The sequence below is a fragment of the Camellia sinensis genome, chromosome 4 (assembly GCF_055761805.1).
Source record: "Camellia sinensis isolate YWXY chromosome 4, ASM5576180v1, whole genome shotgun sequence".
In the NCBI taxonomy this organism is placed as follows: Eukaryota; Viridiplantae; Streptophyta; class Magnoliopsida; order Ericales; family Theaceae; genus Camellia; species Camellia sinensis.
This window is the reverse complement of record NC_138964.1, coordinates 47966810-48091071: the sequence shown is the minus strand read 5'-3', so window position 1 is coordinate 48091071 and position 124262 is coordinate 47966810. Positions and strand designations below refer to the sequence as shown.

Below are 124262 nucleotides of genomic sequence, written 5' to 3'. Positions count from 1 at the left end.
CATTTCAAATGAAACAATATTATGGGGACAAGTTTATATCAATTATTTTTTTTAAGAAAAATGTAATTAAAGTATCAGAGCGTTTGCATTGCATTGCCAGATCGGAGAACACTCACAAATTGAATTGCTATGGAACCACCCCTCTCCCCCTTGCCTATATCATCACAACAAGCCCTAACCCTAGATCACTCACCTCAACCACTGCCGCCGCCGCGATGTCTTCCTCTGGCCAACGCCGCCAACGCCGCCGCCGCCGCCTCAAGAACACCGTCACCATCAGCTCCGCCGAAAAGGTGATCGGAGATGACGATCTCGTGAGGCAGATCCTCATACAGCTACCAGCAAAGCCTCTCATCAAATTCAAGCTCATATCCAAAAAATGGTGCTCTTTGATTTCCGATCCTTTCGTCCTTGACAATTGGATCCCTCCAATTTCAGCTTCCTCTTTTTAAGTAAAAAAAACGAAACAAAAGCTTGCTAAATAAATAAAAAAATTCACCATTTCACTTTTTTTATCGTTTTTCACCACTATTTCTTCATCCATTACTTTTTTTTGATGATCAAAACACGATGATTCTCATTTTTTGAAAAGATATGTGTAAGAGAAAAGAAAATTTAAGAAAGGAAAAAGAATAGTAGAGATTGAAGATCAAGGGCCCTGTTTGTTTTGGGTGAAAGAGAGGGTATTGGGATTGCTAATACCAAGGTATTAGTAATAGCCTTGTTTGTTTTGGGAGAAGACCTTGGGACTATTAGTCCCTTGGTATTACTAATACCCTTGGAGAGGGGATTAGTAAGGAGGAGGTAGAGATGGTATTAGAAAAATAGTGAGGGGATTAGAAATTTTTTTATTTTTTTTATTTTTTATATATGGGAAATTTTTTTTAAAATATAATTTTTAATTTTTTATTTTTTTTTATTTGTTTTATTATTTTATATAAAAATAATTTAATAATTTCTCACTACTAATCCCCTCACTATCAATCCGCTCACTACTAATCCTCTTACTATCAATCCCCTCACTAACAATCCCCTCATTAGTAATCCCCTCACTATCAATCCCCTCCATTCTATCTCTGAAAACAAACGGGGCCAAGAGGTGTAAGGAGATAATAAAATATATTTAATTTTAGTATTTTATCCTTAAAAGTAATTTTATACATGGGTAAAATTAGAAGAAAAAAAAAGTTCATATGGAGCGAAATTCTATTTCCACACACCTAATTATCTCAGTATACACACTTAATGAAATATTATATTAATAACAATTATATCCTAAATTAAAATGAAATAATAGACCTCCATTACCACTCATAATATTATATAAAAATATTTTTTGTACACATCTTTTAAAAATAAAAATAAAATTCTCAATCTATGCCTTGTGAAGAACAGGGCAATTTGTGAAGAATAAAGAAAGATACTGGCTTCAGATTACTTAATTTTTAGCCTTGCATTAAGTTCATCAGCTAACATAATAGAAAATTAATGACACACAGGAATCAGTTTCTGTCTTTTAAAGCTTCAAAACCTCCAAACCCATGAACAAAGCTTCATGCCATCATATATCACATCTCTCTATCTGAAACTAGACGAAACCCAGTATTCAAGTTCAACCATGAAAATCACTTCTTTGATTGTTTGATTTCTTGGTACATTATCAAACTGAAAGTTGTTGTCATCGCCGCCGCGACTGGGGGAGGAGGCGGCGGCGGAGTCTCTACATTGGCAGGGTGGATCACGTTGTTGCTCCGCCGTGAGGGGACCTTGATTTGGATCTCCGATGATGGTTCTCCAGCCAATGTGATTACTATGGATTGATTGGAGATTGAAGAAGAGGACTGTGGTCTTCAATGGAGAACTGTGGATTGTGCACGTTGATTGTGGTCTTCTTTGTTTGGAATAGAACCGTAGCAGTGGTTTATAATTTTCAACAAGTGTGTGGAATGAGGATTGGGGTGGTGTGTGTATAAGTGTATGAGTGAAGGGTATAATTGAAATATTTAGAGTGTGGATTGAGAAAAATAATTAATAATAAAATTAATAAATGTGTGCACTGAGAAATGGTGTACACTGAGTTAAGTAGGTGTGTGGAAATAGAATTTCTCCTCATATGGAGGGTGTAAAGAGGTAAAATAATGATGTAAGTAGAATCACTCTTTTTCCATACATATTTTAGTAGAGATTTAAAAAAATAAAAAATAAATAAAAAAATTAAAAAAAAAAACTAGTGAGCATTAAACATGGGTGATTATTCAGTATTTTCGGAATATGGATACGTGATACTCTATAAGATTTTGATTAGTAGAGAGGGGTAGAGACTCACAATTTATGTTGGGAATGGGGGGAACAACATGAGACTAAGCCTCCATTTGGCAAGAGCTAAACGGGGCTTTTTGGCTATTTTAGCCACAAAAGACAAAATAGGCTATTTTAACCACAAAAAATAAAATATCACATCCAACCCATAATCATTACATTCTTCTCTCACAAAAAAAGTCAAAAAGCCAAAAAGCCCTTCACAAACCAAACTTTTTAGCCCAGGCTAAAAAAGCCAAAAAGCTAAAAAGCCAACCCACTTCCCAAACGGAGGCTAACTAATTGATGATTGGCTTGGAGTATGGTCACCTAATATTTCGAAATTATTGAATAATTTCTCATTAAACAGTCAGTCATGTGGGAGATTTGGTAACTTAAGAGACAAAAGAAACCAAAAGAAATAATTATGTAAGTTAAGAGAGAAGACAAGAAGAGAAAATAATGTAATTTCTCTCTCTTATTTAGATAAATATGAGAGAAAATAGAAGAAAAAAGGTTTGGTTAAACTATATATATAAATGATATCATGTTATATTATTAAATTAGTCTTTTACAAATGTTAGCCTTTTTATTTGTTATATATCTAAACTGATAATTATGATATTATTAGAGGGGTAACTTGGATGGGTTCAACCTGAGCAACCCAAACCTAATTCGAAATTTTTTAGAATTTGGACAAAATATTTTTGAATTCGGTACAAACTTGGACCAAAATTCAAATACCCAAATTAAATTTGAATAGGTTTGGGCAGAGGCATTGAACAATCCGAACAATTCGAAATAGAGGTGAGTATGGTTCGGATTAGTTCGGATTGAGGTAAAAGTAGAACCAATATGTTATCTACGGTTCTTGAAAAATTAGAACCAATCCAATCCGTTTAAACCGTGAAACTAATCCGAACTAATCCATTTAAATACGAATTAGATCAGTTTAGGACCATGGATTCACATAATTAAGTAAGAAAAAAAAAATCTAGAACATTTTAATTTCATAAAAATATAAACACGCATCATATTAGTTTCACAATAATAACATATTTTTTCACAATAGTGACATATTGTTCTAGAATTTAAACCACCATAAGAAAATTGATTCTATTATAAGTATTTAGACCATTATAAATTAAAATTAAAAAGTAACAAACAAAAGCAGTAAAAGAAGATAGGATGCGGGTTTAGGTTTTATATGGAATAAGAGAAGATATTATGCGGGAGAGTGTATAATATAAATATAGGCTATTTGTGTACGGTTCGAATCGGTTCCAATCCAAAACTGTGGGGTTCAATCCAGAACTGATCCATGGACTATAAATTTTTAATTTTTCAATCCGGAATCAAACCACGGATTCAAAAAATCAATCCAAACATACTAGATTGGACTGGACCGGATCGGATTACGGATGTTACGGATTACTTGCTCAGCCCTAACTCGAAACCCTAATTAAATATATAAATATATAAAAATATTATATATACATATAAATTATTAATCATTGGATGATATTAAAGTAATTTAGATCGTTAGATCATATCGAATATATTGTATACACAAGTAATATAATATAAAATTTTATTTATTTTTTTCTTACTCATAAATTGAAAAGATCATCTTTGCGACATCTCTCTTACATTATATAAATTATTTATTTTGATATTATAATGATTTTGTAAAAAAAATTATAAATACAGCCTAATTTAACAAATTAATTAACTTAACTGCACTAAAAAAGAAAAATAAAATAAAATTTATGTACAATTCGAGTCTAACTTGAGTTAGGCATGGGCAAGCCTGAACAACTCTCAACACAACTTAGACTGAGCTTGGATAATTTCTCAACCTATTAGAATCTGCCCAAATTGTACTCCTAAATATTATAACAAAGGGAAAAGACTCAAACCCCCACTGAGGATGACCTCAACACCCTCAGTGAATCGTGATTGGTTCATATATATATACTAGCGGCAGGCACACGCAATGCGTGTGCAAATTCGTTTAGAATTATAATATGAATTTGATATTATTTTTTCTAATAATATACATATAAATCATATGAATAATTATATACAATGTAACATTTGGTATTAAATTTGAAGACATAAAATTAAGCAAACAAATAAACCAATTTTATTGAAAACATAATATTTTTATTTTTTATTTTTTTTTTGTTGAAGACACACACACACAAAATTAACCATCCAAACAAACTAATTTTTTCAAAACATAAATTATAAACACACAAATACAAAATTAAGAACATTGATTTTTAAAAATAAAAAATACATACACACACAAAATTAGGTAAACAAACAAACAAAATTTTCAAAAACTGAATTTATACACAAAAATAAACAAAAGCTTAAAAAAGTTAAATAGGAAAAAAGCCCCAAACTTTTTAAGTCTAAAAATTTACGCACATTTTTTGCTTCGCAATTTAAAAAAAAAATTGAACATAACACGAAATAGAAAAAAATACAAATCCAAAACACATAGAACAGTGGTTTTTTGTGTTTTAAAACACACATAAACAAACCAAATTTAAAAATAAAAATGAATTTATACACAAAAACAAACAAAAACTTAAAAAAGTGAAACACGAAAAATCCCAAACCAAATTGTACACATTTTACGCTTCACAATTTGTAGGAAAAGAATTAAATATAAATATACAGAAGCACACAAAATAAAAAAAGTATAAATCCAAGACACTTAGAACACTCATAGTCAAATAGATTTGATAGATATAAAGAAAAATAAATAATAACATTGAATTTGATATGCACAAAAAATAATTAACAATTTAAAAATAAAATCACATCAATTAAATGCACTTATATACCAATTTTTACTAAAACTCCACACGTTGGTCAAATTGAAACGTAGAATCTTAAAAAAATTGAGTTCAAAAAATAGGGAAAACAAACAAAGTGAAACAGGGAAAGAAACATACAAAATAGAAACAAACCAAAAATTAACAAAGTGAAATAGGGAACTAAATAAATAAATTGCACCAACTCCCATTTATAAGATTGAATAGAAAAATATAAAAGCATACCAAATAGGAAATAGAAACCCAAGAAATCTCTCTGTACAAACCCAGCATTTTCTATAAAATGTGATTGTGAATCCATCTGGAACCTAGGGTCTTGTAACCCATCTCCACATCATCAAAGGGCATTTACAACCAATCACATATTTGTAGGGACACTTTCGAAAGAGACTCTGCCTAGCATCCATCAAAACAGATGCAGTTTCATGAAAAGCATGTTTTTTTAGAACTTTTCGGTGAAGATGTTAATACTAATTTAACTGCACAGCAGTTTGGAGACGTGGGGAGTAACTGATTCAGAACTTTTCAGCAATAAGGAGACGTGGAGAGTGGAAAGTGAGAAAGTGAAATTGAATGTTTTAATTTATCATTTTACCCCTAATTAAAACTGATGTAAGTGTAAAAAGTTAAGATCATTTTAGGGAAAATTGGAAAAAAAATTTGAGAAGTGGCTTCATGACACCAAAATTGGTGTTGGCTTTTAATAATAGAAGAAAATTGGAAAAAAAATTTGAGAAGTGGCTTCATGACACCAAAATTGGTGTTGGCTTTTAATAATAGAATAGATATATATAATCTTTTTTTAATATCCTCCTATGGCTGCACCCCACGTGGAGGTGGGGGGTGCTGGGGTCCCTCTCACTTGGGGGGTCCCAGCATAGTTGTATAACAAATTAGTATTTAGTTAGTTTTCTCTCTCAATTTCACCATTTTTGGAAATATTTAAAATAGGAGTTCTGCGTGTTTAATAAAATAAATATGAGACCAATTAGTCCACGTGTCCATCTTTTAGGATTAATTGATCGTTGCCCCAAAATGCTTCTCTCTCATTTTTTTTTAATTATTTATCCAAACAAGTGACATTTATATACAAAAAATGCATTTATTATTATTATTATTATTATAACAATATTAGGACTTCAAATGAATTATCAAATATTCTACTTAATACTTGAATGCGTGTGGATGAAATGTATATAAGACTCATACTATATAAGTATTTGATAGAATATGTGATAATATATGTAACATTTAGAGAGGAAAAATATAAAAATATTGATGAGCCCAAATGAATTATCAAATACTAACATGGTGTGAGACCCATATGGTGTGGGTCTCACCCTATGTAATGTGGGTCATACAACTATATGAATATTTGACAATTAATTTGAGATATTTGACCTAAATGAATTATTAAATATTTTATTAAATTCTCAAATAGAAATGTTAAATATCATATCCTCAATAAGCCTCCGTTTGGCAAGAGCTTTTTCAGGCTTTTTTGGCTATTTTAGCCACAAAAAACAAAATAGGCTATTTTAGCCATAACAAACAAAACATCACATCCAACCTATAATCATTACATTCTCCTCTCACAAAAAAAGTCAAAAAAGCCAAAAAGCCCTTCCCAAACCAAGCTTTTTAGCCCAAGCTAAAATAGCCAAAAAAGCCAAAAAGCCAAAAAGCCAACCCACTTCCCAAACGGAGGCTAAATATGTAAGGCTAATGTGGTTCCATGTGAGTGTGGGTCCATGTGCCCTATCTCACATTGCGAAAAATATCAATAATGTTAGAAATTTTAAAAATTGTATCAAAATTTTTACCAAATATTTTATATGGGTGTGAGACCCACACAATGTGGGTCACGTGTGGGTCCCATACCTGTGTGATATATTTGGTAAAATTTTTGATAGAATTTTTGAGATTTCCAACATTACTTATAAAATATTTGATAATTTATTTGTGTTATAAATTTTTTTTTTCAAATCAGCCAATTTAAAACAAATAAATTGAGTTTAATTTTTTGAATTTAATTTTTTACAAGTGAGGTTTTTTATTTTTTGTGATTTTAAAAATATTTTAAGCACATTTTTTACTTTTTACATACACTTAATATAAAATACTATTAAAAATATAATATTTCTAATTTTTTTATATAAAAAAAATTCACTAAATACAAATGTACAATATATATGTATATAATTCAGTACATTTTCATATTCTTATGTATTTTTTGATATTTTTAATATTATTTTATTTTTTAAGTACATCAAGATTAAATATATTTAAAACATAAAAAAAATTATTTAAAATATTAAAAAAAATTAGTAAAAGTAAAAAAATTAATTTTCATAAATTAAATTAAAAATTGAAACTAGGGGTGCAACTCGGGCGTGTTCGGTCGGGTTGAGAAGTTGTCCAAGCCTAGCCCAAGTTGTACTGAGATTTGCCAGACCTGCCCAAGCCCGAATTATAACCCAAGGTTGCCTGCCCAAATCTGGCCATAGTTAAAACTAAATTGCCCGAGTTGCTCAAATTGTAAATTTTTTTTTTTTGCAGTTACATTATTAAATTATTAAAATTTAACTCTATTTACATTTTTTTTTATATATAGAAAATTATTAGTACCATCAAACAAATAATTTGTATAATGTAAGAGAAATGCCGCTATAGTAATATTTACAATTTATGAGTGAAAAAAAAAGAAGTAAGATTTTATGTTATTTATATATATAATATATATTCAATATGATTTAATAATCTAAATTACTTTAATATCATGTAATGGCTAATAATATATATATATATATTTATTTATTTATCTATATATGTATAATTCGGGCTTTGGATTGCTCGAGTTGTTTGATATCTTTGTCCAAACTCGTCCAAATTAAATTTGGACTTCTGAATTTTTGCCTAAGTCTGTACCGAATTTGAAAATATCTTGTCTCAGTCCTAAAAAAATTCAGACTAAGTTTGGGTTGCTCGGGTTAAGCCCGCCCAAGTTGCTCCCCTAATTAAAACTAAAGAATTATTTAAGATGATTTAAATAAATATACTTTTTAAAATCTAAACGGAATTCGTAATGACCCCAGATGTCCAAACCAATCTAAAATCTAAATTGGAGAGGATTTTTCTCCTCAAATAAATTACCAAACACTCTTATGAGTGTAATGGATCCCACACCCATGAGTATTTGTTTGGGATGTAATAAAAAAATACACTTTTTATTTTTTTATCTTTTTAAAATCATATCACTTTTTTATTTTTTTTATATATTTTTTTATAAATAGTCAAAAAAAATACCATTAGATTATTCTAAACAAAACAATATTATGGGGACAAGTTTATATCAATTATTTTTGTTAAGAAAAATGTAATTAATGTATCAGAGCGTTTGCATTGCATTGCCAGATCGGAGAATACTCACGAATTGAATTGCTATGGAACCACCCCCCTCCCCCCTCCCTATATCATCACCACCAGCCCTAGACCTAACCCTAACCCTAGATCACTCACCTCAACCACTGCCGCCGCCGCCAGGTCTTCCTCTGGCCAACGCCGCCGCCGCCGCCTCAAGAACACCTTCACCATCATCTCCGCCGAGAAGGTGATCGGAGATGACGATCTCCTGAGGCAGATCCTCATACGGCTACCCGCAAAGCCTCTCATCAAATTCAAGCTCGTATCCAAGAGATGGTGCCCTTTGATTTCCGATCCTTTAGTCCTTGACAATTGGATCCCTCCAATTTCAGCTTCCTCTTTTTTTCTCCTCAGGTACTTCTCTCCTTCTTCCCGTATTATCAAGTTCAATCACATATCTCACGCTGGTTTTGTGAACAAGAACGACAAGCTTGAATCATTCAAGTACGTAGATGACCGTGTCAAAATTTCCCAGTCTTGTAAGGGCTTGTTGCTCTGCTCTACGTGTTTTTCTGATTTATATCCTAATTCACCTCGTTACTATGTTGTTAACCCTACCACCAAGGAATTTACCAGCATTCCTAGGCCTACAAATGGGGATGATAGATACTTCATAGATTCTATCAACTTGGCATTTGATCCCGCTGTTTCACTTGGCTACAAAATAGTTGCTGTCCTTTCCAACCAATGGCCCAGCCATAATTGTCAAATTGCAGTATATTCATCCGAAACGCGGATTTGGATGTTTTCCGAGGCTTCATATGCTTGCTCAGGGAAGATAACTTTTCACAATGGTGTCTTCTTTAATGATAAGATCCATTGGTCTTGTTGCTACTCACAAGCATCCATATATTATGATTTGAATAGAAACCAATTCTCTGCATTGCCGATGCCAATTTGTCTCTCAATTGTGCCAATGTATTTTGGGGAGTTTGGAGGTCGTCTACGCTTAATGGAATTTTATCAAAATCTCACTAGTCATTTTCATGTGTTAGAGTTGAAGAGTGACTCTTCTGAGTGGTTTTTGAAATACCGCATTGACCTTAAGATGGGTGTATCGGCTTTTCCAAAGATGCGTCCTATGTGTGCTGGCTGGTCTACAGCCTTTGTATTCAACGTGCTTTGCTTCGTTGGAGGAGAAGTTGAAGGAGATTTATGCTTGATCTTATACATACCTAGTAAAGTCATATCCTATAACTTCAAGGATAGGAGTTTTAGGAAGATTTGCAATTTGAAGCTGAGTCGTGAGGACATTAGCAACTTGCGAGGTTTTCCATCGTACACCGTCCATCCATGCATGGAAACCATATTTCATGTTTGATGGTATTTCGTTGCAAAATCGTTGGTGTCGTCTCCATTTCGTTGTTTTCATTTGTTTCCTTTCTAGTCTTCTCTTCCTTCTAGTTAAGATTGTTTTTCCCCTCTCTTGGTGTAATAGTTTCAACAGTTGTCAATTTATTTATGCCTCGTGCAATGAAATGTTTGTAACATCAAGGATGTGTCATTTCTGATACGTTAAATTGATTTTATTCACTGCTCGATAAATTTCTATATGGCTTTTGCAATGAAATAGTTTTGTAACATCAACAATGTGTCATTTCTAATATGATTAATTTTACTTCCTGTTTGAGCTTATTGAGTTTCTAAGTAAGAATGTAATTCAAAACTTTGGCAAGGTGATGAATGATGCATTTGTGAAGGCTGTAACCAATCAAAAACCTACGTTGTCTTTACTATTGGTGGGTGCCAAAGTATTGATGAGTAAATGAAATATATTAAATTAAAGACATAGTTGGACAATGATCACAAAGAAGATTTAATGTATTAATAAATTAAACAAGTTGAAGACTTGTATAATAGGGTTTAGGATGCTTTTGTATTTCCTCTTGAAGGATCTCAGGATAAAAATGTAGAAATAACATTATTTAAACGTAAGATCTGCTAGTATATGTTCATCGTGAATATTGTTTGAATTTTATAATTCTGTTCTGTTCTTGTTTATGAGAAATGAAGCTTTTTATTGTCAATATCCCACATATCTTAGGCAGCAAATCATTGATGCACTTCCCCTTTTTTTTTTTCTGTATTTTTTCCTGAGAATCTCAGGCACATAATTTCTTTCTACACATGAGAAAGCAATAGACCTCTTCTCTTCATTGCTTTTATTTTCTACTTATGATAGCTGGAGTTACTGAATTTTCAAACTGCTGGGTGCTCGAAGCTCCCGTGTGCTCTGTTGGTGACAAATTTGCTCTAGATTATTACTTCTTCTTCTTTTTGGGTTGGCAAGACAAAAGGAGACTCGAGCCCCTAACATCAAGGTTGACAAGGCATCAGATTGCATTTGGCCTACAAGGCCAGTAATCTGCTGTAATAGATTTGAATCCTAGTCTATGTACGTTCTCTCTCTTCCACAATCTCTCTTTCGTCACTATTTTTTATTTTTTATTTTCGCTTCAAGACTATGGTTCTGCTTTAAGATTTCATTTTCTTTGTACCAAATTTAAAATTGATTTTGTTTTCACTTCCTTTCATTTTGTATTCTTTATGACTTGTCATATTTCTAACCAAGTATGTAGGTTCGTTTCTTTCTAGTAGTAGTCAATTATGACATCATTAAAAAAGAAAAATAAGAATGATTGCAGGACTCAGATATAGTTAGATTTATTAGATGACATAGGTTGGTTTACTCTTCATCCCAATTATTTTCCTACTTAGTAAGCTGGTATATTTTTCTTTCTGTTTTTTCCCTTCTTATTTTCAAGTTTAGATCTGTTTGTTTTAGTAAATGAATGTGTTTATACTTATAATACCCGAGCTCGATTGTCAACCATTTTCTACATTTTTCTGCTCTGCTGTTACTTCAAAGTACCGAGAATAGTAATCATTGTACTACCATTTTTCTGCTCTGTTTGTTGTAATCATTGTACTACCATTGTAATCATTGTAGTACCATTTTTCTACATTTTTCTGCTTGTCATTTTTTTTTTCTTTTCTTTCTTTCTATTTTGAACTAATTTACGTAACCTAAACACCTTCTCCTTGTGTTTGAGTCATGTATGATGCCCTATTGTCCCTAAATGCTTTTCCATGCAAAAAATATTAACTTGAGCAAGATATTTATTAGGTGACCTTGTGTAATTAAATGACTGACTGCTAGGTTTACATCGACGTATTGCTACATGGTCTTGAGGGCTTAATCATTGATCAGGGATGTTAAATAGCATGCTGCCATTCTATATATAGTTCTCTTATTTTATTTCTCATTTTTTCCTTCTTTCCTTCTTTATTGCTGTCTTTCTTTCTTCAAGTATTTTTATTTTTATTTTTTTTAATGGTTGCATAACATCTTTGTTAATATATTTTTTATGTCTGTTTTTTCCTTGACAAGAATTTTATATGTTATTTTTAGTCATATGATTGTTTGAGTATCTATTGCAGACATGTAGTTAACTATCTACCAGTGTAGGCATGGTTCAAACATTGGCACAATTTGTTAGCTTTAGTGGAATCGCCTATTGTTGCTAAAAAGGTGTAAGGTTCAAGTTCTTGTTGGCATATGGGTGTATGTTTTCGAAAGACAAAAAAATCTCTCTCGGTTGTTGGTTAGAGTGTTTCATTTCTTGAATGAAATGATAATTTGTTTGTTAGGTTTGATGCACATCTATGCTTCTAGACTATGAGGCACCGGCACGTCCCCAGGCCCTGTGTACGAGTGTTGGACATGGACATGCGTCGGACACGCAGTAGACGCGTGTCCGACACTCTCTCTAATGTGTCCCTTTTTTTTTTTTGAAATTTTCCAGTCGGACATGGCATGGACACGCCAGGGCACTTTTCGGACACGCGTGAGGTGGATCGAAGAAGCCCTAACTGTTGGAGAGGAGACAGAAAAAAGGGAGAGATTGAGGGAGACAGAGAGAGAGAGAGATTGAGGGAGGAGAGAAGATAGAGAAAGAGAGAAAGAGATCGAGGGAGGGAAAGAAGCCTAACCTGTTCAGATCAATGGAAGAAGCTGTGGTATTCTTCTTCTTCTTCTCCTTCTCCTTCTCCTTCTCCTTCTTTTCGTCTTCTCTGTCTCCATCTTCTTTGTTGTGCTTCTTCTTCTCTTCATTTTCTTCCTCTTCTCCGCCCTTTCGTCTATGCCTTTTCTGACTCTCTCTTTGCCTTTTTGATTTCACACTCTCTCTTTCTCCTCTATTGCTTCTCTTTTTTATTTTTATTTTCTCTTTTTCTTGATTCACCCGTTTCTCTCGCCCTCTTTTTTTTTTATTTTTTAAGCCTAAAATTCATAGAATAATTTTTTTTTAATTTAAAAAAACTCATTTTTTATTAAAAAAATTAAAAAAATGTGTTTATTAATTTTATTATTATTGTAATTGTATAAGAATTAATGATTTTCTTTTTATTTTAGACATATAATAAATAAAAAAAATTATATATATTAAATGTGTCTCCAGCTTGTTGTGTTCCCCATTTTTTGAAAAATTACGTGTCCTCGTGTCCGTGTCGTGTCGCGTGTCTGTATCCGTATCCGTGCATCATAGCTTCTAGACCTTGCAGCCAAGAACACAAAATCTGATAATGTCTGATTTTTTCTATTTGTTATAATCTATTGCCATATGTTCTTTAAAGTTTCATACTTCAGATTTCAACTTCAAGCTGGGGTGTGATCTTTAACCTAACGGATAGTGCAGTCATTTATGTTTTTTAGAGAGTGATCAAAGATGTGAAGTCTCATTTAAATTATTCATATGTGAGATTTCGTTATTCTTTTACAGACTTAATAATTTTTTGCATTTATGGTCTTGGGAGTTCAAAGTCCAATGCTTTCTAAATCTTAAGAGTTTGATTTTGCTACTTATATTGTTAGTTCCTACAATCTAGTTGATGTTGGAAAAACAAGAAGGAGAAATGATTTGTTCACAAGCCATTGTTTTTAGTATATGCCATATGGTAGTTTAGTGATTTTACCGGTTAGGGCTACGTTTTTAGGTGCGAAACTTTTATTTTTTATCCTTGGCTAGGGCTAGGTATGCTGTTATAGGAGCTTAGAAAGTAATGGTTGTAGGAATTGTTTATTTTTAGGAATTTGTGTATTGTAGTTTCTATAAAAAGGGCCCTTGTTACATGATTTTGGAGTTGTAATGAAAGTTTTTTCTTGTTTAAAGCATGAGTGTCGAATTCTTCTCCTGACTCGAGTGTAGAACTCAAGCAGCCACTTTGAAGGTACTTCTATTTTCCTATTGGCTGAACTTTTGTTCCTTCAAATTTGTCGAACCAGCCTCAATCATCATAAATCCGAACTTATGATGATTAAGGGTAGAGAAGGCCAGCAACTTTGATGGTGACAGTATCGTTTGAAAGACTGCCACCTCAACCACCGATGTTGGCAGCCTTTGCAAACGGCACTACCCCCCATCAAAGTTGCATCATTCTCCACCTTTAAAGAGTGATACACTCCCTATTAGTGATGAATGACAGCTTAGTATATACTAAAACAGAGGGCTATGGTTTGCAGAATAATGGATTCCAAGAATTTATCAATGTATATATAATGGATTCCAAGAGATACGTTCGGATTATGATGATTAAGGCTGGTTTGACAAATTTGAATGAACATAAGGAACTGCAGAGGACTGCAGCTTAACATGTGTGGTTGGAAACACTTCAGTCCTGTTTGGTAGAGCTGTGAGAAAGTGATTATAGATTATAGCTTAACAGATTATAGCCTGCAGCTGTGAGCATAAGCTAGTAACCTGTTTGGTGTAGCTGTGGGATTATAGATTTAAGCAGCAGAGTAGTGTTTGGTAAATAAGTTGTAAAATAGTTTTTTGCTGTGTAATTGTCATTTTTGCCCTTATGAATATAAAAATTGTAATTTTGTCATTTTCTTCACTTTAAATTTTGAAAAAGTTATTTCATTAATAGAAGTTGATTAATTAGTACCTAATTTGATATATTTTTACATTACCTAAATACCTACTCATTTAAAGGCTTAGTTACTATTACAAGGTTTAGTCAGGGTGATAAGTTGGCACATATGTACAAGTTATGGAGAGATTACATGATCCTATTTTTTTTTTGTAGGTCACTGAAGTTTCAAAACAATAAATGACAAGTTAGTCAAATGGTATGCAAGAGTTCTTCAGAGCTAAACATAATTATATTTCATTAATAATACCCTGTACAATTATTTTTGTACACTCAAATTTTAAAAACAAGTGATTTCTCCCATCTTTGAGGATGATAAGCTATGTAACTCACGATTTTCTTACCTTCTGGTATTAGCAACTCATCATGATCCGGAATCTTCTCACGCCAGACAAAATCATTCTCATGTTAATACTTTCTCAGCAGTGCAGTCACCTCATCGATTTCATGCTTGAAGACCAAGCGCCACGACTCCTCTCCTGGAGTTTTCTTTTGCACATTTGTTAATCCATGCTGAAGAACTCCAATGGCAACCCCAACCTGACCAGCAATCTTTAGGCCTTCCGCGAGGAATTTGTAACTTTTTAACTCGTGAAGGGCTTTTGATGACGAAATGAAATCCTACACAAACAAGAACAATCAGCCAAGGCAATTATCAAATCCATTATGACACAATGAAATTATTATCAACTAAGAAAAGAAACAAAAAATGAAGTCTAACATTGAGTCTAACCTTACAGTAAGTTTGGGAAACTAGGGAATCTTAAACGAGCTAATTATTTCTAAATTTTAGCAGGGCATTTGTGGCTGAACAACATCAACTGTGCTAGTTAAACCAAATGAATGCACCATTTCAATAATGAAGTACTATTTTTTCCTCACAAGAATAATGTGTTTTGTAAGTAAAAACTATCTGGGTTTCAAGTGAATCAGTCTATAAGTTTGGGCTAACTTTTGGATGGTGAATAATTCGAGTAGCTTGGCCAAATTTCTTCCAGAATTTTAAAGTCTACTTGCATTGTTGAATTTCTTGAGTTGTGACTTGTTGAGTTTAGCAGGTATCTAGCACTAAATAAAAATACTTCATTTTCTTTTCATTTTAATCAAAAAAAATTGAACTGTACTATTTACATTTGCCAATTTAAACATATTTATCAGAATACAATTTATCAAGGCCACATGAGGGGTTTAGATTATTTGATGATACTAAAGCTGTCAAGATTCCAATTGTCTCAATGGTAGTGCTTTAAAAAAAATCATGAGATTGGCATGGAAATTTTTAATCTAATTAACATCCTTTAAACAATGCAGAGTCTGCTTGGCTATCTTTCTGTTTGGGAACACTACGATTTGGTTTATATAATATTAATCAAGCATCGTACCAAATTTCCTACAAGAAACCAAAAGTGAGAAACCTTTGGATTGTGTTTAGAAGTAAGAAACCAAAAGTGAACAAGAACACTGAACCAAAAGTGATTTTGATTTAACACTACAGCAAAAAATTAGCCTTCTTCTTCTCATCATCATCAATAAGGTTTCGCAAATCATTATCAGGAAACCTCCAAAATTTGATTTAACCTTAGAAACCTCCAAAATTCCCAGGTCAAACTAAAAGATTAGGGTATTTAAAGGAAACTACAATAGCAAAGATGGGCCTGAGAACAGAGATTTGAGGATGAGAAGGTCAAAGAACGACTTGATTGGAGTGGTGTTTGTGACAGAGGGTTCAGGAAAGAGCCAAGAAGAGCCTGATCGATGTGTATATCTATATATAACATACAAAGGGCATGAAATCTTACCTTTTTTGTGCAGATCAACGAAAAATAGGAGGCCAAACTTCATGATCGGTTGCGATCTTGAAGATGTAGAGGAGTTCGTTGTCGGTCGCCAGAGAAGAGAGGAGAAGATGAGAGGAGAGGAGAGCATTAGGGCAACTGAGAAGCAGGGTGTATATAATGGCAATTTCGTAATTTCCTCAATTTTGGGGGGTATTTAAGTCATTTCAGCCCCCCCTAACACTGCGCGCATAAGTCAAAATTTATAAGCACCCCCGCGAGATACTTTTCAAAATAAGCTGAAAATGACTTAAATGAAGCTATAATGTGATGAATTAAGCGACAACAAATACAATATTTTAGTTTAAATTAAGTTAAAAATTAAAATAAATAACCTTAAGCTGCACCAAACAGGCACTTCCTCTACCTCCACTTCTACTCAACAGTGGAAGTGCATATTAATATGAGTGTTGTGGTGGTGATTCAAGTGGCCATGGTGTTTGATGGTTCTCTCTTCTAATTGAACCTACCATTACATAGCCAACCTATCCTTGGGAGCAAGTGTTGATGATTCTAAGATAAATTCATGGTGTATTAGCAGCAACTTTTCTGATCTCAAGTTGCTCGTAGATAATTATTTGGCAAGTATATATTATTTTAAATTCATTTTCCTTCATGGTGTGTAGTATATTACCAAGTTAATTAGTGGTTTTCCTTCCAAGAGTGCTAGGACTCAACCAATGTGTATGTAGTAGAAATGCTGACAAGATTTATGTCTATCAATGTATATTTCCTTTATTTTGGCAAAATTGGTGTCTGTATCAATGAAGATCTCATTTTATGTGGTTGAGTTCAAATCAGAACAGAATTTGTTTATCAGGAGACATATTAAAAGAGGAGTTGTATTTTATTGATTAGCAACCATGTAATAAATAGATGAAACCTGTGTTTGGTAAACAAAAACGCTAGTTTAGTCAGTTTTATTTAATTTTCTCTAAGGTAGATTCGGCCTTTTCCCTTCTGTAGGTTGTATTCCTATTCCTTTTCCCTTTCCTTTTTGTCTTCTTGAAACCTGTCTTTGGAATGTGCTATGTTAATGAGAAAGATTAAACTCATGCTATTAGTAGAGCTTTGTTAAAGATGTTTGCTTCGTTAATATCTTTCATGAGCTGGTTGTCCAGGAAAGGAAAGCACTTGAATTGTTGTCATTGGCTATTCTTTAAGTTACTGCTATGCTTTCTTCTTAGTTTTTATGAACAACCTTAGGGGCTGTATTACTGTGTTCTCTAATGATATGCTCGGAATCTTAAAAGAAGGATTTATTTCTTCTAATTGAGCAATATATTTTATTTCTTCTTCAAATCTAAAAATTTAATTTTTTTTGCTTATGTTAAATGGCATTACTGTTTATGATCCAAAGATACAGTGTTAGGTCCCTACTTGTTGTCAATTATGCGAACAAACTTGGGTTACTTGAGCTATAATTTTTTCTCCTTGTTTGGTCTTCCCGCTGGAGCGGGAAAAGCTGTGCTTGAGCGGAAATCTCACACTCTCAGTAGTTTGGCTTGTTTGCAAAAGTACTGGGAGGTGTGTTTTAATGCTTGAGCATTATTTCTAGTGCTTAAGCGTAGACCCTGGTTAGGAATACGCGGTTAAGTGTCATTGTTAGAGCGGCAAGTCCTGCGCTTGAGCGGAGATCGCGTATCCTACCGCTATAAATCTGCAGTTTGCTCTGATTCTAGGGTACGGCTTCTAGATCCTCTTTTTGGGTTTTAGGGTTTTCTTCTGGAGGTTATTTGCTAGTTTTCCTTTGATTTCTTTGGGTGTTTATTCTTGAATTAAGAGTGTTAAATCAAAGGGTTGTCGGTTTGATTTTATCTATACAAAGTGTTTTTCTTCAGTGGAATCTGAAGATTCAAGTGTGGAGTATTCGAAGGAATTCGAAGTTTTGTGTGGTCATTGATTCGACATGGATGTTGTGGATTCAACATGATCAATTCCGAGACGAAGGCGGTGGTGAAAGAGATACAGATTATTGAAGACAAATTGGTTGAGTTTGGGTAATTTGTTTTGGTAAATTTGTATTTTTTCTTTCTTTCGTAGTGGATTGTTTAGTGGCGTTTTGTCCATGGTTTTTTAATCACAGTTGGAGGTGCTCCAATTGTGATTTTTTTTACGTAAAAATCAGTTGTGTTGACTTATTGTTTTTGAAGCAGCAATCTAAATCACTTTCGTACGTGCTAGATGATTTAGATTGTTAGTTTTAAATGTTTGGGAATTGTTGCAATTAATTTTGGTCCGAATCACGAATCACTTAAGTTTTTCAATTGGTATCAGAGCAGGTCACTTTTTGTTTTTATCAAAACTATAGGAGTGCGATTTTGTGTGATTTGTGATATGGATTCAATTCGCGAAGGTAACTCGATCCATAGACCTCCGTTACTTGATGGTACAAACTATTCTTATTGAAAGCTCATATGAGGGCGTTTTTAAAATCTATTGATGAGAAAGTTTGGCATTGTGTGATCTGTGGGTGGAGTGAACCTGTTGTCACCGTTGGTGGTGTTGATATCCCCAAACCACTTGATAAATGGGATGCAATCGATTACCAAAACTCGAGTTGGAACAGTAAAGCTCTCAATTCCCTCTTTTGCTCCGTCACACTTGAAGAGTTTCATCGTATTCACACCTGTGAGGTAGCAAAAGAGGCTTGGGGCATTCTTGAAACTATTCACAAGGGTACTACTGCTGTTAAAAGATCAAAACTTCAACGTCTCACCTCATTTTTTGAAACTCTTTTTATGCGTGATGATGAGACGTTTGGTGATTTTTATGCTAAATTTAGTGACATTGTGAATTCCTGTTTCACAAAAAATCCCTAAAGCTAAGGTTGTTGGAAAAATTTTGAGATCTTTACCCGAGAGGTTCCAATCAAGAGTGACAGTTATTAAGGAGGCACAGGATGTTGAGAACCTTAAGCTTGATCAGTTGGCTGGAAACTTGTAGACTTATGAAGCCCACCAGATTTCTAAGAAAAAATAAAAAAAATAATGTGGCTTTTACTAATGCCCATAAGACTGTTAAAACTCCTGAGATTGAGTTTGATCTAGAGTCCGAAATGACGGCTATGTTTACCAAACAATTCAAAAAAAATTTAAAGAAAAAGAAGTCTAATTTCAAGGACTCTAGTTCAAAAGATAAGGGTAATGAAAAATCCAAAACTTTTCCATCAAAAGTTGCTCCAAAAACTGAGCAGAAGACTGTGAAGGGGTAAGGTGTCAAGTGTTATGAATGTCTAGGGTTTGGTTATATTGCTCTTGAATGTCCATCGAAAAAGAATTGAAAGAAAGTCTATACAGTGACTTAGAATGATGAAAGCGGGTCAGAGCAAGAACCTGAAGAAACTAAATCTGGTGAAGATGGAGATAGTACCTACATGGCATTCTGGTCTACTGTCACTCAACCTACTCCAAAGCCAGTTGAGTTTGCTCGTGGTCAGAGTCTGCACCGTGCTCTTACTTGTGATGGGAGTAATTACTTATTCTAGAAGATCAGAATGAGGATGTATCTTAGAGCTCATGACCCTGAAGGTTGGCGAGTAATTGAAAATGATGTTGAAAGTACTGACAATCTGAGCAATCAAAGAGTTCTGCATACCATCCGTGAAGTAATTTCAGAAGAAGAAGAACAACGGATTGCTTACTGCACAAAGGCCAAAGATGCATGGGACATTCTTAGTCAAGTCCATGAAAGAGGAGAGTCATTTTCACAATCATCCATCAACTTTCATGCCTTAGTTGCTCGACTAGATGAGATCGAGAAGAAAGAGAAGCATAAAGAAGATGAAACCTCGGAAGACAATGATGAGATTGATGGTGATGACCTACAACAAGCTTATGAAAAGCTTTACAATGAATCTCTGAACTTGTCCAAGATCAATGTCAAACTCACTTTCAAGCTCAAAGCATGTGAAAGCGAGAATGTCAAGCTAAAGGGAGAGTTACAACAGTAAAAAAGGATGTCATCAAGATCTATAATGAAAGGCAAGACCTCTGTGGAAAACTTTTATCTTGTGAGATCGAAATGAATGAACTTTTGAAAATCTATGCCACATATGAAGAGAAGATTGAAATCCTTGAGATGTCACAAGCTGCATTAGAAAAGCTAGTTGGACAGAAAGAGGAAGAACTCAAAGATACTAGAGCCACGATTGATCTGTGGAACAAAGGGTCAAAGACACTGGAAGACATCATCGGGTCTCAACAGATGAGTTGTGACAAAAGTGGGATAAGCTATGGTGATGCAACATTTCAAAAGGGATAGGCCTCTACGTCACATGACATCAAGACTCAAGCAAAGGGAAAGGTGAAGGTTCAATAGGGTGATCACTCTCTTTATCAACCTAAAGGAAGGTAAAACCTGTGTTTGTTTGTCATCATTGTGGTATGTATGACCACATTCACACTTACTGTTTTGAGTTATTTGGTAAGGTGTATCAAAAATTAGAAATACTAATATTTCACAGGTTAGGAGACAACCTTACATGTCTTAGGCGAAACACCAAGATTCATGATGGTATTCACAATGCTAAGACATTTATCAAGACTACCAGTTCTGCCTCTGTTAAGACCAAAAAGATCTGGGTCAGAAAGAGTGACTTAACTTGTTTTGTTGTTCACACTACACTGAAAGCACGTGACTTACACATGTGGTATCTTCATAATGGGTGCTCTTGTCACATGTTTGGTGACAAATCCTACTTTATATCTCTTGAAAAATATGGAGGAATTGTTAACTTTGGAGATGGTGACATTTCTAGAGTCATTGGTAAGGGCTTTATAAGTGTGGCTGGTCTTTCGAAGCTCGAAAATGTCTTATTTGTTGATGGCCTTAAAGCTAATCTTTTGAGCATTAATCAAATGTCCGATTCGCATCATGAAGTATTATTTTCAAAAAATAAATATGAAATTTTAGATAAGAAGGGAAACACTGTCATGCATGGGGTTCACACATCTGATAACTGCTATGATATTGTTACCACTAATGATCTCACATGCCACTTGGCCATCATAAGTAACCTTGACCTGTGGCATCGAAGATTAGGTCACATGAATTTCGAAGACCTAACTAAGATAGCCAACAAATAGTTTGTGAAAGGAGTACCTAAAATGGGTAAGAATGTGAACCATATGTGTGGACCATGTCAACTTGGGAAGCAAACTCATGCCCCTCATAAAAAGGTGAAAAACTTCACAACCAAACGTCCTCTTGAACTTGTTCATATAGATCTTATGGGATTTATTCGCACTGAAAGCATTGGAGGTAAAAGATACATTTTTTTTTAACTATTGATGATTACACTCATTTTTCATGGGTTAATTTTTTAAGAGAAAAATCTGATACGTTTGATGCTTTCCAGTCCTTAGTTCTTAAAATCCAAAATGAACAGGGGGTTTCTATTGGGCGTATCATAAGAATCCTAACTGATCATGGTCGTGAATTTAAAAATAGTTCGTTTTCGGATTTTTGTGATATGCATGGAATTAAGCATGAGTTTTTTGCACCTATTACTCCACAACAAAATGGAGTTATTGAGAGGAAAAACAGGGTAGTTCAAGAGATGGCTAGGGTCATGCACCTAAGCAAGAAAGTTCCTCCAAAGTTCTGGGTTGAAGCCTTAAATACCGCTGTTTATGTTGTGAATCGTGTATATTTAAGGCCCGACACTTTACAAACTCCATATGAATTGTGGAAAGGGTTGAAACCTAATGTAAAATACTTCAAAACTTTGGGAGTAAATGTTACATGTTCAAAGATAGAGAGCCTTTGGGAAAATTTGACTCTTGAAGTGATGAAGGTATTGTTCTAGGGTATTCAACCACTAGTAGAGCTTTTCGTGTCTATAACATGTGTACTTTATCTTTAATGGAATCGATCAATGTGGTTGTAGATGACATCGGTTCTCCTACGCCAGTGATACATGAGGAAGAAAATGGTGAGTCTCCAATCTTGGATAGTGAACCACAAAGTCAAGGAGAAGCACAGGGTCATGCCTAAGAAGGTGAGCTAGTACCAACTTCAATAGTAAGCCCGAGTTCAAAGAGTGCACAAAGAGACACCACCTCTGATATTCCAGTCACTACTAGTCCAGAGTTAAAACCATCAGCAAGGGTAAAACTGAATCGTCTGGCTTAACAGGTGATTGGAAATGTCTCAGACCGAATGAAAACCCGAAAACAAATTCGGGAAGAGGTATCTCATATGTGCTATGTTTTGTTAATTGAACCTAAGAATGTAAAAGAGGCATTACTAGATGATAGTTGGGTCAATGTAATGCATAAAGAATTAGGTCAATTTGAACATGACAAAGTTTGGACTCTTGTTCCCAGACCTAGAGACATGAATGTGATAGGTACCAAGTGCATATTTAAAAACAAATCTGATGAGAATGGTATTGTGGTTAGAAATAAAGCTAGGTTGGTTGCTCAAGGCTATACACAAGTAGAGGGTGTTGACTATGATGAGACATTTGCCCCTGTTGTACGTCTTGAATCTATTCGTATTTTACTTGGTGTTGCATGCTTTCTAGGATTCAAACTGTTCCAAATGGATGTGAAAAGTGCCTTTCTGAATGTGTACTTGAAAGAAGAGGCTTATGTTGAGCAACCAAAAACGTTTGAAGACTCAAATTGTCCAAACCATGTCTACAAGTTAGACAAGGCGTTATATGGGTTGAAATAAGCCCCTCGAGCTTGGTATGATAGACTTACTACCTTTTTTCTTGATAATGATTTTCAAAGGGGTAGTGTGGACAAGACCTTATTTGTGAAACACACTAAGTCTCATATTCTTGTTGCTCAGATTTATGTTGATGATATTGTGTTTGGATCCACTTTTGATTCTCTTGTGAAATATTTCTCGGATTGCATGACACATGAGTTTGAGATAAGCATGATGGAAGAGTTGTTTTATTTCTTGGGTCTTCAAATTAAACAGTCTCCTTCGGGTATGTTTGTCTCTCAGACCATGTATGCCAAAAACATTGTGTCTAAGTTCAGTCTAGAATCGGCCAAACATGCACACACTCCCATGAGCACTAATCTTCAACTCTTCAAAGACTCCTCTAGTACTGATGTTGATCCTACTCTTTATAGGAGCATGATAGGGAGTTTTTTGTATCTTACAACCAGTCGGCCTAACATTGCATTTAGTGTAGGTGTTTGTGCCCATTACCAAGTTTGTCCTAAAGAGTCTCATCTTCTTGCGGTTATACGCATCATTAAGTATGCTAGTGGGACATTGGGGTATGGGATTTGGTTCTTGACTGATACTACAGTCGAAATCACTGGTTTTTCTGATGCCGACTGGGCTGGGTGTGTTGATGATCAGAAGAGCACATCCGGAGGGTGTTTTTACCTAGGGAATAATCTAGTTGCGTGGCATAGCAAAAAGCAGAATGCCGTTTTTCTTTCGACCGTTGAGGCCGAGTACATTGCTACAAGGAGTAGTTGTGCACAAATGTTGTGGATGAAGCAAATGCTTCATAATTGTGGTATAGATTAGGACACTCTCACTCTTTTCTGTGATAATACAAGTGCCATTAACATTTCTAAAAATCCAGTCCATCACTCTCGCACCAAACACATTGACATTCGTCATCATTTCATTCGAGAGTTAGTTGATGAGGGCCTTGTAGTTCTTGAACATGTACCCACTGAGCATCAAAAAGATGATATTTTTACAAAACCTCTTGATCTTATTCGGTTTGAGTTCCTTAGAAAGACCTTGGGTATAGTTTTCATTAACTAGAGTGTGGCTTGTTACTTGAGTAGGTGAGAGTGATTGGCTGTCGGTGTACTTGGATGCTATAATCTCATTGTCATTGATTCTTGTCATCTTTTGCATTTAGACGTATATGAACACCTCTCATGTTGCTTGCAAGATTTCATTTATCTGTGTTCATAGCTCATTCTGAATGCTCATGCTCATTGAATTCATGATCTCATTCTGTATAGATTCTTGAGATAAATTGTTTCAGGGGTTTTTGCTTAAGTTATCATAGTTTTCTATGGAGTTCTAACATTGTCTCTTATGCATTTCTAGAGGAATTGACCTATATTGGCAAAACTTGGGTGATGTTGTCTTTTAACCACCCACCATCTATTTTCACCTCCACGGTTTCTTCCTCATTTCTTTGAAGTCAGTGCATTAGGAAAAAGGCTACCTCAGAGGCACCAACCAGGCCATCCTTATTGTTTCCATGCTTCTCTAGTTTGGTCTCCATACTCTTGAGCGTGAAAACCACCAATGAGTGCTCACAAGAAAGAAAAGTTCAGGAAAAAAAAAAGAAAAAAAAGGGGACTCATTGTTTGAGGGGGGAGCCTCCGCTTTTACTCAACAAATAACCCTTGATTTTTTAGTGGTTTGACTTTTCTCAGTGATGTTTAGATACTCTTGTTGGAGGTCTAACAATCCGATCACTGCTAGGATTAACTCTAGCACTATGGCCTCTCAAGGATTGCATACACACACATTCAGTATGTGAGCTCTTATGTTTGTCTCTGAGTTATGCATACATATGTTGCTTATGATCATTGATCTTTGTTTACCTGTTCTGCTTATGATACTGTGCTTCTTAGTGTCCAACTTGCAAGATTGCAGGCTTCATGGTTTGTTGATTATCTCATTTTAGCATCACAAGTTCCCCGTCAATTCAACACTGACACGTGACATTTAATACTAATCCAGTTGAATAAAGTTCATGCTAAATTCTAACACAATCCTTATTTCCTCATATTTGATCTCAGTTTTTTATTGTCAATAAATTACTTCCTTTGATTTTCAAATCAACTAAGCATCGAATTCCCAAAACAAATTTTAAATAACAAATAAATATAAAATTCCATCATTAAATAACTGACCTTCTGTTTTTTGGCATCGATGTAATTCCTCACACCAGGTATCAACCTGTTGTTCGAATTTAAAATCATCAAAAATGCACAAGATGAATTTTACTTTTTAATAAATAACAAAAATGCACAAGAAGTAGGTGTAAAACCAAGTACTAAGAAGAAATCAATTCCTTTCCCTATCAAACAATACTTAGTTTACTTCTTTGCCGTCTAGAATGACTCCTATGCAATCTATACAGGGTCTAAACCAGATGCAATTTAATTAAATCCTTTACATGCCAAACATGCAATTTAATTTATTATTCATGAAAAATGTAACAACCAGAGAACCCAGGAGCTTCATGGATTCACATTATCTCCCTTGCAATGAAACTTCAAGAGCTCGCTCGCTCACTACTGTAATTGGAAGCTAAAATAATAGCATATAATGAACAACTAAAATTCTCAAACTAACACAAATTATATTAATATTGATAACTAACACTAATTTAACCAATGAATTATTTTTTTAAATTCAATAATTATCTTTTAAAATAATGATTACTATGTTCTTAATAGTTTATATTTAACAATTAATGCTTATTACATTTAAGACAAATTTTAATTAAACAACATTAACACTTGGGTAATTAATAAATTGTGATTAACAATTTTCATAAAAATCCGCTTAAAAGGCATAAAATATACCTTAGTTAAGTAATGATGCATGAATTGGAGATGATGCATAGGTTCTAATGCCATGTATCCTATCATAATATTGGTAGCCACAGACACTGTAAAGATCCAATATCACTTTTTTACAAGTCAGCAAAATTAGTCAACTAATCAATTGCACATCTAAAATTTTGCAAAAGCATCGATTAACTAATCGATTGGAAGAATTGGCCACTCCAATCGATTGTCCACTTGATCGGATGGTTTCGCCAACACTAATCCATTCACCAATCGATTGGAAGGTTTGTCCACCACCAGTCAATTGTGCAATTGATTGGATGGATTGGCCAACACTAATCAATTGTTCAATAAAAATTATAAACATTCATGCTATCATGCCTTCCAATGTTCTAAAACCAGGAATAAATCAACTTACTATTTTCCTTTATCCATTATCTTAGAGAGCAAATTATTCATTAAACAAACAATAGCTACTAATGAAAAAAAATAAAGAGACTTAATTTTCTAAAGTATAATCAATTATATTCTGTTACCAACATTCCACGACTAGTCTTCATATGGTTTCAAACTAGAAAACACTTTCCTTAAATAAAATAAATGAATATAAATCCCATATTTAGGTAGACTATGACAAATTTAAAGCTAAAAGCAATAGCAAGGCCTAGAAGACATTCACCATATTGCAAAAACAAATTGTGAACAACAAAAATAAATAACTAATAGAATGAAAATCATAGTATTGATAATTTACTAGAATACATATACCATCATAGTTTTGTAGCAAACACTTAATCTATCCCCCAACTTAAACTAATTACCCGATCCAATCATTGAACCCCCGAGGTTTAAGCAATGTGAAAACTTCAATATGGTAATCCAGTGTCAATACTCATTTTCAAATGTCAACAAAATATACAAAAATGAAGATTTAAACAATACAATTAGGAAAAAAAAATACTACTTCAAGAACTCCCAAAAAATCAAAGGGATATGAAGAATGCCGAAGATCCTTTGCTAGAAGAATCTAAAAAATAAAATAAAAACGAAGCACATGAAAACCATCGTGGTTGTTGATCTTTGTTTTTGAGAACTACCTTGATTTTTGTTACTATTAATAAAACATCAACATTTCAGACCATTAGTTTCTGTAAACCGATTCATTCATGGTAATGTTCACAAATTGATTCATCAACATTTCAGCTATTTGAATTGGGTTTCCTATGTTTTAACTTCAATTCTGTCACTAATGCATCAACTTCAGCACTCAAACAAACCATTTGTTTCTAAACATAAGTTCCAACATTTTAAAGACATTGATTACTACAGCTTTTAAAACAGAATTTATGCTTTCAAACTTCAATTCAAGCACCAGAAAGCAAGAACAATTAGTACTATTAAGATTTATGCTTCAATTAGTATGTGATGCTCCTAATGAATGACATGGCGAAATATTTTTCATATAGGATAATGTTGGCCCACCTTTGTTGGTTGGTAGTTGAGAAACATTGAATGACTCGGTGTGTTTTGTGGTTCCTTAAGAGCAAACAACCGAAGTTACCATCACGAACAAATAACCAAAGTTACTATCGCGAGTCACAAGCAGCAATGAAAAAATATATATAAAATAAATATGAGAGAAAATAATTTCCTAAAACTAAAGCCAAATAGAAGGATCATACGTCCACCAATTCAATAATTTAAAATTTTACACTTTCTTTACATTGTCTCAATTACCAAACAAACCTAAAGCACATTCACAATTAAGTTATCAAAATATAAAATTATAAAATTTTGATGAACAAAAAAAGAAGCTAATGCCAAAATCAGGATAACATAGTCCAAAATAGAAATATAACATTAAAAAGCAAGTATGCCATAATGATAGTGTAGTTTGAAGGAGTAAACACCAAAAGAAAAAGGACAAACACAAATAAAAAGAAAAAGCATAAAGTGTAGCTAAAGTCTAAATAACCTACTAACATTCACTCACTAAGTTTTTGTAATGGATAAACCAAAGGCAAATGTAAAGCAAAAGGGTTATGTGAACATGTTGTGACTAGAACAGTGTCGAATGTAGTGTTAACAGAGAAGGGAAAAAGAATTAGATTAAAGAGATAAAAATGGATTCCAATATATAGATAGTTACATTCAGCAGTGTGAAAACTTTAATATGGTAATCCAGTGTCAATACTCATTTTCTAATGTCAACAAAATATACAAACATGAAGATTTAAACAAAAAAATTAGATAAAAAATACCATTACAAGAACTCCAAGAAAATCGAAGGGCTATGATAATGTTCTTAAGGTTACCTTGTGCTGGATAACAGTACCACTTGCAGCAGCTGGAGTCGGGAAGGAAAAGTGGGTTAGGGTGAGCTGCGATGGGAGAGAGGGAGAGGAAGAGTGGGTTTGAGAGGAAGGAAAAAAACTAAAGAGAGGAGGTCTAGTGCGAGAGGCGAGAGAGGTTAGGGTTGGGAAAAGGAAAAAGCATAAGAGAAAAGACAACAGTGGGCACGAATTTGTCCAGCATGTACTCTATAATTCTGAAAAATTAAAATTAAAATAAAATACCAAACAATGCACATGACAAATTATTAGTTGCAACAAATAATATGAACCAAAAAGATGATGTCATGATCACCATTACAATTTCTCACATGTAACAGCTTTGAGAGAGCTTCCCATTTGGCTCAAATTTTCTATTTAGTAGAGCATATAGTGAATGTAATGCCCCAAAAATATACATACCATTTCAATATAATAATAATCATGGCTCATAAGAGGTACCAGATATATATATATATATATATATTCAACATGTTCCATTACATAACTCGAATATTTATACAAAAGTGATCTCACATGCGATTATACATTCATTGAAAACTAGTACATGAATCTATAACATGTAAAATCATCTAACCAAAATGAATAAGGCCCTCAAGGGCTTACAAGTTCCAAGCCATAAGCCCGGTTACACAAAATGGTCTCTCGGATCCGTACATGATTAGCCCTTGGCTTAGAAAAAAATCTACAATTACAACAAAGAGCCTTGTGCTATCAAAACATATTCCCACGCCCTAATTTGGCGGGTTCACCACGTCCTTTCCTGCACCAAAACCCATAGGGATGAGCGTAAAGGCCAGTAGAGATTCTTTACAAAGTATATACAGTTATGCAAACTCCCAATGTTAAATACAAATGCAAATGCCATGCAATGCCATTTTAAAGAAAATTTCTTTACATGCTCTTCTTGAAAATCACCATGTTTCAATAATAGTTTGCAATCTCAACCATTTCGAAACTTCCAATATTTAATCAATAGGGGCGGTAAATATGACTCAGGTAATCCATAGGTTGGTGTCTGCAAGTAGGCTCAACAAGCACTACCAATAACCCCACTTTACCAGTTGCTAACCGGAAGGGAAGTGGTACCTCCTCTGCGCATGTTTTCGATCTTTCATCCCGGACACTCAGGCCAACTTATCAATTTATCTACACCTCCTAACCAGACTTACCAACGTATTTACCCCATAAACATTTCCTCAGTTCTTTTCTCAACAATTCCTTTCTCAATGCAAGATATTCAATTTCAAATCAAAACATGCAGTAACTAGTCAATAATGTATGCAAAATAACAATTGATGAAGTTATAATAATCATTCCCCTTTATTTCTTATATATATATATATATATCAACAATAATCTCGAATAAACGAGCTTTCACTCCTTCCGTTCCTTATTTTCTCATAATGGAGCCATGTTCCCATTTAAATTCATAGACAAATAGCCACATTTCCATTTCTTAAGCAATTGCAATAACATAATCATTTCAAGGCTATAACAACAATTGAACAATATTTTCTTTCCAACACCAACATTTTCCTCTATGTTATGAGATTCATCATTTGTAACTATAAACAAGAATCCCTCATTTCTTGAGCTCTTTTGATATACAAAATAACACATTAATAGTAAAACTTCATGTATTCCCATCATTTGTTTTGAAAACCTCCAATTTCTAGTTTTCTTCTCTACAAGCAACACCCACACACCCACACACACACACTAATCACTAGAAAAGGGCCCTCAAGATCACCCATTTTCCTTGCCTAAGATAATTTCAACTCTAAAGATGCTATCCTTGAAGGACTTGAGATCTTTAAAACCCACTTTTGAAAATCTCTACATTTTGGGTCACAAAATCAAAATCAACACCATAACTTCAAGAAGAACCCTTAAATCAACAACAATAATTGCAAAACATGCATATGTAACTTGAGAAAGTCCCTACCTCAAGGTTTGATGATGAAAGAGATGAAACCCTAGAGTCAAGATGGGAGATTTTTCGATTTCCACTACACCAAATGGAGCCCTAGCTTTGATCTCCAAGATTTGTGAGAGATAATGACTTTAGCCCCAAAGGATTGCAAGAAATCAAAGATTTTGAGTGCTTTGATGAGGGTTTTTAGAGAGAAGGAGCAAAAGTGTTCTTAGAGAGAGAGAGACATAGAAACAATGAGATACATTCAGTCCTAAAAGATAAAAAAAAGAAAGGGTTTTCAGACTGCCTAGTGCCCCGCGCGTGCGACATGTGCCCCACACGTGCGGAGCCTATCTCCCGCACGTGCGGCCCTCAACCCTGCACGTGTGGCCATCCCCGCACGCACCTTGCTCCACACCTGCATATATTGTAGTGTGCTGCCCCAAACCTCCCCTGAATTCCACACGTGCGGCCTCACCTCTCGTACGTGCGGCCCTGGTTCTCTAGCCCAGAAATTTCTCAGCTCAAATCTAGGCACTCTGGACTTGTAATGACCCAATTTTTTTTTAAATAGCCAGCGCATAATTTAATTGAGCAAATTTTCGAATTTGATTGCCGTGTAAATTTTGTGCGAAAACAGTTCGGTTTTGTATTTGTTAAAAATAGTTCCCGATCTCAGACAATTATGAAATTTTTATATGTTGTTCCCATATGAGTTTAGCACATTGGATAAAAATTTCAGAATTTAATGATGAGTATTTATTTGATGAAAATTCACGGACTGATTGGTATTCAGTTTAATTTATAGCAGAATTTAAAATTGAGTTATGGGTATTCGGACCATGATTTGAGATAGATCAGTTGGGGATTTATTTTAAATTATTAAACTCCATTCATTTTAGACCAAAATGATTGAATCATGACTCATTTGTAACCATGTATTATTGCTGTTGTTGTTATTATTTATTTTATAATCTTGAGAGAGTTACAAATATTTATGGTGTGCACCATCAAACGAAATATATTTTGTGATGAGAAAATATTATATCATTTTTGTCATTTATATTACAAAATATTATAATGATGTTGAAATATATTTTTAATTGATATATATATAGAGATTTATATGTATATGTATAGATAGAAGTGTATTGATTTGAAAAAAAAAAGGGGAAAAAGAAACAAAAAGGAAATAGAAAAAGTGGATTAGGCCACGTGTTCCCTTGCTTTTATTTGTTTCCTTGGTTCTTGGCAGAGAGGATATATCTCTCTCTCTTGGTCATCTCACACTCTCTCTCTTTCTTTCTACTCCCTCATTTCTCTCATCTCTCTCTAAACATCACCACAAATCCTTAATTCTTTTCTTGATCTAGCAAGATCTATTGAGTTTTTGACCCTAGTTCCTGAGGCCAAAATAAAGAGCTTGGCGAGAGCAACATTTTGATTGGTGGAGACAGAAATTCGACAAAATCGAAAATTTGGATTTTTGCTTGTTTCCTCTTCTAGCTTGAGGTAGAGATTTTCCCTACACTTCTTTATGCACTTTTACTTGATTATAGGGAGCTTAGAGTGGTATATAATTTAATTAGAATTTTTGAAAAAATTTGTGCTTTATTTGCTTAAAAGAGAAATTTTGAGAAAAATAAAAAAGTTGATGCCCAAATTGCAAAAGTGTAAACTTGGAATATGTTTGTAAGGTTATGAAAGAGTTATGCTTTAAATTTGAACAAAAACGGATTTTGATTCGATTGGTTTTGAAATTTTTACCGGTTTGTGGCCAAAAGAGCATTTTTAAAGAAAACAAAGGAATTACGTTTAACTTTTGGGGCTTTCGATCAAAATAGGATGTCATAGTTGAATAATGCTTGGAGAATGAGCTTGGAAAGAAAATGATATTTTCTTGGACATTAACAATATTGTTTTGCTTAATGTATCTGTTGGAATAAAACTGGCACAGTTAGAAATGGACCTTGAGAGGTTACCGGACGTGATTGTGATATGAAAACTAGTGTAGTTGTTCATATTTGATGAGATGTGAAATAGATTGTATTTATTAGAATTTTTTTTGGAATTTAATTGTTTAAATATCCGTTTAAAAATATCTGTTTTGGGTTATCGGTGGAGGATAGTCATGATTGTTGTAGAAATGCATGAGACTTAGGTAAATTGAACCACATTCTTCATTTGTTGTATTGGACATTGCATTACATTCATTTCATTAGAAATGTATCTGTTTTTAAGAAATGTTTGGAAATGTATTTGTTTGTGAAAAGATGAATACCTGGTGAATCTGGGTAAGGGGTGTAGAACTGCGTGGTTAGGTGTCTAGTCTTTCAGTTTACTGGTAAAAATGACAGTGGTAGTGCATTAGGGCCTACTTGCAAACACTCACTTAGAGATTCACAGAGCCTGTATTCATGTAACATATATGGTAAAAAAAAATGGAAATGATTTTATATATGTTGTTGCATCTCAGCATTGCATGCTTTATAAAAGGAGAGATAAACTGTTTTATCATGAGCATAGTATGAGCATACTCCTCTTTAGTCTTGTCATGGTCCATATGTTGTGTAGTATATCTCTACTAGGCTGTGGCTCACCTTATAAGGGAAACTATTTCTGGTACAAGTGCTATGCCTCCGCCAAGGCACTGACTTGGGAGGACTCGGAGTTGAGGCTTCATTTTTGTTTTGTGGTTATTTGTTGAATGTAAGCCCAAGGTTGTATTTGTGTGGGTTTGAATAACCATTTTGTGTAACCAGGCCTAAGCCTTGGAAATTTGTAAACCCTTGGGGGTATCTATTTGTTTATTTATTTGGTTTTGGATTAAACATATAATCACATTGAGGAACTAATTGTATCATGTAATGCAAATGTGGAGAATTATTTTTGTTTTCCTTTAAGGAGCCATGATGGTTGTGTTATCATTTGGGCATAGGAAATTGGGGCGTTACAGGACCTGACCTCGCACTCTCCGAGACAAGTGAAAATCAACATCGAATAACAAGAACAAGAATTCAATTGAGAAAAACCTTCCGGACACCACAAACCCCAATCACTTAACAAGGCTTCAAGTCAAACCGACACTTTAATAAGGCAAACCCAAGGTTTAACAAAGGAGAGCGGGCAAATGATACACCCGGTCATCACAACCTCCCCACCATAGAAAATTTCGTCCTCGAAATTTAAACCAACCATTTGAACAAAGGTTCTAGCCATGATAACTACATTATCAAAGTTTCAAATTACGACATCAATATTCAACCAACACTCACCATACCCATCATTATCATTACATCAAGATGACAATTGCTTATAATAGACATTTGAAATGAAGCATTTTAACAAAATATCATCCCTTCACAATCCCATGCTTAGATTAACAATTCATATAATAACATGTGATCAACAATTTAACACTTTTTCTCTTCAACACTAGGGAACATTATAAATCAAAACAATTAAGCATTTTCAAATAAATTCAGATACTTGGAGCGGACTTCCGCCTTTCTTTCCCACGATGCTTCTTCAACCCCGTGGTGTCTCCACAACACCTTTACTAACGGTATGGTTTTGCCCCATAGCATTTGTTCTTGGGTATCTAATATTTGAACCGGTCGCTCATCGTAAGAGGCATCCTCATCTACCTCCAAATCAATCCAATCTAGCACATGAGAAGGGTCGGGTTCGTACTTCCTAAGCATTGACACATGAAACACATTGTGAACCCCCGAAAGTTGTGGCGGTAAGGCTAACCGGTATGCCACTTCCCTAATTCTCTCCAATATTTCGAAAGGCCCAATAAACCTTGGGGACAACTTTCCACTTTTACCGAACCTCATCAAACCCCGCCTAGGTGAGATCTTAAGGAAAACATGGTCACCCACTTCAAAAGATAAATGTCGTCTCCTCTTATCGGCATAACTTTTCTGTCGGCTTTGGGCTGCAGCTAACCTTTTCCGAATGAGAGCAACTTTCTCAGTTGTCTCCCTAACAATTTCAGGACCCAACAATGGTGCATCCCCCACCTCGGCCCAACAAACTGGTGACCTACAAGGTCGGCCATGCAAGTCCTCAAACGGTGCCATCTCGATACTAGCTTAGTAACTGTTGTTGTAGGCAAACTCGATCAAGGGTAAATGCCTCTCCCAAGACCCCTTGAAATCTAGGACACAAGCTCTAAGCATATCCTCCAAAATTTGAATGGTACGTTCCGACTGCCTATCGGTTTGAGGGTGATAAGCGGTGCTAAAAGTAAACTTAGTTCCCAATGCCTCTTGGAGGCTTTGCCACAACCGGGCTGCAAAGCGAGGATCCTTATCCGACACAATGGTTATAGGAACTCTGTGAAGTCGAACTATCTCCCTAATGTACAACTCTGCCAAGTGCTCAATTGAGTCGCTGGTACGCATTGGGATGAAATGCGTAGACTTAGTCAACCTATCAACAATCACCCAAATGACGTCATTGCCCACTGCGTTCTAGGAAGCCCAACTACGAAATCCATGGTAACATGCTCCCATTTCCACTTGGCTATCGGCAAGGGTTGTAACAAACCCGCTGGTCTTTGGTGTTCGGCCTTCACTTGTTAACAAGTAAGGACTTTGACACAAAGGATGCAACATCCCGCTTCATACCCCTCCACCAAAACTGACGGTTGAGATCACGATATATTTTGGTGCCTCCTGGATGTACCGCAAGGTGTGAATGATGGAACTCCCGAAGTACTTCTTCTCTAATAGATTTAGGTACTAACAAACAGTTTAGGTAACGTACACTCTGATTCGAGTGGATGTTCAAACCCTTCTCTTCCTTCCCATTGGAGATTCTATCACGAATTGACTCTACTTCACGGTCTCCTTGTTGTGCCCCTTCAACTTTGTTAATCAAGATGGGTTGAGCACTCAAGGTAAATAACATTACACCCTCTTCGGACTCACCCAAGTGCAATTCAAACTGGCCGATATCCCCTAACATAACCCATTCCCGAATGGCCACACTTGCCAAACTACTCACTGATTTTCGACTTAAGGCGTCGGCTACTACATTGGCCTTTCCCGGATGATAGTGTAACTTGAAATCATAATCCTCCAAAAACTCCATCCACCTTCGTTGACGTAAATTCAAGTCTTTTTGGGAAAACAAATACTTTAGACTCTTATGATCGGAGAAAACTTCAAACTTCTCACCATACAGATAATGCCTCAAAATTTTCAACACAAACACTACCACTACTAACTCTAGGTCGTGGGTAGGGTAATTCTTCTCATGAGTTTTCAATTGCCGTGAACCATAGGCTACAACCTTTCCCCCTTGTATCAAGACACAACCAAGCCCATCTTGGGATGTATCACAATAAACGGTGTAACCCAAACCTCTCTCCGGAATAATCAACACCGGTGCAGTAGTCAATCTAGCTTTAAGCTTTTGGAAAGACTTTTCACAAGCCTCACTCCACACAAACTTAACCCCCTTTCTAGTCAATGGCGCGGCTAATCTAGAGAAGTCCCTTACAAAACGCCGATAGTACCCTGCCAACCCCAAGAAACTCCAGATCTCAAAAATAGTTTTAGGTTGCTTCCAATCCTGTACAGAGTCTATCTTTGAAGAATCTACAGTTACTCCCTCTCTTGACACTACATGGCCCAAAAACTTTACCTCGGTGAGCCAAAACTCACATTTCTCAAATTTGGAATACAATTGGTGCTTCCTAAGCAAATCAAGCACTACCCTCAGGTGAGCCTCATGTTCCTCGTCGGAAGTCGAATAAATTAGGATGTCGTCTACAAACACGACCACAAAATGATCCAAGTTCTCTCTAAAAATTCAGTTCATCAAATCCATAATGGAAGCCGGTGCATTAGTAAACTCAAATGACATTACAAGGAACTCATAGTGGCCATAACGCGTACGAAAGGTCATTTTCTGGATGTCCTTCTCCCAGACTCTCAACTGATGGTACCCCGACCTCAAGTCTATCTTTGAAAAGCAATAAGACCCTCTAAGTTGGTCAAACAAATCATTTATTCTGGGTAAAGGGTATTTGTTCTTGACAGTAACTCGATTCAACTTGCGGTAATCGATACACAATCGCAACGACCTATCCTTCTTCTTCGCAATGAGAGCCGGCGCTCCCCAAGGCGACGTACTTGGGCGAATAAAGTCTTTATCTAAAAGCTCTTGGAGTTGAATCTTCAACTCATGCAATTCTGCGAGTGTGAATCTATACGGCGCCATAGAAATTGGTGCCGTTCTAGGCACTAAGTTAATGGTGAACTCGATCTCCCGGTGGGGTGGCAAACTAGTAAGATCCTTGGGAAATACGTCCGGGTATTCACAAACTACCTTTGGCAACTCAACACAAGTCCTGTCACTTTCGCTATCCAAGGGAGTAGCAAGAAGGCCACTAAGCTCGTTTTTATTACGACGGTCAAAAACTAGCGACAAGACCCTATCAACCCGGTCTCCCAGAAAGTAAAAACAATCACCACCCCAGGTGCACACTGTGACCCCTTGATGAAAACAATTAATCACCGCTCGATACGAAGACAACCAATCCATGCCTAGAATAATATCAAAACTCAACATGTCTAGCAACACAAAAGCAAACGGGAGTCGACGCCCGGTAACCTTTATCTCACAACCGTGACACCCCCGATCTAAGTCAACTGTATCCCCAACCGGTGACTCAACTCTGAGTGAAGACGCTAACCATGCCACCTCTAACTCCAATGTAGATGCGAATGCAGCAAATATGAATGAATGAGATGCACCCGTGTCTATCAACACATTAGCCAAAGAATTACACATAACGAAAATACCTCTCACAACTGAGGATCCCAGCAACTACTCTGGAGCGGTAACAGCATACACGTGCCCCTGTGGCCTCTGATCAACCTGCTCATCTCTCGGAGCATAGGCCTGCTGCACTGACTGAGCCGAAGCAGCTCCCTGATTAACTTGCGAAGCTTGAACTGAGTGAGCTTGTTGGTGGTTCTGAGTCTGCCTCGACCCTGATGCGCCAGATACGCCTCCCAAATGCGGGTAAGCTCTCTTCATGTGCCTTGACTGACTGCACTGATAGCAAGTAGGCTCCTGCCCCCTACTCTGAGACTGACTCTAAGATCGGTTAGGTGGTGGTGGTGGCAACATCTGCTGTCCTCCTCCCTTTTACGGACATGCAAAGGCCTTGTGACTTGGTTGGCCACATTTGAAGCAAGAAAACCCACTCGGCGCGCTCTTTCCCAGGTCCACACTAGGCAAGGGAAAATTGGATCTAGACTGCGGCGGTTGGAACTGGGATGAAAAAGTGTTTCTGCTCTTCTTGTTGGGCATGTAGTCTCCTTGTGACCCTTGGCCCGTAGACCTCAAATTCTAAAGTCTCTCATCCTCGGCCTCCATGGTAATCTCCACCTGCGCGGTCGCCTCCACAAGACGGTCATAATTTCGAATCATGTTCCCGGCAACCTTGAACAAGATCGTGGTTCTAAGCTTCTTCTCGAACTCAATGCAACGGTGTTCTTTTGTCGCTACCAACTCCAGCGCAAACTGGGACAAACTAGAGAAGGCCGCTTCAAACTCAGCCACAGACATATTGAGTTGCTTAAGGTCTTGGAACTCCTACCCTAACCTCTCCCTAGTAGTGGGAGGTAGGTACTTGTCTTGGAAAGCCACCACAAAGGCTTCCCATGTGGCCCGCATCCCCCTTGAGGTAGTAACTCGCAAGAGTCATTCTAAGCTCACTGTCTTCTCTGTGAAGCATCTTGAATGTCTTCACTGTCTGTTCGAGCCATTCATCTGCTTTTTTAGGCTTGGGGCCACTATGGAACTCATCCGGCTAGGCTCGCAAAAACTCCCTCGTGAGGAAACTCGCCCTTGTCTCTATGGCGTTCTCCCTAGCTTGGTTCTCTACCCTTAGGATATTCATAGACTCCCTCAAGGCCCCCGCCATTTCTCGGGCTAGGGCCCTTATTGCGGCTTGACCCGCTTGCCCCGGTACTTCCACTTGCCCCACTTGCTTGGCCATGTTAGCTTGGCCCAACCCCTCTTCTTGCACCGGAACCCCTTGGACCAATACTTCGTGCACACCCCGGCGACCCCTACCACGCCTTCCACCTCTACCACCACGAGTTAGACCCTTCCTGACATCCTAATTAAGGAACAAGATAGATAATTTAGCACATAATTTCAAATGTGCTCGCGACTAGCCTCACACGTCAAACTACAACAATTATATATATATATATATTCTACCACACAAACAATTCAATTCACTCCACATAAGCACTTAGTCACGTAAGCATATATGGATTATCCTTTAGTGATGAGATTCGTCTCACAAAAAACCAAGAATTCTTAGCAGAACGAGTATTGATCAGGTAACCTTCTAATAAGACCTCAAGGAATTTAATAGGTGCGAATAACATCCCAAAAATCCAATCCCATACCCACATAGTCACATAAGCATGTTATCACGTAATCACGAAAAACAAAACATTTCCTAATCACGCGAAATGAACCCATTGTGGCAAAACAATCACTTCCCGCGAGCCCCAAGTATTCAAACTGTAACGCCCTGAAATAAACGCAACATGTATGATACATCAAGCCACATTCATTAATTAAATATAACCATTCTCCAACCTTTACATCATAGATCTCCAAGGTTTTATACAAAAGTTCCACATGCGGATATACATTCAATGATAAAAAGAGCACATGAATCTATAGCATGTGAAGCATTTAGTCTCAAACAATTAAAATGCCCTTAAGGGCTTACATCTTCCAAAGCAATAGCCTGGTTACACAAAATGGTCTCCTGGACCGATACACATTTAGCCCTTGGCTTACAAAAATTTTACAACAAAAATAAAAGAGCAATCTACTCTTCACAAAATAAATCCATGCCCTCAACTCAGCGGGATCACCACATCTTTACCTGCACCAAAGTCCCATAGGGGTGAGCATAAAACCCAGTAGAGAATTCTAACAAAGTATATACATTTATGCAAACTGTCAATGAAAAATGCAAATGTCAATGCCATGCCATGCCATTTTAAAGAATTTCATTTTATGTTCTTCTTGAAGATCGCCATTTTTCAATAAAAGTTTACAACCTCAACAATTTTCGAAACTTCCAATTTTAATCAATAGGGGCGTTAAATACGACTCAGGTAATCCCTAGGTTGGTGTCTGCAAGTAGGCTCAACAAGCACTACCAATAACTCACTTTACCGGTTGCTAACCGGAAGGGAAGTGGTACCTCCTCTGCGCGTGTTTTCGGTCTTTCACCCTGGACACTCAGGCCAACTTATCAATCTCATCTACACCCCTATCCGGACTTACCAACGTATTTACCCCATAACACATTTCCATAGTTCTTATTACCATACCATTTTCTTTCATACTGTAAATATCTTTTGTAACGCCCTCAAAAATAAACCCATCATAGCATACATCACGATAAATAAAAGAGTTTTCATATTACTATCATCAGAGTATTCTTACAAAAGGTATTACATGTTGACAATAAAAGTAAACGCCCTATAGGCTTACAACTTTCCAAGTCAACACTTGGTTACAAAAAGAGAGTATTAACTCTACACAAACAAGCCCTTGGCTTGATATACATGTAATATAACAAAAATAACAAAACAAAAAAAAAGTCTACAGCCTCAAGCCTCCCAAGCTACGTCCTTGGAGGTGGCATAACACCTGTACTTGAAAATGATGTCCCATATAGGGTGAGCCAACGCCCAGTAGAGATATGCTAAACATAATATGAGCAATAACTAAAACATTAGCACTTGATAAATGTTTAACTTAACAAAACTCAACTTATAAATATGACTCAGAACCTGGCCAAATAACTGAAATGAGACTACATCTCATGCCAACAATACTACAAACTGCCATTTTACGGAAATTGCGTCCGCGGGATTCGGCACCCATGTATTTTCATTCTCTTATGGCCATTTTACGGACATTTCATCCGTGGGACTTGGCACCCATGTATAGATATATTCGGATTGCCATTTTACAGAAATTGCGTCCGCAGGATTCGGCACCCATGTATAATTATATTCAAATGGCCATTTCACGAAAATTTTATCCGCGGGATTCGGCACCCATGTATTCAAATACACAACTTGATTAGTTTCAATTCACCTAATCATCATGCAATGTCTACAACAATCAAGACTATCCTCCACCGATAGCCCAAATTAGTTATTTCTAAACAGATAATAAATGCCTCAACAATTATATAATTGACATTTTTAAAAGTGAGCAATTTATAGATCCAACTCCACCATTCTATCTCATAATGAGCAAATTTCATTATCCCCAACTCAATTTCATAACAAATGTCATTAATTATACTAATGACCCAAATATACCCAAATATGGCATTTTTCCCTTTAAGCTCAATATTGACCCAAAGGTCCAAATATTATCAACAACAGCAATATTCTTATTTCTAGGCTCAAATATACATGTATAGGCTCAAAATACAAAACCCCTCTTTTATACATTTTGAAACCCTAACCTCCAAAATCACCCAACTCAACATTATATCAAAAAGACCAATAGTTTATGTCAAAGACCATAGGAATGAGTAGTTATTCCTACCTCAAGATGAAGAGCCCAAATGGAGGAGATGACCGAAACCCAAAGTGCTCCAAATCCAAGATTTTTCAGATTAAAAGGAAGCCCTCAACACCCTCTATCTTTCTTATAAAGAGCCTAGGTTAGAAACTCACTAGAAGTAGATCAATCCCTAGAGAGAAGTTGTTTAGAGAGAGAGAGAGCTCAGATCTAGGGTTTTTGAAAAAGAAAGAGATGAAAAAGTGAAGTGTAATCCCGCTGCTGTCTATTGATATACGTATGACCCGCTCGAGCGAAGAATAGGATGCTCGAGCGTCAGAAACAAAAACTGGACATGCTCGAGCGCAAAGATTCCCGCTCGAGCGCCAAAACACAACTGCAAAACACACTCGCTCGAGTGCAAAGGAAAAGCCACTTGAGCGTAGATTTTCCCCTTCCAGTACTTTTACAGACAAAGAACTACGCGCTCGAGCGCCAATATACCCGCTCGAGCGTAAGGAAAATCGCTCGAGCGTGAAAATGCACCTGGAGAAGTTTTGCAGAGGCACAAAATGCTAGGAGTGTGTAAATCCCGCTCGAGCGCAATAAGACCCGCTCGAGCGGACAATCAAAAATCAAACTCCGCTCGAGCGCAAAGGGACCCGCTCGAGCGTACCACCAAAAATCTAGGCAACAAGGAATGGGACTAAAGCTCAACCAACTTGTTCGAAACACGCCCAATACATTCTAAAACTCAAACACACGGAATTAGAGGATAACAACAAGATATACAACCACCAACTCCACGGAACCTAAGTCCGGAATACAACAATTAAAGGAAGAGAAACCGGGATCGCTATATCTTTAATCTAAAATTCACAATGCATAATAATTAATTGAATGAGTATGCAATGTAATGATCTTTCCATACCTCATAACATTTGTCCATTTTCAAATGTCTCTACAATAATGTCAACAATCACATTTCCCATTTCCTCTTTTCAATGTTCTTCCACAAGATAACCATACGTCATCAACACATAGTAACAACTTCTCATTTCACAAGTCTTAACAATTTAGTCTCTTCAAGATTATATGCAGTGTTTTCAAACATTAATCTCCAATGTTTATAATTCTCACAATCCATAGTGCACAACAATTTGTCATCTCACAACCATATATCATCACATATTTAACAATAGTTTCTAAACCAAATTCTTCATTTCGATATATCTATTTGATTGCCATTTTGTAAAAAAAACACATCATGAAGCCTACACATATCCATTCTTTTATCACAAGAAGAATAAAATCACTCTAGACATTTCCATACTTTCCAAAATCCCCAAATTTCTAGGGTTTTTCATCATAAACCAAACATTTCCATTTCTTTGGTGAAACCCTACCAAAACCATTTTTCTTGAGTTTAATAAAAGGGAGAATAACCCTAGGCTTAACAAAGGGTTAAGATTTAAAGACCCACTCTTAAAACTCTCTACATTTTTGGTCTCAAAATAAACATCAACATAAGATTTCAAGAAAACTTTTTTAAATCAACATCATTATAGCAAAACATGTATATATAACTCAAGAAATCCCTACCTCAATGCTTGATGAAGAAATGGAGATGAAACCCTAGCTTTGATGGAAGATTCTTCAATTTTCCCATAACACAAAGAGGAGCCCTAGCTTAGATCTTCAAGATTAGAGAGAGATGATGATGGATTTGGACCCGATGGATTACAAGAATCAAAGAGTTTTAGAGTTTTGATGAAGGTTTCTATAGAGAAGGAGGAGAAAATATGAGGTTTAGAGTGAGATAGAGAAGCCCCAAATGTGATACAAATTCGGCCAAAAGAGCTAAAAAAAAACAGAGGTTCGGCTGCCTAGAATCCCGCACGTGCGGCGCCCTTCCCCGCACGTGTGGAGCGCCTTCCCCGCACGTGCGATGGTCTTTCCCGCACCTGCCTTTTAGGCAGTGTGCAAGCCCTTCAAGCCTCACCCTCCCCGCACGTGCGCCTCAGTCCCCGCACGTGCGGCCCAAGGGCCGCGCATGTGCGGCCTTGGTCCAGCAGCCCAGAATTTTTCGGTTCGGTCCCTGGGCACTTCGGACCTGACCCTGCACTCTCCGGAACAAGTGGAACTCAATCACCGAAAGGCAAGAACAAAGTTTTTGTTTGAGGACTAAACTTCCGGACACTACAACCCAATGAGAAACAAAGGAGAGCGGAGCGAATAATTATTCCCGGTCATCACACAAACCCGGTAGCTTTGATACCAAGTTGTAACGCCCCAAAAATATACATACCATTTCAATATAATAATAATAATGGCTCATAAGAGGTACCAGAAATATATATATTCAACATGTTCCATTACATAACTCGAATATTATACGAAAGTGATCTCACATGCGATTATACATTCATTAAAAACTAGTACATGAATCTATAGCATGTAAAATCGTCTAACCAAAACGAATAAAGGCCCTTAAGGGCTTACAAGTTCCAAGGCATAAGCCCGATTACACAAAATGGTCTCTCGGACCCGTACATGATTAGTCCTTGGCTTACAAAAAAAGTTACAATCATAACAAAGAGCCTTGTGCTCTCAAAACATATTCCTATGCCCTAATTTGGCGGGTTCACCACGTCCTTTCCTGCACCAAAACCCATAAGGATGAGCGTAAAGCCCAGTAGAGATTCCTTACAAAGTATATACAGTTATGCAAACTCCCAATGTTAAATACAAATGCAAATGCCATTTTAAAGAAAATTTCTTTACATGCTTTTCTTGAAAATCACCATGTTTCAATAACAATTTGCAATCTCAACCATTTTGAAACTTCTAATTTTTAATCAATAGGGGCGGTAAATACGACTCAGGTAATCTCTAGGTTGGTGTCTACAAGTAGGCTCAACAAGCACTACCAATAACCCTAGTTTACCAGTTGCTAACCGGAAGGGAAGTGGTACCTCCTCCGCGCATGTTTTCGGTCTTTCACCCCGGACACTCAGGCCAGCTTATCAATTTATCTACACCTTCTAACCGGACTTACCAAGGTATTTACCCCATAAACATTTCCTCAGTTTCTTTTCTCAACAATTCCTTTCTCAATGCAAGATATTCAATTACAAATCAAAACATGCGGTAACTAGTCAATAATGTATGCAAAATAACAATTGATGAAGTTACAATAATCATTCCCTTTTATTTCTTATATACATACATATATATATATATCAACAATAATCTCGAATAAACGTGCTTTCACTCCTTCCGTTCCTTATTTTCTCATAATGGAGCCATGTTCCCATTTAAATTCATAGACAAATAGCCACATTTCCATTTCTCAAGCAATTCCAATAACATAATCATTTCAAGGCTATAACAACAATTGAACAATATTTTCTTTCCAACACCAACATTTTTCTCTATGTTATGAGATTCATCATTTGTAACTATAAACAAGAATCCCTCCTTTCTTGAGCTCTTTTGATATACAAAATAACACATTAATAGTAAAACTTCATGTATTCCCATCATTTGTTTTGAAAACCTCTAATTTCTAGTTTTTTTCTCTACAAGCAACTCCCACCCACCCCCCCCCCACACACACAAACACACACTAATCACTAGAAAAGGGCCCTCAAGATCACCCATTTTCTGTGCCTAAGATAATTTCAACTCTAAAGATGCTATCCTTGAAGGACTTGAGATCTTTAAAACCCACTTTTAAAAATCTCTACATTTTGGGTCACAAAATCAAAATCAACACCATAACTTCAAGAAAAACCCTTAAATCGACAACAATAATTGCAAAACATGCATATATAACTCAAGAAAGTCCCTATCTCAAGGTTTGATGATGAAAGAGATGAAACCCTAGAGTCAAGATGGGAGATTTTTCGATTTCCACTACACCAAATAGAGCCCTAGCTTTGATCTCCAAGATTTGTGAGAGATGATAACTCTAGCCCCAAAGGATTGCAAGAAATCAAAGATTTTGAGTGCTTTGATGAGGGTTTTTAGAGAGAAGGAGCAAAAATGTTTTTAGAGAGAGAGAGACGTAGAAACAATGAGATACATTCAGCCCTAAAAGATTAAAAAAAAACAAGGGTTTTTGGACTGCCTAGCGTCCTGTGTGTGCGGCATGTGCCCCACACGTGCGGAGCCTATCTCCCGTACATGCGGCCCTCAACCTCGCACGTGTGGCCATCCCTGTACGCACCCTGCTCCGTACCTGTATATATTGCAGTGTGGTGCCCCAAACCTCCTCTGAATTCTGCACGTGCGTTACCTCCCGCACATGCGGCCTTACCTCCCGCACGTGCGGCCCTAGTTCTCTTGCCCAGAATTTTCTCAGCTCAAATCTAGGCACTCCGGACTTGACCTCGCACTCTCCAGGATAAGTGAAAATCAACATCGAATGACAAGAACAAGAATTCAATTGAGAAAAACCTTTAGGACACCACAAACCCCAATCACTTAACAAGGCTCCAAGTCAAACCGACACTTTAGTAAGGCAAACCAAAGGTTTAACAAAGGAGAGTGGGCAAATGATACACCCGGTCATCACAGTGAAAAAACTTGAGAGTAATGTCAAAATCATCCTTCTTTACCAAAAAATAATACATAACGCTCTTTTACTTATAGTTAGCAGGCAACAAACGAAGAACTGGACTTTCCTTGTTTACCAGCGGTGTGTATTGCGTCCGTTGCTGTGATCACCCGAGGATCGCCTTTTCTTGCTGCCTCAAAAGTGCTCACACCACACCTGTAAATCAAAAATCACAAAATGGCAAACAATTCTAATCGTAGGAACCTTTTAAAAAAAAATGAAATAAAGAAAAAGAAAAGAGAAAAGCAAAATGCAATGCCTTTACATGTAGAGATGTTAGATGAAGAACAATGATGTTATCAGCTAAAATTACTTTGATCAGTCCAAACACTTCCATTCCAAGATTTGTTAATTGTGAATTAAACTACTCCATCTAAATTAAACTATAAACCTTCCCCAAACTATGAACTTTTAAATCAATGAATTGTAAACCCACTTCTTGTAATGATATTTGAAGGATTCAATTTGAAGCATCATACCAAACCAAAATAAATAAATAAATAAAGAATAATAATAATAATAATAATAATAATAATAAAATAAATAAATAAATAAAACTGAAAACTAGAAACTAGAAACCAGATTTGAACTAGTACCCCTTTACTTGATCCAAAAAAGAAAAAAAGAAAAAAAGAACTAGTACCCCTTTACCGTTAACCTTAAGAGGTTTTAAGATGATTAATATTTGTTTTGTTGGACTAATTGCATACATTTTTTTTTTCTGTTGTGAGGTGCCTTGTTAGTCCTTTTCCTCTTGTTCAAATAATATACAAAACCAATCATACATAAGAAATTACACACATTATAGCAGTGCAAGTTAATAAATTGATTAAATAGACTACTACAACACAAGAACCAAATTCTTAGTTCACACTAGGTTTTTTCTTCCAATAATTCATTTATACATCCAACATAAATATATTGCGTGTTTAACTAAATTTGCAATTGATCTAAGAAACATAAATGTGAAGTACCAACACAAAATACTCCTCGAATTGCCAAATCTGGAAATTAACATATACCCAGAACGAAATATGGTGGCTGTGAGAGAGAGAGAGCTATAATTTTCAAGAAATATACCAGAAGCCTAGAAACATTGAATCTCTCCCATAATGAGCTCAAACCAATTTTCAGGAAATATATCAGAAGATTTTGGCTTGTACACCCAAACTTGATTTACATTGATTTGAGTCATAACAATTTCTACAGCGAGCTATCTCAAAGATGGGGAAAGTGTCATAATTTAACTAGTCTCAAATGTCTAACAATAATATTTCTGGTGAGATACTGCTTGAATTGGTAGAGGCAGCTTAGCTACAGAAACTTGACCTCTCTTTAAATCATCTAGTTGGAGAGATACCAACAAAATTGGGAAGGTTGGTTTCATTGTTTGACCTTAAGCTGAATGATAACAACCTCTCGGGTAACATTCCTCAAATGTTTGGCAACCTTTCCAATATGGAGAATCTTAACTTGATCCCTATAGAACTGAGGGAACGCTTGAAACTATTAAGCTTGAATTTAAGCAACAACAGAATTGGGAAAAACATTCCTTTAGAGATAGGCAATTTACAGGGCCTTCAAAGGCTTGATCTTGGTTGTAATTCACTAACAGGTAAGATACCACTATAGATTGGTGAATTACAAAGCCTAGAAACATTGAATCTCTCCCATAATGAGCTCACTGGTTCCATTCCATTATCTTTTCATAATATGTTAAGTTTGACATCGGTAGATGTATCTTTCAATCAGTTTGAGGGTCCTATTCCTAACATGAAAGGTTTTCGAGAGGCTCCATTTGAGGGGTTCAGAGGTAATAAAGGTTTGTCTGGTAATGCTACTGGTTTGAAGACTTGCTCGCCTAAAATGAACAATGAGAATGGTAAAAAAAAGACAAACAAAGTTGGGTTACGAGTTGTCCATATTTTTAGATTTTTATTGCTTTTGCTAATGGTTCTTGGAATTTTTATGGCTTTTCATAAGAAAGTGAGGAACACAACAAATGAACCAAGACAAGTACATAATCAAAATTTGTTTGCAATTTGGAGCTATGATGGGAAAATGGTGTATGAAAACATCATTGAAGCGATTGGGAACTTTAGTACCAAACATTGTGTTGGGGAGGGAGGGTGTGGTACTGTTTATAGAGTTGACCTTCCAAGTGGTCAGGTAGTTGCTGTGAAGAAACTTCACGAATCACCTGACAATCTAAAAAGCTTTACAAGTGAGATCCATGCGTTAATAGAGATTCGCCATGAAAACATCGTAAAACGTTATGGTTATTGTTCACACCCGAGGCACTTGTTTTTGGTTTATGAGTTCTTGGAAGAGGGAATCTTGGGAAATATATTGAGCACAACGGATCAAGCATTACAATTTGATTGGATTAAGAGAGTGAATGTTGTCAAAGGTGTGGCAAATGCTCTGTCTTATATGCACCATGATTGTTCACCTCCAATCATCCATTGAGACATATCAAGCAAGAATGTTTTGCTTGATTTAGAGTATGTGGCTCACATCTCAGATTTTGGCACAGCTAGATTTATGAAGCCTGACTCATCCAATTGGACTTCATTTGTAGGGACCTATTGGGTACGCTGCTTCTGGTATGTAATTTTCTATTGGAGTGATTTTATCTCCAAGTCATCCATATAATGTTCATTTTAATTTATCAATCTTGGCGTATTAAGAGTTTTTGATTTCACTCGATTTAAAAGGGCTATTGAACTTCCAATTGTTATCTGGATATGGAACAATTATTTATATATTTTTTAATTACTATTTTCTTCTGTTGGTCATTTATTTGATTTGGTAGAACTTGCTTATACAATTGAAGTGAATGAGAGGTGCGATGTTTATAGTTTTGGGGTGCTCACACTAGAATTGATCACGAGGAAGCATCTGGGTGATCTAATCTCCTCTTTGTCATTGTCGTCATCCTTCTCCTCATCAACATCAACTGTGCATAGGATATTATTGAAGGATGTGTTGGATCAGTGTCTCTTACCTCCGAAGAATCAAGTGGCACAACAAGTAGTTATGGCTGCGAAACTAGCATTTGCATGTTTACAAGCCAATCCATTATCTCGGCCAACCATGAGACAAGTTGCCATGAAGCTATCAGATGATCATGTAACCATGAAGATATCAGATGATCAAAGTCCACCTTTGCAAAATCAATTTCATATGATAACTTTAGGACATCTCTTTTGATATCACTTGCTCGACCTCTTCAGTATTTGCCTTCTATCCTTAGAATGTATGTTGTTCTTGTTTTTCATTTTCGACATATTCTAGTCTATTTTTCTGCTATTTTTCACTACTAACAGTTTCAGAAAGTTTAAATAACTAATTTAAAAATATCTATAAGACAACCCAATAGTTGCAAGCATTTTAAATGAATGGGTCCAATAAAAAATTTCTACTTCTCTATCTTTAATTCATTCAACATTTGAGTGGCTCAGATGATTTAAAAATTTATAAGCTATAAATTCCACATTAGCCTTTTTCTACTCATTCTGTATTCAAAACTTGCTTGCTCTATTTCTTAGCAATTTGTGTGCTAATTTATTTATTTATTTACTTTTTTTACAGAGTAATTTGGAGATTCCTGTACAAAGTGGTGTTGTACAATGCTTCAAAGAAAGAGAAATTCACAAGGGTGAAGTTTGGACACCAAGGAAAAGTTAAAAGTGTCATTGAAACCAGAGCATAAGACATGTTGATTTAGCAACTTGTTTGCTAACTTTTGTGAACAAATAAGAAGAAATTGAAAAGAAAAATGAACAGCACGGATTTAGATTAGGATTTTTTGTAATAATTTTTTGAGTAATAATCTTACAATGGTGGTTTAAACCTCAAAATATAATCATTATTGTACTAAATATTATTTCAGATAATCATAATTATACAAATTTATATGATTGGGTATAAATGGATTTCTTTTAGTGGATGAGAATCATTATTATACAGATTTTCGAGGGATCCATCGATCTTCCCAAAACTTAATTGAATCCCCATTATCAACCTACTAACAAAGCTCTTTTAATAGAAGAGGTAGACATTCGAACTTATCGATCTAGGAGTGGGATAGCCTTTAAATGGATTCCTAGAGATGTAAATTAGGTTGCACATTGGTTAGCTTATAATATGAAGGATAAGCTCCCTTTTGATTGAATGGGGAACCCTCCTTCTGAGCTTAAGGTTTTTCTAGTGCTAGATTCTCCTAGTAAGCCTTATGACATTTCCTCGTTAAAAAAAAAAGAAGAGAAAAAAAAAGGAACTTACTGATAAGTCCCATGTACAAAGTTCAAGACCCAGCTAATCCTCAAACAAAACACTTGCACCAATTAGTCCTATACATTTTTAATTGTTCTCAAAAAATCCCATTTTTTTTTTTAAATTTATAGACACTGTTACATCTTACTACCGTCGGACTTCTGTCAAATAGTCGCCGGAGACTCGTCGGAATGTTCAACATCACCGGGAAGTCGTCGGAGTTTCGCCGGAAGTTCACCAGAGTGTTAAGAACGTTAATGGAAGTTGCCGGAATGTTCAGAATGTTCACTGGATGTTAAGAACATCATTGGAGACTCACCGGAATGTCTAGAATATTGCCAAAAAAAAAAGAATAAATGGAGAAATTAGAGCGAAAAAACATAGTAAAATGTGCTAAATATTGATAAACTACAAGGAAAAAAAATAAAACCACAAAAAACCAGCAACAATGGGAAAAACATATGCTATTTTTCAATTTTTATAAAGTTTAAGCAAATAATCTCCAATATTAATCAAACTGAAAAATAAGTTCTGAAACTGTAAAATGTTACAGTTTCAAAGCAAAAATTTATAAAGTATTTATCCTTATTAATCAAACTGAAAAACATGTTATGAAACTGTAAAATTTTACAGTTCTAAAGAATGTTAATTTTACAATTTTCACCGCCTGTAACTAAAACTCAAAAACTATTTGTTTAGAGTTTGAAAATTTTCTCCATTAGAACAGAAAAAGAGAAGTGCATAGCAGAGAAAATGTAAAAAAAATAAGAGATCAAAGGAGAGAGACGAATATAGAGAGATGATTGTATTCCGGCAACTATTTTTTGTTTAGATCAAGTTGGATTTGACGTACTACATCAAATCTGAGTAGATCTACTCATCTTCTTCATCTTCTTCGTCGGAAACATATCTTCTTTACCGTCGGTGAGGTAAGGAGTCGGAGGTCGGTGGTTGCCGATGAATCCCAATTGATGGTAGTCGTTGGTCGCCGATGACTATATATCAGAAAGAGAAAGAGAAAGAGAAGCAAGATATGATTACCCGTCAACGATCGCTGGAAATCACAAAGAGAAGAAGAAGAAAGGCAAAGAAGAACAAAGGCAGAGAAGAAGAATAACATTATTGGACTTTTGGGTACAAACAAAAAGTTTTGGGACTAAATAGATTACACGTTTTTCAAAAGAGACTTCTTGGTAATTTTCCCAAAAAAAAAAGACAAAAAGGCCTAATGCTCTTAGCCATCCACTCCAGAAGCCTTTTTTCATGTAGGTCCTATTCCAGATAATTTGAGCTTTAAATCAACAAATTTGATTGAGGACTTTTTATTTTTAACATTTTTCTATTTCTTTATTTAAAAATTTATTTTCTCTTTTCTTGAGTTGAAAATTTACTAACTAGATATTCATATTCAAGTTTTGCTAACACACGAGCGCGCGCGCGCACACACACACACACACACACACACATATATATATATATATATATATATATATTTTCAATTGATAATATGACTAATTTACTTGTTTCAATTTTTTTTTTCAAAGTATCCTTGTCTAGTGATTTAATTTTTAAATCAAATAGAAAATCAAAAATATATTTGAAAATTAGAACTTATTCAAGTATGATTTGATTTGAAGAAAGTTAGCTATAGAGAGAGTGTGTTTGACTTTTGAGCTTTTTTTTTTCGAACTCAACATAGAGAATTGTATCAGTAAAAGTGAAAATAATTATATTTTAAAAAAAAATCAACTAAAATTTTCTAATTAACTAGTGTAGCTTATTTTGAGTTTTCTCTGTGATGTTCTGGGTCTTGGGTTTGAATAGTATTGTGTAGTAGGGTAGTGTGTATTACTTTCGGAGTTTTTTTTTAATTGAATCGAATTGTTGAGATTTCTTTTTTGCTTTTACTTAACCTATCATAATTTTTTCAGGTTGAAAATTTTGAGTTTTGGGTTTTGGAACTTGTTTCAAAATACAAAATCAAATTCTGGGTTTCTGGACAAAACCGCTTGTGATGAATTGAAAATCGCTTGAGCAGATCCTCATAGAGTTCTTCTGGTTTTTCAGAGTTTTTTGGGTCCCACTCGAGCGGATTTTGGTGGAATATTCTTTGCACCTCTTTGGAGCAATCCACCAGTGAGGCAAAAAAAATTCTGCTTGTGCGGATTTCAGGGTGTCTATCTCAAAATTTGTGCTCTTTTCCTCAAAACTGATGCCAAAAACATGTTTTTGCACAGATTTCACTTCTCTGTGTGTGTGTATCTATACTCATCTTTTCTCTCCCTTCTCTCTACAAACACATCCAAATCCAAATTCAACTTCTTTCTAAGATTTAGCTCAAATTTTCAAGAGTGTGAGGGGACTTTTTACACCAAATCGAAAAGGACAACAAGGGTTACGTTTATAGCCGATTGAATCATGTTTTCGTCAACTTTCAGTTCTAGGGTTTTCTTCCTCTTCATCTTCCATTGTTAGCCCCAAGGTTATTCAACCTTAAATTCTTATTGATTTTGATTATTGACAAATATTTAAAATTCATTTAATTATTCATGTTTTCAATTTAATAGTATACAAATTGTGCTTTAATTCTTCTAGAAGATTTATGATTCCAGAGTGTTGGTTTTTAATGGTTTTTAACCCTTCAAAACATGAGATTAGTACTTGTTTGCGAAATTCTATTTATGCTTGAAACAGGTCTAAGGGTCGACACCAAAATAGCAAGGGTCGACACCAGAGTGAAGCTCAGAATGCCTAAGTGTTCTAGAAGCAAGGGTCGACACCAAGAACAACAAGGGTAGACACTAAATTTTAGAATGCATTCTAGAAGCAAGGGTCGACACTAAATTTCATAATGCAATCCAGTAGCAAGGGGCGACACTAACCCTAGGAAGAGAAGAGAAGAAAGCGAAGGGTCGACACCCAATCTACAGGGGTCGACACCTGTAAATCTGGGTTTAAAAATTTCACTTGCCAAGTCAGATCTGGATTGACACAGCTCTTTTCGCAGCCACTTTTCAGAGTTATGTGTAGAATATGTCATCTTTTCTGACCTCTAAGCAGATCTTTTGGCACCATATCCTCTCCAAGAAGTTGACTTATGAAGGAGAGCATTAAATGAAAAGCTTGTACATTAAATGATCCTTTTCTTCCCAAGACCTGTATACAGTCTGCTTTCTCCATACTTTGATCAAACACAGTTGGAAGATTTCTTCCTTGATTTGGGTAGACACCCCATTTTTTGACCGCCCGTAAGACTCAGGCGGTTTGTCCTGTGCACTCGATGATGAAATTTACATTGTTTGTGATTCGAATGATCAACGAAGGACTCTAAGGTCGGGCTTTGAAACAGTCCTATCACCTTCCTATATACCTTGTTTTATACTTCAGAGGTCTCTTTTTGAACATTGTGCCACCTTACACTGAACTTGAAGCAGAGAAACAGAGGAGCACATTGGGGCCCGATCGTGACTCATCGGGAGCCGGCCGTGCCTTGGTAGCGATAAACACTGATCTGGGCGAGAGCCCGCCGGCTATCTATTTTTGAAGATATTGTCGGCCTATTTTGCCCAAATTCTATAAATATGAGGTTATATCTCTGTTTTGAGGGTTCAACAATTTCCAAAGAGCTTATATACACACTTGATAGCCCCTTCTTCTTGTGCAAGCCACCTTTGAGCAAACCTATCACCCTCGAAACATATCTATACACCACATACAACCTTAGGGCAAAGCCTTAGAGCCTTGGTTGATCCTTGAGCATCACAATTCAGGCTTGAGAGTGTGCTTGGACCAAGTTTGATTTACAACAAGAGCTTGTCCTCTTCAAAAGGTATAAGCCTACCACATTTTCTCTTGCTATTATTTCTATCCCTTACCATCAATTGCTTGTGTCTTTGTATTGTTTTGGATCTATTGCAAGTGTTGGAACTTGGGTTTGAATAGCTACCAAAGGTAGAAAGGTTTAACACCCTTTCTTGCACCTTACTTCATAGCTCATACCCTTGTCTTTACACTTTTTGTTTAGTCTTCAAACTGAGCTTTTAGAGTTCAAAATAGGCTAAAAAACATGGTTTGAGGTTTCCAAAATGGAGGGGCTAGCCATCTCTCCTTGCTCTTGTTCACTAGCCTTGTGATTCTTGGCTATTTCTTATCTTTTATTGAATTCTTTAAACATCATTTTAGTCACTAGTTTTTACATATTAGGGGTTGTTTATACTTGTTTTACTGCATTTAATTGGTTCATGCTTTGAATACTTTGTCTATCATGTTGTAAGTCCTCATTGTTTTGCTTATTTAGGCCTTAGACATCAAGCCATTTGAGTTGATAGCTTTTCTTTGCTTGGTTTTCATATTAGAAGTCTTCTTATTTCTTCAAATAAATCTTGTACAATCATGTCTGCAACCTCCCTCTTTTCTTTTTTCTTTTTGTTTGAGAGTTATATCAAAGGATTGATGGTTATTCAAGGCATGTGAAAGAGACCTATGCTCAATGGCTTAACCTCTTCGGAGGTTTATTGTCAAGGCATAATCCCTCTTTCATGCTTTGGATCACTTCTCGTTTGATGTTCCTTCTCATTTAGTGGACTTAACCATCATTTTGGGACAAATTGATTAAAGAATGGAAATGACTAATAAAATGAGCTTCAAACCAATGAAACCAACATAAAGAAAATGAGTAAGATCGCTTGTATTCGGTCGGACGTTATGACGGGTCCATAGTGTCAAGAGTCGTCACGCATCAATTCATGATGCATTGATGAAATTTGAAGCGTCTCTACCTCCCTTTTTTGAGCTTACTTCATAATAGGAAGGAGGAGTAGTTGTTCATTGTATTTATTGATTTTTGTCCAATTGTCTCCGAAATCATCAAGCGATCAAGTTGCTCATTGATGGTTTTGGAACCAACTTCGTTATTCTCTTGAACCTCTCTATGACAGAGAAGAGCAGAAGGGACAAACAGAGCTTTTCTGTCTGCACTGTTTTTACCTCAGTGCATAAAAATAGGTTTTACATGAAATTAGGGCATGACTGGCCTTGTTTGGGCCAGGCCAGGCCTCATTGGGGGTCGGCCGGGCTCCAATGTTTGGTCAACAATGTGTTTTTGCAGAAATAGAGGGCAGTGGCTAAAGGTGAAACATGACAGATTCCTAGAGAGGCAGATAGAGCTGATTCTAAAAACAGTCACGTGCATAGAAACCTTGTGCATCTTGACTTATATCAATGTTGTAAATTAATGTTCCCATTATTTTTGCAATTAATTAATTATCATTATAGTTAGCATTGTTTATTATTGTTGTACTTATTATGAATGTTTAATGTTGATTAACTTAGATAGTTAATTTTATTGTTCATCCTTGTTGTAATAAATTAGTTAGCTAGTTTATTACTTATTATTAGCCTTTGTTGTAATAGTTTAGCTAATTAGTTGTTTATTCATTCATTTGGTTTTGTAATAACTAGTTTATTTCAGACACTTGGACATTCATTCGAACCCTCTTGCATGAGGGCACAATTGTAATAAGTGTGTATGTCTTCCAACCCCATTTCTTTCTTCCTTTCATTTTTCTGCTTATGATGGTTGCATAGAGCATCATGTTTTAATTAGCATTTTCCATGATTTGTATCCACTTGTCTTGCATGCATAAAAGCTCGGTTCATCATTCTAAACCAAGCATTGTTATTGCTTAAATTCTTTGAATACGTGCTTAGACTGCATACCATCAAATTGATTCAAATGCCATGTTAGTAGCCGAGCCCATTAGGCATAATTGTTTGTGTTGCATTAGTCATATTGCATTAGTTAGGATCATGCATTTTTTTTCTAACTCTTTTGTTTCTTTTGGCTTGGAGTACTAGGTGAGCACTTATTGGTTTAGCATATTGCATGCGTGAGATTGTTGCCATGTCATCAAAGCATGATTTCATAAGGCTAAGTGCTTAAGTGATATATCTGTTTGAATGGTGGTGAATGAAGGCTAATTGCTTGAATTGGAATAAATTGATTAATGTACATACAAACTCACTTTTTTTAAGTGACCCGTATTCAAAACAATTTTCAAACAAACACAAAATCAAGTGTTCTAATTTTTACACATTAGTCTATACTTGTGTGCGTCACATAGTAATGCTAGCCTAATAATCAAAACAAGAGCATATAATGTAGATAAGAATCACATCATGATTAGTAGAGGCAGATCTTTGATCGGGCGAGTGGGGTGCTCAATTCATGACCTTCCCCTCTCGTACCTAAGTTCCCGAGCCAAGACAATCTTGGTGATGACGGACACGTGACCTTTGGCACAAGTCACGGGTTTCATAAATTTCTAAAAAATATTTAGGTGGCAACTCTGTATTTGGCAAAGCAGTCAATTTTTTACATTTTGATTCAAAATCGATTTTCTAAAAGAATTGTCGGATTTGGATTCATTTGTGTTTATCTATTTCACATTAATATTGTGAAATCAAATTTAGAACTGTGGGAGTCCGAACTATAGGGCTAGTCGTATCCGAAAGGAGCACGAAAAGCAAGCTACAATTTGCTCCAACAGCTAGGAGATTTAAATCTCCTCTCTCCAACGACTAGAAGCCATTAATGCTATAAAGATGAAGCTCTCCTTGTTCAATCAATACACTTTTTCAATACAACAAACCTAGAGCATTCAAGAGCAATCAAGAGCTTTTAAAATACTCCATTGTACTTCTATTTTCAGATCTGAGTGAGTCTTAAATTACCTATAAGGTTACACTTTCATATCCATCTTTTGAGAGAGAATATTTGTAAAAGAGGACAGTTGAACCTCTTTCTCTTGTTCCTTATTTTATGAGTGAAACACTTGTAAAGTGAGGTATTTAATTGAGAGGTCCTCAACAGATTGAAGTAAGTCCTTTGTAAAAATCTACAAGGTAGGTGAAGCTTGGTGGTGCATTGATTCTTAGTGAAGAAATTCTCAAGGAGCTCTCTTGCGGAGTGGACGTAGGCCAGTGAGCCGAACCACTATAAATACTTGTGTTGAACTTTTCTTTCTTTTCCTTTTATTTTCTGTGCATTCATTGATTGTCTGCTGCATTTAATCACTTAGTATTTTGAAATCTTTTTCTGGCCAAATTTTTTAATTAACCTAATTCATCCCCCCTCTTGGGTTGCTTTTCTATTTAACAATTGGTATTAGAGCCTCGTCTCTAGTATTGTGACTTAACCGTCTTAGAGTGATCTATGAAAATCCCTAGCTCTTCTTTTCCTGAAGGTCAAGCCTAGAACCGACCACCCTTCTTCAATGACATAAATTTCAACTATTGAAAAACCCGTATGATTATGCATACCCAATCTATTGACTCTGAAGTTTGGAAAATTATCTGCGATGGTCCTAAAGTCCCCACCAAAACCATAGATGGTCTGTTAGTACCCAAACTTGAGAGTGAGTGGACTAATGCTGATTGTAAGGACATTCAATCCAATGCCAAAGCTGTTAATATGTTGTATTGTGCACCTGATGCTATTGAGTTTAACAGAATATGCACTTGTACAACGACGAAAGAAATTTGGGATAAACTTATTGTAACTCATGAGGGAACCACTCAAGTCAAAGAGTCTAGAGTGAGCTTGCTTGTTCATAACTATGAGCTCTTCAAGATGAAACCTGATGAAAACATATCCCAAATGTTTACTCGCTTTACAGATATTATAAACAGTCTTAAATCTCTTGGGAAGACTTATACAAATTGAGAAATTGTCAGAATAGTTCTTCGATCATTGCCAAAAAGCTGGGAGAACAAAGTCATAGCAGTGATAGAAGCAAGACACTTGGCAACTTTAAGTCTTGATGAGTTAATGGGATCTCTCCTAACCCACGAAATCATCATGCAAGAAGGAAAAGAAGAAGAAGACAAGAATAAGAAGAAAGGGATAGCTTTCAAGTCTACCTCAAAATCTCAAGAGGAAGAAGAAGATGCTTTAGAGGAAGATGAAGAAATGGCTTTCATTACCAAAAAGGTGTAAGGAAGTTTTTCAGAAAAGACTTTAACAAAGATTTTCAAAATGGAGAAAGTTGTAAAAAATCTAAAGTTACTTGCTACGAATGCAACAAGCTAGGACACTACAAATCGAAATGTCTAGAGCTCAAGAAACAATTCAAGAAGGACAAGAAGAAGGCCATGATCGCAACATGGGGAGAAGTCAGTGATGATAGCGACTTAGAGACTGAAATTTGCAAAAATGAAGTCACAAATCTATGCTTGACGGCACTTGAAGATGAAAATGAGGTAAGTGATGACTTCTTTACCTTTGATAAATTACAAATTGCTTTTGATGAATTACATGCTGAATTTAAAAAATTAACTATGAAAAGTAGTTGTCAAAAGAAAATGATCTCAAGTTTATCTCAAGAAAAGGAATCCTTGACTTCTAAGATCAATACTTTAGAAAATGAAGTCTTGACAATGGAAAAGGAGAAAGAATTTTCAAATGAAAAAGAATCTTTCATTTTTGAAAAGAAAGTAGATGATTTGCAAAAAGAAAATGAAACTTTGAAAAATGAGAAAATTGTTTTAAATGAAAACATGGAAGATTTAAAAAATATTCTTTCAAAATTTACTCAAGTTAGAGATACCTTAGATAAAATTCTCAAAAGTCAAAATCAAACCTTTGGAAGAATGGGAATTGGATATAAACCTTTTTCAAAAGAAAAAATTCCCAAAAGACCTTTGTTCATGCATCATCTAACCATTCTCATCTCACATGTCATTATTGTGGAAGAAATGGTCACATCTCTCCTTCATGTCCTACTAAGAGAAACTCATTTGATAGAATGAAAAAGAAGTGGGTTCCCAAAAACACTTTAACTCCTAACTCTTATGGACCCGAGAAAGAATTGGTACCAAAAGGCCAACAAAAATCTGATTTTTGTAGGTGTGCTTTAGGTCAAAATCTAGCAACAACCGGTGGTACCTTGATAGTACATGCTCAAGGTACATGACCGGTGATAGAGCAATGTTCTCAACCCTTAAATCCAAATTAGGAGGTCACGTGACCTTCAGAGACAATAGTAAGGGAAAGATCATCAGCGAAGGTAGTATTGGTAAAACTTCTTCACCCATCATCGAAAATGTGTTTCTTGTTGAAGGATTGAAATATAACTTGCTTAGTATTAGTCAAATGTGTGATAAAGGCAATTATGTTACTTTTGAAAAATCCCGCTGCACCATTAAAAATTCTACTGATAACAAAGTGCTTTTTGTTGGTCATAGGCATGAAAATGTGTGTATATTTGATTTGCATAGTTTATCTTCTAATCATGATGTTAAGTGCTTATCTGCTATAAATGAATCTGGCTGGCTATGGCATAGAAGGCTAAGACATGCTCATATGGATTTACTTTCAAAACTTTCAAAACTTGACTTGGTAGTTGGTTTACCAAAAATTGATTTTTGAAAAAGATAGACTTTGTGATGCTTGTCAACAAGGAAAACAAACAAGAGTTTCTTTCAAATCCAAAAATATTATTTCCACTTCTAGGCCTCTTCAATTGTTGCATATTGACTTGTTTAGACCTTCTAGAACTTTAAGTCTTGGTGGTAAATATTATTGTCTTATTTGTGTGGATGACTATACTAGATTCACTTGGGTGATTTTCTTGGCACACAAAAGTGATAATTTTTTTGCATTTTCAGCTCTATGTAAAAGTATTCAAAATGTGATTAGTCTTGCCATTTGTTGCATTAGAAGTGATCATGGTAGAGAATTTGATAATGATGAGTTTATTCTATTTCGTAATGAGCATGGCATTGATCATAATTTTTTTGCTCCTCGAGCTCCTCAACAAAATGGTGTGGTAGAAAGAAAAAATAGAGTTATTGAGGAAATGGCTCGGACTACACTTTGTGAAAATAATTTGCCAAGATATTTTTGGGCAGAAGCCGTCAACATTGTTTGCTGTGTTATTAATCGTGCCATGATTAGACTCATACTTAAGAAAATGCCATATGAATTATGGAAAGGAAGAAAACCCAACATTGGTCATTTTTGTGCATTTGGTTGTAAACGTTTTGTACTTAATAACAATAAAGAAAACCTTGGAAAATTTGATGCAAAATCTGATGAAGTCGTGTTTCTTGGCTATGCAAATTCTAGTAAAGCTTATCGTGTCTTTAATAAAAGAACTTTACTCGTTGAAGAGTCTATACACGTTGTTTTTGATGAATCTAATTCCTTTGCTTTCAAGAATATTGTTATTGATGATATTGTAGATTCTAACCCAAGAATTGAAGACATTTACTTATTAGAAAATGATGAACTTCATTCTTCGGAACCTAATGTTGAAGTCTCTATGGAAGATCTTCAAAAAGAGTATGCTCATCCAGCGAAGGAAAATGATCTACCCAAAGAATGGTAGTATGCTCGTGGACATCCCAAAGATCTCATTATAGGAGATGCCACACAAGATATAAGAACTCATTCTTCTATTCATAATGTTTGTGGCAATTTAGCTTTTGTTTCTCAAATTGAACCAAAAACTTTTTCTGAGGATGAACACGATGAAAATTGGATTTTTGCTATGCAAGAAGAGTTAAATCAGTTTGAAAGAAATGAAGTTTGGTTTTTAACTCCTTGTCCTAAGGATCATTCTGTTATTGGAACAAAATAGGTTTTTTCGAAACAAAATGGATGAATTCGGTGTTGTTATTAGGAACAAAGCTAGACTTGTAGCCCAAGGTTATAACCAAGAAGAAGGCATTGATTTTGATGAAACTTTTGCACCTGTTACACGTCTTGAAACCATTCTCATGTTGTTTGCATTTGCTTGTTTTAGAAATTTTAAACTTTACCAAATGGATGTGAAAAGTACTTTTCTAAATGGGTATATTTTGGAAGAAGTGTATGTTGAACAACCTCCCGATTTTGAAAATTACAAACACTCGGACCATGTTTATAAACTTTTAAAAGTTTTGTATGGTTTGAAACAAGCCCCTAGAGCTTGATATGAATGCTTAAGCAATTTTCTTATTGAAAAAGGTTTTTCTTGTGGGAAAATTGATATCACTCTTTTTATAAAAACCAAAAATGATGATATGCTTATTGTTTAAATTTACGTTGATGATATCATATTCGGAGCTACTAATGAATCTTTATGCAAGGAATTTGCTAAGGATATACAGGGAGAATTTGAAATGAGTATGATGGGAGAGTTGACATACTATCTTGGATTACAAATAAAACAAACCCAAGATGGAATCCATTTATCTCAAGCCAAATATATCAAAGATCTCCTCAAAAGACTTGAAATGGACTTATCCAAACCCAACTCCTATAAGCACATTGATTAAAATTGACAAAGATGAACAAGGTAAACCAGTAGACGAAAAGAAATACCGAGATATGATTGGTTCTTTACTCTATCTAACAGCTAGTAGACCCGATATCATGTTTCGTGTGTGTATGTGTGCATGTTTTCAATCGGCTCCAAAAGAATCACATGTCACCACAGTAAAATGCATTTTTAGATATCTTGTTGGCACTTCACTTTTGGGTCTTTGGTATCCTAAAACAAATGTTTTTGACCTTTATGGTTACTTGGATGCCAACTTTGCGGGATGTAGATTTGATCGAAAAAGCACTAGTGACACTTGTCATTTTCTTGGAAATTCACTCACATCGTGGTTTTGTAAAAAATAAAATTCTGTGGCTTTATCTACGGCTGAAGCGGAATATATTGTCACCTCTAGTTGTTGTGCTCAAATGCTTTGGATGAAACAACAACTTCTTGATTTTGGACTTCACTATGATCACATTCCTATTAAATGCGATAACACTAGTGCAATTTATAGCGATCCCGGTTTTCCCTCTATTGGTTATTGTATTTCGGAGTCGGTTCCGTAGATGTTTGTTGTTGTATAGGTTACATTTTTGTCCTTTAATTCTTTGTATATGAGTTTTAGGATATGTTGGGCAGGTTTGTAACAGGTTGGTTGTGATTAGAAACAAAAGGTTGCTGCCCAGTTTTTGGTGTCTTCGCTCGAGCGAGGCTTTTGTCGCTCGAGCGAGCTCTGTGTTTTAGCTCCTTCGCTCGAGCCAGGGTTCCTTCACTCGAGCGTGCGTCTGCGTCTAGTTTTGGACCTGAAGGTTGTGTTTCTTGGCTCAAGCGAGCTTTCCTTAGCTCAAGCGAGCGAGGGCTATGTTTTGGGTGTAACGCCCTCAAATAATACATATAAACCCAACATTCTTGACACGCATTGACATAAGAGAATAAAGCATATTTCCATTCATTAGAGTATCAAGTACAAAAATATTACATGTTGACAACAAAAGTAAATGCCCTATGGGCTTACAACTTTCCAAGTCAACACTTGGGTTCAACAAAAGAAGAGTTCTAACTCATTATACAAAATAAGCCCTTGGCATGATTAACATGTAATGCATAAAGAAAACAACAAAAAGATCTTCAAGCCTCTAAGCCTCCCAAGCTACGTCCTTGGAGGTGGCATATCACCTGGACCTGAAAATGATGTCCCATAAAGGGTGAGCCAATGCCCAGTAGAGATATACTAAACCAAGTATGAGAAATAACTAAAACATTAGCATTTGATAAATGGCTAACACTTATAAAACAACTTGTAACACAATTCAGTTCCATGACAAATAGTCCATGTTTCATTTCACTTTCTTTTACTTATCCAATTTTCAAGTTATATAAACATGGCTCAGAACCTGGCCGAACAATTAAATAAGACAACGGCTCATATTAAAACATCTCCAATATCAACAATTCAAATGAGATTACAACTCATGTTAAAAACACTTCCATACTTCACAATTAATACACAGATTTGCTGTATTAATGGAGTCCATCCCCTATCTCCTCCCAAACAGGTTTGAGAGTCCATCCCCTATCTCCTCTCAAACCATGGAGTCCATTCCCTATCTCCTCCCAAACAATATACATATACAATGTAATTAAACACTTATCATATACAATGATCAATCAACACACATATTCGCTGTATTGTTCCAACAGTCATATTCAATGACATAACACGCTCGATTAGTTTCAGTTTTTCCTAATCAACATACAGTGTCTACAGTAATCAAGACTATCCTCCACCGATAGCCCAAAGCAGTTATTTCTAAACAGAATATAAATGCATCAAACAGATATAATATCAACATTTTCATAGGTGAGTGATTAATTAATCCAACTACACCATTCCATCTTATAATTCCCCAATTTCATGAATTTCAACTCAATTTCATATTTCCACAAATTAATTATTCAACACGATTAGGGCATTTTCCCCCCTTCTCAAATATTGATCCTAAGACCAAATTCCACCAATTTCATTAACAAACTCATATTCCCAAGCCTTATATACACATGGAGCTTTTAAAACACAAAACCCCTCTTCATATAATTACGAATCAAACCCTAACTTTTCCCAAAACTACCCAACAACACCATATAATCAAAATGACTAAAACTTATGTTAAAACTCATAGATTAGAGTAGGTTATCCCTACCTCAAAATCAAGAGACCAAATGGAGAAGATGATGAAAACCCAAAGTGCTCCAAATCCACAACTTTTCAGATTAAAGTGAAGCCCTCGCGAAGCTCTACCTTTCTTCCAAAGGGACTAGGGTAGAAGACCACTAGAACTAGATGAAACCCAAGAGAGAAGGTATATATATATAGAGAGGGAGGTCGGATCTACGGTTTGTGTAAAAGAAAAGGATGAAAATGTGAAGTGTAACCCGCTGCTGCCAACTGATATATTCGAAGCTCGCTCGAACGACCAGACACAAGAAAACCTCGCTCGAGCGTAGAAAGCCTTGCTCGAGCCAACAATTCGAAGCTTCAGGTCTGCAACCTAGAAGCACGCTCGAGCAAAAGAATGCTCGCTCGAGCGAAGAAACCCAAAACATACAGCTCGCTCGCTCGAGCGAAGGAATTCTCGTTCGAGCCAAGAAATGCAACTCTCAAGTCCAGAACCAGACGCAAACTCGAGCGCAAGACTTCTCGCTCGAGCCACCAGACACAACACTCAACTCTTGCTTAGGCGAAGGAACCCTGGCTCGAGCGAAGGATCTAAAACACAGAGCTCGCTCGAACGACAAAAGCCTCTCTCGAGCGAAGACACCAAAATCTGGGCAGCAACTATTGGTTCAAACTCATTGCCAACCTGTAACAAACCTACCCATCACATCCTAAAACTCATATTAAAAGAATTGAAGGACGAAAATAAGATATAAACAACAACCAACACCATGGAACCTAAGTCCGGAATACAACAACTAAAGGAAAGAAAACCGGGATCGCTATATTGGGTTTCTTCGCTCGAGCGAGATTTTCTTCGCTTGAGCGTGCTTCTAGGCTGCAGACCTGAAGCTTCGTGTTGTTGGCCCGAGCGAGGCTTTCTGTGCTCGAGAGAGGTTTCCTTGTGTCTGGTCACTCGAGCGACCACTCCTTCGCTCGAGCGAGGATCGAATATATCAGTTCGCAGCAACAGCTTCTTCTTTTTCTCTTCTTCATCATCTCTTTTACACAAACCCTAGATCCGGTTGCTCTTCTCTCTCTATACAACTTCTCTCTAAAAATACACCTAGTCCTAGTGTGTTTCTACCCTAGTCCATTTGTAAGAAAGGTGGAGCTTGGTGTGGGCTACGTTTTGATCCGAAAATCTTTGGGTTTGGGGCATCTTGAGTTTTCATCATCTTCTCCATTTGGTCTCTTCACTTGAGGTAGGGATACCCTACTCTATCTTATGGGTTTTAACATAAATTTTAGTCATTTTGATTAGGTGGTGTTGTTTGGTAATTTTGGGAAAGTTAGGGTTTGATTTGAGGTTATGAAAGAGGGTTTTCAAATATTAAACTCCATGTATATGTGAGACCTTGGAAAATGGATGTATTGTTGTTAAATTGATGAAATTGAACCTTAGGGTTAATATTATAAAAAGGGAGAAAATGCCCTAATTATATTGAATAATTAATTTGAATAATTAATTTGGGGAAATATGGAATTGAGTTAGAAATCATGAAATTGGGAATTTATGAGATTGAATGGTGTAGTTGGATTGATTAATCACTCACCTATGACAATGTTGATATTTTGTCTGTTTGATAAATTTATTATCTATTTAGAAATAACTGCTTTGGGCTATCGGTGGAGGATAGTCTTGATTGTTGTAGACACTATATGTTGATTAGGGAAAACTGAAACTAATCACTTAGAATATGTCATTGAATATGACAGTTGGAATAATACATCAAATATGTGTATTGATTGATCATTGTATATGATAAGTGTTTAAATACATTATATATGTATATTGTGTGGGAGGAGATAGGGGATGTACTCCATGGTTTGAGAGGAGATAGGGGATGCACTCTCAAACCTGTTTGGGAGGAGATAGGGGATGGACTCCATTGATAACTAAGTTGGCCGGAGTGTCCAGGGTGAAAGTTTCGAAATCTTAATTACGTTTGCATGACGTAGATAATTGAAGTATGGAAGTGTTTAATGTGAGATGTAGTCTCATGTGAACTGTAGATAACGGAAGTGTTTTAATATGAGTTGTAGTCTCATGTAATTGTTTGGCAAGATAATGAGCCAGGTTTATGAATGTGAATTAGATAAGTAAAGGAAAGTGGAATGAAACACAGATGTATTTGTCATGGAACTGGGATGTGTTATAAAATTGGTTTATAGTATTAACCATTTATCGAATGCTAATGTTTTAGTTATTGCTCATACTTGGTTTAGTATATCTTTGCTGGGCTTTGGCTCACCCTTTATGGGATATCATTTTTAGATACAGATGGTATGCCACCTCCAAGGACGTAGCTTGGGAGGCTTAGAGGCTGAATGACTCTTTTGTTGTTTCTTTTTTTGTATTACATGTAAATCAAGCCAAAGGTTTATTTTGTATAAAGAGTTAGAACTCTTCTTTTGTTGTACCCAAGTGTTGACTTGGAAAGTTGTAAGCCCGTAGGGCATTCACTTTTGATGTCAACATGTAATACTTTTGTACTTAATACTCTAATGAATGGAAATATGCTTTATTCCCTTATATCTATGGATGTCATGAATGTTGGGCTTATATGTATTATTTTGAGGGCATTACACAATTAATCTTTCAAAAAATCCAATACAGCATTCACGCACTAAACACATTGAAATAAGGCTTTACTTTCTATGAGATCATGTACTTAAAGGTGACATCGAACTCGAATTTGTGCCTACAAGCCAACAATTGGCTGATATCTTTACCAAGCCTCTCAATGAGGAGCAATTCTACTTTATTAGAACTAAGCTTGGCATGTTAAATATTCCTATGTGATGTTTAACTATGTGTTATTATGCTTCATTGCAAAATTTGCTGAGTAAAACACTAGTTTTTGCCTTACAAGACCTTCAAGGGTTAACCCTCTGCTCTATAGGGTCGACACCTTGTGAACTGGCCTTGTGCTTTTTATTGTTAAGGGTCGACACCCTTCTTCGAAGGTGTTGACACTTGTTGTGTTTGAGGACTCTGCTTTTTAGTGTCGACCCCATTTTTTCTAAGGGTCAACACTTGCCTTTTGGGTAAGGTGTTTGCCACGCGATCTTTTCAAATTCAAAGGGTCAACCCCTCTCTTCATGAGGGTTGACACGCTCTCAAGGTTACATATACACCATGACCCTTCCCTTTTCTCCTGCGACACCTCCAAAAATCTAGCCCTAGCCCCTTTTCCTATTCCGGCGATTTTCTACGACGATCCACATTCCGATCCTCTTCCATCTCTCTCGCTATTTCTATTTTTTCTCTCCATGGATTCTCAATCACCTCATTTTGTTCCAACATGGAAGCGACCATGGACCCCCTCTTCTTCCACTGCCGTCGCTGGTTCTTCTCCTGTGCTTCGGTTCGAGAACCCTGAGTGCCGATCTGCCTTCAACAAGGACTTTAATCTTCAAAAGGTAATCTGTGGACACATAATAGACATCGCATTCTTTGAAAAACATTTTATTCCCGTAAAAACTTGGTTTGATAACTAGAAATGGTCATCTTTAAACTCAACTGTGACATCTACCCTACTCTCATTAAAAAGTTTTTTTGCAAATCTGTCCTTTGATGAGGACTCTTCTCCTCATACCCTAGACTGCTTTTTTAAGGGTGTTTCTTTCACTTTGACACCTTCTGTCATTAACTCCATTCTGAAAACCTCCAATGATGGACATAAGGTCAATCTATCTGTAACTCTTAAAACACCCCAATACTCTCATCACTGGTCTCTGTCTCCTCACAAACAACCTTGACCTAAATCACCAGGTCACAGTCTCTGGGAAAGATCTTTCCCTAGAACTGAGACTGTTACATCACATCATCACCCATAACATTATCCCTCGGTCTGGTCATTTTGATGTTGTGACCTATGGTCACACTTATCTCATTTGGGCCCTATCCACTGGCTTTATCATTGATTTTGATTTTTTGGTGATTCACTGTATTATCAATGCTCATAAGCAAAATAACCAAACTCTTTCCTACGGAACGATTTTCGAAATTTTTTTCAAGCATTTCAAAATTGATCTTAAAAAGGAAGAAAAAGTCCCTAGAGACCCCTCTTGTTATATGGCTGAAACTCTGAGAAATATGGGCTATTCTCTAATCAACCGCATCTGGACCAAGACCAGGAAAACTAGTTCTTCTCCTAGTCTCTCCACTCTTGGTCTCTCTACCCCTGGCTTTTCCTTTCCTAGTCCTACCCTTCCTTTCTCAACCCTTGATCTACTACTCCACTACCTCCTTCTGACCTCTCTTCTCTCTTTCAAAAAATCAAACTTCTTGATTTTATGGTTCAGGGTCCCCTGTTGGATGGGATTGCTTCAATTAATTCCAGGCTTAATAATCTAAACCTCGATTCCCAATCCATCCCTACCTTAGACATTCCATCATCATCTCACTTTATCCCTGCTTTATCATCCTCTGCTTTGGAACAAAAGGTGGATGAGTTGGCCTCCTTGGTTCTACAACTTATCTCTCAACAGACTGAAATGCAAAATGACATTGATCGCATGAAGCTGCAGCAAGCTTAAGTCATTGCTGCTGCTAAAGAAAGTGTAGAAAGCATGGTGATTCCAGTCTACGGGATCAAGAACTCCGACGAAGAATTCTGACAAATCTTCCAACAGCACTAGGATGATGATTTGGGTGAACAAATTCACAAGTTCATGCTATGATTTGCCCAAGGTTGGTGCGAAGTTGCACCGCATTGGCCTCGATCTCCTCCTCTATTTCGCTGATGCTCTGAACCCTTATTTTTGTTGATGACAAAGGGGGAGAAATTGTTGAAATTGGCTCTAATTGTAGTTGGTTGTAATTGTAGTTATTAATGGTAGTTGGATGTTTATATAGTTCTTTAGATGATAGATGTATATGAATGACATTGACTTGGTAAAAACACTTTTTGGGTACAAACTTTTGGGAAACACAAATTGGGTAGTATATGTCTTGGAATTTTAGATACTTCTTTATATATATATATATATGAATGTTGATGAATTATCCTTGAATGAAACATGTTGATATTTAAGTGTTGGTTGTGATTGGTTGTGAATGTCTATCAACAACACACATAGTTATTGATTTTTTGCTTGTGATTTCATGCAATAAAAATAAATTGAAGAAATTGATTTTACTAATGATTGTTTCAGTGCATATTAACAGGGGGAGCTTGATCCATATCAAGTTGTTTTATTGTTTTGACATATATCATTATTTTTGTTTTGGTCTTGAAGCCCTTTTTATAGGGGGAGTTTTTTACTCTAATTTTTAAATCCATTATTTACAAAACTCCTTGAAAAACACTTCTTAATGCCTTTCTTTTGAAACTCATAGTTTGAAAACTTTAGATATTTGTTATCATCAAAAAGGGGGAGATTGTTAGCCCCAAGGTTATTCAACCTTAAATTCTTATTGATTTTGATTATTAACATATATTTAAAATTCATTTTATTATTCATGTTTTCAATTTAATAGTATACAAATTGTGCTTTAATGTTTCTAGAAGATTTATGATTCTAGAGTGTTGGTTTTCAATGGTTTTTAACCCCTCAAAACATGAGATTAGCACTGATTTGCAAAATTCTATTTATGCTTGAAACAGGTCTAAGGGTCAACACCAAAATAGCAAGGGTTGACACTAGAGTGAAGCTTAGAATGACTAAGTGTTCCAGAAGCAAGGGTGGACACCAAGACCAGCAAAGGTCGACACTAAATTTTAGAATGCATTATAGAAGCAAGGGTCGACACCAAGAACAGTAAAGGTCGACACTAAATTTCAGAATACAATCCAGCAGTAAGGGTCGACACCAAGAATGTTAAGGGTCAACACCAGGAACACCTAGAACTCAATTCAAAGAAGAGAAGAAAGCGAAGGGTCGACACCAAATCAGCAGGGCTTGACACTGATAAATTTGGGTTTAAAAAATTCCACCTACCAAATCAAATCTGGACTGACATAGCCCTTTTCTCAGCCACTTTTTCAGAGTTATGTGCATAATATGTCATCTTTTATGACCTTTGAGCAGATCTTCTGGCACCATATCGTCTCCAAGAAGTTGACCTATGAAGGAGAGCATTAAATGAAAAGCTTGTTCATTAAATGATTCTTCTCTTCGCAAGACCTGTATACAGTCCACTTTCTCCATACTCTGATCAGACACAGCTGGAAAATTTCCTCATTGATTTGCTCCAATAGCTAGGAGATTCAAATATCCTCTCTCCAACAGCTAGAAACCATTAATGCTATAAAGACGAAGCTCTCCTTGTTCAATCAATACATTTCTTCAATACAACAAACATAGAGCATTTAAGAGAAATCAAGAGCTTTTAATATACTCCATTGTACTTTCATTTTCAGATCTGAGTGAGTCTTAAATTACCTGTAAGCTTACACTTTCATATCAATCTTTTAAGAGAGAATATTTGTAAAAGAGGACAGTTGAACCTCTTTCTCTTGTTCCTTATTTTATGAGTGAAACACTTGTAAAGTGAGGCATTTAGTTGAGAGGTCCTCAACAGATTGAAGTAAGTCCTTTTTAAAAATCCACAAGCTAGGTGAAGCTTGGTGGTGCATTGATTCTTAGTGAAGAAATTCTCAAGGAGCTCTCTTGAGGAGTGGACGTAGGCCGGTGAGCCGAACCACTCTAAATCCTTGTGCTGAGCTTTTCTTTCCTTTCCTTTTATTTTCTGTGCATTCATTGATTGTCTACTGCATTTAATTACTTAGTATTTTGAAATCTTTTCTGGCCAAATTTTTTTTATTAACCCAATTCACCCCCCCTCTTGGGTTGCTTTCCTGTTTAACACCCAAGCTTGAGATATGGATAATTTTTGAGTTATATATATGTTTTTGCAAGATTATGCTTGTTTGAAGCATTTATTACATGTTTGAGTTATGATTTTGGGTTGTTGAACCCTAAATGATGTTAGATGATGATTTTATCAATTTTTCTCAAAATTTTGAGAATATGAGCTATGTTCTAAGGTATGGGTGTTATTTTGGAAAAATATTTTTAAAAATGGAAAAAAAAAAACCTTGTTTTGGTGGAAACCCTAGAATTTGGAAATTTTGGGAAAAAGTTGAGATATTATGAAATTGATGCTTGATAGCTTGTATTGTGAGTAAATGACGACGGAATTTTTAATTAAATTTTAAGAATATTCTCTTCCGAAATTTTATTCTCTCTTAAAAGATGGATAGTTTATTTGGTAAATCATGAGCAAATGAAAGTGGAAGCTGGATATGAAAGTGTAAGCTTACAGGTAATTTAAGACTCACATTTCACACACTTTAAATAAAATGTAAGCTGAGAAATTTGGAAAATGAAATAAAATTAAATTTTACACACATTTCACACACTTTTTTCATTTTCTTCCAAATCTCTTCCTAAATTCATGAATTAAACACAACCTTATGCTCTGTTTGGTTTAAGAATTTGGTGAGAGATTTGGAATTCAAAATGAAAACGGTAGATAAAATGCGAATGAAATAAAATTAAAATTTACACACATTTCACACACTTTTTTCATTTTTTTCCGCAAATCTCTTCCTAAATTCATTTTATATGCCTTTTATTTTTTATTTTTTAAATCTCTTCCTAAATTCATCAATTAAACACAACCTTATGCTCTGTTTGGTTTAAGAATTTGGTAAAAGATTTGGAATTGAGAATGGAAACGGTAGGTGAAATGTGAATGAAATAAAATTATATTTTACACACATTTTACACACTTTTTTGATTTTCTTTTTCTATTCAAATTTATTAACCAAACACAACCTTACTGTATTCCAAATATTGAGAGAAGAAGATTTTGTACGTGGATTATTTATTTAATGCAACCAAGAAAGTTTCTTTCAAATATGAGTATGTTGGGCTAAACTTATGGCTAAATAAATTGTTAGGGTTAGGATGAAGTTGCCTACTTAATTATATATAGTTGTTCATATGATTTAATTTTTTCAATAAATAATATGCTTTAATCAAATAAATTTCTCTTCTTCACTTGTTGATTTTTAACTAAAAAAATTATAATTAAATTTCAATGTGTTTGGTTGGATTCAATTTATGATCTGTTAAGGTGAGATATAAATTAAGTTTTGATAGATTTAGTAAATTTTTTAATTCAAAAATGAAAAATAATTTTCTGAAAATTAATAAAATGAACTATCATGTATTATCATCCAAGTTTTGCCAACAATTTATGGGGAAGAGAAAAATGAAGAATTAATAAGCATGAATAATATAAATATCATGTATGTGGTGAATTCCATTGCCCTAGTGTTTTAATTGTGGGTTAATAACTTTTTAATATTGGCAATATAGTTTTTTTTGCAATATCAAAATTTAAAAACTTTGTCAAATAGATTCGGTAATTTAATTTTAAATTTGTTTATTTTTTTAATCCAGTTCCATCGGTTTAAGTCCATTGGTTTTGACTTTTATTTATTTATTTACTATTATTTACCGTATCTATATTTGAATAAATTCGTGCTCTTGCAAGTACTTAAAGTAAATACATCAAATTATTCTTAGCGATATGCTTAAATTATATTTAAATCTAAATGTTGTGGGATTAGGCCATGCAATCACAATTTTTTTTATTCTTTTTTCAATGGGTAAGAAATAATTTGCACAAGAAAAGCTAAGTGCCCAAGATTTATTGATAGAATTTTACCTATAAAGATAAATGTGGCATACATATTGAAATTATATAAGAAAATTCAATAATATATATCTAGAAGTATGTGACAAATTTAACAACTAATTACAATGTCTTCTCCTATGAGAGTCGAATTCATAAAATTTGTTGGAACATTGTCATAATATATTTATGTATATTTAAATATATAATATAGTTATATGAATGATTAAAGATATGTGACTTTGGGGTTTAAACCAAAAGGTGTAACCATTGAGTTTAAACAAAAAAAGGTGTGTCTTTTGGATTTAAACCATGGGGTGTAACTATTGGATTTAAACCAAAAGACATTCTTGAATTTAAAGAGTGTCACTTTTGAATTTAAAGGATACAACATTTGGTCTAAGGAACACAAACCCATGCCTATATAAAGGCAAAATGGGCTGGAAATTATATAGAAATCATCCGTATGAAATCCATGGAATTTCTCTCTAACATTCATATTGTTATTTTCCTCTATACTTGGTGGATTAGAAAAATCCAAAAGTATTCAGGATCTGATTTCGTGCGTGCATAACGCAGAGCAGTCAGACATCAGTCTTTAAACTGGGTTTCATTGTATCCTAGAGGCAGATTCGCAGGTAACCCGGTGCACACCATATTTGACAGAATCGGTGGGGGTGAATATCGTCTTAAAGAAAGCGACGTTGTAACGCGCCTTGAAACAATACTAATTATTTTCTGTTTTATCCTTCCATCACATTTACAAAATTTGCACCAACAATCTTAAGACGATATTCCTAAGAGATGGAAGCATATTAATGTGTTTTTGGAATTATGTACAACAAGTAAGGCCGAATTCAATTTTATTTATGGTATAAAGCGGATTAAGAAACGAGTTATGCATTTTCTATATATGTGCAATTTTATATGATGATGTTAATGAAAATCAGATTGCTAGGTATGAGTTATTTCCTATTTTATTTTTGAAATTAATATTATATGAATAATTGCATGCCTATATCTGTTGTTTCTTGCTAAGAAAGTGTGTGTTTATAAGTGACACGTAATTTTCAAGGAAAATATACTATTCACATGCCATGAAAAAAACTGTTATGAACAAGTTATGTGTTTTAATTATAATTGTTGCTTTAAGTTTTGCTTTCTCTATTGCATGACAAATATAATTATTGCTGGTATGTGTTTACAATCAATGAGGTGTAATTCAGTAAATAAGATCTTTGTGGCTTTCTGTTTTTGGTGACCAAAACTTGAGTCAACTATAATTTATACCGTGTTTTGCATGTTATTTGTGTGACACATGATTTTGTTGTTTCTATCTACTATCAATATACATGGAACTTTAAGTTTTGCAAGAATTATAGGATATTGTTAATATGATTTGTTTGAAAGTTTTATTAAAACTGTTTATATAGTTAGGCTTTATGTTTGTGTATATGTTTGAAAATTGATATGCATGATCTTTTCATAACTAGAAGTCAGAAAAGGAAAATCTGAGAAACTTTTCTTATTTGAAAATTTTTGTATGATCTTCACTGTTGCTTGTTGTCAAGAATTTATTAAATATATTGTACGGAGAGGAAATAATTCTCCTCGTACAATCCTATTGACCAAGTCCACGCTCCTCCGTACGACGTCGCTTTGTCACCTGAAAACACAAACGTGAGCTAGCCGGCGGGTGTGTGCCGGAAACCTCTCCGATGCCTAAGTCAGAAAACTTGACAAATAGACAAAGCTCTAAGTTCTCAGAAAGATTGTGTTCAATTACCTCCTCCAAGGTGATGCTTGTGAGCTTTTATAAGTTTCCCGTGGCACAATCCTAGTAGGACTTGTATTTCTCCATACAGAGTCCTCCTAGGATTCAATCTCCTAAGGATAATGCTTATCCTTTTACACCCTCCCCCACTGCTTAAACCAAGTGGGATGGTTTTCTTTATGGCCGAACTTCCTTTTGACCGAAGTAAAATTGGCTATACCGAGCCACAGAAGGCCGAACTATCCTTAGCTCGGTCTTCTCCTCCAACTCTTTACTTCGGCTGCCCTGTTCAACCTTGAGGTGCTTAGTTCAAACTTCCAAGTAACAAGTTCTGACCGACCTAACCATTGTAAGTCACGACCGGACTAATTCCGACACCGGCCTTCCCAGAACATACTGCGACCGGACTAACTCTGAGACCGGCCTAACTGTGAGTTGCCTCCAGACCGGAGTAATTTTACTCTTCCTTGGGCCGAAATAACGATCTCTTCCCAAGGCCGGAGTAACTTTGCCCTTTTGGGCCGGAGTATCTGTTGCGGCCTTTTTACCTAGTCCTCTGCGTTTTGGGCCTCAAAACCCAACTCGAAGCTCGGCCCAATTTTCCCAAAAATTACCCTCTCAATTGCCCCTTAATTCCATCTGTGCAACATGATTGGGATTACCAGCCTTCTGGTCGAGCTAGAGTTTGTTACGCTTTTTCAGCCGAGCTAAAAAACCCTTTTAGCCTTTCCAGCCGAACTAAGTTTACCTCGGGTATCACTATGTCCGGTCAAAACGTCTCTTCAATCACAGCGACTGTAACGCTTCCCATTCCAGTGACACGTGGCAAACTCTGATAAGCTGTGACCAACTGTCATGCCGCCCTTCAGAATTTTTGTACTGTTCCCGCTTCTTTTTGCCGCCTTTTTCTCTCCCTTCTTTCACAAAACAACCTTTTTACTCTTCTGAATCATTTACCTGCATCTACCTTCTCTCTCTGTCTTCATCTTCTTTCTGTGCCTCTACTTCCATACTCAAGCTTGTGTTCTTGCTGCCACCGTTTCCGACTCCAGTCTCCTTTCTCTCTTTTCTGGTAAGAAAATCTAATCATCTTGCTCTCTATGTTTTCGTATTTTACTTTCCATGCCTTGTATGTTTTTTGCAAACATCTTTCTCCATTTATCTGCTTTGCTTTTGTACTTTTTATGAAGAAACCAGTAGAACTTCATGCATGTATGAACTATTTTGTAGGAAAATAGTCTTAGATCCAAAATCACCTAGTAACCGGACTAGGATACTGTTTGTGTTATGTATGTAGATAGATTCAGAGAATGACCGAACTAGAACTTGTAGGAATGTCAGTAGTTTCTTCTGACCCACTCGAGCCAAGATAAGTTCACCGAACAAGCTTGCACTTACCGAACTAGGTACTTCGGTCTCCAACCGAGCTAAGACCTTGGGGCCAAGCCGGCTTTTCTTAGTTCTGAAACCGAACTCGGAAAGCCGGCCCTAGGGGCTCAGCCGGAGTAACTTTTCCTCACACCGCAACCGATTTAGGCCTTGGGACTAAACCAGCTATCTTAGTTTTTTAGACCGAACTCAGAAAGCTGCCCCCAGACGTTAAACCGGTCTAAACTGCTCAAAACCGAGCTAAGAAACCTTCTGATGAGCCGAGGTATAACCAGCCCACTAAGCCGAAGTAGGATTTGTATATCTTGCTTATAATTTGTAGCGCGGTCCTACGATCTGTGCTTAACCCCTTTGTTTTCTACTTTGCAGACTTAGGTTGCCCAGGCACTCCTGCGTGTGCTCAACCGAGCTACTGAGCCTAGTTTTTGTACCGAAATAATTTATTCATAAATTATACAACAAATGGGTAAGTATAGATATTTAGTCGAAACCCCTGGTGGCATGGCCGAATTTAGGAATGATTACCAAATTCCTGACGACGTCCATCTGACGTTGGCCGAAAAAGATGCTACTCCCTGGAATAATGAAGGCTTCGTCCCTTTTACCCTTCAATCCATAATAGAAACCGGACTACGGTTTCCTGTCCAGCCGCTAATCTGCGAATTTCTTAGACAGACTAGGTTATGCCCCACCCAACTGTCCACCAATACATACCGTATCATAATGGGAATAGCCGCCCTAAATCACCAGACCGGTTTAAACCTCGGCCTAGCCGAAATATTCCATCAGTATTCCATCGGCTCGAAGAATGCTGGGTGGGTCTATTACCTTAGGGTCCGCCGCCGCCGAGAGAAGATAATTAAGCATACACCAGACAAAGACCTTAATGATGATGATTTCTTTTGGGTCTCTGGGAACTTTGAAGATTTTCAAGCCCAAATTCCTGGCCGACCTATAAATTGGAAAATGGGAGAGCCTGGTAATTTTACTTCGGTCTTCTGCATTGTGTGTTATCTCGGTTGTTTAGTCTATTGGCCGAACTAACACTTCTCTTTTTTGCAGATTTCGCCCATCTCCATTCCTTGTATAGCTATCCCAACCTCGGAGTCTTGCGAGCCGCATTTCGGATTAAAGAAAGAGATTGGGCCAAGCTTCTAAATTTTGAGCCGACCTATCGCTACAGCGGTCGCCGAAAAGCAAGGGTGACCGATTTTCTCCTTGAAAAAGCAAGGGTGCCCGAAATAAGACTAGTCGCACTAACCGCTGAAGAAGAAATGGCTAAGAGGAGCAGAGTCAGGGCCCTTCTAACCTCGACAACCAGAGCCGAAGTACCACCGACGGTTGAGGTGCAGCCTGCTGTTGTGGCCCTCCCCTCTCAACGGCCTTCTTCATCTCGCCCTTCCAAACGCGCCCGATCTACATCAACCGAACAGCAACTTGTCGACGAGGTCGAATCCATCCCCCAGAGTCCTCAACCCGTTCTCCAACCGGAGCAAACTGACCGACCTGAATCTCCGAAGTGGGCTCCCCTTCTGACCTTCAACGATCGAGATATCAAGGCCACTGATTCGGTTGTGGCCGAAAAAGATCACCAATTGGCCTTTAACTTGGCCAAAAGTGTGTGCCTCCCAAAAGATATGGAGCACCACTTAAAGCAACTAAATACTGAAATGAAGTCAATCCGGGCCACATCGAAGTCCATGATCTTGGTAAGTAGCTCTGTCTGTTTTTGCCGCCTAAATTTTCCAACTGTTACTTCGGTTTAAATGAGATCTTTGTTTTGCCAGGCCTTACAAAAGAACAATGTTACTTACAAAAAAGTTCAAGAACTGAGAAAAACCACAAGGCAAGCAATGGCCGAAGCTGAGGCAAAGGCGGCCGAACTAGTGGAGGCCGAACGGAAAATGACCGAGCTTCAAGCAGAGAACGGTCGGCTTGCCGATCTGGTTAGCTCGGCTGAAGCGGAGAAGCAGAAAGCAGCCATCATTATGAAGGACAAGTATCTGCGGGAGTTGCTGAAGCTTGAAAAGAGAAAGGATACCGAAATAAACCAACTAAAAAAGAGTGCGGAGGTAGCCGAAAAGGAGGGTTACAAGCAGGGCTACAAGAAGGCGGAGGAAGCCTATGTGAAACAATGTGATGCTGCCAAGGAGTTGTTCTTCAAATGTGGCTGGAGGGCAGCTGTTGAGCAGCTCGGTCATGACCAGCAGACCGAGGTCTTCAACCCTCCGGACTACTTCATACCGAAGTCCCTTGCGGAGTATGCCGATACCCTGCAGCAAGAGTTTCTGGAGGACTCAGGTTCCGACGACTCCTCTTCTGAAGATACTCCGGTCGATAACGTGGACCAGCAAGTTCGGTCGGTGCCCACTGTTGAAGACCTAATTGCTGATCTTCCCAGTGAGACCGTGGTACCAGCCGAAGTGACTCTTCCTACAGTGAATGAGCTCCCTCCAGAAGCCGGTCTTCAAGTTGGTGGTGAAGTAGGTTTTGATGCTGATATTGAAGAACTTTTTTCCTGATTTTGTACTTTTTACTCTGTAACCGAACTATGCCCCCTTGTAATGACTTCTCTTTGAATGAAATTTTTACTTCAACTCTTATTCCGGTTGTAGGTGTTTTAAACTATACTTGCCAGCCAACCACTCCTTAGCCGAAATAATTACTTCGGCTGAGGAGTACACAGTGTTGGTTCATTTCAGCCAACCACTCTTCGGCCATACACTTACTCCGGCTGAAGAGTAACAAGTGTTGGTTTATTCCAGCCAACCACTCTTCAGCCATACACTTACTTCGGCTGAAGAGTAACAAGTGTTGGTTTATTCCAGCCAACCACTCTTCAGCCATATACTTACTTCGGCTGAGGAGTAACAAGTGTTGGTTTATTCCAGCCAACCACTCTTCAGCCATGCCCTTACTTCGGCTGAAGAGTAACAAGTGTTGGTTTATTCCAGCCAACCACTCTTCAGCCATGCCCTTACTTCGGCTGAAGAGTAACAAGTGTTGGTTTATTCCAGCCAACCACTCTTCAGCCATGCCCTTACTTCGGCTGAAGAGTAACAAGTGTTGGTTTATTCCAGCCAACCTCTAAGTTAGTTTTTCCAGCTAACTTAGAATAATGTTTGGTTATTCCGACCAAACGTCCTGCAGCCTGGATCCTTATCCTGGGCTTAGGAGGGGTGTTGGTTTATTCCAGCCAACCTCTAAGTTAGTTTTTCCAGCTAACTTAGAATAAAGTTTGGTTATTCCGACCAAACGTCCTGCAGCCTGGATCCTTATCCTGGGCTTAGGAAGAGTGTTGGTTTATTCCAGCCAACCTCTAAGTTAGTTTTTCCAGCTAACTTAGAATAAAGTTCGGTTATTCCGACCAAACGTCCTGCAGCCTGGATCCTTATCCTGGGCTTAGGAAGGGTGTTGGTTTATTCCAGCCAACCTCTAAGTTAGTTTTTCCAGCTAACTTAGAATAAAGTGCTTGCTATGCGCCTAATCTTTACTAAAGCTAACTTTTACAAGGAATGACTTGTGCTAAAAAGAATTTCTTGTTTTATTGAGAAAAGAAAAAATTACACATGCTTGAAAGAGAAAAATTAAAAGTAAAATAACTCGAGGTTGGCCGTGTTCCATGGCCTAGGGATTGCTTTGCCGTCCTTGTCTTCTAGTGTGGTATGCCCCTTTGTCTGTTAACCAAACCACTTCGTAAGGACCTTCCCAGTTTGGCCTTAACTTGCCATCTCCTGGTCCTCCACTGGTTTCCGATCCGCCGCTTTGCTGACATCTGTGAATAGTTCATTACTCTCCGGTTTTTCCACCGAATGAACATATCCTTTGGCTGCGCGGCTGCCATTCGCCGTGACGAAGCATTGCTTTGACATGATCTGATCTCCATAGACTTCTTCAATTATGCCGGTGTTGTTGGGGAACCGCATTACTTGGTGGTAGGATGACGCTACCGAACGCATGGCATGCAGCCATGTTCTGCCCAAGATGATGTTGTAGGTGGAGGGGACCTTTAATACCCAGAACTCCACTTGTTTCGTTACGCTCCCTGCTTTGACTGGAAGGATTATTTTGCCATCAGGCCACTCCGGCATGGAGTTGAATCCAATCAGGGGAGAAACTGCAGGCGCCAAGTCTTTGTCTTGCAGCTTCAGTTGTTTGAATGTGTCGTAATACATGATCTCACATGAACTACCCTGGTCAATTAGAATCCGCTTGACGTCAAAATCCTTGACTCGGAGAGTGACAACCAGGGCGTCATTATGGGGGCAGTAAATTCGTTCCAAGTCCTTATCCGAAAAGGACATGACGTTTGTTGCCTCTGTCCTCCCCTTCTTGATGGCAGGTTGGGCACTTAACACCTCCCTAAAGTGCTCAGCTTTCTTGATTGAACCTCTGAGCTCGCATACGCGCTCAGGTTCAAAAACTCCATGAATTACATTGATAATGCCTTGGGGTGGTGCATCGATTGGCATTCTATTGGGATGGTCATTATGATCTTGGGGGGCCGGTTGCGCTCCTCCTTCAATGTATTTGTCCAAGTGGCCTGCTGCCACCAATTCTTCCAAGTGCTGTCTCAGTGGCGTGCAGTTCTCAGTTCGGTGCCCCTTTTCTTGGTGGAAGGTGCACCGTGATCTGTCGTCGTAGTCTTTCTGGGCTTCTCCTAGCTTGGCTGGCCACTTGACGAAAGGCTCATCTCTTATTTCGCTCAGAATCCGATATATTGGTTTCTTGAACACCGTTGTTATGGCAGTGCGGATTCTCAACCATTTTTTGTCTGGGTCTTCTCCGTTATCTCGTCTGCCACGCCCGTTTTTGTTACTTCGATCCACCGTGTTGACCTTTGCTGAGGTTTTCTTTTCTGGTACCGCGGCTGTACTAAATTTTGCTTTGGCACGTGCGCCATCCTCTTCAACCCTGATGTGCTGATGCACTCTCTCCATCAGGGCTTCCATGGTAAGGGGTGGCGTCATGGTGATTGAATCCCTTAGCCTATTCCCTACTGGTAGGCCTCTTTTATACTGCGCAATGGCCAGATTGGTGGGGCAATCTCCAATCTGGTTGAATGTCTCCCAGTAGCGACTGTTGTAAGATCTGAGGGTCTCTTTCTCACCCATGTCGATGGAGAGTAATTGGTCTATCTCCACCGGTGTTTTAGTATTTGTCCGAAACCTTGCTACGAACGCTTCTGCCAATTGGGCCCAGGAGGCTATGCTGCCCTCTGGGAGCTTTTCGAACCAAGTCAAGCCTAAGTCGCCCAGACTTGATGGGAAGAGTATGCACATTAGGGCCTCGTTTCACCTGTACACAGCCATGACTTGGCGAAAGTGGCTCAGGTGAGAATACGGATCCGTCTTCCCTTCATATGTATTGAACTTCGGCTGAAGGAAGCCTGATGGTAGGGGTGCATTTTCGATCGCTGGGACAAACGGTGAAGTCTGTAGTCTTGCCAATGCCTTGTCCGTTGGTTCGTAGGCCGGTCGCGGTATTGGCATTCCAACCTCGACGCTTCCGTGCGTCCGAGGAGCCAACCGTTGTAAGGCCGAAACTCGGTGTGGATCCCTTGCCCTGGCATCCTCCTTGCATCGTGCTTTTTCTTCTAGCACGGTTCGTAAGTCGGATGACCTGGGTAGCTCGGTTTGTCTGGATCTGGTTTGGTGCGAATGTGAAGGCCAATACGTGCTTCCTTCAGTGTATGATCTTTCGGATCTCGTCCTCTCAGACCTAGAGTGACGAGTCCTTGAGGACAAGGAGTGTGTGTCGCCTGTCCTGAGGCTTCTGCTCTCTCCTTGGGAGGGCGTAGTATTCCTACTACGATTCTCTGAGTGGCGAGGGGGCGTCTTATGCTTGCGCCCCTCTCCTGTCGCCACATCTTTAGTCTTCATCTGGCGTTTTAAAGCCTCCATGTCCGCCGCCATCCTTCGAATTAGTTCATCTTGTTCCTTCACGTGATCTTCCAGGGCTTGAGGATCAATCCTCCTCCTTTGTCTGTCAGGACTCTGAGAGTGACGAGGGCTGCTATTCCGCCTTCCCCTGCCACTCCTCCTGGAGTTATGTTGTTGGGGCTCCAGATCCGCCATAGGAGGGACAGAGGGTAATCCTTCGCGCCTTGCGCCCCCCTCTGGAGTTAGTCCGTCGACGGCGGACTGCGGCAAGTCTTCAATGTGTGCCATTGAATGAGAAAAGGAGAAGCTTAGTCAAGAGGTTTTTGTTCTTGTCTGTTCTTCCCACAGACGGCGCCAATTGTACGGAGAGGAAATAATTCTCCTCGTATAATCCTGTTGACCAAGTCCACGCTCCTCCGTACGACGTCGCTTTGTCACCTGAAAACACAAACGTGAGCTAGCCGGCGGGTGTGTGCCGGAAACCTCTCCGATGCCTAAGTCAGAAAACTTGACAAATAGACAAAGCTCTAAGTTCTCAGAAAGATTGTGTTCAATTACCTCCTCCAAGGTGATGCTTGTGAGCTTTTATAAGTTTCCCATGGCACAATCCTAGTAGGACTTGTATTTCTCCATACAGAGTCCTCCTAGGATTCAATCTCCTAAGGATAATGCTTATCCTTTTACACCCTCCCCCACTGCTTAAACCAAGTGGGATGGTTTTCTTTATGGCCGAACTTCCTTTTGACCGAAGTAAAATTGGCTATACCGAGCCACAGAAGGCCGAACTATCCTTAGCTCGGTCTTCTCCTCCAACTCTTTACTTCGGCTGCCCTGTTCAACCTTGAGGTGCTTAGTTCAAACTTCCAAGTAACAAGTTCTGACCGACCTAACCATTGTAAGTCACGACCGGACTAATTCCGACACCGGCCTTCCCAGAACATACTGCGACCGGACTAACTCTGAGACCGGCCTAACTGTGAGTTGCCTCCAGACCGGAGTAATTTTACTCTTCCTTGGGCCGAAATAACGATCTCTTCCCAAGGCCGGAGTAACTTTGCCCTTTTGGGCCGGAGTATCTGTTGCGGCCTTTTTACCTAGTCCTCTGCGTTTTGGGCCTCAAAACCCAACTCGAAGCTCGGCCCAATTTTCCCAAAAATTACCCTCTCATATATATATATATATATATGTATATATGTATGTGCGTGTTTGGGGCATTGAAGTTTCCCGAAATCTTGGGATGACGGCTTTGTTTTGGCCAAAATTTGTAGTGTGGTTTGTCAAGAGTGATGTAACCCACAATGAAATAATTTGAATTGCTCAGATTCGCATAAGAGTTGCGAGATAAAATTTTTGGCATTGTTAAAGGATTTGTAATAATTTTTATGTGGGTTACTATACGTCATGCAAAAATAACAATCTATTTGAACATGACATGACAATAACGTTCTGCATCGCCGGAGTAGTCAGTGGGATAAATTATCGGCGTGATGGCTCGATTATGAACAGGTTTGTCGGTTATTTGACCAACTTTGGTGTTTAGTTTGGCCATTGGTTTCTTTTTTATTTTATTATTATTATTATTGATTCAATGCCCATAAGATCCATTCCCAGATTCTATAAATCTGATTTGTTTATTGAAATGGGTCCATGAGAAGGACCCATCATAATGGGCATCTTGGGGGCCTAATGTAATGAATTTTTAGTTATTTGGGTCGCTTGGGCCTATGTTAGTTAATCAGTTTTGAATTAAATGGAAAGGGCCCAAATCCATTGTGAGCCACAAGATCAAAGTTTGAACTTTAAATCCTGGTTTTGGATTTAAGAAAAAATCCACAAGTATTAGAATATATTTGTGAAAGTTTCAAAAATGTATTTTAAAATCAAATTATGGTTTTAATTATAAAAATTACGTATGATTTTTGGTTTATGATTTCTTGAAATTTGAGAAAATATAGAGTATATTTATTATATGCTTGGTAAATTTTCTGAATGTTATTAAATTAGAATTTATAATTTATGTGACTTGTATTTGAATGAAAATTTTATATTCATTGGTCAATTTATGATTCAAAACAAATACAAGCACAAATCATGAAACTTATGATATAAGAAAGTATGAATTCTAAATATCTAAAGTATTGATTGTTTAAGTCCCACAATTTAATTTCTCAAAGTTACTAAGAATGGTTAGTTTATATGTTAAAGTGGATATCCAGTTATTTGAAAGGATACATAGGCACCTGTTTAAATACTTAGCATTAAAAATATGGCTTAGAGTAAATAAAGATTACTTTTGGCGAGGGTTTATCTCTTCGAATTGAAGAGATGGTTCTTAGTCTCTTGAAACAAAAGAGATGGAGTGACATAGTATTTTTGTCACGGATTTTTCTTAAATTTTTCAATATGCAAACTCATCATTAATATGAGTTGATAGTTATGATAGTGATTGATAGTCTGGACATGTTGATCGCGCTATGTAAGAATATTGTCCACGTGACTATAAATTATCTTAAGAAATACTTGCAAGGGATTCGATGTGAGATCATCAAAGGGGATGGGTTTGAAGCTCAAGTAATATATCACTCTTAATGAAAACTCGACTCAACGCTTGAAGAAACATCAAGTCCTTGAGTTCAATGAGCCCAAGTACACCACATGTCGTGATTGCAAGCACTTAAATTTTTATTTTTATAACCATCCCAAGGTATAAAGTGCTTGGGACCTGTAATGCAAAAGAAGAGGTTGAGCTACTTTGCTCCTAATAAGTTTACAACGGTGAGTTAGAGTACTTTAGTGGGTACTCTCAGTAAACTTATCTATATGAGTGTAGGAGGTGGTGCTGCTTCCTATGAGTTCAAGGGAGCGCTTACGAAATAGGATATAGACACAAGGCCAATCCACATGTTGGGTTTTTGAATTACCTAAGTAGAAGAAAATTTGTGTGTGAGACGTGTCCGGTTAATCATATAAGATCACTAGTTCAAAGACAAGTCTACTATGCCATCTTGATTAACTTTGATGTGTTGTCACTAAGTGAATGATTCAAATTGAAAAATATCTTCATTTATGCATAAATTTTCCTAATCTATCCAAGTTGTTACTTTCATATATTTTGAAAATGGCCAGGGATTGTTGGGACATTTTCATAATATATTTATGTATATTTAAATATATAATATAGTAATATGAATGAATAAAGAGATGTGACTTTTGGGTTTAAACCAAAGGGTGTAACCGTTGGGTTTAAACAAAAAAGGTGTGTCTTTTGGATTTAAACCATGGGGTGTAACTATTGGATTTAAATCAAAAGACATGATTCTTGGATTTAAATGGTGTCACTTTTGGATTTAAAGGACACGACCTTTGGTCTAAGGGACACAAACCCATGCTTATATAAAGGCAGAATAGGTTGGAAATTAGATAGAAATCATACATATGAAATCTATATGAAATCCATGGAATTTCTCTCTAACATTCATATTGTTATTTTTCTCTGTACTTGGTGGATTAAAAAAATCCAAAAGTATTTGGGATCTGATTTCGTTCGTGCATAACGCAGTTAGACATCAGTCTTTAGATTGGGTTTCATTGTATCTTGGAGGCGGATTTGCGGGTAACTGGGTGCACACCATATTCGACAGAATTGGTAGGGGCGAATATCGTCTTAAGGAAAGCAACGTTGTAACGTGCCTTGAGGCAATACTAATTATTTTATGTTTTATCTCCTTCCATCACATTTATAAAATTTGCACCAACAAAATTAACCACAAAAATAGATAATAATAATGCTAATTGAATCTCATTGAACCACATGAGTATCGATCGGGTTTGCATAATCACAACAGTGACTTCAATTTGAACATTTAGTTACTATTTTCTTGCCCTCTAAACACGGTAGATTAAGATTGAGAAGTAACTGAAAGTTTGGTTGGCCTCAAAAACATTTGTCCGTTGTATGTGTATCTATCCACATCCACATAGACATAAACAATTACGAGGCAGCATTCATTATGCATCATTCTATGCAAATCTTTCTTAAAATTCATAATTTTAACACCATTACAATGTCTGTCATACGAGAAAACGAATCCTAAATAAGACAACTAAAGTCAAGTCCTCATGTTGGACAAGTGTACTTCGTCAAGATTCCTTTCCCTTTTTCCATGAAAAAAGGAAAAGAATAATTTGTGGAGAGAGAAAGGAAAAGAAAAAGAAAAAAGTGAAAAAAAAGATATTTCATTTACTATTTTTTTTCTTTTATAATTTATTATTCTCTACAAAATCATAATTTTAACACCACAACAATGCCTATCACATGAGAAAATGACTTTTAAATAGGACAACTAAAGTCAAGTCTTCGTATTGGACACGTGTATTTCATTAAGATTTCTTCACCTCTTCCAAATATATATATAAAAGAAAAGAAAAAAAGTCCTTCCCTTTTCTGCATGGTAAGGAAACATTTGTCATAAACAATTACATGCTTAAGTGAAAAAAAATATTTCACTTAATTTTTATTATTTGTTATTTTTCTCTGCAAATCATGCCTAAAATTTATAATTTGAATAATAACATAGTGTCTATCAGATGAAAAAATGAATAGCAAATAAGACAACTTAAGTCAAGTCTTCATATTGAAAAACTTCATTTCATTAAGGTTCCTTCCCTTTTTTCCATGGAAAAGAAAAATTTGCAAGAGAGGAAAAAACAAGTAAAAATAAAATAAAATAAAATTATAGTTCATTTACTATTTTTTTTTCTTCTTCTATTGCTTGTTCTTCTTCAGATAATCCCACTTAAAATTTATAATTTTAAGACCACCATAATGCCTTTAACATGAGAAAATGAATTGTAAATAGGATATGTACAAGCACAAAATAATCAGTCACGTATAATCCTGTTGATCAAGTTTGCACTCCTTCAAACGTCGTCGTCTTATCACCTGAAAACACAAACGTGAGCTAGCCGGTGGGTGTGTGCAGGAAACCCCTCCAATGCCTAAGTCAGCAAGTTGACAAGAGACAGTAAAGCTCTGTGTATTCTAGAGTGAGAATTGTAATACCTGTGCATAGGTTATGCCATGAGCTTTTATAGATTCCACCTGACACAATTCTAGTAGGATTCTAACTCTCCTTAGAAGAGTCCTCCTAGGAGTCTCATGCCCAAGGATAATGCTTATTCTTAGAACACCCTCATTACTGCAAGCCAAGTGAGATGACAAAACTCTATTCATCCACTGTTTTTTCTAATCGAACTACTTCGCTCTAATCTTCATCTGATCGCATTGTACAAACCACCAACTGATAAGGTGCTGAGCTAAACCTGGCTCGGCTTTCTTTATTGAAGCCAACTCAGTCCACCGAGATCTGTACCTCTATAGCTAAGTCCAAGCCCCATCAACCCCTTGCTGGCCGACCTAGAGCCCACGTTGCTCGAAACTGGGCTATCCAAGCCCTTACCTCGGCCCACTATTCGGCTTAACTCTCTATGACCATTTCCTTTGCTCAGCCTAATTTGTTTACACAAATTACCCTCTCAATTGCCCCTTAATTCCATCTGCAGAGCATGATTGGGATTACATTCCATCAGTTGAGGTAAGAATGCCCACGTTAACCGAGCTAGAACTGTTGTTCGGTTCCCACCAATTGCTCGGTTCAGAAAAGTCTCTTCAATTGCACAACATGTCCATCCTCCAGTCTGACACGCCTGACACATTTGACACACTTGGAACACGTGGCACTGTCTCATTGTGTCCGTAATCCCATTACAGTTGTCAGGCACTCGTTCCAAAATTTTTGAATTGTCTTGCTTTTTTGCCTCTATTAGATGTATAACCCATATGCAGTGGAAGAGACACTTTCACTGTTCATTTTCTCCGTCTCAGACCCTTTGTACTCAGAACATCGAACCACTATTTTTTAATTTGAGCCCTAGCCTAAGCATCTTCTCTCCATTTTGCGCTCATCACTGTTGCTGGAGCTCTTACCTCTGATTTGGAATCCGATTGCTTGCCAAAAATACGTAAGTTTCCTTCTCTTTCCAGCGTTTTTCCTGAATGCTCATCCTGTTCATTACGTTTTCTGGTTCCTTTGACTTGTTTAACCCAGCACTAACGATTCAGAACATCATTATTGAGTACTAATCCACTAAAATATATAGACAATAGTTGTGGAACTATATTAGGGCCACGGAATACCCCTCTAGTTTCATGCTTAGAAACGAACACCAAACGGATGGGGTAAAGACCATGCAAAACCAGTGATTTTGATCCATAATAGCACAATAACTAAACTAAAAACGTGTTTGTGACCCATCCAGAAAATGACGACCAAGCTACGGCTTGTTAGTCTTCCCTTAAGTGGATGCCACCGAACTAGGAACCTTACCAGAGACTGCGCTTGAACTAGCACCTTGCCCTTAATATGAACCGAGCTAAAATTGTGCCCTTAGTGAGGGTAGGGCTAAAACCTTGCCCTTTCCCTGGCCGAGCTACACGCCGCACACACTCTCTTGGCCGAGCAAACTATAAACTAATTTGCACTGTTTCCTTAACCCAGGGACTATTTGGCTGTAACACATTCTATGTTTTCACTTTGCAGACTTGACTAGGTTATTCAGCACACCATTCACTTCAACGCTGGGCTAAGGAGGCAAGCAGATTTTTAATTAACAAATTAAGGCCACTCCAATGGATAAATACCGATTCCTGGTGAGTTCGCCTGGTGCTATAGTCGAGTTCTGAAGGGACTACAACATCCCCGACGACGTACAATTCACGCTAGCCGAGCTAGACACCACACCATAGGGCAAGCCCGGCTTCGTTCCTTTCACCCTTTTATCCATCGTAGAGGGTGGAATTCGGTTCCCAGTCCAGCCCCTTATTTGCGAATTTCTTAGGCAAACTAGATTATGCCCCACTCAATTATCTATCATCACATACAGAATAATAAATGGCATCACTGAGCTCGATCGTCACCTCGGCCTCAACGTCAGATTGGCTGAGTTATTTCACCAATATTTGCTCTACCAAAATGACAACAGTTGAATCTATTACCTTGGAATCAGAAAGGGCCGAGAGAAAATCGTCAAGCGCACACCAGACAAGGATTTAAACGATAATGATTTTCTTTGGGCCTTTGGCAATTTTGAGGACAAAGAAGCCCCAATATCGGGCTACAACATCAATTGGAATAAGGGAACAACTGGTAAGGATAGTCCAGTTTTATCTCCTCTGCTATTTCAACTCCTTCTGCCCGATAACCCTTGTTTTTTCTCTTGCAGATTTGAACCAGCTTACATCAAACTACGCTTGCGCGATCTAAGCCACACTATGAGCCACGCTACGTTACCGACACCGGGATTGGACCGAACTGCTCGATGTTCAGCCGACCTACTGCTACAGTGGTAGGAGAATGACTAAAGTAACCGAATTTCTCTTGGAGTCCTCGCCCGAGCCAGACCCCAGCCTTCCTCAAATTAACTTAATTCCCCTTACTGAAGAACAATAGATGGCTAAGAGGAGAGTCGTCCGAGCTCTAATCACTGAGCAGGCCTCTGCCTCTAACGTCGAGGTTCAGGCCGAGCAACCTCCATTCAGTCAGACTCTCGAGATCATTGTTGCCCTCCCTTCCACCAAGGCTACCTCATCTTGTCCTAGCAAGAGGCCTCGCACTTCATCAGCTGAAAAACAATTAGTGGATGAAGAGCAGACTGAGTAACTTGGGGCCGAGGTGCCAACCCAACCTTCTCCAGGTGGCCATCGCTCTGGCCCTGTTGACTCTTTTTCTCCCTAGTGTGGGCACCAGCCGTGACTTTCAAGGGCAGCGCTGTGACCACGATCGATTCGGTGGCAACTGAGAAGGACCATATGTTGTCCTTCAATTTATCTAAAAGCTTGTGCCTGCCAGCCGACATGAAACGACACGATCAACTGACCTAGCTCGAGGAAATTCGTCAGCTGCCAAGTCTATGGTGGTAGTAAGTCACTCCCTTGCACATCCATTTCCATTTTGCTTATGACTTTTTGCTCAGTTATTCTAATAACTTTAATGTGAATCTTAGGCTATGCAAAAAAGCCACGTTGCTTACCAACGTGTGCTTAAACTACGGAGGACAGCTCGGTCGGCCATTGCTGATGCGGAGGCCAAGACAGCTGCATTAAAAGAGGTTAAGGCCAAGTTGGCCGAGTTGACTGTCGACTGAGACCAACTAGCCGAGCAAGTCTGCATGGCTAAAGAGGATAAACAAAAGGCCCTCACCGAGAAAAAAGATTGTTACTTGTGCGAGCTCGCCAAGTTGGAGAAAAAGAAAAATGTCGAAATAACGCGCTAGAGAAAAAGATGGGGGATGCTGAGGCCCGAGGTTTCAAGGAGGGCAAAGAAACCTACGTCTTGCAATTTGAAGCAGCCAAGGATATCTTTTTCAAGTGCGGTTGGAAGGCAACGGCGGAAAAACTCGGCCAGGCGGATGATTCTGCAATTTTCCTCATTCTCTCTCTCCATTACATATCGAGCTACATGACAGATTACGCGAATGTCATTCAGCAAAAATTCTTGGAGATAAAAGAAGAGATTCCAGCGTCGGACAATGCTCTTCCATTGACCAATGATCTCGGTTGCCAAAGCTTAGTGCCAAGCCAGACCGAGCCGAGCCAAGCCTTATCATCGAAGAAGGCATCACCGATCTGACTTTAGAGGATGGTAATGGAGCTGAGCTAGTGAGTGTTGAAGTTGGTGCTGACCTAGAAGCGGAACTGGATGATCTATTGGCGTAATTGCTCTACCGTTTGTTTTTGGTTTTTGTTGTGCTTTTCTCTTAGTTTTGCACTGTAACCGGGCTACATGCCCCTTCTTTTGTAATCACTTGCTTTATCAATGAAAAACTTTTAACTTTTTGTTTGCCAATTATATCTCTCTGTCTCTTTTTGAATGTGCTCCTCCATTGTGAATGCATACTCTGTCGAGCTCATCTGCTCGGCCACACATGATAGTTCTAATCTTCTTTGGCCGAGATAACCATCTTGTCAGAAGAGTTTGAAAATGGTGTTGGTCAATCTTGCCAACCTTTTTTGGCCGAGATAACCATCTTGGTTAAAGAGTGCAAAAAGTTGTGTTGGTGCTAGCTTTCTTTGGTCGAGATAACCATATCTGCTAAAGATTGTAAAAAGATGTGTTGGTCAAACCTGCCAACCTTCTTTGGCTGAGATAACCATCTCGTCTAAAGAGTTCAAAAATGGTATTAGTCAATCCTGTCAACTTTCTTTGGCTGATATAACCATCTCGGCTAAAGAGTGCAAAACTTATGTTGGTTAAACCTACCAACCTTTCTTAGCTAAGATAACCATCTCAACTAAAGAGTGCAAAAAGTTATGTTGGTCAAACCTGCCAACCTTCTTTGGCCGAGATAACCATTTCGACTAAAGAGTACAAAAAGTTATGTTGGTCAAACCTGCCAACCTTTTTTGGCCGAGATGGCTAAAGAGTGCAAAAATTATGTTGGTCAATCCTGCCAACCTTCTTTGGCTAAGTTAACCATCTCGGCCAGAGAGTGCAAAAAATTATATTGGTCAATCTGCCAACCTTCTTTGCCCTCAATTGGGCAAAGGTTCTTTACAAACCAAAATGAATACCAATATTAAAAAATTTTGCAGAAACAACTTGTCTACCTGTTTTATTAAATGCCAGACAAAAAGATAGGAAGTTTACAATTACTAGAAATAAAATATCTTGAGATTGGCCGTATTCTAAGGCCTTGGGATAGCTCGGTCGTCCTTGTCTTCTAAGTGGTAAGCTTCATTTCCTGCTAGCCCTACCACTTTGTATGGCCCCTCCCAGTTGGGTCCTAGTTTTCCGTCACCATGTAGTAGAGTGTTTCCCATGACTTCGCGCAGTACCCAATCACCAATCTTGAATTTCCTTAGATGCACCGCCTTATTATATTTTCTAGATAGTTCTTGATGATACAATGCGATGTGAATTAGCGTCCTTTCTCTTCATTGTTCGGCTAGGTTAAGTTCCAAAGTAATTGCTTCGCCATTCAAATCTGGATCAAAATTTTCGCTCTTGATGGTGGGGAGGCCAACTTCCAAAAGGATCACTGCTTCCATGCCGTAGGCCAAGGCAAAATGCGTTTCCCCAGTCAACTGACTAGGTGTAGTTCGGTAAGCCCATAAGACATGGAGAAGTTCCTCAGCCCATTTTCCTTTCACTTTTTCTAGCCTCTTCTTTAGACTATCTAAGATCACTTTGTTGGAGGCTTCGGCCTGGCCGTTAGCTTGAGGGTATGCCTTCGTAGAGTTGTAGAATTTTACCTTGTGCTCTTCGTAAGAACCCCTAAAGATTCTTCCATCAAATTGGGTGTCGTTGTTAGATATCAAGGCCTTGGAAATTCCAAACCGGGTGATGATGTTCTGCCGAACAAACTTGTTGATATCCTTTTCCTTGATGAATGCAAGTGCCTTTGCTTCCACCCATTTTGTGAAGTAGTTCGTTGCTGCGATGAAGAGTTTTCTATTGCCTGGCATAGTTGCAAGTGGTCCCACTATATTTAAGCCCCACATTGCAAAAGGCCAAGGACTGGTTAGTGGTAGAAGCTCTCTGGCTGGTTGATGGATTTGATGCACAAATTTCTAGCACTTTTTTGCATTTCTTGATGTGCTTCTCTTTATCTGCTTGCATATATGGCCACCAATACCCTTGCGAAATAGCTTGGTAGGCCAAAGATCTCCCCCGTTGATGGCTCCCGCAAATGCCCTCGTGAATTTCGAATAAGAATACCTTGACCTTGCTAGGATGGAAACATTTCAAGTATGGTCTAGCGAAGGACTTTTTGTATAGCACTAGAAATGGAGAAAGCCAAAACCATTGCGATTTTGCTCGAATCTTATTTGTTTCCTTCTTGTCCTCAGGCAGGATTCTATCTTTCGAAATGGTCATGATGGGGTCCATCCAGAAGGGACCTAACTCAGTGCAGAATGCCTCGATCACATTAGGTTCCTCAATGCTTGGTCTTGGAAGGAAGTCAATTAGTAAAGGGTTTGGGATACACGTGTCTACCATTGACGCCAAACCAACCAGTTTATCTACCTTGTTATTTTCTTCTCGGCCGATTTGTTCTATTCTCACGACTTTGAGTTTCATGATCTCGTTTTTGACCATCTTTTGGTACTCGGCCATTCTATTATCCTTAGCTTCATAGTCGCTCGATATTTGGTTGACTACTAGTTGGAAGTCGCTGTAAACTATTAGTTCGGTGGCCTTTATCTGGTAGGCTGACTTCAAACCGGCTAACAATGCTTCGTACTTTGCCTCGTTATTGAATGCTGGAAATCCGAGTGTGATTGCTTGTTCAATGGTCAAGCCATCTAGTGAGATGAGGGCTATCCCTAGTCCTGCCCCGTGTCTATTGGATGCTCCATCAACAAAGAGTGTCCACATCTCTCTTACGAATAGTTTCTAGCATGTGGAGGGGTCGGAGGATGTTTTTGGATCAGGGACTTCGGCGATGCCTTTTTCCAAGTCCTTGTCTTCTGTTTGGACTTGATCCTCATTGCCTAGCTACCTTACCATTTCGTTTTTAGGCACGTCCCCGCATGTTGCGCTTGTAGTCGTGCGACTTGCTCCTTCCTCCTCCAGTGATGCAGCTACTGTAAGGCTTAATGGCTCGCTGTGCAATTGAGTGGCTTGCTACAGGGGCTGCTCTATTCCTATGGTATTTCCTCTATTGTGCTCGATTTCCCCAGTTAATTTGACCGGGAAATATAATGACTTCTTGGAATGAATTCTGCCATGAAATCTGCCAAAGTTTAGGCCTTTATCGCGATTCTTGTTTGGAACTTGACATCGAACTGTCCTAACTCCACGGCCCACTTCAATATTCGCCCAGAAGAGTCTGCCCTCTCAAACAAGGCCTTTAAGGGGAATGTTGTTAAGACAATCACAATGTGCGCATGGAAGTAGTGCGACAGTTTTCTTGAAGTCATCATCAAAACTAAGGCAAATTTCTCTTACGGCAAGTACCTCATTTTGGCTCCGAGCAATGTCTTTCTCACATAAAAGATAGGCAAGTGTTGCATTCTTATGTACCAAAATTGCGTTAACTTCATGTAGACACGCCCTTGGGCTTTATGCTACAGTTCGGAGTCAAAATGTCACGGTTCTTAATCTGATCTCACAATGTGCGATGTGAGATTGATAAATCACCAAAGAGTCCAAATCTGGCAAATTGTTTTGAAAAACTGATTTATTTAGAAAGAAGTGCCAAACATGGACTGCTTTGCCAGATACAGAGTTGCCACCTAAATATTTTATTTTGGGGGAATTTAGGAAACCCTGACTCATTGCCTAAGGCCACGTGTCCGTCATCACTAAAGTTGCCTTGGCTCGAAAACTTGGGTACGATTGGGGAAGGTCATCTATGAGCACCCCCGCTCGCCCAATCAAAGATCGGCTTGTACTAAACATGATATCTTATTTTTGAAAACACATGTGTTCTTATTCCGGTTAATTAGCTAGAATTACTATGTGATGCGCACAGCAAACAAGTATAGACTAGATCGCCTAATTTGGAACAAAGCATCGCATATCCGTTTTGTTTGGAAAATGGTTTGAAGTTTGCTACTCGCAAGTAGGCTAAAATGCGGATTTCAATGAATTGTTCTAATTCAAGCAATCCAAGTTTCACCCACAAGCATTCAGGCAGTTTATATCACATAAGCAATTAGCCTCATGGTAAGCATGCTAACATGACAATCAATAACACACATGCAGTATGTTAAAGCGTAAAAGCTTACCTAGTACTCCGAGCCAAAACAATAGCTAGTTAGTAATCAAATGCATGATCCTAGCTCATATTAAGATGGCTAATGCAACGCATGCAAAATGCAACTAGAAATAGGCTCGACTATCCTAAGATGGCATGTGAATGCTACACTTGATACATGTATTCAAATTGGAATTGAAATACGATGCAGTTAGTATGATGCGCCGAGCCCGGTGCATGCAATACAGATGAATGATGCAAACATGCATAGCATAAGGATGCTAATCAAAATGTGCCCTAAAACTAACCATCGTAAGCAGGTAAGTAAAAGGGAGAAAGAAATGGGGGTTGGAAGACATGCACACACGCACGCACACTTATTACAAAATATGCCCTCTCGACGGAGGGTCCGAATAAATAATACAAACCAACTAATTAACTAACTAATAAGCTAATTAATTCTTACAAAATTGAATTGAATAACTAGCTACAACAAATTATTACAAAACTTTAACCAATTAACAAATTAATTAATTAACTACAAATGAATAGCAACAAACAATGCTGCTCCGACTCTGTTCAAAGAAGCAGAAGGCGCATGCTCGGTTCTTGTCCCGAAAGCTCTCCGGATGCTCTTTAGAGGCTCTATTTGCAGGGTGTCCTCAAGAACTTGTTGCTGGATCTTACCAAATCCATGCTGGGGATTGCACCAATGGCCTGCCGGCTATAAGAAGCTATTACCAGCCACCTGCCAGCCAAGAGTGGGCACTGCCGGCCAAAAATGAAGGACTGCCGGCCATTTACAAGGCACTGCCGGCCACTGATGTGCTGTGACACCAAGCTGCAGCAGAGCACAAAATAGAGAAAATGAAGGGTCTCCCAAGGATATATACGCACTATGCCACCCCATATCACCTCGAAACATCAAGGGAGAGGCATAGTCGGATTTAAGACCATTAATTACGCATCTCGATGCATGATGGCTAAATATCCAACTTGTGCAAACTAATAAGAAATGAATGCACATAAAAACACATAAGTGCCTAGAACTCTATCATGGATAATCAAGAGTGTCGGCGACTGAGAATTGAGACACGTTTCATCACTTGAAGTATGAAACGTCCCTCGTTTCTCGTGCTCGGATTAACACTTAATCCAAACAACAATGCAATGCAAGGATGGCATACACCATGCTAACTCGAACATGCAATCATGCAATATGACTTAAGCATGCAAATGCAGCGTAATAAGCATGCAACAACATGTAATGGAACTAGCATGCGACAACATGCAAAGATGGAGCAAGCATACAACAATATGCAAGACAAGCATGCAACAATATGCAAAGGATGGACTTAAACCAAAATGGACAGCTCTCGAATAGGCCCAAATCAGTAGCCATAATGATGAATTGATGACATAAAATACAAGACAAGCATGCATGCCAATTGGCCCAAGGATTAAGGCACAAAGAGGGCAACTCTCAAGCACACTTAAAGATTGACAAGCATGAAAGTATGACAATACTACATGCTCTAAAATGATGTTAGGAATGATGCCAAATCACACACATAACACAAGCATGGCATGCATGAAGCTCATAAGCTAAAAACTAGCAAAGGGACTTAAGCCATGGCCATACAAAACAAGCCCAGAAGGCCAAGGGGACCTAAAATAGTCCCAAGGCAGGTCCAAACAAGACCAAAAACAAGCCTGAAGCTAGCCAACACAAGCTAGAACACAAGTCTGAAAGGCATGAAGCATCCAAGGCTACAAAAGGGGTAATGCACTACACCTATTAAAACCATACATGGCATGACATGGACAACATGAAACAGAGTTACATCATGGTATAACAAGACCAAAAATGCACTGATATGATGAGCCAAAGGCTTAGGCTTAGTGGCATGTACAAAAGTTCATTCTTGAGGCATAAAGCACAAACTCTTCAAGGCATTCAAAACATGTCAAATGCAAGTGTATGACCACATTTCATGGACTGAAATAACATTTGAAATGATGGCAAAGCATGCAAACATCACATGTATGGCATGGTAGGGGTCTCGAAACCCAAAACTAGTCAAAGCATTTACACTATAGCTATACAAACATGAGTGATATGGCCATGGCAGCCCAAAAAAGTCCTAAGAAAGCCCAAAATAAGAATAAAATCACGCTAGAGCAAAGCCAAAATATGCTAGGATGATGAGTCAAAACATCATGCACATAAAGCTAGTAAGCAAGATTTGTTCTACAAGTATATGGAGCATGCAAAGGATGACCAAACCAACTATGGACAGAGTTATGTCATGGAAAAACATCACCAAAAACATGTTGGAATTGACTCAACACATACAAGAAAGACATGCTACTTTGATGAGCCACAAATGGGATTATACTACACATGTAAGAAGCATGCAAAATATGACCAAACCAACCATGGATAGACTTAAGGCAGGTCCTAAAAGTCACAAAAAAGGGCCTGAACCAAGCCTCAAAAATACGGAGAGGCACGGTCCTTTGGAAGGCCAAAAACTCAAGCAAACAAAAACAAGAAGAGAGGGAGCCACCCCCTCTGATTTGAGACCTCAAAACCACATGCTTACCACTGAAAATCCACTAGATTTCAGTGGTTAAAAGGCCAAACCAAGGCTAGTTCAAAGGCCTTAAGGCATGGCTCAAAACAAGGCCAAACAAGGCAAACAAGAGGGTTGAAGACCCTCAACATCACAAAGACCTTAAACAACTACCAAAAACACTTAAATACAAGACTTTTTTCAGTTGAAAGCAAGGCCTAAAACAATATGCAAGAATGGCCAAAATGAGATACAAAAAAGTGCTAAAATGGGAAAAAAGCTCACCCTTGAAGTCTAACTTCGAAACCAGCAACCTCAGGGGCCAAAAACCAACTTTCAGAGCTCAAGTAGCACTCCTAAGAACTTCAGCCCAAAGGTGGTGGTGTGTCTCTATGTGTTGTAGAGCAAAAGTGCAAGAAAAAGGCACAAAACTAACAACAATATATATATATATATAGAGAGAGAGTAAGAAATATAGAGAGAGAAAGCTATATCTCTTCTAAAATGGCTAAACCTCTGCTAAGGAGAGAGGGCCTCTCCTTATATAGAGGGAAAACAATGCAAAGCTTCTTCAAGAAGCTTGGCAAGAGCATCATCCCTCCATACACGTGTATGGAGGGGAGATGAAATGATTCCAGCTAGCTCAAAAGATCTGGAGTGAAACCAACTGAGACAGGGGGTCTGCCGGCTATCAGTGGTAGCCGGCAGTGGCTTATTGATGGCCGGCGTTATAGCGATCCCGGATTTACCCTTGTTGTACAGTGATCCGGACGTGTGTCCGTGGATGTTGGTAGTTGATTATTATCTTATTTACATCCTTTTTACTTCGTATTTGAGTTATATGATGTGTTGGGCAAGTTTGTTACAGGTTGGTTGAGTTTAGAAACCAAAACTAGTTGCCCAGATTTTGACCTGTTCGCTCGAGCGGGGCTTTTGGCGCTCGAGCGGGAATTGCACCCATCCAGTATTTCCTGTGCAGTGTTGGATGCTCGAGCGTGGTATTGGCCGCTCGAGCGGGATTGTGTGAGTGCCGCTCGAGCGGGGAGTTGGAAGCTCGAGCGGAGACCTGGTTCTGTAAAAGTTCTGGGAGTGTGTATCCGCCGCTCGAGCGGGATTGTTGACGCTCGAGCGGGAGTCTGTGAGTGGCGCTCGAGCGGGGTGTTTGACGCTCGAGCGGGGAGACTGGGTTTAAGTTCCGAGTTTTGACTTTCCAAATCACTTTTTCACTTTCTCTTCTCTTTCCTACTTTTCCAAAAACACCATTGTTGAGCCTCTCACTCTAGAACTCTACCTTCTCTCTAGGTTTTGATCTAGTAGGAGTGATTTGCTCATCTTTGGCCTTTACAAAAAAGTTGTTGATCGTCGAGGGCTACATTTTAATCTGAAATTTTCGAAATTTGGAGCACGTTGGGTTTTGTCATCTTCTCCCTTGGAGCTCCGAATTTGAGGTAGGGATATCCTACTCCTCTCTATGGATTTTGTCTTTAAATTTTGATATTTTGAGATGTTGGGGTTGGTTTGGTAATTTTGTGAAGGCTTGGGGCTTTTGTGTTATTTTACAAAGGTTGGGGTTTTATTTATAATAAACCTAGATGCATGTTTGGCATAGAGAAATGGAATTAATGTTGAATCATTGATGAAAAAGGGACCTAAGGGTTGTAAATGTTAATTATGGAAATTGACCTAATTACATTGATTGATTAATTGGGAAAATTAATTGTAGGAAATGAGGAAATGAAATGGAATTGTTGAGATTGGGAATGTATGGGGTTAAAGGGTGTAGTTGAATTATTTATCACTTACCGAAATGAAATGTTGATTGAATATCCATTTGTGCATTTATTTTCTGTTTAGAAATAATTGCTTTGGGCTATCGGTGGAGGATAGTCGTGATTGTTGTAGACAATGCATGATGATTAGGCAAACGGGAACTAATCAATGGAATGTGTCATGAAATTTGACGGTTGATAGAATAGATTAACTATATGTATTGAGTGATTGTATATAGAACCAATGTGTTTGTATACGTTGTGTGTAGAGGAGGAGATGGGGGATGTACTCCGCGGTTTAGGGGAAGATGGGGGATGTACCTCTAAACCGGATAGTATTGGGAGAAGATAGGGGATGAACTCCGTAGATACAGCTCATATGCTTATCTTTGTGAAGTGTGGATACAGCTTATATGCTTATCTGTGAATGTGGGATATTGTTGTTATACATATCTGTTGAGAATGTGGATATAGCTTATATGCTTATCTGTGAATGTGGGATATAGTTTTTATACATATCTGTTGAAATGATGATAGAGCTAACATGCTTATCTGTTGAAAAAGGGAAAATGAAAAGTAACTTGGACTCATAAGTCGGATAACATAAAATGTGATTTTGTGGATGTATCAGTGTTGACCATCTATCAATTGCTAATCTTTTAGTCATTGTTCATGGTTGGTTTAGTGTATTTCTACTGGGCTGTGGCTCACCCTATATGGGAATATCATTTTCAGGTACAGGTAGCATGCCACCTCCAAGGTCATAGCTTGGGAGGCTAGAGGCGAGCAGATTGTTGTTGTTTTAGTTCCCTTTTGATGTATTACATGTATATACAAGCCGAGGGCTTAATGTGTAGATGAGTTAGCACTCTTTTGTTGTAACCAAGTGTTAACTTGGAAAGCTGTAAGCCCATAGGGCATTTTCCTTTTGTTGTTAACATGTAATACTTTAGTAATGAAACTCTGATGAATAGAAGAATGTGGTTATTCATATGTTAATGAATGTCTTATTTGATGGGTTTAATGTTATTATTTTGAGGGCGTTACAGGCAGGCATCATCAATGCCCGGCAGCAACAAAGACATGGCCGGCAGTGCCAGGCCATGGCCGACAGTGTACCAAGAAAAGCATTCTAAAAGGACCAAGTCATGGTCCAAGAATGGGGCAGAAAGGATACAGGGTTTGGAAAGCTCAAACCTGTGACGTTCCGCCGCGAAAGTCAAATACCCGACGAGCAATTGAGCTAGTGGCTGGATGTACCTGCAAGCACAACCGAGTCTTGAGGACGGTCAAAAATGGGGTGTCTACACTTCATGATGGGAAATTGCCAAGTATAAGAAAAGTTCCTCTCCCTTTGCTAGGGTTACCAACCGTGGCAGAGAGGTCATGTATTCTTTCAGGCTCTCCAGAGCTCGGTCACATTCGTCGTCCCACTCAAACTTGGCCTTTAGTGCCTGGAAGAACGATTGACGCCTATCTGACGACCGACGTATGAATCAGTTTAGTGCGGCAGCTAGGCCCGTAAGGTGCTGCAGTTCCTTGACTGTGTTGGGCCACTTTAGATTTTGCCTGTCCTTGATCTGAGAGGGATTGGCTTCTATATTATAGTTAGTTACAAGAAAGCCAAGAAACTTGCCTGACCCCACGCCAAATAAACATTTGGATGCATTCAGTCATAGCTTGTGGGTCTTCAGAATTTGAAACATCTCAGCTAGGTTGTTGAAATGGTCTGCTCCATTCTTACTTTTGATCACCATGTTGTTAATGTAAGCTTCCATTGTTCTTCCTAACAATGGTTCAAACCTTTTGGAGACCATTCGTTGAAACGTTACCCCTGCATTTTTCAAGCCAAAGGGCATGACCTTATAGCAATACAACCCCTTAGGCGTTGTGAATGATGTAACTTCCTGGTCCAGTTCATACATGGCAATCTGATGGTATCCACGGTACGCATCAAGAAAGCTAAGGCAGTTATAACCTGCAGTTAGGTCCACCAATTAGTCTATACGTGGTATAGGAAAGCTATCTTTTGGGCATACTTTGTTGACCGTCTTATAGTCCACACAAATGCATCATTTTCCATTTTTCTTTGGCACCACCATTGTGTTGGAGATCCTCTTGGGATAGTGAACCTCCTTGATTGCCCCTACTTCCAGCAGGTTCCCCACTTTCTTAGCCACTACCTCAGAGTGGTGAAGTGCCGATCAACGAGTTTGCTGTATAATTGGTGTGGTGGTTGGGTTGACATTAAGTTGATGGTAGATGAAGTTCGGATCAATGCCAGGCATGTCGTACGGCGTTCAGGCAAACACTTCGATGTTAGAGATCAAGAATTCCATGATCTCTGTTCTCTCGGTGCTGGATAAAGATGAACCAAGCAAAAAGAACTTTTCTGGGACGTTTTCTTCTATCTTTACCTCCACCAGATCTTTCACTGCCTTCTGTTTGGCTTCCTTGCCGACATCTGTGAATAACTTGTTGTTTTCTGACTCTTCTACCATTTGCACGAACCCTTTGGTAGCTCGACTTCCGTTCATGGTCACGGAGCATTGCTTGGACATGATTTGGTCTCCTAAGACCTCTTTAATCACTCTAGCTTCATTAGGGAATCACATCACCTGATGATAGATTGATGCTACCGTTCGCATGACGTGTAACCATACTCTTCTCAAAATAATATTGTAAATAGAAGGGCCTTTCAGCACCCAGAATTCCACTTGTTTTGTCATCATTCCAGCTTTGACCGACAAAATTATCTTGCCAACCGACCATTCTGGCATGGAGTTGAAACCGACCAAGGGAGATTTCATGGGTGCTAAATCTTTGTCCTCCAATTTGAGTTGCTTGAAGGTCTCATAGTACATTATCTCCCACGAGTTCCCGTGGTCTATCAAGATCCGTTTGATATCAAAATTCTTAACGCGCAAAGTAACCACTAGCGCGCCATTGTGAGGGCTTTGCAATCTTGCTACGTCCCTATCAGAGAACGTGATGACATTTTTAGCCTCCATCTTCGTTTGTTTTTATGGTTGGTTGTACACTCAGTATTTCCCTCACGTGTTCCTCATTTTTGATCATCCCTTTAAGCTCGCAAACTCGCTCAGGCTCAATGATCCCATCTATCACGTTGATCACGGCTTGAAATGGACCTTCTACTGGCATCCCATCTGGCTCGTTATGGTTTGAAGGGTTTGGCCGAGCTCCCCCTTCAATATATTGATCCAAGTGGCCCGCAGCCACTAACTCTTCCAAATGTTGTCTTAGAGGCGTGCAATTCTCAGTTTAGTGCCCCACCTCGTCATGGAAGGTGTACCTATATCTATTGTCGTAGCCCCTTTGTATTTCCCCAACATGGCTGGCCGCCGAACGAAAGGTTCGTCGCGTATTTCACTAAGAATCCGGTAGATAGGTTTCTTGAACACCATGGTGATGGTGGTGCGGACTCTCAACCTCCTTGTATGGGGGTCCTCACTATTTGGCCGTCCGTCGCGACTATTTTTGCTCGGTCGGTCCTCCCAATCATGTTAACTTTTGCAGCAAGCTTTTGTCTGACGTCACTGTTGTGCCAGACTTTGCCTTAGCATGAGTGTCATCTTCTTCTACCCTGATATGCTAGTGCACTTTCTCCATCAGGGCTTCCATTGTGAGGGGTGGCATTATCATCATTGAATCCCTCAACTTATGGCCCACCGACAAACCCTTTTTATATTGCGCAATAGCTATGTTGGTGAGACAGTCGCCTATCTGGTTGAAGGTCTCCCAATACCTGTTATTGTAAGATTTCAATGTTTCTTTCTCGCCTATTTCAATGGCAAGCAATTGATCGATTTTGACTTAGGTCTTGGTGTTCATCTTAATCTTGGTGACAAATGCCTTCGCAAGTTGTTGAAGTGATACTACCTTCTGGCAACCTTTCAAACCAAGTCAAGCCCAGATTGCCTAAGTTGGACGAAAACAAGATGCACATTAGGGCTTCGTTTCACCAATGTATGGCCAAAACCTGGCAAAAGTGGCTCAAGTGCATGTAGAGGTTTGACTTCCCCTCGTAGGTTGTGAACTTAGGCTGTTAAAAGCCCAAGGGCAGTGGAGCATTCTCTATTTCCAGAATGAATGGCAAGCTCTACAGCTTTGCTAACGCTTTGTCTACTGGTTCGTAAGCAAGGCGTGACATTGGCATTCCAATCTCAACACTTCCATGTGTCCTAGGAGCCAACCGCTGCAGAGCAAAGACCCTTTGGGGGTCACGTGTCTGGGCATCTTCCCTCATTCGAGCCCTTTCTTCTAGTACGGTTTGTCGGTCCGCCAATCTAGGCAACTCGGTGTGCTAAGAGGTCGTTTTGTGTGTATGTGAGGGTCGATAACTGCTTCCCTCTGTGTAAGACCTTTCAGTCATCGTTCTCTTAGACCTAGAGTAACGAGTCTTGGAAGTTCTTGATTGCGTGACGCCTGTTCTGAGGCTTCTGTTTTCGGAATGTGAAGACGTACTCATTTGTCGTGATCTCCTAAGTGGCGAGAACACGTTTTGTCTTCACGGATTTCCCCCTACCACGCATTTGCCCTTAATCTGGTATTTCATGGCCTCCATGTTTGCTGTCACTCTCCTTATCAATTCGTCTTTCTCTCTTACGCGACCCTCCAGAACATAGGCATCTATCATTTGCCTCTGTCCATCTGGACATTGAGAGAGATAAGAGCTTAAGCCCCATTTTTCTCGCGCGCCCCTATGAGGGTTTCGCCGCTAAGGGTCTAAATCTTCCATGGGTTGAACAAAAGGCAAATCCTCACACCTCCTGTCCCCTTTTGGAGTTTATCTATCGGCAGCAGACTGAGGTAAGTCTTCGTTATATGCCATTGAAATCAGTTGAAGAAAACCTCAATCAAAAGGTTTGCTCTCTGTGATTTTCTTACAAATGGCGCCAATTATACGAGCACGAAATAATCTGTCTCATATAATCCTGTTGATCAAGTTTGCACTCCTCCAAACGTCGTCGTCTTATTACTTGAAAACACAAATGTGAGCTAGCCGGCGGGTGTGTGCCGGAAACCCCTCCGATGCCTAAGTCAGCAAGTTGACAAGAGACAGTAAAGCTCTGTGTATTCTAGAGTGAGAATTGCAATACCTATGCATAGGTTATGCCATGAATTTTTATAGATTCTGCCTGGCACGATCCTAGTAAAACTCTAACTCTCCTTAGCAGAGTCTTCCTAGGAGTCTCATACCCAAAGATAATGCTTATCCTTAGGACACCCTCATTACTGCAAGCCAAGTGAGATGGCAACGCTCTGTTTAGCCACTGCTTTCCCCAACCGAACTACTTCGCTGTGATTTTCCTCTGACCAAACAGTAAAAACCACCAACTGATGAGGTGCCAAGCTAAACCTAGCTCGGCTTTCTTTATTGAAGCCAACTCGGTCCGCCAAGATTTGTCCCTCTATAGCCAAGTCCAAGCCCCATCAACCTCTCGCTGGCCGACCTAGAGCCCACGCGGCCTGAAACCAGGCTATCCAAGCCCTTACCTCGGCCCACTATTCAGCTCAACTCTCTAAGACCATTTCCTTTGCTCAGCCCAATTTGTTTACACAAATTACCCTCTCAGGATAACTAAAGTCAAGTTTTTGTATTAGACAAGTGTATTTCATTGAAAACGAGAAATTTTTTAGAGGAAGGAAAAGAAAAGAAAAAGTGAAAAAAAGATTTATATTTCATTTACTGATTTTTCTTTTATTATTTTATTATTTATTCTTCCTTGCAAAATCTTTCTCAAAATTCATAATTTTAATACTATCATATTGCCTATGACTTGAGAAAATAAATTATAAATAGAACAATTAAAATCAAGACGTTATATTACACAAATTCGTTAGCCTCTATGCATGGTAAATGAAACATTTGTGGTAAACAATTATATATGGTTAAAGAGTCCATTTCCATTATTTTTCATACATTTATTATATATATATATATATGTGTGTGTGTGTGTGTGTGTGTGTGTGTGTTGGAATTTGCGAGTTGTTCTCAATTGTTGTGGCTTTGAAGTCCATTCCAACTAGTGAACAGAACTTGAGAAGTTCCTATTGAAGATAAGAACATATTAAAGATAAAATTTTCTCATGTGTGGTGGCGTAATTTTTAATTTGATTTTATTTCAATTATCATAATTATGGATGTGAGATAAGATTTAAAAAAATCAAATTAGAAATAAATATTTTTGTAAAATGGCAAGAGTAGCACCTATTAAAAATAAATTGAGAGAATAAATTACGATGATTTGGTCATATATGACAAAAACCAACTAATATTATGGTAAGAAAGAGTGACACACTCACTATAAATGAAAATGTTAGAGGAGGGGAAAAAATATATATATTTATTTAATTTAATTGAATATATACTATTGATAAAATAAAATGACAAAAAAAATTCATATAGTCGATCCTACTTAATTAAGACACAACACTTAAAATAAATACATCAAATTATTCTTCGCAAGATGCTTAAATAAAATTTAAATGGAAATTTAAATTTAAATGTTGTGTGATTAGGCCATGCCTTGAAGCTTTTAAGAGTTTCAATAATCACTATTTTTTTCTTTCTTTCTTTTTCAATGGGTATGAAATAATTTGCACAAGAAAAGCTAAGTGCTTGAGATTTAGGCCTCGTTTGGCATAACCTATATAATTCATCTTTTTATCTTTTTATCTTTTTTTCATCACATCACCTCTCTACTTTTCTGCACATCTTTTCGTAAAAAGACAAAAAGTGTACTTTTTTAGGACACCCCAAACCAACCCTTATGTTTAGAATTTTACCAATAAAGATAATCGAGACGCATAGATTCAAATTATATAAGAAAATTCAACCATTCATATCTAGATGTATGTGACAAATTTAACAACTAATTACAATGTTTTTGTTATGCAAGAACTCATTCCAATCCTACAATAAACAACAATAAGAAGACCAGGCATTCACACAAGCACAAGATATACATGGTTTGGCGAAATGTCTACGTTCACGGCAGAGAAACGATCAAAATCCACTATACGCAATAAGGATTACAAAACACTCAACAGCTCTCTTTATTTTTCTATAACCCTAAAACATATACATTCATACAATATATAGGGCGAAAACAATAAGGGCCAAAATTAACATTACATGCCCATAAGGCAGGGTGCCCAGCCCCTACCCCCGAGCTAAAGATATAGTGAATATAAGACATCTCACAACAGTTTTCTCCCGTGAGAGTCAAATTCATAAAATTAACCACCGAGATAGATAAAAATAGCGCCAATTGAATCTCACTGAACCACATGAGTATTGATTGGGTTTGAATAATCATATCATTGACTTCAATTTGAACATTTAGTTACTAATTTCTTGCCCTCTAAGCACGACAGATTAAGATTGAGAAGTAATTGAAAGTCTGGTAGGCCTCAAAAATATTTGTCCATTGTATATCCATCCATATCTACGTAGGCATAGACACTTACTATGTAGCATTTTTTTGTTTAGTTTTCTATTCATAATTTTAACACCATTATAGTGTCTATCACATAAGAAAAAATGAAAAAAAGACTACTAAAGTTAAGTCTCATATTAGACAAGTGTATTTCATTAAGATTTCTTCCCATTTTTTCATGAAAAAAGTAGAAGAAAAATTTGCTAAGACAGAAAGGAAAAGAAAAGAAAAAGTGAAAAAAATATATTTCATTTACTATTTTTTTTATTATTTTGTTTTATTTGCAAAATTCCTCTTAAAATTCATAATTTTAACACCACAATAGTGCCTATCACATGAGCAAACAAATTATAAATAGGACAACTAAAGGAAAGTCTTCGTATTGGACAAGTGTATTTCATTAAGATTTTTTCACCTCTTCCAAATAAATATATATATGAAAAGAAAAAAAAAGGTCCTCTTTTATGCATGGTAAAGGAAACATTTGTCACACTTAAGTATAAAAATATATATATATATATATATTTCATTTATTTTTTATTTAGTAATTTTCTCTATAAAGTATGCTTAAAATTCATAATTTTAATAACAACATAGTGCGTATCACACAAAAAAACGAATAGCAAATAAGACAACCTAAGTCAATTCTTCATATTGGAGAAGTGCATTTCATTAAGATTCCTTCCCCTTTTTCCCAAAATATATATATATATATATATATATATATATATATTTCATTTACAATTTTTTTTTCTTCTATTGTTTGTTCTTCTTTGGAAAATCCCTCTTTAAATTCATAATTTTAACACCACCATAATACCTTTAACATGAGAAAATGAATTGTAAATAGGATAACTAAAGTCAAGTTTTTTTTATATTAGACAAATGTATTTCATTGAAAAAGAGAAATTTGCTAGAGGAAGGAAAAGAAAAGAAAAAAATGAAAATAATCACATCATTGACTTCAATTTGAACATTTAGTTGCTAATTTCTTGCCCTCTAAGCACGACAGATTAAGATTGAGAAGTAATTGAAAGTTTGGTAGGCCTCAAAAATATTTGTCCATTGTATATCCATCCATATCTACGTAGGCATAGACACTTACTAGGTCGCATTTTTTTATTTAGTTTCCTATTCATAATTTTAACACCATTATAGTGTCTATCTATCACATAAGAAAAAAAGAAAAAAAGACAACTAAAGTTAAGTCTCATATTAGACAAGTGTATTTCATTAAGATTTCTTCCCATTTTTTCATTAAAAAAGTAGAAGAAAAATTTGTTGAGACAGAAAGGAAAATAAAAGAAAAAGTGAAAAAAATATATTTCATTTACTATTTTTTTCTTTTATTATTTATTTTTCTTTGCAAAATTCCTCTTAAAATTCATAATTTTAACACCACAATAATGCCTATCGCATGAGCAAACAAATTATAAATAGGACAACTAAAGGAAAGTCTTCGTATTGGACAAGTGTATTTCATTAAGATTTTTTCACCTCTTCCAAATAAATATATATATGAAAAGAAAAAAAAAGGTCCTCTTTTATGCATGGTAAAGGAAACATTTGTCATAAACAATTACACACTTAAGTATAAAAATATATATATATTTCATTTATTTTTTATTTAGTTATTTTCTCTATAAAGTTTGCTTAAAATTTATAATTTTAATAACAACACAGTGCCTATCACACAAAAAAACGAATAGCAAATAAGACAACTTAAGTCAATTCTTCATATTGGAGAAGTGCATTTCATTAAGATTCCTTCCTCTTTTTCCCCCCCCCAAAAAAAAAAAAAAAAAAAAAAAAAAAAAAAAAAAAAACAAGAAGAAAATATTTGCAAGAGAGAAAAACAAGTTTAAAAAAAAAATTATATTTCATTTACTATTTTTTTTCTTCTATTGTTTGTTCTTCTTTGGAAAATCCCTCTTTAAATTCATAATTTTAACACCACCAAAATGCCTTTAACATGAGAAAATGAATTGTAAATAGAATAACTAAAGTCAAGTTTTTTTTGTATTAGACAAGTGTATTTCATTGAAAAAGAGAAATTTGCTAGAGGAAGGTAAAGAAAAGAAAAAATGAAAAAAAGATTTATATTTTATTTACTTGTTTTTCTTTTATTATTTTATTATTTATTCCTCCTTGCAAAATCTTTCTTAAAAAATTTATAATTTTAACACTATTACAGTGGCTATGACATGAGAAAATAAATTATGTATAGGATAACTGAAGTCAAGTTTCATATTAGACAAATTGGTTACCCTCTATGCATGGTAAAGAAAACATTTGTGGTAAACAATTATATGTGGTTAAGGAGTTCATTTCCATTATTTTTTATACATTTATTATATGTATCTGTTGGAATTTGCAAATTGTTCTCAATTGATGTGACCTTGAAATCCATTCCGACTAGTGACTGAAGTCCTTAACCCTTATGTTGTGTTTAGTTGGGAAATTTGGGGAGGGATTTGGAAAGGGAAAGGGAAAAGGTGTGTGAAACTATGTGAAATGTAAGTATATTTTTTTCACATTTCACCTACCTTTTCCATGTTCCTTTCCAAATCCCTCCTCAAATCTCTCAACCAAACACAGCATTAGTGGTCCTAACATTTGGAATTAAAAACAATCAGAAGTTGAATAATAACGATCAAAAGTTCCTATTGAAGATAATAACATATTGAAGATAAAATTTTCTCATGTGTGGTGGCATAATTTGTAACTTGATTTTATTTCAATTAGCAAAATTATGGATGTGTGATAAGATTTTGAAAGATAAAATTAGAAATAAATATATTCATAAAATAGTAGGAGTAGCACTTATTAAAAAAAATTGAGAGAATAAGTTACGATGATTTGATGATATATAATAAAAGCCCAACTGATATAATGGTAGAAAGAGTGATACAATCACTATAAATGGAGATGTTACATGAGGGGAGAAAATATATATTTATTTAATTTAACTGAATATATAACTATTGATAAAATAAAATGACAAAAAAATTCATATAGTCTGTCCTACTTAATTAAGACACAACGCTTAATTTTTGGTTTAATTTAATATGGTGAATGAAATTAGATAAATGCCATAGCACATGCAAGTTTTCACCAACTTCATTTACTGCCTCATATGGCAGAGTTTTAAAAACAGCTATCTCACATTTACATCAGTACATTTTAACATCATACCCATTCATTTTCCTAAATGGTTTGACATTCATCTAAAAAAATTATATTTAAATTTTTTGTTTTTGTTTTTGTTTTCAGTGATAAATTTTTTTAAAATTATGTCAAAATTCTTTTGATGTCCGTTTAGTACATAAGGATTTTGTTGGTGCTACATTTAAACCATTCAATGCAAAGGTGACATGTAGCAAGCAAAGAGTACTTAATCTAGGTGAAAATGTAGAGAGAGAGTGAGTTTTAGAGAGAGAGGCTATAGATCTAGGGTTTGGGGAGAAAAAGATATGAAAAAATGATGTAAAATGACCTTTTTACGAACTGATATACGCGCAGTCTGCTTGAGCGCTGGAAGTGATGCTCGAGCGTCAGACACAACAAGTGGTTCCGTTCGAGCACAAGAAGTGACGCTCGAGCGCAGAATACGCACTTCCAGTAGTTTTATAGACAGCAGACTAATGCTCGAGCTTGAGAAAGGCTACTTGAGCTGAGATTGCTCAAGCGTAGAATACGCCCTCCCAATAGTTTTGCAGACCTGCAAAAGTAATGAGAGTTCACAAATCCCGCTCGAGTGCAAGAAGTGAGAGCGGAGGAGTAAAATTTTGGGCAACAAGAGTTAGAAAACGAAGCTACCAACATGTTCCAAACGCAACCAATACAACTTAATAGCCAAGCTCAATGAGGGAAAAGGAGAAAAAAAACAAGAACAATAATACAGAATCATGAAACCCGAGTCCAAAATGCAAGATGGGTCGGGTCTACCAGAATCGTTATACTATTGCATTTAAGCAATTGATTATGATCAACATTTATGGAGTTAAAATGCTCCTTGACAAGTGAAACACGCTATACGGTTAAGCTCCATAGACATGAGTGAAGACTAGCTTAGTTTTGTAGGCTTCGGATTGCGAATGTGAGAGAAGTTATTTGGTGGTACTGGCACACTGCAGTGGTGTCTTTGAAATTTTGTGTAGAGAAAAAGGTGGAACTCATAATTTTGTGTTAGGTAATTGAAAAATAGGAAGGGATATGATATATGATGATTAGTGGGGAGCATGAATAGCCAACACCCATGAAGTACCAAATAATTTTTTCAAATATGGGATCTAATCAACTATGTTGTCTCATAATCAACTCTTAAATGTTCCTTCCAAAAAAAAAAAAAAAAAAGACCTCTTAAATTGATGTAGCTACAATTATCATATCAATTTTTAAAATTTTTGACTGAATAAAGCGTATGAGATGAATAACTTACATCACTAAAATTAGATTTGTAATAGACGCCAAAGGTCCAAACAATATCTTCTAATACAAAAATTGGACTGGATAGGATTTTTCCTTGCTCCAACTTTTTTTAAGGTTTATTTTATCTATGGTCTCTCACTTACTAGCTACTGGCCCTATAAATGAATTTAAAAAGAGAAATGTTATGTATTACAGATTGTCTATTATCATTTTGTATTGCCAAATACTTATTAATAGTTACTTTATTTGAAGATAATTATTAAGAAATTAATATAACAAATGATAACTTTTAAAAAGAGAAATGTTATATGTTGCAGATTATCTATTATCATTTTGTATTGCCAAATACTAATTAATAGTTACTTTATTTGAAGATAATTATTAAGAAATTAATATAAACAAATGATATTTTGTCAGGTATCTAGGCTGGTGATATAAAAATGTTTCAAAAAAAAAAAAGTGATATACAGAGATCCTTATTTAAAAAAGTAGCTAGTAATTCACAAAATTTTTAAGAAAATGCTAGTATGCACCCACCTTTTTGTCATAACAAAATTACGATTTCTACCGTAAAAGTCACATAATTTGTGGGGAGTGTCTTGTGTCGTTTTGTCTAAAAATTATGAACGAACAAATTTATGGTGTACATCCGAAAGTCAAATTACATATTGTTATGGTTATGTTATGAACGGTGTAGTGTAAATGTTACAAATTATTTGTGGTAAGAAATATTACGAATCAATTCAATGATAAAAGTTACAACATGTTGTGTTGTTTATTACAAAACAGTATAATTATGTTATGTATACTATGTTGTGATGTATTGTCTTTCTAAGTATAGACACAGTAGATGTGTCAAACTTTTATTTCGTATAGCATTTTAAGCGGTTGATTATGATCAACATTTACAAAGTCAAGTCTTCCTTGATGAGTAAAAACACGTTACATTTGCCTATAAAGCATTTGGCCTCTCCCCTGTTAATAGTCAACAAGCATTACAACCTTTGTTTTTGAATCTGGGAGCAAAGATGGTCTCTAACAATCAACTCTTTCACCTCTTTTTGTTTCTTTGTTTTTTCCAGATGACTTGTTTGCATGCCCAACTCTGCACTCAACAACAGACCTCTGCATTGCTCCAATTTAAGCAACAATTTTCCTTCGATAATGATGCTTCCGACTATTTCTGTTATCATCGCTACGGAATCCATTCTTACCCGAAGATGGAGTCGTGGAAGGAGGGTTCTGATTGTTGCTCATGGGATGGGGTCGAGTGTGACAACAACACAAGTCAAGTAATTGGCCTCGACCTCAGTTGCAGCTGGCTCAGCGGCCCCATCCACCCCAATAGCACCATCTTCCACTACTTTCCTCACCTCCAAAGCCTCAACCTTGCTTTCAATTACTTTGGTAAGTCTCGAATCTCATCTGAATTTGGTCGATTCACCAGATTGACACACCTCAACCTCTCTAGCTCTGTTTTTTCTGGCAAAGTCCCTATAGAAGTCTCCTTTCTGAGCAAATTGGTCTCACTTGATCTCTCTTACAATCAAGGTTTGAGGTTGGAAGAACCTGGATTTGAATTACTTGTTCAAAACTTAACCAAGGTAAGAGAACTTAATCTTAGACATGTAAACATATCTTCAGTGGTTTCGAATTCCTTGCTCAATCTGACTTCTTTAACACTTCTCGATCTTTCTTTCTGTGGATTGCGTGGAAAATTTCCTGATGGAATATTCCATTTACCACGTCTGAATGAGCTGAGAATAATGGTTAATCATGCTCTCACTGGTTATTTTCCCGAGTTTATAAACTCAAGCAGTCCCCTCCAGTACTTGGTGCTTTCAAACACTAATTTCTCTGGAGAACTACCCGACTCAATTGGGAATTTGAAGTCCTTGAAAACGTTGTATGCCGCTGCTGTAAATTTTATGGATCCATCCCTACGTCGCTTGGAAACCTTACGGAAATGACTGGTTTAGCCATCGGATCTAACAATTTCACCGGCATGCTCCCATCTTCACTTTCAAACCTTGGAAATCTCGTCGGATTGGGAGTTCAGTGTAATAATTTTAAAGGTAAAATTGCAGATTTTTTACCTAATGCAAAAAGTCTTATTTATTTATATGTTTGTTCAAATAACTTCAGCGGTCCATTCCCATCATTGGTTGCAAACCTAACATCACTTCTTGGGTTAGATTTGTCGAATAATCAGCTAACAGGACCTCTTCCATCTAGGGTCTTTAGCTTACCAGCATTGAATTACTTCAACCTCAGTAATAACAAATTGACTGGCCATGTAAAAGAGTTCAAATCCACTGATTTAATTGTTATTGATTTGAGCAATAACAACCTATATGGTAGGTTTCCAAGTTCAACCTTCAAACTCGTGAACCTTTCTAGTCTCATTCTTTCATCAAATAACTTCAGTGGTAAGCTAGACATGCTCTGTCATGCTGTTTCCCTTCAATTACTTGTCCTGTCTAGTAATAGCTTTAATGGTTCTATTCCACAATGTTTAGGAAACTTCAGCACATATTTCTCTGTGCTCGATCTGCGGAAGAATAATTTTTCTGGCACCATTTCTAATACATTTGTAAAGGGAAATTCCTTCAAAATTATCAACCTTAATGGAAATGGATTTGAGGGTACAGTACCAAAATCCTTAGTCAATTGCAAAATGCTACGAGTGGTAGATCTTGGATGTAACAAGTTCTCTGACAAATTTCCATTTTGGTTGGAAAAACTACGTTGGTTGCAAGTTCTAATTTTGAGCTCTAACAAATTCCATGGACCTATGCCAGCTTCCAAAGCCAAATTTCCCTTCCTTAACTTGAGAGTTATGGATTTGTCAGACAATTATTTTACTGGTCCACTACCAAAAACATATTTCAAGAATTTCGATGCAATGATGAATGTCATAGAAGCCAATTTTAAATTGCAATACATAGAGAAGACTGTTGTTGGTGTTGTTGGTGCTATGTATCAGTATCGATATCATTATCATGATTGTTTGACTATGGTAATCAAAGGATCAACCATAGAAATGGTAAAAGTCCTAACCATTTTCACTGTAATTGATTTATCGAAAAACAATTTCGAAGGTCAAATTCCACAGATCATTGGAAAGTTAAATTCAATCCGAGGGCTCAACTTGTCTCACAATAGCCTTACAGGTCATATTCCAACATCTCTGGCTAATTTGACAATGCTCGAATGGTTAGACCTCTCTTCCAACAAACTCACTGGGGAGATCCCTCAACAATTAAATAATTTGAAATTCCTTGAAGTCTTAAACCTTTCGCAGAATCAACTAATAGGACCGATACCACAAGGCAACCAATTTGATACATTTTTAAATGATTCCTACATTGGTAACTTGGCATTATGTGGACTTCCATTGTCAGTTACATGCAGCGACCCTTGCACACCACAACAAGAAGACGATACGTATTCTTCAAGTGGATTCAATTGGTATGTCATATTGTCGGGTTATGGATGTGGGCTAGTATGGGGACTTGTTATGGGATATCTTATGTTCTTTAGAAGAAAACCTCAATAGCTTGTGAAGATCATTGAAGGTGAACGAAACGAAAGCAGAAAGAGATTTAAAAAGCATGCTCACAGGAACAGAGGAAGGTGAAATTAGTGAATGCAAGTGGTGTCCTTTTGGTTAGTATTATAATGATTTTTTGCATTCTTTGCTTCATCATGAAAAACTATGGCTTGGTTATGGTTGTTATCTAGTCTGTTTTTAGTTTCTTAGCAGTTTATTTGTGTCATACATAATAAAGCTAGTTTATTTCCTTTGATGTTTATACAAAGCACTTGATTGGAAATCATCATGCGAAAAATTAAAAAAATAAAATCATGGACGTAATAAATGAGCAGTGAAAATAAAGGTTTGTTATTGACTCTAATAACTGCAATTCAAAAAGGGACAAGACTTGGAAACTTTTTTAGTAGGTCTTTTTTTTTAAAATTTACTTTTATACCCTAAACTATAGTCACTTTTTCTACTTCATTTTTAAATTATTAATTGCATCTATTTATTTATTGTTGATGATTTCAGTTCATATGGTCCGATTGGAGACAAATAGTCCAAATCATTAATGCTAAAAATCTAATCTAATGGTTAATAAAATAATTTTACAATTTAGACAACCAAACACCCATATTTCTCTCTACTTCAAATAATGAAAAAGAAGACGAGTGCTTGGTTAGGTAAATTTACACCGACCTCTCCTAATTACAGTGGGTTAACACTTAAGGGTGTGTTTGATTGGATGGACTGGATAAGGGGGGATTAGAATTCATCGGACTTGTGTCCTAGGACTGTGAATCCCCCGGACTATTTGGTTGGATTAAATATGTATCCTGTGTTTGTTTTTTCATGGGATTAGATGTCTGGAAAAGACTATTTTTAGTGAATCCAACGTTTGGTTGGACGGATTGGATAGGATAAATGAACAAAAGACTATTTTATCCTTTTTCAATTGTTTACTAAGTAATATAAATATTAAACATATCTTTAATATTTTAATTATTTTTAGCTAGATTAAATAAAAATTTATTTTATTTTATTTTTTACACAATTAAATAAATTTATTTTTTTTAAATAAATAAAATATCAATAAAAATTTATATTATTTTTTTAATTAAAATTTTAAATAAATTTGTTTTTAAAAATAATAATAATTAAACAATGAAATTAAATAAAACATCTATTAACATTTAAATAATGAAATTAAATAAAATATAAACAAAATTTTAAAATAAAACATCAATAAAATATCTATAAAAAATTATTTAAAAATAAATAAATAAAACATCAATAAAAAGTTAAATAAAATTATTTTATTTTTAAATTGAGACATTTAAATTTTATTGAATTTTATTAAATATAATACATAATTAAATAGTAGAGGGTCAAATTGGTCATTTCAACACCTAATCCCAACAGTAAATAATCCCCCCAAAATTATCCCACAACCGCCTCCCCTAGGATAATATAATCCCCCATATGGATGATAAGGAGTTCGGCCGGACTCCATGTCCGGCGGACTAAAAAAAAAACAAACATCGGATTGGATTTACTGTGCGGATTACAATCCGCACAGTAAACAATCCCCTCAACAATTCATTAGTTATATGGATGAAAAAATAATATCTTTACCTTGTTTGGTTTAATTCACTTTTCAAAAACTTGAGTGTTTTTTTTTTTTTTTTTGTGTATTCCTTTTTAGTGAATTTTTTTAATATTTTATGCAAATTTTTTATTTCTTAAATACATCTAATTTAGATACATTTAAAAAGTATCATATTTGTGGAGGGGGGGGGGGAAATTCACCAAATACCAAAAATACAAAAATATATATATATATATATATATATTAAAATTCAATACATTTTCATATTTTGTTATACAGTAAACTATAGTCACGGTTTTTTACTTCATTCCTAAATTATTAGTTGCATCCATTTATTGTTTCTTATTTCAGTTCATATGGTCTAATTAGAGACACTATTCGCAAATCAACAATAGTAAAAATTTAATCTAATGGATAAAAATAAGGATTTAAGAATTTAGAAAATTTAAATTGTACAACTAAACCCCTATTTTTTTCTTATTCACACTTACTGGACAGCTCACCCTTTACAACTAAACACCTCTATTCCTCTCTACCCCTCAACTCAAATAATGAATAAAACAAATATGTTTTTGGTTGTACAGTTTAGAGTAAGTTGCATAGGTCTCTTAAAATTTGAAGAAAACAAGCCCTTTTATATGTTTTTGGCTTTCTATTATTAATATGGGAAAGAGTTCTATCTAATTTGCTATTGAATTACAAGTGTGATAATCAGTTCGTAAGATATATTATGGGTCTTATTTTGATGATTTGAATTATACAATTTGTAAAGTTTTTTTTTTTTTTGTGTAGATCATTTAGGATAAAATTCAGATTAATGCCATATTTATATCCATATAATTGTTTTCATGTTGGTCTTTAAAAAAATGATGGATAATTTCAAAATTATACTTGTCATTCGTTTTTTTAAACAAATATAATGAAATCATATAGTTATGAATATAATGATTCTTTTTTCTTTTTTTTTAAATTATCAAAATAGGATATGCGGTGGCTCTATGAACCTCAATAACACCCCTCTAGTAAAACTGTGGACGGGAGATAATCCTTTCCCATTAAAATTGAGAAACACCAAAAATGTTTCATTGTTTTCATTTTTTTTTTTTCCATTGTTTTCATACATTAATTGAAGCTATCTAATAAGCATATATATGGTTTTCAAAATATATCTAGGTGACATGCATGTCAAATCCAATATGTTCAAGGAATTCAGTGCATTTCAATTTGATCTAAGTAGCGTAGCTTTTGGGGCCATGGTGAATTTTGGTTAAGCTGATGCATTACGCAATGCTGGGAAGTTGCAAATAAAATATCCAACAATGCTAGGTAGCTCAAAATTTTGTGGCTCAAATGGCTCAAATCACTCAAAACGACGTCGTTTTGACAGATTTTGAGTCTAAAACGACGTCGTTTTGACAGATTTGAGCCATTTGAGCCACAAAATTTTGAGCTACCAAACATTTTCCTACAACATCAAAGGTTAGAATGTATATATATGCTAGTAGGTGTGTGTCTATTTGATGAGTGTGCTGTTAAATCTGTAAAATATAAATTTTAATTTTGATTTAAAAATAAATATGTTGTGTGCTATTTAAGTAGTAAAGATAAAGATATTATTTCCCATACTGAAGATCTTGGATTGGATCCTTTTGCTTGGTTCGTATTTTCTCGTGTTTGGAATAATAGAAAACGAAAGTCAATGAAAAATATTTTTCTTATCAACAAAAAACAAGCTTATTTAGATATATATTTTTTATTTTTAAAAGGCAGAATATATTTTCCGAACAGTCTTATTAATGTCACTATACTACCGCCGCTACCCTCACCTCCACCACCACACCATCATCACCATGGCCACCACCACCGTCATCGTCGCTATCATCGTCACCGTTGGCCCACCACCATGCTACCAGCTCTACCTCTACCTTCATTCTACCGCCACCACCACTAACCATAAAAAAATATTTTCTACCCAAACAACAAAGCATAAATTTACAATTGCCAACATTTGGCCATGCATGCACTCTCTCTCCGCATCTCACATGTTAATAAGGCCCAAAAATGACATTTTCATTTGGCAATTTGTTTTTGAAAAAAAAAATGTCATTTTCATTTGACAAATTGAGATCCATTTGATTCACTATAGTTTAGTGTTGAGAGATCCATTTGATTCACTATAGTTTAGTGTTGAGAGTGTCACTGGTCATTTACTCACTAGTTATTGGTAGCTAGTATGTTGTTTCTCAAAACCTGATGGGTGGAAATTGGTGATAGTGTGGTTTGGGAGACTAAGGGACAATAATACACTTTGTATTGCTGTTTGTATAGTGTTGCAGATTGTCAATTCAATTTCGGCGGATTCATTTGGTGAATAGTTGTAATGACTGGATTTTTTTTTTTTAATATTTATAAAATCATTAAATAATTCAATTGGGTGGTTGTTGCACCACGTGGTTAGTGATATATATATATATATATATATATATATATATATATATATATATAATATTAAAAGATCATTTGTAATTGGGTTTATGATAATTAAAACACAATTTTTAATTTGTTACACAAGTTTAGGGTAAAATTTGTGTCTCTCGAGTTGAAGATCTTATTTTTGTAAAATTTTAAAAATAGTTGTATAGCTCAAACATTATGAAAATTTTATGAAGTGTTTATGCATGAGTCTTTATTTTCTGAAAATTTACGAATTGAACAGTGTTCAGTTTAATTTATAGCAAAATTTTTGTGTTGAGATTTGATGTTAGAATCATGACTTGAGGTAAAATTTATTGAGTTTACTTTTGTATATATTTGGAGCATATTTGGTTCATCGGTGGAAATTTAATTCAAAAGCCATAATTTAGAATCAATCTAATTTGGGTTCATGTAACACATGTTTAACTGTTTGGTTTTTTTTTTAATTATGTGAATGGAAGGTATCACTTTTAGAGTTGTTATTATTTATTATACTGTATTATAATAAATGTTTAAAATGTAAATTTATGGTGTGTTTTATTAAATGGAAAAATATATTTTGGGATAAGAAAAATTATATTATTTTATATTACAGAATATGAAATTGTTATTAAAATGATTTTAATTGATGTATATATATACATATATGGGAGCTTTTTTGATAAATCCTTTTTTTAAGAGCTTTATTCCATCCAACCCATATTCTTTTTTACTATTCCATTAGGTCCTATTTGAGGTAAGAAGACTAAAATACCATTTTCATCTACTTATGTTCCATTTAGTCCACATTATTTTCTTAAGTTTCAATAAGTCTTATGGGTGACATAATTACCAAAATACCCCTAATGTGAATGTTCACATCGTCAATGTAAATGTTCATACCGTCAATGTGAATGTTCCTATTTGAGGTAAGAAGACCAAAATACCATTTTCATCTACTTATGTTCCATTTAGTCCACATTATTTTCTTATGTTTCAATAAGTCCTATGGGTGACATAATTACAAAAATACCCCTAATATGAATGTTCACATCCTATGGGTGACATAATTACTAAAATACCCCTAATGTGAATGTTCACACCGTCAATGTGAATGTTCCTATTTGAGGTAAGAAGACCAAAATACCCTTTTCATCTACTTATGTTCCATTTAGTCCACATTTTTTTCTTATGTTTCAATAAGTCCTATGGGTTACATAATTACCAAAATACCCCTAATGTAAATGTTCACATCCTATGGGTGACATAATTGCCAAAGTACCCCTAATGTGAATGTTCACATCATCAATGTGAATGTTCACACTGTCAATGTAAATGTTCACACCGTCAATGTGAATGTTCATATCATCAATGTGTAGGGGCTCGGCCCAGCTCGGGCCAGGGCCAACCCATGTAAAGCCTCGTGGGTGTCTGCCAAAATTCGGGTCGGGCCGGACCGGCCCACGAGCCAAAAAATTAGGCCTAGGCCCTAGCCCTGGCACAAAGGTATTCAGGCTTTGGGTGCCCCAGTGGGTCGAACCAAGGGGCTTGGGCCTAGACTTGGGCTTAGGTCGGGCTTGGGTGAGCCTCGCCATTTTTTTTAATTCTTTTTAATTTTTTCTCCCAAAATTTTATTATTTTCCACAAAAAAGACACCGGGCCTCTGGCGGGCCGGGCCTCGGCCCGAGCCTTAAATGGGCCTTATGCGGGCCGAGCTTCAAAGTGATGGCCCAAGTCCTAGCCCAAGTTCTCGGGCTGGGCTCGGGCCTGAGCCCAAATGACCTTGCCCCGGATCGCGGGCCAATTTTACACTCCTATCAATGTGAATATTAACATGTCAATGTGAATATTCACATTGTCAACAGGTCGAACCCGCTCTGGGCCACGAGCCAATTTTACACTCCTATCAATGTTAATGTTAACATGTCAATGCCAATATTCACATTGTAAACGGGCCGAGCCCCCGGGCCGGTTTCGGGCCGCGCCCCCGGGCCGGTTTCGGGCCGCTTACGGGCCGCGGGTCAATTTTACACTCCTATCAACGTGAATGTTAATATGTTAATGTAAATATCCACATTGTCAACGGGCCGGGCCGGGCCCGCCCCGGGCAGCCCACGAGTTGTGGGCGGGTTTCGGGCCGCGGGTCAATTTTACACTTCTATCAATGTGAATGTTCACATTGTCAACGGACCGGGCCCGCCCCGGCCCAGGGGGAGCTTCGGACCGCCCACGGGCCAAGGGCCAATTTTACATTCTTACCAACGTGAATGTTAAAATATAAATATTTACAGCCCGCCCCGCCCTGGGCAACTGGCAGGCTTCGGGCGGCCACAGGCCGCGGGCCAATTTTACACTCCAATCAATGTGAATGTTAACATGTCAATGTGAATATTCACATTGTAAACGGGCCAGGCCTGGCCCGCGGGCGGGTTTCGGGCCGCCCACGGGCCGCTGGCCAATTTTACACTCGTATCAATGTGAATGTTAACATGTCAATGTAAATATTCACATTGTAAACGGGCTGGATCGGGCCCGCGAGCGGGTTTCGGGCAGCTTACGGGCCGCGGGTTAATTTTACACTCCTATCAACGTGAATGTTAATATGTTAATATGAATATTCACATTGTCAATGGACCGGGCCGGGCCCGTCCTGGGTAGCCCACGGGCGGGTTTCGGGCCACCCACGGGCCGCGGACCAATTTTACACTTCTATCAATGTGAATGTTAACATGTCAATGTGAATATTCACAATGTCAACGGACAGGGCCCGTCCTGGCTCGGGGGCGAGCTTTGGACCGCCCACGGGCCACGGGCCAATTTTACATTCTTACCAATGTGAATGTTAAAATATGAATATTTACAGCCCGCCCCGCCCCAGGCAACGGGCGAGCTTCGGGCAGCCCACGGGCCGCGGGCTAATTTTACATTCCTATCAATGTGAATATTAACATGTTAATGTGAATATTCACATTGTAAACGGGACGGACCGGGCCGGGCCGAGCTCGCAAGCTGGTTTCGGACTGCCTACGGGCCGCCGATCAATTTTACACTCCTATCAACATGAATGTTAACATGTTAATGTGAAAATTCACATTGTCAATGGGCCGGGCCGAGCCCACCCCGGGCAGCCCACGGGCCACGGGTCAATTTTACATTTCTATCAATGTGAATGTTAACATGTCAATGTGAATATTCACATTGTCAACGGACCGGGCCCACCCCAGCCCGGGGGCGATCTTCGGACCGCCCATGGGTCACGGGCCAATTTTACATTCTTACCAATGTGAATGTTAAAATATGAATATTTACATCATAAAATTGCTAACCGTTCAAAAAATATTTGTAAGGGTATCAAAATTAAATATAAAGGCATAAGAGTCTAAAAAAAGAGTATAAATCAAGAAAAATGACTTTATGGAATAAAACTATACATACATGAGACTAAATGGGTTAATAAATTTCTTCATGGACTTTTTGGGTTAAAACACTTCTAAATGGGATTTATCAATAAATTTCCCTACATATATAGATGTGCATATAAATAAATCAATATTTGAATAAAAAAATAAAAACATAAAAAAATAAGCAGAGAGGCAACCCACGTGGGGCTACCCTCACCCCCCCCCTTTCCTTTATCTTTTCTTTTCTCTTTCTTCTTCATTTTTTTTTTCTTATTAAATTGCACTCACCTTTCCTGAGATTTTTAATAATTACAAGGACATCTCCTATAATTTCAATAATTATAAAAATACCCTTACTTTTGAAGCTATAATTAAGATTCTCCTACCGTTAATCTACTGTTAATTTATTTAACATAATACGCTGACGTCATGTTGACGTCATGTACTATGGGGTATAAAATTCCTAAATTGCCCTTATATATTCAAACAGAAATTTTCATACATATCTCCTGAGATTTTACAAAAAAACTAATAAAGACCCATGCATTATTTTAATAATATTAAACAAAATTATTAAATTCTATACAAATTTTAAAAATTCTAAATTGTTAAGACAAGCATATATATATATGTGTGTGTGTGTGTGTAGAATAATCAAACATTACCTTATCAACACAAAAAAAAAAAAAAAAAAAAAAAAAAAGCTAATAAATTTGTAATGCCCCGAAATATATATACAATAATCCATCCACAATATCAATAAATGACAACACCGATAAAGTGACTATCTTCCATTAAATCCAATTGAGTTTACAAAAGAGAAATATATGCAGTATACATTCATTATGTCTGGCCCTAAATCTATAGCATATGTTGCGAATAAAAGAAAAGGAATGGAAGTTAAACATATAAGAAATGCCCTAAAGACTTATAGCTTTCTAAGACGATACATGATTACAACAAAAGTGGACTTAAGTCCAATACAGTTAAAACCCTTGGTTTGTACAAAATAAATAAAATAAATACAATAAATACACAAAAAGAAGCTCTCGCACCAAGTCTTCTCAAACTATTGTCATGGAGAAGGCATATCATCAACACCTGAAATGTTTTTCCCATGTAGGGTGAACCAAAGCCTAGTAGAAATAATCCAACACAGTATATGAACCTTAACAAAGCTATAGGGTGAATGCATATACAATGCTCGTGCCAAAACATTTTTATACCTCTTCCAAAACTATGCAATGCCAAGTATTTATATCGATTCATAAATTATTTATATTACAATAGAAATTGGGACAGTGAATCACACTTCGAAAGTTTCAAAATAATACAACATTTCCCGAAAATTTCGTCCGGAGGAAACCGTAAGCTAGGACCCATGTAAACGTAGCCTATACAAGCACTACTATTGCCATTTCACAGAAATTTCATCCACGAGACTGACACCCATGTATATGTACAGTTTTCAGGACTCTCACCCAGAACACACAGGCCAACTTATTAGAGGTAACAATAATTCATTTCCCAAATTCACCCATTTTCTCCAAAACAATAACATTTTCAATGTATAAGTATGAGATAATGCCCAATACAAATGAATGAAAAAAATAGTTTCAATTCTCCTAATTTACATGCAATTTCTAGAATATTCAAAGCTATCCTCCACCGATAGACCAAAACAAATATTTCTAAACAAATAAACAATTATTAATAAAGATAAATTTTCCAAATTTCAAGAGGTGAGTGATAATACATATCCAACTCGACCATCCTCACCAATACCAATCCAATTTTATAATTTCAACATCAACTTCATTATTTATACAAAACCAACATTTGAGGCATTTAGGGCAAAATTCTTACTCTTTTCAAAATCAACGCCAAGTATCCAAAATAAATCACTTCCATCCAGCTCAACATTATTTCTAACATTAAAATCATTTCTAAGAACCCATTTGAAAAACCCATTTTTTGATTTTTATCCAAAACCCTAGATTTGTTCCAAATCTTTCAAATTCACAATAGGGTTTAGAAATGACAAATAATTAAGTTAAAACTCAAAAAGTGTGGAAAGTATCCCTACCTCAAGCTAGAACACGAGAGAGAGAGAGAGAGAGAGAGAGAGAGAAACCCCAAGACGCCAAAAACCAACTTTGCATCGGTTAGAACGAAGCCCACATCGAGCACTATCTTTTTAACGAAGGCACACGGGTGAAAAGATCAACGGATCTAGGTGTATTTGAGGGAAATATGTGAGTTTTAGAGAGAGAGAGAGAGAGAGGAAATATTTCAAATGGTTAGAGAGAGAGAGAGATGAAAAAGTGACTCAAAAAAGTGATTTTACGAACTGATATACGCACAGTTTGCTCTAGTGCAAGATGTGTTGCTCAAGCGACCACATACAATAAGTTGTTCCGCTCGAGCATAGAATACACACTCCCAGTAGTTTTGCAAACAGAGGTCATCACTCGAGCACAAGAATCTTCACTTGAGCGAAGAATACAAACTCCAAGTAGTTTTGCAGACTTGCAAAAATATTGGAGGTTCACAAAGACTGCTCGAGCGAAGGAACAAAAATTTAGACAACAAAAGTTTGAAAAACAAGCAAAAATATTGGATGTTCACAAAGACCGCTCAAGTGACCAGATACAATAAGTTGTTCCGCTCGAGCATAAAATACACACTCCCAGTAGTTTTGCAAACAGAGGTCGTCGCTCGAGCACAAGAATATTCGCTTGAGCGAAGAATACAAACTCCAAGTAGTTTTGCAAACTTGCAAAAATATTGGATGTTCACATAGACCGCTCGAGCGAAGGAACAAAAATTTAGACAACAAAAGTTTGAAAAACAAGCTACCAACCGGTTCCAAACGCAATCAACTCAACCCAATAGCCTAACTCAAGAAGAAATAGTAGGAAACAAGCCAAGAATAACTATATAATGAACAGAAACCTGAGTCCAAAAGTCAAATCGGTCGAGTTTCAACCAGAAATGTTATAACCTCCTCCCTTAAGGAACTTCATCCCCGAAATTTAAACCAAACATTTAAAACCATGTTTTGACCAATTACAACATTGATAATAATTTCAAATCATCACCACGACCTATCCACCGGCATCCATTTTCATCAACAAGATAAATATATGTTCATTATTGAATATACGATTCATATTTTCAAAACATATACAATCTTTATATTTCATTGACATAACAAAGTCTTAATATATGTTCAAACATCAATAAACAAGTCCGGATATTTCTCATGGACTTTCGCCTCACGCTCCCAAGTGGCCTCCTCAACCCCGTGGTGTCGCCACAACACTTTTACCAAATGAATCGTCTTGCCTCACAAGACTTTGTCTCGAGTATCTAAAACTCTAACCGGTCTCTCCTCATACGAGGCATTCTCGTTAACCACTAAC

General features: G+C 36.9%; 3 protein-coding genes and 2 pseudogenes across 3 annotated transcripts; all 5 read left to right on the top strand.

Moving 5' to 3' along the window:
- The first annotated feature begins 18756 nt into the window (after window positions 1-18756).
- Window positions 18757-19826, top strand: LOC145823732 (uncharacterized). Its single transcript, XM_082923256.1, has 2 exons — window positions 18757-19051; window positions 19666-19826. Exons 1-2 carry the CDS (start codon window positions 18757-18759, stop codon window positions 19824-19826), a joined length of 456 nt encoding a protein of 151 aa, XP_082779382.1.
- Window positions 19827-23368: 3542 nt separating this feature from the next.
- On the top strand, window positions 23369-23842 carry LOC145823731 (secreted RxLR effector protein 161 pseudogene; annotated as a pseudogene).
- Window positions 23843-46795: 22953 nt separating this feature from the next.
- Window positions 46796-47806, top strand: LOC114272220 (MDIS1-interacting receptor like kinase 2-like). Its single transcript, XM_082923255.1, has 2 exons — window positions 46796-46952; window positions 47073-47806. The coding sequence occupies exons 1-2, from the start codon at window positions 46796-46798 to the stop codon at window positions 47804-47806; spliced, it is 891 nt and encodes a 296-aa protein (XP_082779381.1).
- A 9121-nt stretch (window positions 47807-56927) lies between these two features.
- Window positions 56928-57338, top strand: LOC145823729 (uncharacterized). The gene has a single exon (XM_082923254.1). The coding sequence runs from the start codon at window positions 56928-56930 to the stop codon at window positions 57336-57338; it is 411 nt and encodes a 136-aa protein (XP_082779380.1).
- Window positions 57339-110722: 53384 nt separating this feature from the next.
- On the top strand, window positions 110723-113639 carry LOC114302713 (receptor-like protein 9DC3 pseudogene; annotated as a pseudogene).
- The last annotated feature ends 10623 nt before the right edge of the window (window positions 113640-124262 follow it).

Coding starts and splice junctions, on each gene's coding strand:
- LOC145823729 (XM_082923254.1), top strand. CDS start 56,928: ATGCATACCCAATCTATTGACTCTGAAGTTTGGAAAATTATCTGCGAT.
- LOC114272220 (XM_082923255.1), top strand. CDS start 46,796: ATGGAGAATCTTAACTTGATCCCTATAGAACTGAGGGAACGCTTGAAA. Junction 46,953..47,072: donor TGGTTGTAATTCACTAACAG/GTAAGATACCAC, acceptor TGACATCGGTAG/ATGTATCTTTCAATCAGTTT.
- LOC145823732 (XM_082923256.1), top strand. CDS start 18,757: ATGAGGGCGTTTTTAAAATCTATTGATGAGAAAGTTTGGCATTGTGTG. Junction 19,052..19,665: donor TAAAAGATCAAAACTTCAAC/GTCTCACCTCAT, acceptor AAAGCGGGTCAG/AGCAAGAACCTGAAGAAACT.